General features: G+C 36.5%; 1 long non-coding RNA gene across 1 annotated transcript; it reads right to left on the bottom strand.

Annotated features, from left to right (window-relative positions):
• Positions 1 to 41,294: 41,294 nt before the first annotated feature.
• LOC140498283 (uncharacterized) lies at positions 41,295 to 106,241 on the bottom strand. The gene is made up of 3 exons (XR_011965050.1): positions 106,016 to 106,241; positions 46,929 to 47,064; positions 41,295 to 42,238 (listed from the first exon to the last, which is right to left on the bottom strand). It is a non-coding gene; the product is annotated as an uncharacterized lncRNA (long non-coding RNA).
• Between the last annotated feature and the right edge of the window lie 37,938 nt (positions 106,242 to 144,179).

Here is a 144,179-nt window from a genome sequence, read left to right as displayed (position 1 = left end):
TTTGTCTCTTTTTGTAACCCTAGTACTTAGCACAGTGCTTGACATATAGCAAGTGCTTAATAAATGCGAATTGATTGATGTTTCCTTACATCAACCTGTTAAACCTGTAGTAAAAGTATTATGAGTCCAATTGTACAAATTATGAAACTGAGTCTGAGAGGTGCAGGGATTTGGCCAAATTCAGAAAGCTAGTCAGTTTCAGAGCCAGTATTTAGACCCAAGTCTATACTTCAAGGCCAGTGTGCTTTCCATTAAACTATACTGCTTCTCTGTTTGAGAGATTCTAGATAGTGCATCCAGTTTTATTTCAGTGCTAAAATATCCTGTTCCCAGGTTAAAGCCAGTCACATTGTGGTTCTTTGTTCTCCATTTTTGGCCACTGCTTACTGTGTTGTGAGGAGCTAATATAGTAACTGAATTGCATGTCAGAAGATACAAAAAAGAGCCCAGTGCCATCAACCAGATCTGCTTGGTGCTAAATTCTCCATTTTAATTTCAAATGATGCATTCCTTTTGTGAAGATAGAAATAAGAACAATAAAAAATGCTTCTAATTCTCTTCCTCCTTCTTACAGCTTTGTGGTTGGTTTGCTTGTTTTTCCTTTCTTATTTGATTCTTTACTTTCCATAATCTTTGTGTCTTTATCTTCCCTCTGCCACAAAACTAGCAATAAAAAGAAATAGCCATTAAACCAATGGAATTGTGGCCATGGTTGCTGATTTAAGTGGTGCTTCACCTGCAGCATAGCTTCTCTTTAATTGAGGCAGCTGGTTGGTTTGGGGGTGTGTTTGCTATATCCCTGCTTCAGTAGATGGTTGGCTATGAGTTGGAATTCCAGTCAACCATATGAAATGATGTCAAACCTTTTATGGTCAACAATCTGTTATTTGATCTAAAATAAGCACACTAGCTCTCTTCACATTCTTCTCATATCACCAGTGAGCAAGCCACTCAGATAAATGAGAAACACTTCTATTTATATGCAGCTTTGTGTTTTCTAAAGCTATAGACAACCAGTTCCACCCCTTTCCAAATCCAATGTATGGTTAAGACTAGATGTCCTCTGGGGTTCCTCCCAACTCTAAGATTTTGAAAATAGGGATAGAAACTTTGATTTTTATTGATTTAAGTGTAGCCCATTTAAGATCTGCCTATTCTTATTACAACTCCCACTCCCAAAGACAAGTTTGTAACTCCCTGCTATGGCTACCTCAGAATTTTATTGACACTTCTGAGGCACCATCGGGATTATTCTCCAATAATGTTGGTTTGATCCCCCACTAACATACTTCTTCAACAAGATTATTAGTTGACAAGAATTTCATTAGGCAGCCTTAAATAACTTTTAGAAGGGAGTATTTACTAATGTGACACTTTAAGAGCAGTCTCTATAAAACATTACCCACACCTATCCAAGTCTATAATGTTTTCAGCAAGTATAAGACCAGCAAAGCAAGGTCTTTGGCTGTTTCTGTTTTAGTATGATCAAGAAGTGCCTCTATTTGAATGTGATTAAGGAAGAACTTTCCCCCACCCTGACCAGACTTGATCAGGGCAACTGTTTTGTAGGAGGGTCCCAAGAACCTTTTGTTTTTTCTATTGAGGTACTGGGTCAGAGGGTCAGCCCTCTGACTCTAAAAAGTGTATAAATACTCTGAAGGTGAGGTTTTACTTTGGGACTTAGTTTTTGGAAGAAGCTTTGTGTGCCAGATGAGACTCTGGCTCATCTGCTAAGGAGCACCCTAGTTTTGAAAACTCAGATGTTGTTGCTTCCCTCTCTGGTAAAGATGTATATATGTTAATGATCAAGCAGTTTAGAAGTGCTGTATACTGATTTTGGTTTCTCTGACATTTTGATTTTGATTTTCTCTGATACCTTTGCTTGATTAAAGTAATTGTTAACCCTTCAAAAGTTGTTCCTTTTAGAGAAGCAGATCAAAGAACCTATGGTAGCAGCCCCACCTCCCTGTGTATGTTGGGGTGCTTACTGATACAGCAAGTAAAAAATCCAAGGAGAAATTAGATTGGGATTGGAAAGCAGAAGTAACAAAAAAGTGACTTGTAGCTCCTGATTTAAGGAATTCCTTTTTCCCTATCCATGGGGTATTAAAAAAAAAAAAGTTGCATTTCATTGTACTTATCTGAGTCCATCCATCCTTAGCTCCCAGTGCAGATATTTCTATCAGGTGGTTCAGCAATGCCACTAAGATAATTTCCACCAATGGAAATGGGAAGTCCAATATCTTCTGGAAGATTTTCAAATCTGCAGTGTTCCCTTCTAGACAAAGTTGGGGTTTCACCAAAGACAGCCAAAAAAGCTCTCCTTCTCCCCTAGATGGTTCCACCACAAAATTCTTGTTGGAATGTCAGGCTCAGGCCAACTCAGCTGATAATCTGTATATGACCCTTAGGACTAAGATCACTTGGCCTATCTGAACATTATTCTTGTGAATTCTTATTCAAGAAAGGAAAGAGACTGGAGTCTAAAAACTATGAGCTACTGATCCTGACTTCAGTTCCTAGGAAAATTCTAGAAATGATCATGAAAGAGATTTTTTAGTGAATATCTAGAAAAGGAAGCAGTGATCACAAAGAGCAAATATAGTCTCATCAAGACTAGGTCAATGACAGAAGAACCTCATTTCCTTTTTTATTTTTGGACAGGATTTAAGGTTCATATCTGGACAAATTTTCCAACAATTGGAGTGATCCAAAAGTGGAATAAGTTGCTTGGCACATAGTAGGTGCTTAATAAATATTGATTAGCTGATTGGTGGGTTCAATACCCTTGAAGGTCTTTTGACAGAGGTTGACAACTTGTTGATTATGTTATGATATGGATTCTTGTTGTACATAGATTAATCTATATCCAACCCTGTGTAACGTGGCAGTAGATGGGGACAAAATTAAAAGAGGATAAACTTCTTTGGGTCTCAGATAGGTTGTTAGTGGTTCATTTAACAAAGTACAATTGCTGATTAAACTATTTTACAAATAAACCATATTTTGAAAAAGGAAATTTTAATATCAATTAATTATACTTATTACTTAAGATTTTTAACTATCATAATATCACATTAATGTTAAAAAATTACTTCGCTAAGTGGTATGTTTTAATATATTTTCAACTTTTCTTACTATTTACATTTAATTAATGGGACATATTACCCTTCTTGTTGGCAATCAGTTTATTGTACTCTGGAATCATGTTTGTTCCTATTTCTTTAGAAATTTGAAAACTAACCTTAGTAGCTGCTTCATTTCTGAGTTTACTTTCTTGAAAAACAATTGTTCCCTACTGAGATTTTTCAATAATTTGGATGCTTTGATTTTTTTTCCATCGGTGTGCAATTTACTTAAGTCAGGACATTTTGATCCAAACTGGTGAGAAGATTGTATTCCTTTAGAATGACTTTTACTTTTCGGCATACAAGGCACAATATTTTGTCTCTCTTGTGTAGGTAACAAGTATCTATTTGTCCACTCCAGATTAAACATTCTGTGTTCTGATTTAAACTTCTGTGTTTTTTTTATCTCCCATTTTACAAAGTCACCCCCAAAACTCTAATGTTAGAACCAAAAAAATCTCCACAAGAACTGCTCACATACAAAGAAATAGTTAACTGAGTGTCTGATCTTGGAGAGAATGCCAAACACTCATGTAACTTGTAGGGTGACCACAACCCCTCTTCTCAGACTAGAGACGAACTGAGGATGGTTGGTTGCCAAAGGTCACATGACCAACAGGAGAGAACCTATAGTGGCAATCTACAGCCAAGTTTTCTGACAATTACTATACAGACTACTGAAAGGTGGGGTAAGTGGGACAGGGACAAAGCACTCGTTACATCTTTATTTTCTTTTATGTGCTCTATATTTTTCGCTGCCCCCTCCAAAATCCTTTGACAGGCTGTATATTGCACAGGCCTGGTCTAGAAGGCCACTGATGTTCCTTCCAGTTCTGGAATTCTGTGATCTCTGAGGTCCTATAGTCCAAATCCTCAAATTGCTGCCACATTATTGTGTTTTCTAGTCACATCCCATCCATTTTTTTAATACAAGATTTTACATTTGTCCTTTTCAAATTCCATCCTTTTCCATTCAGCCCATTCTTCCAGAATTAAACTTAAAGTCTTAGACATTTGCATAAAGCACTAAGAGGTTAAAACAACTTGACTGGAGTTCTACAACCAGTATGTGTCAGAGGCTGTGATTTTGAATGTACTTTTTCTACTGTAAGGATATGAGTTCTACACCTCTATTTCAATCAATTAATCAATAAATGAAAGTTGTTAGATTTTATGTTTTTTTAATCTGTGAAGGAAAGAGGAAAAGGAAGAAAATAAGACTTGGTTTTACACTTATTTTGCACCAGGTACTATGCTAAGTGATTCACAAATAGTATCTCATTTTCTTTTGATTAAAGGAGATGGCCTATAGTCTTTGATCTCTATGAATTCTAAAACTCTTTCATTAGGTCAAGAAGGGAATAACTGATAGGATGACCATACCTCTAGTGTCTCCAAATAGCTGAAGGAACTGAAGCACTTAGTCACTCAAGTAGTAGACTGGTCTATGATATAAATTCTCCAGTTCAGAAGAGTTTAGTTTCAAAACTAGAGCAAAGACAGGAACAAGGACAGAGTTCTTTCTCTTTCTTTCCTCCTCTGTTAATTGATCATTTCATCAGAGATTGTAGATAATATTATATCTATCTGGAAAGAAAGAGACATAGTGAGAACAAATGGACTAATAAGCAGATGTTTTCATCCTTCATTGCCTAAGAAGATCATGCCATCAGAGAAATGATGACATCACTTGCACTTGACTTTATTTTGAGTGAGGGAGGGCTATGCAGGTCACCACTTCTCCTTCAGAGCCATCTGAATCCAGTGACCAGATATTCATCAGGATGACTGGAGATGGCCCAGGATGAGGCAACTGAGGTTAAGTGACTTTCCCAAGGTCACACAGCTAGTGAGTGTCAAGTGTCTGAGGTGAGGGCAAGTAGGTGGTGCAGTGGATAGAGCACCAGTGCAGGAGGCAGGAGGACCTGAGTTCAAATCTCACCTCAGACACTTGACAGTCACTAGCTGTGTGACCTTGGGCAAATCACTTAACCCCAATTGCCTCATCCTGGGTCAATAAGCAGATAGGCACCTGATGAAGAAAGTGGCATCATTGAGTGTAACCCCTTGTACCAGAAAACACTGATTATGGACTCAACAGAGGCTTGGAAACCAGTTTGTCTAACAGAGAGTTTCACAGAAGAGGATCTTCAGAAGAAATCTACATAGAGAAAGAAGGATTTAAGTAACCACAAGTTGTGAGTTTATCCTTTAATTTCATGTGTTTTCTATAGTGAGAGCCCATTCTCCCATGTACCAGCAACATACTTGTGGGAGGGTAGGGATTTCTTATTAGTGAATCACCTTAGTAAATACTCTTTTCTAAAAGTTATTTGGAGTCTGGCTGACTTATATTAATGGAAGGGTCACTATTGGGGGAACATGAACAATAGCCCTAGAAACTTATCCTGTTAGAATTACACTGAAAATCCTGTGGAGTAGTAGCTGAACTCTCCCAGTGTGAGGGCAAGTTAGAAAAAAGTGACTCATGAGGAATACTACCGCTACTATAACAATGCTGCCTGGAAAGGTGAAAAAATATTGACAGGTTTTGTGAATAGAAGAAAACAAATGGCTGAGGAAAGGGTGGGAATAAGAGGTAAGAAGTATGAAAAATATGAAAATATGAAAAAGATGAAGTGAGAGAATGGAAGAGAAAGAGAAATTGGTTGAGTGGGGAAAAGGAAAAGGAAAAAAGTGTGGACATACAGGAGTGGAAAAATAATGTGTATTAGTAGATGTAGACCACTGAGTATGTTGGGGATAGAAGAGGCACTGCAAATGGAACAATATGATTACATCAGGGCACTCTTTGGGACATTTAGAAGGTGGTTACAATATTTTGGGTTAGGATGATATTCAAGATTTGGGACATACTGAATTAAAGTTCAATGGGCAGTATCATTGAATTGACAGGAGTTGAAAGAAAGCATATAGGTTGATATTAAAGTTAAAATTTCTTCAACATCTTCTATACAAACAAGTATATTTTGAGGCCCATGTTTATTAATATGAATTGTCACTACCATGACAATAATAACAAAAATTTTTTTTCCCAAAAGGCAAATCTTATAAGCCCTAAGCACTATAGAAACCTTACTTAAAATTGATTATGAAATTTATTCTTTTAACATTCTATTGCAAATTACTAGTACTGTATAGCAGCAAGTCTGAAAACCTTACTGCAGATGGGGAGCCAATACATCATTATTGCCATCATCTTCACTGTCATTGTTATTTTTTAAATTTTGCTTTTAGGGCAAAAAATTCTCTGGGTGACAAGGCCGAGAACTGTGAGATTAAGTCTCTAATATCTCCCTGAGAATGTCTCTGGAGTATCTTATAATATCAAATAATCAAATAGCTGACCCAATGCAAACAGTAGAAAGAGTTGTGTTTTCCCTCATTTTGATAAAGGGGAATACCTTTCGAGATGAATATTTTACAACCAATGCCCAATAACAACATTAAAATCACAAGGTCAGCGAACTCACAAGCACAAATGCTCCTTACTAGTTGCCTGAAAGAATCTGTTCTCTTGTCTTCTCAAAACAATTCTGATTTCTGATTTGACCAGGTTTCAGATTTGCCTTTGTATCTGAATGGGTTATCTTTAGCAAGAGCTATCCGGTGCTGTCCTTTGTCCTGTCTTTGAGATGATTTCCTCTGTAACATGTGAGATCTCTGATTTAAGGTATTAATAAAATTCTACAGATAATTCAGTTTAAAAACAGCTTATTTGATACTTTGTTTTCCTAAATATTTATTTCAAATACTACATTTTCTCAGTGGTTTTAATACTAATGTCATACTTAAAATAAATCTCTCTGTGTACTTCATGTGATCTTTTCAGAATGCAATAAAACAGATTGTTTTTCATGGCTGTTCCAGCAATGAAAAATATCTGTGTTAGGTGGAAACAACAAATTGATGCTTTTTCAATTCCTTTTAATGGCATGAGGATCTTTGCAACCTGCTGTGAAAAATATTCTCTTAATGATAGGCCTGTGGCACAACTTAAGGAGTCATCAAGAAATAAATGCTCTGCTGTCTGGCTGGCAGCTTGGTGTCCCTTAATTGAAGTATTATAAGATTCTGTGCAGAGTAAAGCCTCCAGGGTTTTGTAGCTAAATGGCATGGACACCTCTGATGAGACATGCAGATGAGGATGTGTCAATACAATCTTCCCCAATTTGCTGTAATAGCAGGGACTGATTAATTTTATAACCACGGGTGCTTCTATTAGCTAACCTAAGGAATGATTTAGACTTTATTAAGCGACTTATTTCTATCTTTTTTTCTAGAAAGAGAGAGACTTCTGCAACATAGTTTATCTCTGAGTGCTAGACTGTGGTACGTTTTCTAATAAAGATTCTAAATTTATTATTAAGGAAGGGGATCATGAGCTTGACTTATGGGAGGTTTAGCAGCAGCAACTCTTTGTGACTGAGCAACTCGAAGGTGTTTCAGTGAACTTGGAAATTCTCAGAAATAAAGTCATTTCATGGATGCCACCTAGATGTCAGTTCCTGTTCTATACATTTTTTAATGGGTATGGGGGGAAAGGGAGAAATCTGAACCAAACATCTAGGGTTGTGTATTCTTTAAAAATCTCTCTTCTAGTCTGTCAGATCACTTTAATATTTTATCAGAATTGCACTTGAACAACTAACATTACTGGGTTACACAAATCAACTAATGCTTTATATTTTAGGGCTTTGTTTGATAAAAAATTAATTACCATTTGTGGGTGCACAATATATTCTGAGATTTAGCTGCTTGGTTTTTCGACATGACAGGAGATGCTTTATATTTATATATTGAAAACCAAAATTGCTATGGTCCATTCACAGTTCAATAAAAATGCAGGTACAGAAGCTCAAATGTGAGCCTTGGGACACGCCCTTTCTCCTACTAAAAGGAATGAACCTTTATTTACTATAGCTTGAAGTTCCAGGAAATTCATTCAAAAAAAAGGAGTGGGAAGCCATTAAGAGCTCATTTCATTCCACAATTAGGATTCCCAGTGATATCATTATTTATGCTCCATATTATCAGTGAACTTGGTATCGTAAAGCACCCAGCTCAAATGCTAGGTTCTCAGTAAATAATAGCTGACAGCTTCCCTTTGGGCAAGTGGGTAAAAATAGTTTCTTGTGTGAATAATAAGTGTTAGATTCAGATCAACCCCATTTTCTCTTCCATTAGCTTGCAGGGAAGAATACCCAGAAAGGTGAAGGAATCTTCATCCTTACACTTTACCAAGTTTTCTTGTTATCAAGAAGGTTCTTCACCAGAAGTCCCCTACACTGAAGAAATTAGAATAGCTAGCATTCAGGTAGCACCTACTACATGTCAGACACTGTATTAAACACCTTACAAATATTATCTCATTTGATCATCACAACAACCTTGTGAAGTAGGTACTATAGTTATCTCTATTTTATAGTTCAGGAAACTATATTACAGTTGAGAGGGCAGCTAGGTGGTGCAGTGGATAGAGCACCAGTGCAGGAGTCAGGAGGACCTGAGTTCATATCTCACCTCAGACAGTTGATACTCACTAGCTGTGTGACTTTGGGCAAGTCATTTAACTCCAATTGCCTCATCCTGGGTCATCTCCAGTCATCCTGATGAATATCTGGTTACTGGATTCAGATGGCTCTGGGGGAGAAGTGAGGCTGGTGACCTGCACAGCCCTCCCTCACTCAAAACAAAGTCAAGTGCAAGTCATGTCATCATTTCTTTGACGGCATGGTCTTCTTTGGCAATGAAGGATGAACACACATTACAGTTGAGGCAACTAGAGGTTAACTTAACCTAAGGTCACACAGCTAGTCTGAGGCTGTATTTGCAATCAGGCCCAGCAATCTATACACTCTGCCACCTAGCTCCCTCAGGTCCAGATCAAAAGACTCACTTGCCTATGAGACCCACAAAGACAGGATTTATGTCTTATCTAAGCTATATCTATTTCCCAGTCACCTAACACAGAGGTCTATACACAGTAGGTGTTTGAGAAACGTTTTGTTGAATATATGGATGAATGAATCAGTTCCCAATAAGGTAAACTAGTCAGCTATGGCTTAAACAAAGGAATGGAGGAGGAGCTCTATGGTTGTCTAATGCCTGATTCCTCTCTACCATGCTAGATGAATTTATATATTGCTTAACTGGTGCATTTTGCTGTACAAATCGATGGACCAACTAATTTTTTAAAAATTGTCTCTCTGGAGGCAATCTATGATAGACCAAAGAACAACACACAGACAACATCTAATATAGATATTCAGAAGATACAACACATATATTATGTATATACATATATAATATGACAGCATAATATAACATATATAATACTAGTATAATAGTATATAACCTGCTTGCATGTTATCAGTAATATAATAGGAATTAATATATATTTATTCAAGCATCCAACCTCCTCATTTTACAGATGCAGAAACTGAGGCTCAAAAGGTTTCTGACTTGTCCAAAGTAGCACATCCAGTAAGACAGAGGCAGGCATAATCGTGGTTGTTTTCTAGTCATTTTCTACTCTTCATGACCCCATCTGGGGTTTTCTTGGCAAAGATGCTGGAGTGGTTTGCCATTTCCATTTCTAGCTCACCTTACAGATACGGAAACTGAGACAAACAGGGTTAAGTGACTTGCTCAGAGTGACCCAGCTAGGAAACGTGTGAGGCTGAATTTAAACTTAGAGAAGATGAGTCTCCCTGACTCCAGGCCTGGTGCTCTACGCACTGTTTCATCCAGTTGCTCCATAGTAGTAGTAGTGGTTAGTAATCAGCAAAGTGTAGTGATCTGATAAGAAAAATAAATGGTCTGAGGTTGCCACAACCCTCTGACAGGTAAGGAGTTCATTCCTCTTTGGTGACCCATTAAAGAGGCTTCCCGAGCTTAAAGGATTTGCCAGGTCTATGATTATAAAGTCAATGAAAGTATCCTTAGTGGTTAGGTAATGGTCTGCCCTCAATTACTTTACTACAAATCAAAGAGCCCGATGAAAGAAATGATAGAAGGTCATAGGTCATTTGCCTAGCTTTTCTGGATTCCTTCAGGCAGGCTTTTTGTTTTTTTGTTTTGGTAGCAGAGAATGTCTTCTAGACCAGTAATGGACTATGTAGAGTGATCTAGCACAGAAAAAAAGTCCTGCATTTGTAGGTAGGAAAGCAGAGTTCAAATTCTAGCTCTGACACTGAGAAATAGTGTGGAGTGAGTCATTACAAGTGAAGTTACATAAAGTCAAATAAAATCAACAAGCATTTATTAACTGTTTACTATGTGCCAGGCACTCTGCTAAGGCCTGGAGATTTAAAAAAGGGGGGAGGGGCAAAATATAGTCCCTTCTCTCTTCAGTTTCCTCATCTATAAATCTGAGATGACAATATGTATGCTTCCTACTCCGTAGGATTTTTTTGGGGGGGTGGAAGATGTACCCTGCAAATCTTAACACTCTATGCCCATTACACAGTTGGTAAGTGCTGGGCCTGGAGTCAGGAAGACTTATCTTCCTGAGTTCAAATCTGACTTCAAACATTTGCTAACTGTGTGATCCATGGCAAATCACTCAACCCTGTTTGCCTCAGTTTCCTCATCTGTAAAATGAGCTTGAAAAGGAAATGTATCTTTTGATACACTTTTGATACACAACATTTCAGTATCATCAAGAAAGCCTAAATGGGTCCACGAAGAGTCAGATATGACTGAAATGACTCAACAACATCGTTACACTTGGAGAGAGAAGAAATCAAGGTGCAGTGCAGAGAAAATTAGCTTCTGAGTAAGGAAAAGCTGTGTTCATTTCCAACCTCTGAAGCAATTTGTTCCTGTCACTCTAGGCTAATCTTCTTTAAGACTATAACTTGCAGAGCAAGTACAAATATATATTGGGTGAAGGAGATCCTTACCAGTATCTCCCTTCGCTGATGAAATAATGGATCAGTCAAACAAAGAAACTAAGGAAATCTATTATTACAAGGTATATTGTACATGTGATGATAATATAAATTTTGTAATATATGGCAATAACCTTATGAGTCAAGCTAATGATGCCAGACTCACTTAGATAAATGAGGAAAAGGCAAGAATGAGTTTTTACTGGTACCAATTCCTTTTGGTAACTGGAGAAAATTTGATAGGAACTCCCAAGTCATGTTAGTATAGTATATTGGAAAGAACACAGATCTTAGACTCACAAAAACCTGGGTTCAAGTATTGGCTCTGCCACTTAAGCTCTATGAGCCTTGGCAACTCATGTCTTTTCTCTCTTTGAAGATAGTTCTTAAGATCTTTCTAGGCTTCTCTGTATCCACTGCGTGTGATTCATCAATATGGTACCTGGACAATTCATTATGGCATGAAAAACAAAGAATTCACTGATATTAAGAAGTCATTTCTTTGTTATACTTTACTGACATACATATACACACATATACATATATGGCTGATCTGGAGTGATATGCGTAATAGACTTTATAGACACATTATACATATACAGCTTAAATATATTATATATCTTACATACGTATATAATGTAAACACATATATACATATGTAGCTCACCTGGATCTATATACATAATAGACTTTATACACAATATATATACATATGCACATACATATACACCTTATCTACATATGTATATATACATACACACATACACATGCATACATACATACATATACACCTTCCCTTACCTTATTATGGTTGGCTAACTGTGCACTATTGAAACTGACTAAACTCTTTGTATGGGATGATACTTCAATGTGCAATGCCTAGTTTTGAAAATAGTTATTTTTGACTTTATTAAGCAAGCAGACCATGATCCTACTTGGCTGCAACTATACTTAGATATATACCCTGAGGACAATGAGCTTAGTAAGAATTTAATTTGGTGGGAGCAGGCAAGCAAGGATATAAAATAGAAGAGTATAGAGAAAAATCTGGGAAAAAACCCCAACGCTGTAAAATGCAAAATAGACAAGTCTTGTCATAAAGATCCAATCTTGACTATTGCTCAGGCATACTTCTGGCACAGTATCCAGCATTTGGGGATAAAAACAATCACAGGGAGAGGGTTCTTCTGACCTGGAGAGACTCTCATCTCTTGCTTTGTTTCATTAGTGGGGATCTGGGAGAAGTCTCTCCATAGGGAGATTAGGACAGAAGTTAGGATGGCTTTAGCCTCCTACCATGTCAGGACACCTCCTTGTCCCTCACCACATTGAGTTAAAGGATGACAGAAGAAATACTGAGAATGAATTTAGAGATTATCTGCTCTAATACTTTCATTTTACTGAATAAGAAACTAAAGCTCAGAAAGCTTAAAAAAAAACTTGCCTAAGGTTACAAAGTTAATAAGTGGCAAAGTAGGGATTCTAACCTAGGTTTTCAATGGCACTTGAGTCATCCCAAACACTAAAGGCATCCGTAGAAATTCTGACACTGACAATGCCCCGAGTCATATCATTGAAATTTGGAGCTCAAATCTGACCTGCCCGTCGAAAGAGTGAAACACGTTCCCTGTGGTAACGAACGAAAGAAAGATGAATGAATAAACGAAACAGCAAAACAAAGCACGTCCCTAATGTTCTCTGTGATCAGTGGACTAAATTTCTCTTCAATATTTTCAACTTTAAAAAAGTCTAGTTTGAAGTTTAAATGAGAAATAAAGCCATATATTTCTCTTTGGAAAACTGTAATGAAATATCTGTACTGAGAAGAAGTAAACCTCCTTACATGTTGCTTAAGGCCTGACAACCTACCCCTGGCCAGCTGAGTTTGGCACATGGTATAATAAAAAATAACTTGTCTGGCAGCGTCTGAAAGTGTCTGCAGCTGCAGGGGCACTTCTTGGAAATAAAGTTTGTGTTTACACAGGTGCAGCCATATTTAACAAAAAAAATTTTATGCGAAATGCAAACAGCTGCCTGTCTGTTTTCTTTGGCAGAGCTCTTTTCAACTGAAACAATTTGTATCAAACACATTTCTCTGTGATACCTATGTAAACAATACGGGAGAATTCCTGTACAAGGAAGGGGTTTGTCATCGTGTGTCTTGTAGAGACGCTGTTAAAAGCAGGAAGTGCTGGATGGGAGCCTGCTTGGAAAACCACACCCTTTGTGAAATATCTCCCAGCTAGGACCCTCTGTGTAAGATGCTGATGAAACTCAGAGGATACAGCCCAATAGCTAACAAGGATTGCACATAGCAGGAATACTTCGGAGGACATTCTGGCTGGCAGAGGGGATTTGCAAAGGGAGAATTTCCCCCAACAGCACTACAACAATCTCTAGAATGCCGTTCCCACACTAACTTTGGTCTACAGCCTAGGTATATGCCAAATTATTGAACTACAGTGTCTATTAATTTTAATGGCACAAGAGAAATGATTCAGATCTCTTCTTTTTGGCTTAATGCTCTTATGAAAGGACAGTTTCAGAATTTTGTACAATGGGAACAATTTTGAGATTATCTAATATATACATGATATATTAGCATAAAAATTAGACATTCTAAAAACTGAATTTTTAGAATAGCAAGTATCTCATAAATACGTAGTTCCCATTATATATGTGTATGTATATATAATATATTTCCTATTCTAAAAATTGTTCCTATTCTATAAAATTCTGAAATTGTTCATATATACATGTATATGGAATTGATTTCTTATATTTTAACACAATTTTTATAGAAGGGTATCTCATGTCAGAGAGATATAAAAAAAAACTAACGAACCGAAAAGGTCCATGACTGTACTAACAACATATGATGCTTTGACCCTATACTTCCAGTGTACCCAATAAATATTTTCCTCTTATTCATTTAATCAAATAAACTTGAATATAATACATGTCCAATTTTACTTGCAGGGGAGAATGTAGAAGTTAAATTCATGTAACCAGATGCTAAAACTGCCCAAAGAAGGCATAGTGGTGCATAGATACTTTGAGAACAGGGAATTTCAGCAAAACTCAATGCAGAAGGCTTCAGATCAGTTCTTTCTTCATCCCTACTTTTCACTGGTTAAACTGAAAGAGCTCCTGGGGTTGAGATTGTTTTCTTCCAGCTACAGCAATCTCCAGAGCAAGCACAGAGTCAGCCCTCTTGTGGAGAGAAGACCTTCACAGCAAATCTCATCAGAGCATTTCCTTTTCCCCCAGACCTAGGGGCCATGTAAAAATACTGGGTTTCTGCACCTAAAAGTCTGCAGATTCTGCAGCTTTAATCTATGAAGTCCCAAACATGTAAACTTCTTAATTCTGAACATTTAGTGACAGAAATAGATTTGGAAATATGCTTTTACCTGGTTTTATTTTGTTTATTTTTATGTACGCATGTATTGTCTCTTCAGCATGTTATAAGCCCTTGGATAGCTGTTGTCTTTGGTTTTCAAAGAGGACCAAAATGATAGGAACAGTCTCCCTGTTCTATATTTGTATCCCAGTGCTTAGTTCAGTGTATGGTACATAGAAGATAATGAATAATTTTTTTCTGATAGATTCATCAGTTAATAACAGAATGCTTTTGCAGGGCAAAACATTATTTACAATATTTTTTTTATATAGTGGAGTCAGGAAGATTCCAGTTTAAATCTTTCCTTAGATACTGATTAGCTCTGGGACCCCAAACAAGTCACTTAACTTCTGTTTGCTTCAGTTTCTTCAACTCTAAAATTAGGATAATAATAGCCCTTACCTCCTAGGGTTGTTGTAAGGATCAAATGAGATAATTGTAAAGCACTTAGCACAGAGCCTAGCACATGGAAAGCTCTATATAAGTGTTAGCTGTTATTATTAATAAGAATTACTATTATCTTATTCCAGTTGTTTCAGTCACGTCCAACTCTCCATGACCTCGTTGGAGGTTTTCTTGGCAAAGATCCTAGAATGTTTTGTCATTTCCCTCTCCAGCTCATTTTAGAGATGAGGTAACTGAGGTAAACGGGTTATGTGACTTGTCCAGGGTCACACAGCTAGTAAATGTCTGGGGCCAGATTTGAATTCAGAAAGATTAGACTTCTTGACTTCTGGGTGCAGCCATCTATGCATTGTGCCATCTAGCTTAGCCTAATGGATTGAGTACTAGGCTTGGATACAGGGAGACCTAGGTTCAGATCTAGGCTCTGAACACTTACAAGCCATGTATGTGACTCTGGGCGAATCATTCTCAGGTAATTTTCTAAGACTTACGTTCAAAGTCACAGACAGGTTGAGAGCTGTATTCATGCTGGGAGTTTCTTTTGCTGATTTTAGTTAACAACAATATACGTTAATATACACAGCAGCATTCAGGCTAGAAATGTGACCCCCTGGAAGGTAATAGAGCATATTCCCTTCCCTTCCCTTCTCTTCCCTTTCCTTCCTCCTTCTATCCTTCATTTGTTTTCTCCTTTCTTTCCCTAAAAAGTACTTCAAAGTATTGGGGGTTTTGTTTGTTTTTGTAAATGAGGTGATTGAGACAAGAAGGAGTAAATATATCAACCATATAATTCAAAGTCATTATCAAGATAGAGAAGACTGGATATCTAGTTGGGGACTTTTGCCTTTTATGTTATACATTTTTAAAACACTATTATAAAGCAAAGGATTCATGAGATATCAATTGAAACTGATTGCATTGCTTCTCATTTATTTTATGGTAATAGTAATATATTGTATATGTCAAGGATGACTTGGTAATATCTGTACTGTGATGGAAAAAAACCATTTGAAATATATTTTGATATCCCATGTGTGAGATTTTTTCAAGTCTTCAGATTACCTAGTCAAACAACCTCATTTTCCTATCTCAAAATACTTAAGTAGTTTAACATGGATAACCAAACACTTTGGGGAACTCTGTGAGTGTCTAAAGGTACCAATACACCTGAGCAGAATAGATATGATTTTTATTCTGGGGACTTTCTTGACCCATAACTGCTCCTATGATTTACAAAATTAAAGAAAAACAAACCTACTAAGCTTTGGTAGCAGAAGCATCAAATAGAATAGGGACAGGAGCATAAAAAAGCAACTCAGAGATAATATGGCAATAATGAACCTGAAGATATGCATGTTCATTTTTGAAATATGAATGTAAGTCAATGCAAAAAAACCCCTTCCTGATATAAAAGTACACTTTACTGTTAATTTGCATATAGTCAAAACCTTTAAGTACCATCCCTCACTTAAATATCATCACATTAGTTAAGGAACTAATCAGTTCCTTACACTGATGAGAGTTCCAAAATAAAGGAGGAATACCAGGATTTCCAATGATATTATATAAACAGTCCTAGGTAATTGATTTTGCTGGCATGAAGAAAGAAGTTTTTTTCCCTGGGATGTATCATCAGATGATGAAATGAAAATGAAATGTTAATGCTACTCTCCTCCCATCTCCAACACCACATATATACAACTAAATTAAATAAGATCCTTCTATAATGAAGTAAAAGTTCATTGGTTAGATTATGTTTTTTCTAGACTTTTTTTAGCCTGATCCCTTAGGAACTCATTTGCTTTCATTTTCGGGTAATGTGCAAAGCTGAGTTCAGCAAAGTTTGCAACGATACATTCAGTATTTGGAAGAACATGAGCAAGTTTCCCTGAATGCAATTGAAATTGATCCTGCCTGCTTTTTTCTTTCCAGGATGGAGTTGTGCTACATACTAGTTCACTGGAATCCATTTTAGTCTTGAATTGCTACTTTATGAGTGGCTTGACGTTAGCTTCTTTATTAGGTAATTTTAGTTCAAATACTCTAGTACCTCTAACTGGACCATGGTCTTACTAACCTTTCATTGCTTCAGTCTCCAATGTCTCTCCAGAAAATGGACAGGAAAAAAAGGAAATTGAAACAAAATATGCAACACATTTAAAAGGTCTGAATAAGATATTTTAGTTAGTAGATTTCTTATGTCACCATTTTGAAAATTTACAGCCGTCAGCAATGTAAACATGTACTTGACAAACTCCAGCAGCTTGCAGACTGCAAAGTTGATCCACTCATTTCAGCAAGGCAGATGTTTCATTTAATACTCTTCATACTATAGATTAGGATTATGGTTTTTTTTCTTTCCCTCTCTTTTTTTTTTTTTGAAAGAGGAGGGGAAAAAAATCACTGACATGCTACTAATGTCATTTCACACTGTGGACCAGATGGTGAAAAATGCAAAGGCTGCAGCTCTGTTTATGTACTGTATGGGGGAGTTGAGGGGAAAAGGGAGGAGGAATTTTCTCTCTGAGAGAGTTTCAACTTGCTCCTTTGTTACTTTAATCTAAACAGGAGACAATGAATAAAGTAGTAGTATTCGGACTTCAAAAAGGTTCTTGAGATTAAGTGCTTAAAAATGTAATACATCTGGAGGAAGAGCATGACATTATCCCTGCCTACCATAACTGGAAGACAGAGAGAACATATTTTGTATGATTGCCTTCATGCCACAGCCTTTGTAGAGACTTCTGCCTGAAGTCTTGTAAGAAACCTAATGTTCCCTTTGCCTTTTTTTACAATTATTTTGAATGAGAGCTGTCATTCAAAAATAATTACTTATTACTTTTAATTCCCATACTCTAAATAAGTACCTAGTATGGTGCAGTTTTTTTTAAAATAGTTTTACACATAGTACATATATCAAAATGTTTGTTGAACTGGATAGTAATAAATTGCACAGAAAATTAGGTGTTACTCTATTTGCATTTTGGGTAGTGCTTAGATTTGAAACCTGGCTTAATTCTTCTACATTCTATTAAAATACTAACAACCAAAAAAGCAAACAACAATGACAACAATCTGTCATTTATTTCTTAAGTTTTCCCAGGCATCTTAGTTCTAGCAATGAGAGCTTAGTTGATTTACTTGTCATATAAGGTTAATGAGCTAGATATACAATGAAACAATTTTAAATCATGTATAGGTAATCACTCAGGAAATGAGGTACAACACAGCCTCTCCTAAAAGTACAAAGGATAATTTGCCTTTCTGAAAGATATTGCTGTCCCTGGCCACTGAAATCCTCCTTTCATGTATAAAAGTGACAGTGGGTCCTTGGAGTCTAATGCTAGCAGGACAGAAGCTCTAAGTGGCCCTACCAAGCTGGAAAGGCTTCAGATATGGGATAGGAGGACTAGGCTAGCCACACTCAAGGAAACTTACCAGCAAAAATTTGGAAACATTTGCTTATGGCAACTCAAGAAACCATTTTACTAAGGTATGTAGAGGTTGCAACATATTTTGGTGAATGGAGTATTAAAAAACCATGGAGTAACACATCTTTTGAAAGGCTAATATATCCCAAAAGTATTATCTAAAGGATTATCTGATGAATGAAGATCTTGAAGATCCATGATCATAAAATTTGCTTTTCACTTCACAGGCTGTCTGATTGGACATGTGTATAACTCAAAGACACAACTAGGCATTTCTATCCAAAGTTGTAAACCTTAACCCACCCATGCCTATCTGTTCGAACTCTTGTACTTGTCATCTCATAAATCTACCAAAGGAGGTACAATGTGCTTGAGGACTTGCTTCCTTTCTCCTGACATCTTGAAGTCACCAGGGGAACAGTCTATCTGTCTTCTTGTCACCCTTTGCTCTTGCTACAGGAGCAGCCCATCTTCTTTTCCTGTCATACAATTCTTGGATGACTCCCTTATCACGGGTAAATTCACATCCTTGTGAAACTAGCAAATAGAACTGTCATTGTATGAATGGTTAAAATGAAGACTTAAATTCTAAACAACTTTCACCAAAGCCATGATTAGAGTTATTTGAAGATTAAAGCTACAATGTACTTGACTTGCTCAGATAATACACACCCAAATTCATAGATCTCCATAGAATTTTTTTATAAGGGTGGCAAGAGAAAAGTATAGAGAAAAATAACTAAAATTTACAAAGTGCTTCAGATTTTACAAAGTATTCAACAGACATGCCATTTGAACTTTTAAGTAGCCCAATGCTATAGGTATTACTTGTATTAGGATTCCTATATTACATATAGATGAAGAAAATGAGGCCAGAAAGGCTTAATGAATTGCCTGTGAACTTATAGCTAGGCTAAATGAAAGGTTAAATGACTTTCTTGGGGTCATATAATTTTTTAAAAAAGAATTTCTATTTATTTATTGGTTTTTGGAGAAGGCAAGGCAATTGGGGTTAAATGACTTGCCCAAGGTCATACAGCTAGTAAGTGCCAAGTGTCTGAGGCTGAATTTGAACTCAGATCCTTCTGACTGCAGGGTCAATAATCTATTCACCACCTACACGTTCCAAGACCATATAATTAATGAATGTCAGAAGTAGGATTTGAACCCAGGTCTTCCTGACTCTGAGTCCATAATCTATTCATCATTATTCATAGCTTCATAAGAACCATTAATTCAGCTGGATCTACATGAAACCAGAACAAACAACCATGACAATATTTCTGGTATAAATGATTTCGTCAGTGGAGAGAGAATCCTCTCAACGAACAGTCATGAGAAGCCACTGATTAGTAGGTCATTTTGTGGGCATGATGCCAAACACACACACACTCTCTGTGTGTGATATTCTCTGTCTCTCTCTTTGTGTATATTTGTCTCTCTTTCTCTGTCTGTCTTTTTGTCTGTCTGTCTCTGTCTCTCTCTGTGTCTCTCCTCTTCCCCTTCTCCCACATCTCTATTTCTCTCTTTTTCTGTCTATATCTCCATCTCTCTCTGTTTCTATCTCTTGTTCTCTCTCTCTTATTTATTTCTCTTTGCAGTGAATTATATAGTCCTGGCATTGTCTAGACACAATCTAATTGTAATTTAGCCAAAAGAATGTAAACCGCACCATGGTTATTTTCACAAACGGAGGTTTTTTACTTGAATGTGGCAGTTACCTTTTAGATGATAGGTCAGATGTTCCTTATTGCTTATGTCAGTCCCAGAAATGAGTTAGACTACCTTAGATAGAGTGTTGACTCTCAAAGTAAATCTTCCTACTCAGAATGCAGAGATACACTTGTGCATTTGGAAGATTTTTACAGACAGTGTATAGACAGTTAGGTTTTCACCATAGATATGACTACTGGGGCCCATATATTCAAAGTTAGAAGAGTCTTTAAAGGTAATCTAATCTAATTCCCCAATTCTGGAGATGGGGACAGTGGATCCCAAAGACATCAAATAACTTGGCCAAAGTCACATAGGTGGCAAGTGAAAGAAATAGGATTTGAATCCATCCTCTTGCTTCAAAGCAAGTGTTTGTTCTCTCCCTCTTTTGTCTCCTTTTATTTTTAATCCTTAGTCTCTCTTTTCCCTCTTACTTTAATGATCATGATCCAATGAGAAAAGGGAATGTATTTTAAAAGTGATATAAAAATTATCAAATAGATGTTTACATAAAAAGTATTATAATTATTACAGTCACATATGTTATTTTCAAAGACCTGTCCCTCCCAATTCTCTCTTTCCCATCATTAACAGAGACTTGACCATTTTCATAGATGGAGCCTAAAATAGGAGTCACCTTTCTCTCTTCATTCTCCAGATGTATGCTCCTGATCATGTTGTCATTTTAGAGCGTCCTAGTAGCTCAATGGAGTACCATCATAACTGCTTAATTCTCTGTCAGCAAACACTTAGATATGAGAGAAAATATGGTTCCATGAACCATACTGACAAAAGGGAAGGCAATGAAATGGTGTGGTGGGGGAAAGACTTGTGGTTTTTATGGGATGATGCATTTTTTTTTTTTTAATGAAGCAGAGCAGCAAACTTGTAGAGTCAAGAAAACACAAATGTTGAGGGCCCATCCAAAATACCTTAACATAAAGAATCAGTCAGTAGATCATTGCAGACAAATGGTGCTGTAAATCACTAAAAGTGTTGATTTATCTCAAGGTAACTCAGTACGAATTTTGCTGGTCTTTTACAACCTAAATAGAAACTTACATAAAAAAGAAATGCAAAGACTGTAACTTTAGAACAAAATAAATGTATTGTTTTTTAATAATAGAGTTTGCTTTCACTTAATGCCTTTCAAATGCATAGCAAATAGCAACTTGAAGAATGTTACACTCTTTAGATTCTCGTTCTTGAAAATATTAGAAGCAAAATGGGAGAATTTTGTTACAAGAGAACAAAGATATAGCCGAGGTACATACAATGACTGTGCACTATGTGCATGCAAGCAAATCTACCTAGCATTTCTTTGTATTATTTAATTAAGAGATAATGGGCCAGATTCCTCAAAGGGATAATGGGCTGTTTTTCAGATTTTAATGAATACAGTAATCTTAATGATGATTACTGAATTTCTATATTTGTAGGAGAACAGCAGTTCATAAATATCAAATTGTCCTATTATTAACATATGCTTCAGTTTTCTATCAATATAAAAATCTGGTAATTATCACCAGAACTATTCGCTGAAATTAAGAAGTACTGTAGATAAATAAGGAATAGGTATGCCATTTATTTCTTAACATTCTAAAAGCAAATATATCTACCTATTATCCTTTTCAAGAATCTGACATAATGACAATGGAATAGAAGGTTGTCACAGTGTAATAATACCTGGCTGCGAAATTAATGCTGAGGTGAAGGGGAGGCATTTATCAAAAGTAAATGTCGAAGCCTAGCTGAAATGGTTATTTTTTTTCAAAGTGGGATACATTGATCCTGTGATAATGTTCTATTAAAATAACTTTGTTTCCATTGCACCAATTGACTGATTTTGACATGATCATTTTTAAAAATAGATTTTGATGTGGCATGGTCTAATTCTCTTCTCACCAACTCAGTAAGGTGTATTCTACTTCACAGACTCACAGAATCTTGGTTGGAAGGGATATCATTGGTCATCTAATCTAACCACTACTGGAAAAAAACTCCCCCTTCAACATGCCTGACACATGGTGGTTCAGCCTCTACTTCCATACTTCCAAAGAAGCATTCTGTGTCATTTTTTGTGAGGTCCAGTTGTTAGGAAGTCTGACCTCAGCTCAAGACTCAGATTGTCCCTTCACAACTCCTACTCATTGTTCCTAGCAGAAATCGATTCCATCTTTGTAGGAAAAGCCCTTCAAGTACTTGAAGAGAGCTAGCTTATCACTCCTAAGTCTTGTCTTCTTGAGGCTAAGCATTTCCAGTTCCTTCACCATGTACCGTGAAGACCCTGAATGAGACAGGAGCTCAGTGACTCCATATAACATCTTTCTATCATTTTTATCTCATTGTATGAGTTATGAAGTAATACTGGGACAACCTAAAGGCATGTTATTTTCCATCAAACCAGTAACACTTAGAGATGACATAGTTTTATGACATTCTTGAAAACATATCCCTTCTGTTCTTCTGTCTAAATCCTGACCAAGCAACCTGGAACCCCTAATGTCAAAACCTCCCTTCTAAAGTATAAATTTCTCCAAGTGATGAGAAAGAGGGACTAGGGATAGAGATGGGCTGAGAGGGAGAGAAAGAGAGGGGTTTCTTTTATTCACTTCTGGATTCTGACCTAGTTTGTTTGTTTGCCTTTTAACAGATCAATTGCAATGGTAAGAACCACAGCTATCTCTCCTTAATTCTTGGTTCTTTTTTCTTGGAATCAATTATTGTGAAGAGAGGGCATTCTGGCACATATACAGAGTCATCCATCTTCGGTGAGTTTTAAGGTTGTTTTCCGAACATTATGCAGAGACTTAGCAACATGCTAAATTTTGACAGCCTACATATAGTTTAAAATTGTTTAAAGTTTATCCACTCACCCCCTCAATATTCTAAGAAATTCCATTGATTTATTAAAAGATGACCCTCACATTCCTAACATGGGTTAACATGATTTATAAAGTCAGCATGATGCTTTAGAAAGAATTTCAGATTTGGAGTCCAACCATTAGATTCAAATCCCAGCTTTGCTATTGGGCAAGGCAATTGTTAACCTTTCCTGGCCTCAGTTTCCTTATCTGAAGTGAATTGTATCAACTCTGCAGCCCCTTCCATCTCTGTCTATGAGTGTATGTTCTAAGTATTTTAATAGAAAAAACTTTTTGTAGACTCCCAATTCCAAATACTTAATGGCTTGGACAAGGGTTTCATTTTAGTAATAATCACAGCTGACATTTATAGAGCAAACCTGTAAGGTTGGCAAAGTGATAATAATGATAGCTTGCATTTATATAGTGTTTTAAGGTTTCTGCAAAGCACTTTACATATATTATCTCATTTAAAGTGCTTTACGTACATTATTTCATTTAAGCCTCACAACAAACTGGTGAAATAAGTAGGTAGTACAGTTATTATAACCTCCATTTTACAGATCAGGAAACGGCGACTCAGAAAGTTTAAGTGAATTGACTTTAGTCACACAGTGAATGAAATGCCTAAGGAGGCATTAGAACTGTCCTTGGATTCCAGGTACAGCATTCTAAGGCATGCACTCTGCCTCAATGTTTCAACACAATTCAGTCATCAAGTGTTAACTAGATGCCTACTGTGTGCCAAGCATTGTGCTAGGAGTTGGAGAAAGAAGTATACACCATTTGGTATACAGTCACATTATAAAAGCACATAAATTGTAGGTTTTCAGTAAGATGTGTTTTAATTTAGCCCATGATCCTATTTGGTTCAGTGGTTTACAGTGCCATGTACCCAACAGGTATTCAATAAATATTAATTGATGGCAATTTTGATGCCCATAATTGAGAACCACTTAGCTTGCTGTAAGAAGTGATGCAGGATGTGAGCTACACTCAGTGTCTGGAGTGTTTGTTGTCTTTCACCAAAAGGGGGAAAAAAACTGGTGAGTGGAAGCAAGATGCATTCCTTCTAGGTGAGCAGCAGCTTCCACTGAGTCATAAGATGGTATTCTCTCTTTGTGCCATGGTGTTTTATATCTGGAGTCTCATGCACCGCCCACCTCCTGTGTAAAATTTACACAAGCATTGAAAGATTGTGGAATACCCAAGGAAATCATTTTTCAGTCGATTGAGTTCTTAATGGAAAAAGCTCTCTGAATGCTATCTTACAAATTAGAAGATCCCCTGCTTTCTAAATAGTTCAATTGAAATCAGCTTTGTATTTATCCTCCAGGTCATTCAGTCTGAAATGTGGTTAACTCCTGAGTCAAAAAGTCAGATTTTTAAAGGTAAAATGTCAAGTCCTTTTAGGCTTCGACTGACCTTTTAAACCAGATTAGGGATTTGAGGCATTACACGAGGATTTCTGCATTTTATATCCCAGTATTTAACAAATGATCAAATACAACTCCCAAGAATACTATTTTTACAAGCTTGACATTTCAGGTCTTAAAGGAAGTAGGCTGTCTGGCTCCTCATACATAAATTTACCGATGAGGAATTCAGTGTGTGCTTTGGTCCATTCTGCCACAGTTTCTTCAGGGACAGAAAGTTCTCAGCTTCATGAATAATGTTATACTGCGTGCTGTGACTTTCTTCTTGATAATGATAATAACTCACATTGACATAGAATGTTGCACTTTATAGAGAGCACTTAAAAGAGCTCTATGAGATAGGCAGTGTGAATATTATTGCTCCCATTTTATAGATGAAGGAACAGAGGCTCCAAGGGGTTAAATCTACGGTCACACAGTTTGAAAGTGTCAAAGCCAGAAATCAAACCTCTCATTTTATATCCTTGGTTCTTTCTCTTTTATCATGCTTTTTGTATGAATAAGCTGGGAGAAAATGAATGATAATGAGGTAAGGGGAGGGCAGGGTCTTACCATTATCCCCAATTAATCAGTCAATCAATAGACTAACAACTAGGTAATAAGAATTTTTGCTATAACCTCATCATTATTCTTCAATCAAATATTTATTTTAATCTTAAGAACTTTGAGTATTGGATAAAATGCAGATGACATCACACAGGAAAAATACTGTGATTGAAATCATAAAGGTGAAATGGACCTTAAAGATTATATACTTCAAAGACCTTATTCCACAGATGAGAAAGCTGAGGTTTAGAGAATTTAAGTGACTTGGTTAAAGACATACAGATTTCACCATTAACTGGTGAAAGGAGTCACCATACTTCACCAAAGGTAAATGTAATAGTATCGAGGAGAAAGTGACTGAAGCTCAAAGTTCTTGAATGTATCTGAAGTCAAAGAACTTCCCCTTCATCAAATGGGTTGGCTGACCCAAAATAATTACTGAAATGTCCACAAATACTCCACATCATCAAGATTGTCTCAGAAGCCATACAGCCACACAGCATTTCAGGCAAAGTAGAAATTAGAACCCCATTCCTTTCATTCCTTGTCTAAGGCTTTTTCTGTTATATCCACAGAGAAACTTCTGCTTGCTTCAATCAGAAGAAAAAAGGGGGTAGCTTAATTACTCCTACTCCTTCTCACTACACTTCGCTTAATAAGCAGAAAATTAAACATAAATATATGTACACACATATTATATATGTACATATATATATATATATACATAAATATATTTGTTGAATAGTTTGCGTAGAACACCCAATAGCTAAGGTTCAATATTACTTCCTCTCCCCACATTTCCTTCTCTGCTTAAATTAACCTCCCCTGAATAAATGATCATATCGTATATGTTTTGTTTGAAATCAAAATACATTATCTCTCAGAAAAGTTATTTAAAAGAAATAAGGACAATTTAAAATTAATTGTAATCTTTGGAAAACGTAGGTATCTTAAATTTTAAGTGTCAATGACAGTTGACATCTGAGAGAATACATTTCAGGTCATATGTTATCCTAGATTTTGGAAGCAATTAGCAGGCAAGTCTTCTCAGACTCTCTACTGGGAATACAGTGACTTCCTTTGCTCCTGTCTAATGTTTCCTTTCTGCATTAACAATCATTTGCACTGCACTGAAATACTGGTATCAAGCAAGGAAGAAATAAACATTGGCGCCTTAACTCATTGTCACTTATCTTCCTTCCTTTTTGCAATTCATCTAGGAAGTCTTTGGACTCTGGCCCTTCTATAGCTTCCCTGGTAGTACTTGATAAATCTGAGGTGACTAATGTCCCAACACAAAACTTTTTCTTGAAAATAGATATTAAGCATGGATTATAGTCTGATTATGGCACTGTGGATAGACTCTGGCATCAGGAAGACCCAGATTCACGTCCTACTCTGGTATGTACAAGCTTTGTGACCATGTTCAATTCATTTAACTCTCTAAATCTCAGATTCTTTATCTCTAAAATCAGGATAATAATATTTAGAGTACCTACATCACTAGTTTGTGTTGAGGCTTAAATGGTATTATGTAAAGTGCTTTACAACCTTTAAAGTGCTGTGCTAATGCCAGTTAGTAGTAGTAAGAAGAGGGGGGACAAGGAGCAGCAGGAGACATTGAGATCATTGAAGTAACTGAAATAACATTTGTTTACTCTTCAACAAACGGCATCAAGGATTAAGATATGACATAAAAGTATATTTATAACTTCCTAAAAAGTGTTGTTGTAATAAAAATATATAGAAACTCATTCCTATTGAATTTTTCACATTTTTTCTAGGATATGTAATGAGGGTGTGGCACATGTATAAACTCCATCAGCTTCTTTACGTGGCACCTGTCCATCTAGGGGATGCTAGGAACCTGATTTCTAGGAGAGTAGTGATGATTTATAAAGGAAGTGCATTAGAGACTGTAGAATATATGTGTCCCTTTGATAACTGATTTGGCTCACATATATGGAGAAGGGGAGAGTCTTTGACTTTAGAGGCACTCAAAAATACATTTCAGCTTCAGCAGTTTCCTCTTATCCTCTCTTTCTCTGTATTCCAGTCTGGGGGAGTACCTTCACCCTCTTCCTGAGACCATAGAGAAATGGGACCTCCCTGGCCATTTCATTTCTTCTTTTCCATCCTAGGGGAAGTGGGTGGCATCTCAAAACTTGATTAGGAACAAAGGTCACAGACAGTTGGGAGTCAAAATCCAGGCTATGCCTCAAAGAGCATGTGATATATATTCTCTGACCACTCTCTCTAAAGCCAGGGAGCTACGCCTCCCTTCCAAGGTTTTAAGGCAGTAGGTGTCACTTTCTAGACTGCCAACCACTTGATCTCCCATCTATTGTGCTCCCTCCCCCTATCATACTAGTGTCCAGTGAATAGCACCCCAGTTCTATTTAACCACTTGACACAGATTTGCTTTTGTGAGAGAGTGTTTACTTCAAGAATTATTTTTTTATGAGGGGATATTTACTAGGAAGAACTACTGTACAAATACTTCTAGGACAAACTATACTCTATACCATCATAGTCTCTTGGGAAGTAGCCTCAAAACTTAGATCAGATGGTACGTAGCATTTGTCACACCAGCTCTATGTCCAGATGTGGCTTCTGCCAGGCCGGAGTTCCAAAGATCATTCTCAAACAGCTTTCTTTGCTCCTTAGGGCACTGATGCTGGACTGGTTGCTAAATTTGAACTGGATTCTGAATCCCATATGCCTGTGGCTTGGAATTAGGGTTAGAGATACACATACCTCCCATCTCTTTACCTGGAATAGAAAAGAATCCAAGAATGCCCTGTTTCTCAGGGAGCATATGATGTCAGTGAGGCTAAGGAGGAATTGAAGAACCCTTCTTCTTACAGATTAAGATTTCATTAACTGGTGAATGGAGTCACCACACTTCACCAAAGTTAAATGTAATAAATAGTGTCAAAGAGAAAGTGGCTGAAACTCAAAGTTCTTTTTGAATGTATCTGAAATCAAAGAACTTCCCCTTGGCCGCTTGGGTTGGCTGACCCCAACTAGTTACTGAATGTCCACAAATACTCCACATCATCAAGACTGTCTCAGAGGCCATCTCCCCAGAATCCTTTATGTGGAGAGAAGCCTCTAAGCAAGTCAAAGGGTTTTGGGTATGTGCCAGACACCACCATGACCATGAAATATGGTTTATGTGCAGTACTGATGACTAGGAAAACTGTTGAACTGGCTGACCCCTTGAATTCTCTCTTCAGATAATATTAGAATAGGTTACTGTATTTCTTCATTTTCACAAGCTGCTACCACCTCAATCTTTCTTTGCCAATCCTCAAAGAGCAAATAGAGACAGAAATCAAGATTATTATGAAAAATGGGGAGTGCCATCAAATTTCAAAGTGAGTGCAAGGAAGTGAATTTATTCTCAACAAAAATGATATCAGTACTTAATACATAGATGGGGCCATGAACCTTAATGAAACCATATGATAGTTTCATATATGTGCATAGTCTGCCCACCAATTTAGACACTTCTCATCTGCAAGATTGTCCTCCATGCCTTTCCAGGATGAGATCCTCTATATACCTAATTAATCTACTGAAAGTCTTCTGATTCCTTATGTGTTGACCCAAAGGTCCAGCTCAGGTAAAATTATTGACTGAATAAAAACTAACAGTTATTGGCCTCACTTGTCCTAGACATAAGATCATTCTTCATCCTCATGTCACCTAGGCCATCTTACCATGCTACTCAGGTACCCTCTTAGTAACCCCTTTCCTTTCCTTCAACCTCTTGCTCTAAGTACAGTGACCAAATCAATAGCAACATTACTTCTAAAATGGCATGATAATTGACTACTATTTACGTCAACTCATCTTCTTTATGAATTCTCAGATAAAAAGTCCTTTCTCTGGCTACCACAAAGACTGTTTTATGGAGAACTCACATGGGGCAAGTGCTCACATGGTGGTCAGAAGAAGTGATACAAGGACATTCTCATGATCTTTCTTAAGGACTTTGGATTTGATTGTGTAAATTGGGAGACACTGGCACAGGACCACACAGCATGGAATGTCCACATAGAGAAGGTACTGTGCTCTTAGCAAAGCAGAACTGAAGTAGCTCAAAAGAAATCAAGATGTGCAAATTTAGAGAATCTGCCTTGTATTGTTCTGATCAGTCACATTGGGCGCATTGTAACTAACATAGTGTTACAGCGTAACATAACATTTTGATCTTTTTTGAGAAAGAAAGGACAATCAGTCTTATATATGATCTTTCCCCTCATTAAAATGTAAACTCCTTAAAGGCAGATACAGTTCCTATGTTTATATTTATAGCCCCAAGCACTTAGTAGAATATCTGACAAATAGGGAGGGCCAAATAAACTATTTTTCATTCTTTCCTCCTGCCTCTCTTTCTTCTCCCTACTTCCTTCCCTTCTGCTCTACTTTGCCTTCCCTTCCTTGTCCCTTCCTTCTGTTCTTCCCTCCCTCCCTCTTTCCTTCCTTCTTTCTGACGGGGTGCTTGGGTACCTGTGCTTGGACCACAATTCTAAAATCACATTTCTCTTTAAGAATCACATTTCTCTCTAGCCTCAAAACACTATCCCAGGCAGTTTCTACCCAGTCCAAGGACACAGCCAACCCAGCAAAACTTTTATCTCCCTTCCTGATACAGTAGTCAGCTGCATCTATAGAATTACTAGTCTGAACCAGCTGTGCACTGACTGAACTGGCTGTGCACTGGGTCATAATGACATTTGCTACTCACTGAGCAATCATATGTATCCTAGACTTAGACATATGTATACTCCCTTACATTTCTCTTGTCTAACAAGACATTGATGAGAGCAGCCTGGTATTTCTTAGTCAGTCCTGACCTCTAGTTGACTTAGTGATGCTTCAGGCCTAAAACCACACCTCCATGTAGCCCCTACCCTCCAGTTATTTCCCAATGAACTCTGGGTAAAATATCTGCACAGTAAATACTAAGAGTCCATGTTCCTTTAAGAACTAATCACTCCTTAACCTCTCCCTAAGCCTACCCTGCATCACCTAGTTAGCATATTTGGCACATATTTTACTATAGAATATCTTATATGAACTTTACCTGTTCCCCTCTAAGGTTGCAGGTTCCCTAAGAACTCTTGTCCACTGAAAAGCATAATAAATCTTTACCTTGACCTCAAGAATGCTTGAGTCTGTGAATTCATTCCAGGTCACCTGCCCTGTACCCCAGTATTTGTGGGGGTCTCCCCCCCACCTTTCAGCCCTCATAAATTCCTTCCTTCCTTCCTTCCTTCCTTCCTTCCTTCCTTCCTTCCTTCCTTCCTTCCTTCCTTCCTTCCTTCCTTCCTTCCTTCTTTCCTCTTTTTCTCTTCAAACTGTCTAGCTATTTCATTATCTTGTAGAAATAAGAGCACCAACATGTTGTAGAATTCATTAATAACTAGTCGTGGAAAATTCATTTAATTCTCTGTACCCTTTTGTCTACTCTTAGGGGTAGGAGGCACCAGGTGGCTGGTGACTTCCATTTAACATCACATAAATTCAGAGGTCAGGCCTACTCTGGAAGGGGAAAACTCTAAGGAACAAAGATAGGAAATCTGATCTACTCATATGTTCCTTTTTTACAAATATATACTTTCAAAACAAGTAAAACAGCACATGTACAATATCTACAATTTGACCAATTTAATATCACAGTTAGAACAAAGATTAAAAGCAAAACAAACTACTCCTGGTTGATTAAGCCACTCTTAATACTACTTAACTGATCTGACCTGCCACTTGTATAAACCCATACTGCTTATCTTCCTCTCACCCGCAGTGCTGCCCCAGGCTTTTCTCACAGTCTCAATCTAGGCCTGTCCCGGAATATTTTTTCTGAGTAAAGGTGTTAATTGCCTCTTTAGCACTTTCTTAGTACTTGTATGAACAATTTTTGTGTCACAGTTTCTTCTGGGCTAAGAGACCTTGTCCAGAACAGTTAGTGTTACCTGCCTATACAAAACAGTCCCATGTCTCTGAACTCTCCACATGTTGTCTTTCTCAGAATCCTTAGATTCCTTCAGATCTCAGTTTAAGTACTATCTCTTATATATAACTGATCTCTCCTCCTCTTTGTTGGGCACTTCCAGTTCTTATTTTCACATTATTGTTATTATTTGGAAGTGGGGGTGGGCTGAGGTTTACTTCTATAGGAAACCATCAGAAAAACTGCCACTACCCTCACTTCTCCCTCCCTCCCTCTGTCAGAGAGATAGAAATAGTGACAGAGAGAAAGAGAGAGAGAGAGACAGAGAGAGAGAGAGACACACACACACAGAGACAGACAGAGATAAAGAGGAGGAGGTGGGGAGAGAGGTATCTTAACCCCTTAGCTGACTGGACATACAGTTTCTGAGTCAAGAAATCCTAGAAAAAAAACATTTTTCTGTGTGCATGTTGTAGTACCTAACCTCCACCCCCAAGGACATAGAAAATTCCTTTAGGGTAGGGTTGATTATTCCCAAGTAATAAAAATAATAGTAATAGCAATAGTATTAATAGCTAACAATTATACAACTCTGGGCTAAGTGCTTTGCAAATGCTATCTCATTTGATCCTCCCAACAACCCTGGTAGGCAGGTGCTGTTATTATCACCCTCATTTTACAGATGAAGCAACTGAGGCAAAGAGAGTTTAAATAATTTACCTAGGGTCACACAGCTACCAAGTGTCTAAGGCTGGTTTTGAATTCACAGCTTTCTAGTTGGTTGAACACAAAGCTTTGTGTCTAGAGAATGTTTTCTAAGTTGTATTCCAATTTTTTAAATGTTTGAAAATTATACTTTGAAAGAAAAGTTGTTTTTAAGAAGAAAAGGACCCAGTTGTTTATGCTTTTCCTTCCTGAAATCACTTGGCATATACTTTAGTTTGGTTATTTGTGTATATTTCATTAGGAAAATGTAACCTCCTTGAGGTTAGTGATGGTTTCACACAACCGGGCACCTGGTAGGCTCAATATAAATGCTTCTTTTAGTACCATGAACAAATTATACCTAAATGGCACCAAAAACAATCAGTCAAATCAGTAAAGGGAAAAAATTAACAAAAACAAACCAAAAAAACCCTGCCAAATTCTTGCTCCGAGTCTTAAGGATCAAACAATTGGTTGGATAACTGAATGTTCTTCTTTTCAACTGTTTTGCTGACATTATGTAGAAACAGCTGGAAATTAAAGACATCTATGTCTTTAAATTTTGCCAATAAATAGAATATGGTTAGCATGTTGAATCTTACAGAAAATAAATCTATCCATCTAAAAAATGAAATGTGTCCTGACCTTCAGCATAGCCATTGTAAGAAGTTAATTAAATAATGTAAGAAAAGCACCTTGAGATCCATAGATGAGAGATGTTTTAGAAATACGAATAATTATTTTTATTATTATCATTGTACAGAAGGACCTATGAGATTTTCTTCTTGTTAATAATCCCGTCCTTTAGAAATAATTATTGGTTCAAACATGGCGGCACCACAGGGAATGTCTCTGACCAGCTGGAATCTCTGTTTGACTTTTAAATTCTTCTTCCCTTTAGTCTGTAAGTTTCAGTCTACATATTCCCTGCTGTTTTTGTCTGCAATTTAGTGATAAGAATTAAAAGCTTCCATTTTATTTCTCTCTTTGTTTTAATTAATGTCCTCTTTCACTTATTCTTATGAATAGTAAAGAAGAGGAGCTATAAAGTGTATTCTGTTAAATCTGTGGTATCTGCTTAGCACTCAGAGAGTGTCGGTATGGTTTCCAAAGTTCATGCTGTTTAGACCTGAAAATCGTGAACAAATTGTAACAAACTGAAGGGCAGAGCAGGGCCAGGTATGTTGGGAGATCAGCCAAGCCTGATCATTAGAGAATAGAAGGTTATGCTGAACTCAGAGAATCTCCTCTCTGCTATCTTTGCAGAATACATTTCAAAGAATTCATTTTGCAGTACATTTTCTGACAATTATATTAAATTTTAGGCACTTTTCAATTGAGATTATTTGTATACTGTCAGGTATGGGATATTCAGAGATGTTTTGAACCCCGCAGTAAGGGGTAGCAGAATAGAGTTCTAATTAGAATGGCCAGAATGGATAATTCTCATATCATGGCTGTAAGTCTCTCTTCTAATAGAATTTTAAAAGCTAAGGCTCAAAAAAGGAAAACTCACCCCACTTTTATTGAACATGGACATGATGTGACTAGCAAGTATTTTTGAGACCTAGTATGGATAAGGAAGGCTTATATTAAATCTCTCCAGGCTCTAACCTGATAAATGACCGCATCTCACTTACCTGAATGCCTAAAGTCTGGGTGGCTGAATTTTAGCTGCTATCAAATTCTCTTGATTTAAGAGTTCAACTACAAAGGGATTTTCCTAAAACAAAGTAAGAAGCATTCTTTCAGGGGAAAATAGATATAATTCAGTTGAATAAAAGGACAAAATAACCCAAGGCAAAGATTCTAATGTCCCATGGACTGCATCTCTATCATCCTTTTGAATAAGTGCACTATGTCAAGGAAGTAGGAAGGTTTTAGATATTATGAGATAACATTTATGAAGCGCTTAGTACGATGCTTGACACATAGTAACTCTCAATAAATGCTTGTTCCTATCTCATTTCAAATTCCAGTATACTTGAGGTACAGTTTCTGGAGACATGAAACCTTGGTTCAAATCCAACCTCTGATGCTTGTGATCTTACCTTCCCTGGGCCTCAGTTTCCCTATTTTTAAAATAGGAGTAGGGTTGAACTATATTACCTCTAAAGTCTCTTCTAACAGTATATATATAGCCTTTACAAATTTTACATTTATAGGGGCCAAGAATATGTCATTCTTCCTAGGCCTCTATCTTTTACTATAGCTTGAAATATGTAGGCAGCCTTCTTCCTTTCCAGTTCTCTGTAGTCATTAGTCATACAGTCCATTAAAGTCGCATAGAAAAAATAACAAGAAAAGATATGAAAGTCTACTTTTGGGGACAAAAGGAAGAAAAGTCATGGGATCTGAGGGAAGTCAAAATGGATTTGAAATCAGGAGATCTGATTTTAAACCTTGGTTTTAGTACTTCATAGATGTTTCACATTGGATAAGTCATTGTGCTGCATTCTTCTCTCATCTGTAAAATGGAGCTAATGGTACTCAGACTACCCATCCCTCAAGGTGTCTGTGAGGAAAATGCCATGTAAAGATTAAAGTACTATAGAAATGTGATTTACAGCATTTTCATTCCTGCTACTCAGTGATGACTGCATGCCAGATTACTATTGAATATCAGCTGAATATTAGGGAGATCCTTTTATTCTTCTCTCCCTTTCTACTTTCTCCTACTCTGGGTTATCATTATGGGGATATCCCTATAAACTCTTGATTTGGAGTGGGTAGAGACATAGATTTCTGATTTAATTCAGTGAGGGTTGCCTCTTATTAGGGGGAATTCCTTCCACAGATGGAGATTTCCAATTCTGATCTTAGTGAGCTGCTTTTAGCACTGGGAAATTGTGATTTGTTCATGATCACGCAGCCAATATTTGTTAGAGGTAGGACCTGAACCCAGTTTTTCTGACTCCAAGCCTGGTTTTCTATCCACCAAAACAAACTGCTTTCACTCCTTTGATATGCAAAGAGAATATAAATGCAAACCAAAATACAAGGAAAAGCTGGGAAATACAGAGATAGGAACATCTTCAAAGGTCGTTTAAATGAGAAGAGTGGTGAAGAGAAAGTGCTTTCGTACTCTAGGGATAGTTATTGCACACCAGGCCATTATTTTGTCCTTGTGCTTGTCCTGTGTAAAACAAACCAACCAACTCAGGTCGCATGCATTTTCCTAGTGTCTAGAATTTTTGCTTGATTCTAGACCATAACACTTTACTTTCCAAAACTCTTAATTCCTTTTTCATTCTTGAATGATCTTCCTGTCCCTAACTATCCACTTGCTAGCCTGTTACGAGTAATTACTAGTATTTATATAGCACTTTAAGACTTACTAAGCACTTCATCTACTTTATGATGCATTAATATATATTAAGTTAAGTCAACAAACATTTCTTAGGTACCTACTATGTGCCAGATACTAAGCTAATCACTTGGGATATGAAGAAAGGCAGGCCCTCAAGGAGCTCATAGCTTAATGAAGGAGACTGCCTCTATGTGTATGTGTGTATGTGTATAGATAGATAGATAGATAGATAGATAGATAGATAGATAGATAGATAGATAGATAGGTAGATAGATAGATAGATAGATGATAGATAGATATACATGTAGTTAGATAGATATAGATATATACACATATATAGATACATAAATCTATGGAGAGAGACAGAGAGACAGAAAGACAGAGAAAGATTGAAGATAAGCTTGAAGGAAAGGCACTAAGATATAAGTGGACTGGGAAAGTCTTCTTGTAGGTCAGTCTTTAACTGAGAAATACATCTGGTCCTCACAAGAACCTCATGAGGTAGGTACCACAGATAACATACTCATCTTACAGATGAGTAACAAGAAAGTCATAGAAGCTATAGACTTTCCCCTGCAAACAAAATTAGTGTCAGAGGTGAGATTCAAAGCCAGATCTTCTCCTAATCCAAAGCATTTGCCAGTACTTCACACTGTGGCCACCACCTGTGTACAACCCACATGGGTCTTTTCTCTCTTCATGAACCTGGATCTTCCAGCTGTAGCCTTCTCAAGTTCCCTAGCTCACAGCAACTCAACCAGTACCAAACTTCCAGCCCTAGCCCCAAGTCTAGGCTACAGCAAATCCTGCTTCTTTCTTTAAGTAGCTGGGAAGAACTCAGCAGGTTGTGTTATAACAAGAACAAATGCATGCGGTTTTATGTTTCTGGGTGAGTGCATTCATTCCTCTGTGTGCCAATGTTTCTTCGTGTGAATAATATTATTCATTATCACCATATAATGATGGTACATGGATGAAGTAGAGAGAAAAGTGAAAAACTATATCTAAAGTTTGACTGCCCAGGTTTACCTTCTATCTCTGAAACTTCCTACTACTGGGACTTTGGCAAATTATTCTACTTTTGGGGGTCTTAGTTTTCTTGACTATAATAATAATAATAGCAATAATAGCTAACATTTACTGATAGGCACTTTATGAGTATGAGCTCATTTGATATTCACCACTCCGGGAGGTATATGCTATTATTATCCCCATTTGTAGCACCAATGCAATATTCACAGCACCCATGGCAGCCATGAATATCACAGCACAATTCAGAATCATGAAATAGCACAGACTCTCCACATGGAAGGCAGGACCAAAACATTTATTCAGACCCAAATCCATGACAGCAAAAAAAAAAATCCATATGCAATAACAATGCAGAGGACACCATCCCCAAGCCTTCCCTTTGCTAGGCTTCCCATAAACTAGGTCCATTGCACTCATCACAAGCACGCTCTCTTAAACAAAATCACAGTAACAAAATCACTCATGCTACCCAGAAGCCTGCATCCTTTCTAGTTCTGACTGCTCTCAAGACTAACTTCCTCTCAATTCTGCTCTAGGTCTGCATCTTCCTGCTCCACCCATTCAGCAAACTCCTCCCATCACTGACTCCATGTGACTTAATGGACCTATTAATGAATAGGAAAGATTTTCCGATACAAATTACCATTACACCATTTTACAGATGATGATGATGATGATGATAGGATGATGGCTGACATTTATGTAGTACCTACCATGTGCCAGGCACTGCGTTAAGTACTTTTTAATTGTTATGTCATTTGATCCTCACAACAAGCCTAGGATGTAGTGCTATTATTCCCATTATACAGATGATAACAACAATAGCTGACAATGACAATGATTTACCAGGCGCTGTGACAGACGCGTTACAAATGCTATCTCGTTTGATCCTCACAATAACTCTGAGAGGTAGCTGCTGTCGTTATCCCCATTTTGCTGAGGATGCTAATGATAACCATTATTTTATATAGTGTTTACTGTGTGCCAGACACGGTGCTAAATGCTTTATGGTTGTCTCATTTGATCCTCATAACAACCTTAGGAGGTAAGTGTTACTATTATCCCCATTTCTCTGTTGCAAAAACTGAAGTAGAGAAAGAGATTATGACTAGCCTAAGGTCATGTAGCCAGTAAGTGCTTGAATTTGAATTTAGGTCTTTCTAACTCCAGATTTAGTACTTTATCCACTGTCCTACCTAGTTGCCTCTGGTTTTACCTAGCTAGTTGCTAGCTAATAGCATTTATAAAGTATTCTACATTTTATCTATATCATTTGATCTTCGCAACAGTCTTGTGAGAGAGGTGCTATTTAATACTTCCAACGAGGAAACTGAGCACAAGAGAAATTAAATGACTTTGCCCAGGATCACACAACTAGTATCTGAGGCAAGATTTAAGTTCAGATCTTCCTGACTACAAGTCTAACATTATCCACTGTGTTGAATAAGACTAGGTGATCCAATGGATAGAGCACTGTCCCTTAAACTTCTTATCCTTTCACCTTTATAAGTAGGATCAATCCAAGGTATGCAGCTGTGGTCATCAAATGGGGCCATATCACATATGCATTTTAAACTGTAGTCCAGAAATCCAAATCCTATTCCCAGAGATGATTGTTTTTAAATAGCTATTTACTTCCAAAATCTATCTTTCTTCCTAATCCTTTGAATGTGATGGGCAACAAGAACAAAAGATCCTTTTGTTCTTTCCCAAATGCTTCATAATTTTTAGCAATATTTTCTAGGTTGATAATAATAGCAGCCAGCATTTATGAATATCTGGTCACTAGATCTACATGGCTCAGGAGGAGAAAGTGAGGAGAGTGACATTTCACAGCCCTCCCTCACTCAAAACAAAGTCAAGTACAAGTCAGGTCATCATTTCTCTGATATCATGGTCTTCTTAAAAAATGAAGGATGAACACAACAACATAACATGGGCACTGTGCTAAGTGTTTTATAGATATGATTTCATTTAGCCCTTACTAAAGGAGGAAGGTACTATTATCACCATCATTTTACATATGAGGAAACTGAGACAGACAGAGTTTATGTGACTTACCCATGGTCACACAGCTACTAAGTATTTGAGAATGGATTTGAACTTAGCTCCTCCTGACTTCAAGTCTATCCTTCTATCTATTGCTCTACCTAGTTTCTTTTAGAAGTATTATTTTGTCCATGTGAGTCACTGAAATTAGGTGACAGTCATCTGTTTTGACAAATCTTAAGAGAGTCATTTTCAATTTCAATTTCAATCCACATTCCCCAGGAAGACAGTGGACCTTTCATTAGTTCCTTTTTGTTTGGCAAACTGTTGCCTCAGTACTCCACAGCAAGGAGTTAGCAACCACCTCTGTTGGTCTCCTCTTTATAATTGATCACTCACTTGACCTCCACTACATCCCCCTTCTAGTACAGGCATTTGCTTTGTCCTGCTTCCTTATTTCCTTCCACAATACATGCTTCAGGAAGACAGTTAATTTCTCCACTGTTATTGTCAGGGCAATATATAGAGGTCTCAATGTTACTCCAAAGTTAAATGCTATGATCAATGTAATGATTACCAGAAAACATTTATTTATCTTATTGAGTATATGTGCTTACATCTGTGCTTGGCCCTAAACAAGCAGAGCTAGGAAAATCTAACTTTTCCCCTCAAAAAAAAAATCTTATAGTGACTTTTTTGAGCAACACATAAGGTTTATGTCCTTAATTAAACTATACTGTGACAAAGTTCTATTCCACTGAGTTTTATCATCTGAATTTGTTAGACAAGCATATGGAAACAAGCCACAGGGGAACAAATGAGTTACAGAAAATAAAGAGAATGAAAATTTTCAATGGGCAAGGTATTCTGCTCTTAATTGCCTCACTAGGTGGTTTCAAACTTGGGTAGCCAAACTAAAAAATAGCTCTTTGTTTTGACACATAAGTGGAAATACACTTTTAAAATGACTGTAAATGATAAAAATATGGCACTATATAAATAGTTGTGGAAGCTCTATTCTGAGATTTTTAGCTTCATAGATTCTTTGGTAATTGCCTGATTTCAAATTTTAAAATCTGAAATCTATGCTTATTGTTTTAGGTTGAATCTCCATATCTCTCCCTGGATGGCACTAGAAGTGCAGTGATCATTCACAGGCCCTATCCTACTACTGATCTGCTCCATTTCTGACCTGGGCCAGTTTGCCCCTTTTTAGGCAGCCTAGTGGCTCCTGCTCTTGGGGGTTCACCATATTGATGCTGGGCTTAGTGAAGATAACCCATTGGCTGAGCCCTCTGCACTTCAGAACTCTGCTCTCTGAGATATCCACTAGTCTCAACCTCCAGTAGTATTAGGGGTTACTATCAGGTGCTGCTATACTTGGCTGAAATCTATACTTAACAAGATTGTTCACCTGAATTTACTGAGGGCTGGAAAGTATTTTCTTTCTTCCTATTCCTGATCCCCATCCCCACTCTCATCTTCATATGTAGTTTTGCCTTAAGGATAATGTTATTATCTAAAGTCCTAGATATAAAATGAAAAATACTTTTGTTGCTCAGTCATATTCAACTTTTTCTGACACCATTTGGAATTTTCTTGGCAGAGATATTGGAATGATTTGTCATTTCCTGCAGTTCATTTTACAGATGAGGAAAGTGTTAAGTGACTTGCCCAGGGTCACACTACTAGTAAGTGTCTGAGGCCACATTTGAACTTGGATCTTCCTGACTCATTGTGCCACCTAGTTGTCTAGAAATAGACTAAAGTTAGAAGGGTCAGTTTATTATCTGGGCTACAGAACCAGCTAACACTAGGAAGGACTTGGATTCCTCTATCCATAAATGAAAGCTTAAATCAAGGACAGACTGTTCTTTGGAAAACACAGCTTTCTGTAGCTCACACCAGAAAGCAGAGCTCTCCATCATTTTAAAGCAAGCATAAGCTTAAGCCAAGCATGTCAGCAATGTTCTCCTTTGAGATAACAAGTGCTATGGCAGATTTACACAAACTTGGACTTATTACTGTTCAGCCATTCAAATGAAAATGGAGCACAAAATACACAAATTACAGAAAATAGAACCCATACCATAAAATATATACAGAAATCAATAATGATGTCACTATAATTTTAATGATAAAGAATTTGGAAATTTTTAAAAAGACAGTTGGGGAAAAAAAAACAAAAAAAAAACCAGAGAAGTCAGTATGTTTGCATTATATTGCATTGCTCCATTCCCATTTTTCAAACTTTCCTAAAGCCCTACACTTTGACTCATGTACTGTCCCTTTTCCCAGTGGTTCAATCCTTGATTCCTTTCTGTCAGCAGCTTCCATTCTCTGAAGCTGACAGAAGGGAAATTCTCTGGAGTTTCTGAACAGACATGGGAGGAAGTAGCAAAGTCACATCTACTTACCTAAAGTCACACCTTGCGTCCAATTTTGGTCAACAAGGACAGTCCTTACAGTAGAGAAGCTAAGACAGAGGGGAGGCTTAAATTCATGGCATGTGAAAATCAATTGTACAGGAATTACAGCTAAGATTCCAAAAGAGTTAACTTAGAACTATAATAACTAGTGTTGAGGATTCCTCTGATGACTGCCTGTCTCAGCCTCCTGAGAGAACTTACAGTCAAATATGATCTCTGTATGATTCCATGGCCAAAAAACTAATACAGGACCTTCTATTCTGACAACTTCCACTCTGATAGTGTCTGGGATTAGTATGAGTCTATTTCTCTGTGGGTTAAATCCTTTTGGAATGACACATGCAAGACATTTCCTGTGCCTGTATTACCAGCAATGCCATTCAAGACTCTCCAAAAAGTGTCATTGACTTCCACTCCCAATGTTATGTAATATAACTTTCCTCCTTTTACTCTATATTTCCACCAAAATAGATTATTCTCTGAATCCTAAACACTCCCAAGGATTCTTCTCCTCCATGCCCTTGCTCATGTCCTTCCCTATGGCTAGAAGGTTGGCCTTCCCTATCTTCACCTGTTAAATTCTTCAGTTCGGTTCAGTCATTTTATAGTCATATCTGACTCTTCATGACTGTATATGGGGATTTCTTTGGCAAAGATACTGAAGTGGTTTACCATTTCCTTCTCCGCCCTATTTTGCCAGTGAGGATAGTAATGCAAACCGCGTTAAGTTACTTGCACAGGATCACACAGTTACTAAGTGTCTGAAACCAGATTTGAATTCAAAAAGATGAATTTCCCTGATTCCAGGCCTAGCACTGTATTCACTGTACTACCTAGCTGCTCTTATCCCTTAAAACCTATTCCAAGTGCCTCTTTGTAAACAGTATTGAAGCAGCTTCCCCCTCTTGTTTGTGAAGCTGGATTTGCCTGCTAGGTCTCCAGTTTCCATCATAATATCTTCTCGAAGTTATAAGGTTAGGCATAACCAAAACGTGCCAGAGTTTTATCTAAAAGACAAGCGCAACATGATAATCCTTCTCTCCATGACAAATAAAAAAAAGTGATCTTTTTAAAATTCTGAATCAAACACCAAGTTTTTATCAGCATTTCCCTAGATAGATAGATACATAGATAGATATAGATATATAGATATAGATATACATAAAAAGAAGAGAAAAAGAAGATTGTATTTGGAGTACCAAAGGTCTATTGTGGACAGCTTTTTTTCCCATTTAAGTGTACTAAAATTTCAGTGTGTACTTTTTAGAGCTGTTCCGTTTGTCTGTGTTTCCATAGGTCCTTCCTTCTATTCTTTTTTATTCATTTTTTAAAAAGCCTCAGTTTTTTTCTTTCTTTTCTTTTTTGTGATATCTCATTCCTTCTCATGTCCTCTCTACGTTAAATGAAAAAAAAGAAAAACAAACCCTTATGACTGTGTCCAAATTGGAATTTTATTCCAAAACATTCTATCAGGAGGTGTGTGGTATACTTTATCATCAGTCCTCTGGAATCAAGGCCAGTCACTGACCAGTTCTTAAGTATTTGAAAGTTTTTTCTTTATAATATTTCTCTTACCTCATAATACCCTTGAGTACTTCAGGCCTTATTGTCATTTTTAACTTTTAGTTTTTTTCTGTCTTGGTTTTCCTGTTTGCTTGTCCTGTCAGGATTTGTCTCATGGTATCCCAGTTCAATTGATTCAGTTTCTTTGATTTTTGTTCGTGCTTGTTCTTTCAGATTTAATGTTTCAGCGCTTTACATTTTTTCATTCATTACATTATGTCATGTCGTTCATACATTTCCATTCTTTACATTTTTCTGATTGAGCCTTCTTCTCTTAGAGGCAGCTAGGTGGCACAGTGGATAGAGTGATTGCCCTGGCATCAGTAAGACATTAAAATCCATCCTCAGACACTTACTAGCCGAGGGACTGTGGACAAATCACCTCCACCTGTCTTCGTTTCCGCATCTGTAAAATGGGGATAATAATAGCTCTTAGTCCTCAGGGTTGTTGTGAGAATCAAGTGGGATGATGTTTGTAAAACATATCACAAACCTTAAAGCATCATATTAATGCTAACAGTAACTACTGGTGAGACTTCCACTGACCATCACCTTCACTTTGGCTTCTACTTTAATTCTTAGAGAGTTAAATGTCACCTGTGTATCTACTGCAGGATGAACAGGCACCATATGGCTTGGCATCATTATATCATTACACTTATGTGTCAAAATGATGCTCTGTCCTAAATGGAACGCATTCTGCATTTTATGGTTGTAATAGATTGTATAAACAATAAATTAAGAAGAAAGTTTTTTAATATTTGAGAGCCAAATATAAAATATATACAAACACATACATATACATGTATCATGTATATACATATGTACACATATGTATATGTATGTGTATATATGTATGTGTGTGAATATATTTATATATATAAAATATATGTGTGTGTATGCATGTATATGCTATCTAAATGTTATAGACCTCAATAGCTTTTAAACTTTATGAGCACATATATTTTAGGTGTATTGACTGAAAAGAAGTGAAATAAGTTCAACAGAAGAGCAATTTATGTAACAACATTTAAACTGTGAAATTTCATCAATGGTAAATGTTCAGACAGATAAAATTCTAGGTGGTATCCAAAATATTTGTATTATTTTTATAATACGGATGTTATTTTTTGAAACATTTACAACAATTGTTATTCCCTGGAATATTAGGCTTGAATCTTAACACACTCAACCAAGTCCTTTGTTATTTGTTCATATTTAATCCAAATTCCTTCTGATTTATTGTGCAGCAAGATTTTCCATGACATGGCACTTTTGAAAAATAATTTTGATGGACACAAAATATTTCAGAGGTGCAGGAGTTAACTATTCCATTACAGTTTGGGATTTAAGCTATGGATATCTCACCATCTATCTGGCATGTGGCAATGTCTTTTGTGGCCCAAATAAACCATGCATGGCTCTTTTGTTCTTCAGTTAATCCATCATATCCCTCATTCCATTTTACCAAGGACTGTACCAACTATGGCTTTGGTTCAGTGGGTGCATCATTTCCCTCAGTATCTATGTTTGCTATAGATTCATGTAAAGCAGAAACTCCATTTTTGCATGCTTTAGATCTATTTTGAATATACCATTTCCATTTAATTATGCTAGTCTCTTGAGCATGTCCAATTCTGTGAGAAGCTGGGGTACTCATTACCTCTGTCATAATTGGGATTCCACACTTTAATATTACTTCATGGCACAAAGTCAGTTGTTCAGTCTCTACCAAAGTCTAATATGCAGCTAACAACTGCTTTTCAAATGGGTTATATTGAATTCCAGATGAAGGGAGTTTCCTAGACCAAAATCCTAAGGGTACATTTCGACTTTGTTGTTTTGGCCATAAACTCCAGTTTGGAGTTTATAGTCACTTCTAATTCTACCAGGTCACTTTGCATAGGTCATAAATCTAGGATCAATTCTATAGTAGCCTTTGATTCTTCAAAAGCTTTACTCTGCTCAAGTCCCCAATCAAAGTCATATATTTTCCTAGTAATCTTATATAAGAGTTTCAAAATTTGTCCTAGGTGCAGTATGTAATGTCACCAATATCCAAATAATCCTATAAATTTTGGGGCCTCTTTCTTATCGACGAGGATAGGAAAATCCTGAATCTTTTGTCAGGCTTGCAGGAGAATCTCTTGCAGTCCCTTATTCCATTGTATGCCCAAAATTTTTATGATTTGAGCTGGCCCTTGAATCTTTGTAGGGTTAATTTCCCATCTTTTGCTTCACATATGCTCAATTAAAGGTGTCAAACTCTTCTCTACTTCTTTTACATTATTTTCCCTGTATCATAATATCATCTATGTAGTGGATAAGCTGTACACCAGGTAGCTCTAATTCATCTAAATGTTCAGCAACAATCCTATGACAGATAGTGGGGCTATGCAGATATCCTTGTGGCAAGCATGTAAAAGTATATTGTTGGCCCTGTCAAATGAAAGCAAATTGGTCCCATTGTTTAGAATCTACTAGAATAGTAAAGAAAGCATTGGCTAAATCAATAACTGTGTACCAAGCTCCATCAATTTCTGGATCCTTTCTATTAAGGTAATGGTATCCAGAACAGCAACATACAAGAGAGGAGTCACCTTATTCAATTATCTGTAATCCACCATCATCTTCCACATCCCATCTGACTTTTGTACTGGCCAGATAGGAATATTTTATCTAGTGGTTGTAGGGACTAACACTCCTGCCTCAACATATTCCTTTATCGTATTGGCAATTTCATCTTGCCCACCTGACACACAATACTGTTTTGAAGTAATTATAAGGTTCAGGTAAAGTGATTGGGTCCAATTTATTTTATCCACTAAAACTGTATTAATTTGGGAAATTTACTGAAAATTGGAATCTGCCCTCAGGTAAACTTAGTCATACCTCTCAATGTATCTATTCCAATGAAGTATTCATGAATGAGTACAATCACCACGGTATATTCTTTCTTAGGTAATTGTCCATTTTTCATTGTTATTTTGACTTATCTGACTGATGTTTCAGCCCCTCCTAGTCCTGTGATGGTGATAGGAGTTACATGTTTAAACTTATCAGGGTTTCTGTATAGAAGGGATGCCTCCACCCAAATGTCTATTAATGCCTTAGTTACAGATTCAATCCATTTTTCCAATATATGGTCAAATTGATATCAGGTTTATAATCTCATCTGTGTATTTCTTTAATCTGAGCTGGGGCTTGACCAATTTCCTATTCTTCCTGGGGTGTGATGAGTTTGGATACAAGGGTTCAGGAGGATCTGTAGGAGAAGTTCTTACTTCTCTATTCCATCTAGTATCAAGACCCTTTTCTTGGTACATTCTGTATTGTTCATTAGTTGGAATACCATCTATGCTTCCAAAATCAACACCTGCTCTCAATGGGGCAATAAACAATTCTTTTCTTGTTGTTTTATTTTGACTTTAAATCTGTTGGCTCTTTACTCTTCCCTCATGAGGAAATTTATTTTTTCCCCAGTCTCCTAGGTCACTTAGCTGTGAAATCTTGTTCAGCACCTCTGAAAGAGGGTGTCCTATTTCCCTAATTGTTGGAGTCAAAACTAGGAGCTTGTAAGCAGGAGGAATCATCTTTGCTATTATATTCCTATGGGAAACTGCAAAGAGAGTATCATAGCATGTATGTGCATTTCTGATCATTATGGCAGTCTTCATTACCTCCTCCTTTAACTTTCTTATACAGTCCCTAAATGAATACCAGGGTCTCCCGTGGGTCACATAGAGTCAGTAGGATACTACCTACTGTAGCCTTCTGCAGCCAGAGCTGACAGATGAGTTGTATTTTTATCCCTTTGCATATTGTAATTGTAATTCTGATACCTCTAAATTTCAACTAATCCATTTCACTGAATGATACCCCTCTGGCCGCATCATCACTGATTCTCACCATCCAAGATGTTACAATTCTCTTATCTTTGGGTGAACCAACTCAAAATTTGTTACCTTCTACTGAGTAAAATACTCAATAATCTCCATAAACACCATGTTTGCTGCTTGGTTCTCTTGTTTCTGCCTTACTATGGGGCAAGCTTTGGCCTTAGAAGTCTCCTTCTGCAACATTTTTTGGTTTTCCAACTCTAACTTAACATTTCCCTCCCATGCACTGTCCAGGCAGTCATCATCATGGCAACTGGATTGAGTCTGTACAAAGATTATATGCCTGCCTTCAGCTTCTTCTTAGCTAAATGAACAGCCTTTTCTTTCACCTAAGATCCCCCAGCTTACTCTTTTAAAGGAGAGTCCAAACTCTGAGAATTCCCATGCCAACTAACTAACTTTTTCTGTCTGATTTGTTCCTTCAGAGGCTCATCTCTGCTTTCATACATAATACAGTAACCTGTTAATAAAATCCTGTCAGTGCATTCCCTGGTCTTATTGATCTTCCACCTTTTCCAACATCTTTTCAAGTCTCTAAGTGCCCTCTCTTGTAACCTCACTTTCCAGTTTCACAGGGTCCTGTGTTTGCCCATTCATTTGCTAACGAGGAATACAGTAAATCCCCCCATCCTAGGATGTCCATTTCTTCCTCTAAATCCTTTCTGCCTCCAAATAGAGATTTATACCCTGCAATCCTGTTTGTGATGCCAAATGTATCACCAAGGCATTATTCACAGCACTGGTGGTGACTATGAATATGCCAGCATATTTCTCAGTCACAAAGTATAACAGACTCTCTATGCAGAAGGCAGAAGAAAAATATTTATTCAGACACCAGAAAGCCAAATCCCAGAATCAGAAAGCAAAATTCATCCTAGTGACCGAAAGGTCAATACACATTAACTTTGCAGGGTACAAAACTATTTCCAAGCCGCTCATATCCCCCCATCTCCCCATTGGGACCTTCCCACAAGCAAACGCTAATGAGCCTAGCTATCTGCTTGCCTGTGTCCTCCCTCTTCATCCACCCTAACTGCTCTCAATAACTTCTCAGTTTTGCTCCACCCTTCCTGTTCTACTCATTCGGTAAGTTCCTCCCGCCACATGTGACTTAGGCTTCCATGTGATTTAAGCAGGTCACATAGGCCTATTAATGATTGGGAAAGATTTTCCCATTTAAATTGCCATCATACTTACCTACATGTTTAGTTACACTACACACAGAATTAATAAACTTCTTATTAATTTTGAATCTTTGAGACTCCATTGGATCTTTCTGCATTTTTACCATCTGTATTCCACCATATAGACAGCATGATCAGTGATCTATGTACTGAAGAAATAAGATTAATATTATTTTCATTTATAATACGCATTTGTGTTTGTGTGTATAGAATATACACAATGTGCATACAGAGCATAATTTCCTCCAAATTAAGAGTAACACAAAGGAATAAAATCATCCAGGGAACATGTAGTGAGTCATTAGATATGACTGGAATCAGCAGAGCCAGCCGGCACTGCAGGAAACCATTGGCTCATATAACCAATAAGAAAAATCAAAGTAGGTTTTAAACAAATTATTCAGTAGACCTAATTAAAAATAAATGTATATCAAATACTAAATTTGATAGTATGCTTTGAATTTTCATATTTTTTACTTTGATATGCTAGGAACCATACTCTTTGTTGGGTTGGATGAAGGAACTCTGCAATCGTCTCTATATAATGAAAAAAAATTGACTGGAAAATAGTAGATTTATTGAATTTAATTATAGCTAGCACTTGTGTAGTATTTTACATACATTTGCACATTTGATCCTCACAACAACCCTATGTGGTAGGTTATATTATTTTTTCTATTTTACAGATGAGGAAACTGAGGCTGACAGAGGATGATATGACCAGGGTCATACAGCTAGCAAGCATCTGAGGCAGGTTTTGACTGGAAGCCCTACATTATCCTACCATACCACATAGCTGCCTCTTTTTTAGATGTCTTAATGGACAGTCAGATTCATGATGCAATCCATTCAATTGATTGTGACATTTAAAAATTGCCAGGTATCACCACTGCAAGCTCAAGTTCAGCAGTGGCCTGTTGGATAGAATGGAGATATGTAACAGCCACACTCATTCTCCTGCTAAATTGCTTAAATGCCATTTAGCTATCTTCACTCTGCATCTGTGACCTCTATTGATGTTGGCTCATCCTTTTGCTACCATTTCAGGCTAAATATTGGCATAAGTCTCTAGAAAATCATTGCTTTCTAGTTAGTGAATCAACTCTATTTCACCCACAAACTTCTGGTTCATCCACATTTCAAGAACTGTATACCAGTCTAGTTTGATCATTCCTTGCTTTGCAGATTGGCAATGCCTCTGCTATTTAATATAGATGGTTTTTGCATCTCATGTCAAGTTCTGATTCTGCCTTCTTGCCCAATATTATGCCTACAGCTTTATGAGTCTAATTACAAACTTGGAAAACATCTGGTATCGTCTCCCCATTTTTCACATTGCTGGCACCACCTGACTTGTGCCAGTTGACACTGATACTTGGTAGCTCACATTTATTTGGTGTATTAAGATTTATAAAGAACTATACTCACAACTCTTGTGAGTTACATAGTGTAAGTAGTATTTTCCTCTTTCATAGATAAGGGAATAGGCTCAGAGACCTTAAGTGACCTGTCATAGTCAAACAGCTGGTAACTTCATAGGTGAGATTTTAAATCTGGGCTTTTAATTTCTAACACAATCTCTCTTCTCTGCACTATGCTTGTGGAACAGGGCATAAGAAAATCTATAATAACAATGATAATGATATACCTAGGATTAATATAGAAATTTAAGGATTACAGAGAGTTTTTACACAGGTTATTTCATTTGTTCCAATACAAATGATGTACTGAATTATGTTGATATTTAAAATTACTATTGTTTTATTTACCATAGCTCCACATGGGAGATAGTGTGGTAAAGAGGAAATAATGCTGGATTTAGAGTCATAAGGACCTGAGTTATAATCCTTTTTTCTAACAGTTGCTAGCTATGTGAATGTGAGAAAATCCCTTATCCTATCTGGGTCTGTTTCCTAATCTATAAAATGGGGATGATCATACCATTAGTACCTGACTCACTGGGTTTCCATGAATGTTAAATGAGATAAAGCATATAAAGTGCTGAATAAATGTTAACTATCATCATCATCGTTATTATCATCATTATTAGAAGAAGCTGGTGATGCAGTAGATAGAAACTTGAGCCTGCAGTGAGGAAGATCTAAATTCTAATTCAACTTCATATACTTGCTACCTGTGTGAACCTGGACAAATCATTGAATCTCTGCCTCAATTTCCTCAACTATAAGAAGGGGATAATAATAGCACTTACTTCACAGGATTTTTATGAGGGTCCAATACTACAAAATTTGTAAAAAGTGCTGAGCAGGTGCCTAGGACATAATAGTTGCTATCTAAATACTTATTCCTCTTCTCCTACTCCCATTATTACTCTTCAATACTAATATAAACACAGACTGAGGTTATCATATTAGCTTTATTGCAGGAATATGAAAAGATTAAAAAGACTTAGAAGGGAGAGGGAAAATCATGTTAGTTAGGAGAGTTTAATCTATCATACTGGGATTAATGTAAATTATGTAGACTGACTAGCATTTTGATTGATGTATAGGTCTTTGATTGTTCTTTCCACAGATAAAATAAGAACACACATATAGCATACGCATACATAAGATATTAAAAATGTCATGATTATGTATTGAGAAATTGTTTTGAATTAAATAGTTTTTTATTCATAGAAAACAGAGACAGGCTGTAATTAGATTAGATAGTTGCAGCTAGTACTATTATGTAATTAAATGCTGGACATAGGCATTAACAGTCAGCCATTATGATGCAAAGTTTAAAAAAATATATCCATATAGAAGAACCCACTTAAAGGAATTGCTATTCTGAGAATGAATTTTTCATGCAATGAACACCAAAACAAAAATATAAAAATGAATCTCCATTCATCCCAAAGTCTAAAGAAAGATTGGATTATCCTCAAAATGACATTATTTTAAACCACAGGGTAAAGAGAAAGGAAGATAAGCCAAGCCACAGCTTATGTAGCCAGACGGAGTGGCTCTGATGAAGCATGGAACATCAGAAATTTCTCGTTGATGTTTCAAAATGATTACCCACTTGGGGAACAGGTATTCACTTCTCAGATGCTAAAGATAAAGGGCAGATCATTATTTGACTACTAATTGAGGAGGTTTGTAAGACAAAGGCTCCTGGTAAAATCAACACAACTAATAATCTATTCTACAGCCTAGAATGACTAGACCTTTCCTAATCCCAATATAAATCTAAATACATTATTAAAATAAATAGATAACTTAGCTGGTAATACTAATTTCTGGCAGATTTACCTTTGCTTATAAATATCTCAGCTTCCAAATAATATTGATTAGCCTGATTTTCTCCTTCTGACTACACATGGTGTAATACTGTACTCTAAGGATTTTTCATAATCAGTAAAAAGTCATCCAAGGAGTTGGAGAGTCATACGACTTCTTGGGTATAGTGTGCATAATGATCACAAAGGGTTGTTGGTCAGAAGCATGAGTTGCTTCTCTAATTCAAGGAAAGTCAAGCTTTCAATAGAACTTAGATGGGAAATTTGGCCACACACTCAGAGGTCAAGAAAGGTTACAATTAGAGGTAAGTATTAGGTAGAAGAAATGAGCAAAAGCAAAGACTGTATAAAACAGACCAGGGAGACATGGGATAAGGGTCTTGGGAATACCAAGGAGAGCTTTCAGTGATCTTCTTGCTCTCAGAAAAGACTGAAGCAAATGGTTTAAGCAAAAATCAAATCCATAAACGTTAAGTGCTTATTATTTAATCAATTATTTTGTTAATGTGCGTATTCACTCCATTAATGCAGATCTTATCCATGAGCTCTCATCTTGCACGATTTTTGTCCATGTCAGTCAAAAGTATTTATTAAATTCTTATTATGTTACAAGCACTCTGGTAAGTGTTGGGAATACATAGAAAGTTAAAAAATGGTCCCTGTCATCAAGGAGTTTACATTCTAATGGGTGAGGCAATATGCAAAAAACTTTGAACTTATAGGATTTATACAGGATAAATGGGAGGTAATATCTCACACCTATTGTATTGGAGTCTTTCCTCTAAATTTCTATTTCCTGTATAAATCCTACACACACACACATATATGTTATATAAAATATATATTCCATACATTTCTATAGATATTCTTCATAATATGTTCAATATATTTCTTATATATTCAATGTATGTATTACTGTCAAACTCAGGCTACTTTCTATGTCTTACTTTTCCTTCATGAATAGCCCACTAGTTTTACCTTGTCATGCATTTCTGGAATGAAATTTCTTATCCTGCTTCTTACTTACTAGTCAATATTAGAATTCTGCAGACTTGAGACTTTCTTAGGTCATTAAGTCATGAGCATCTTGGATTCTTTAGCAATTATAGGGTTTTAAGATTCATAATCAAACAGTATTATTTTACGTATTTAAATTGTGGTGTAACAGTAAGCACCTCAACATACACAGAGGGACCTGCTATTACAGGTTCTTAGATCTGCATTCATAAAAAGAAAGGCAGCTTTTGTGGGGTTAACAACCACTTTAATCAAGCACATGTATCATTCACCTAATTCAAGGGAGTCAGTACCCTGCACTTTAAAGAAAATACAGAGAAATCAAAAGATGAACAGACATGACTTCCTCTGTCTGAATTCAACAGCTAGTTAGACCCCAACTGTCTCACCATAGTTACTGGAGAGGGAAGCACTGACATCTGGGTTTTCAAAGCTGGGGGGCTCCTTTAGTGGCTTCCCAGAGCCTTCATCTGGTCAAACAAACACTTCCAGTCAGTAAGCCCCAAAGTAATCAACAGATATGGCTTCCTCTGCCTCATCATAATTTGACAGATATAACTGTCTGACTGTAGTTATCAGATAGGGAAGCACTGATATCTGGCTTTTCAAAGTCAGGAATCTCCTTAAGGCAGCTTCCCAGAGTCCTCATCTGGCCCTCAAACTTTCTTATAAAAACTAAGCCCCAAAGCAAAACCTTAACTCAGAGTATTTATACCTTTTTTAGAGCCAGACAACATCTCAACCCTTGAGAACCAGTGCCTCATTAACAAAAGGCATAAGCCTTCGCACAAATCTTCCCTAATCAAACTCCCCTTAATGGGCAGACCCAATAATGGGTAGAGAAGATCTTTAATCACATTAAAATAATGAATAATAAGAATACATATACTGTTTCTAGTTAAAGAAACTCTTGTTTCTGTACTTTACTCTTAGTAAAGGCTCTTGATTGATAAAGGCAACATTCAGTCAGGTACTTTATTATACTAAAACAAAACAGCATAAGATCCTATTTTGCTTCCCATCACAGATGGAGTACCTGATACTATTAAAAGCCTTATGTCATTTTCCAAATGTAGTCCAGACTGCCTTCCTCCTCCTTCTCCATTAGAGAAGGGCAGGTTCAATCCTTCTATCCCCCAAACAGTTAGCTGATTCTATTGGAGAAGGTTTTCCATCCTGACTCCTTAACCCTTACCTACTATAAGGAATTAACATGATTATGAGTTGGACAAGAATATAGATGATATTTTAAAGTAGTAGAACATACTTTAAAGGATGCCAGAGTATTAGTTATGCAAAAATGCGAGTAAGGAGATGTTTATAATCTCAGGTATTTTACAGAAAACACTAAAACTAAACAGTCAAGCACCTGGGATGGAAAGGGACAATAGAAATGGAAGTATAATAGAACTGTATTGACCTGACAACTTTTCTTAGGGCTATCCTGTCTCATAAGATTTTGGAAGTCTGTGAGTCAAAACAAAGAACAACTTGCTTAGCTTTCTATATGAAGACAAGCTGAAGTTACTCAAAAATTATCTGCTCAATTTAAAAAATTTAATGTTACTTTATCACCCTAGATGTCTCAATTTTACATTCATTATTTGTAGGTGGGATTAGGGATTATATTATGTTCTAGGTCTTAGTCAAAGACAAAATTAATACAGTATTTGCCCTCAGAGAACTTAAGCTCTGGGGGAGGAATTCAACATGTCCACAGATAAGTAACAGAAGGTCATATGAGAAAGGAAAGAAATCTAACAGCTTTGGGAAAACAAAAAAGTTTACAGGGGTGAGGAACCTGCAGCCTTGAGGCCACTTGTGACCCTCTAGGTCCTCAAGTGTAACCCATGTGGACTGAAGGCTACAGCTTCACCACCCCTACATAGTAGGTGCCACTTTAGCTGAGCCTCAAAGAAAGATAAGAATCCAAGAGGTAGAAGGTCAAGAAATGATCAACAAGAGGTTTCAAAACATAGGAGACATAAGAGTACATGAAGACAAAAGAATGATTGTTTAGTTGGAGGAACTATTAGATTACTTTTTCTAGGACAGACCACATGAAGGAGAGTAAAGTGATATATGTCTGGAAAAGTCAGTTGGGACTAGATTGTGGAGGGAAAAATCTTTGAGAAATAAGGTGCTTCAACAAATTTTGGAGGAAATGCAGAATTGCTTATTAATTGCAGATAGGTCTGATTATATGTGGCAAAATAGAAGCTGGACAACAGAGACATTCCGTTATGAGAAAACAATTGCTTTTACTTGAAATATTCTGCTGAATAACAACTAGGTCACAGTGTCAGACAGTTCTGCCACTTAGGAATCATCAAATGAGTCGTTCATCTGATGAATATCTAGGCAAATGAAAGAACATTTCCTTTAAGCACCTGTCAAGTACATTTAGAAAATCTTAGTAATGAGGAATAGAAAGGTAACAGTAGTGTAATAGTTTTACACTACTAAGTCCTCCAACAAGCACCCTCCTCTCTGGCTTATGCCTTTCATATTATGCTGCTGTGCAGTTCTATAAAAGTAGGCACATAGAAGATTGGAAATGTACCATTCTTCACCTTGTGAAAACCTGTAAAGAAGCCCTTCCTTGCCCTCCCTCCAATTTACCTAAGAACCTGCTCTCTGACCTCTGGATTGGAGAAATAAGTTAATTAGTATTTTCATTTACAAAGTTGCAAATATCCTTTTAGATGTAGAGGAAACTTGTTGCAACTAAAATATGAAGTAAATGAGAAGTTAGTGCCCCAATCAGTCTGTGTCCTGTAAGGCAGGGGGATATTGATAGGCCATCATAGTACTATCTGGTCTGGTCCTCAGTTTGTAGTTTCAAAAAATCCATGTTATCTGTCTAAATTCGTTCATTTAGAATTCTGGAAGGGATAGGTGGAAAAAGACAAGAACTATGATTTCATTAGTATAGGAAGTTTGTGGCAAGGAAGCTGTGGGAACTGAGAGGTTAATGTAATACAACTATTCAACTGCAACGCAGACTTAGAAATTCATGTTTGCCAATAAACACATTCTCCTTCCAGAAAGAAAAGTCCAATGGGAAAACCAATCTAATAATAGATTGTTGCCCACTGAACCCTGAGTCACATAGAAGATAGCTGTGCAACTTTAATGGATATTATCATCAAGTCATAATAACTGGATATATCCATGACTCTTCATGGGATAGGCCTGGTCAGATACTATCAGCTAATCAGCACACCCTCCCCTATTTCTTTTCAATTCTCTCTTTACACTATTTATTATCATTCATCAAAAGCTCTGTCATGGTCAGAACTATTTCATTCTTTATACTGATATCCCCATTACTTAGCATAGTACCTGGCACATAGTAGAGGCTTCATAAAAGTTTGTAGACTGATGAATTCCTTCTGATTGACTTGGGACAGCTAGTGAGATGAGTTTGTCTTAGGATAGTTGCATTTTAAACTACTTCTAATTGCCCTTTTTAGACAATTAGCCTGGGCTCTTTCCTAGAATTCAAGAAACCCCTTAGAGACAATGCCATTCCATGGAATCAAACAGTGGATTTTAAGTTTGAGGATGTCAGTTCAAATCTCTGTTCTATTTCTTACTGCCCATGTGACCTTGGAATTGTCCCTTAATTTTCATTATCTGAAAAATAAGGGGGTTGGATAAGATGGTATTTACAGTGAGATTACTTCCAAATATTGATTTATAATCTCTAAGGAAGCTTCAGTGTGGATACACTGCTGGACTTGGAGTCATGAAGACCTGAATATAAGTTCTGCTTCAGACACTTACTAGCTATATGACTCTGGACAAGTCATTTTACCTCTTTCTGTCTTAGTTTTCTCATCTGTAAAATGGGGATAATAATAACACCTGTTTCATAAGGTTATTATGAGGATCCGGGTCCTCTTCTCTTCTTCCTCTCTACTAGTTCACTTGAAGATCTCATCAGGTCCCACAGATTTAATTATCTCTATGCTAATGATTCCCAAAAGATAGGATATCTTCCTGTCTTGTCATGACCTGTCTGCTGACCTACAATTTTGCATCTTCAACTGGATATCCAATAAACATCGTAAACTCAACATGTCCAAAACAGAACTCATTTTCTCCACAAATTCTCACCCATTCCTATCTTCTCTATTTTTATTGGGGGCAACACCATTCTCCTGGTCCCTCAGGCTCACAATATAGGGCTCATCCTGGATTCCTAACTGTCTCCCATCCCCAGAATCTAAATTGCTAAGGTTTATTGACAACTAAGTCGCACAGTAGATAGAGCACTGGGCCACAAGTCAAGAAGGTTTTGCTGTTTAACCATTTCATGACTGTCTGATTCTTTGTGACCCCATTTGGGGTTATCTTGGCAAAGATACTAGAGTGGTTTGTCATTTCCTTTGGCAGTTCATTTAACAGATGAGGAAACTGAGGGAAACATACTTACGTGACTTGCACAGGGTTGGTCACTCAGAGTCTGAGGTCAGATTTTAACTCAGGAAGGTGAGTGTTCATAATTCCAGGCTCAGCCCTCCACTGTGCCACCTAGCTGCTATAGTCATACTGTATAAGTATGACCTAAATAATATCCTTTATGAATATAAATGGAAGTGATGCATACAGTTAAGGGAGTAGATCTGATAGAAAGAGTGCCTGAAGAACTATGGACAAAGGTTTTCAATATTGTAAAAGAGGGAAAAAAAATTCCAAAGAACAAGAAAACAAAATGGGTGTCCAATGAGGTTTTACAAATAACTGAGGAAAGAAGGAAAGAGAAAGGAAAAGGAGAAAAGGAAAGACATATTCAACAGAATGCAAAATTCCAGAGAATAGCAAGGAGAGATAAAAAGACTTTCTTAAATAAACAATGCAAAGAAACAGAAGAAAACAATAGAATGAAAAAGACAGATCTTTTGAAGAAAATTAGAGATATCAAGGGAATGTTTTGTGCAAAAATAGACATAATAAAAGACAAAAATGGTAGGGGCTTAACAGAAGTAGAATAGATTAAGAAGAGGTCTGAAGAATATACAGAAGAAGTATAAAAAAAAATCTTAACATCATCAGTAACTATGATGATGTGATTACTGATCTAGAGCCATATGTATGTTAAACAAAAGAAAGTGTAGACCCATGACCAGGATATGTCCTTATTGTAAACAACAAAACAGTTCTGTTATACAACTGTCTAAGGGAAAACTTTCATAACACCCATGTGACCGTGGATCATTTTGGGGCACTAAGCCTTCTTTAGTTCTGTCCCTATATAACATATAGTTAGACCTGGGTGTGGTACAGATATTTACTCTTGTCCTGCTGCCACCCAGGACCAGCCTCATAAGTGAGCTCCATCTCCCTGAATGAAATTTACTTACTCTCATGCTGCTGTGGACCCCCCTTTCTTTAGTATCTTAGTACCTTCTCTTGATGGTGGGACCATCCTTCTAGATGGTTTTCCCCCTGACAATTGGCATAATTGGTAGGATACTGCAGAAATAGTGAGGGGAACACAACTTCAGCTGGAGTAATCCCAAATTAACCATCCACATCTCTGGAGAGAGGGGGTTGCTGTATGGTAGATGCCTGTCCCATTACAAGGACACCCCCAAACTCCAATTACCTTATGCTGCTTGATTCAGAAAAGAGAGCAGGAGGTGCAAAGCTTCTTTTGGCTGATGACTACTTTGGGCTGCTCACCAGGCAATAGAAACCCAGTTAGAGGCTGAAAGGAAGATGAGGCAATCTGGGGAAGAACTCCAATGGGAATGAGATGTTTGATCCCCTTACTAGCCACAAGGTTTAGAGAAAAATGGAGAAGCAGAGTAGGAAATTAGAAACCCTTGCCTGTCATTTTGCTCAACTGGGAGGTAGAAAATTGTCTTGGTCACAGGTTCAGGAGATTATAAACAACAAAGAATGAATGAGATGCTAAGGCATGGAAGGCCTGGGAAGATAGCAATGTAAGGGAACATTCTGAAAATGGTATAGAGAGCAAAGAAAGAAATAAGACAGATACAGTTTTGAAGGGCTTTAAGTTAAGTCTGAAAGAAAAGTTTCACGGATGCCAAACCAGGGGCAAAAGTATGAGACTGCCACTGAAATCTTTGGGAGAAAGGTAACTGAAAGCAACTGGCCCTTAGCCAGCAGCAAATAGCTTTGGAACCATTTGCAGAAAAATTTGAGAAGAAATTGATAATTATCATGTGGGAAATGGTACAAAGAAAAGACCCTATAAAATCTCCTTATTTGTAAACTTACAAAGTTTCTTGGGACCATTGGCTTAGGCAAAGTCATAGACTCTTATTAGTCCCATGAAAGATTTTGCTAGTGTGAAATTTCTAAACAATGAATAGGTTTACTAAGAAAATGGGATCCCTTTCTCCAAAGGGAGAAGAATTTACGAGGTTGTTTATAGCACAGAGTGATTTATGTGATGATTTGTGATCATTAAAACTGTGAAGTTATATCTGGAATAGTATATGTTGGTTATATCTTAAACCAGCTTTGTCTCAACAAACTCTAGCCTTGAAGATTTATTTTTGCTTTAAATGGTGGATATACATTAGGTTAAGAGATGGAATAGATATACTACAGAAATTTGCCAGAGTTTTTCTGGTTTTTTTGAAGCAACTGTCCCGTATTCACTGTTTTGTGGAATTTTAGAATGTAATTATTTCTTGATTTCTAATGATAAGTTGCAATAAGTGAAATCTTGCTATTTTGAAGTAAGATCTCATGGGACTGTAACTAATATTCTTCTGAGTTTAGTGCAGGTATGATCATTAAGTCAGTAATTCACCCCTTTGAGAGAAATGCCACAATCAGATCAGAGAGAGTATGATCTCAAACTGCTATAGGTGTGTTTGAGAAAAGTTGAAGAAATGACTTTAGCTTGACCAAAGAGAGGATTCTCTTGATTTAGTTTCCTTTTGAATAGGAATGTTTCTCTCTTGATTAATCCTGAGTCTGGCTATGATGTCCTGTAAATGAGGTGGGACTTTTCTATGTGATTGGCTATTCGAAAAATGTAGCTATGACTCTTGCCTGAAATCATAACGGAGTTAATGTTGGTTGTTCCTGGTGTACATGAGTTGAGTTGTTCCGTGCCTTTAGGCCTAGGACTGGAGGACCAGTTTTGATGCTGTTATGATCATTTCCCTGCTCTTTCCTTTCATAGTAAATTTATATAATCAGGGCAACGCAATCAGTACAAGAGATGAGTACAATACAACTATATGAAATTTTGTTTTAAATCTAAATTTGTAGTCATTGTATAGACCAAACAAGTAAGTAAATTAGTGATTGCTCTTGTCATCTACCTGCTAATACTTACATATTCATATATAGAATTAAGTCCTTGAAGTAGCTCATTCTTTCAGAATGATATGGGAATAATTGAACAAAGATAAAGGAGTTTTTGAAACAAAAATATGATATTAATTTGTGAGATTAAATTTGGAAATTTCTGTTTTGCTTTAAGGAATAGAAATTCAGTGCAATCAGTTATCTCAGTAGAGAGTAATGTTTGTGTAATATCTATTTTTTTTGAGCACTGTCCTGCCACCACCTAGTACCAGCCTCATAAGTAATCTCTCCTGAATAAAACCTATTTACTATCATGCTGGTGTAGATTTTCTCTTCCTTCAATATCTTGTATCTTCTCTTGGTGGTAGGACCATCTCTCTAGACATTCTGTTCCCTGACACCATACATCCTGGAGAAAAAAGTCAAGTGGGCCTTAGGAAGCTTTATGAACAATAAGGTTAGCAGAGGTTAAGGAAGTTCAGTTGAGTTATTAAAAATCCTAAAAGATGATGCCATTAAAGATGATGGACATGATATTAAAAAGTAGAGACATCATCTTGCTGACAAAGATTCATATAATCAAAGCTATATTTTTTGCAGTAGTAATCTATGGCTGTGTGAATTGGACTATAAGGAAAGCTGAGTGCTATGGAATAAGTGCTTTCTAATTGTAATTCTGGAGAAGACTTTCAATTTGTAGTCATTCTATAGACCACATAGACCTGTCTCTTGGACAGGAAGGAGATCAAATCTGTCAAAACTTAAAGAAATTAATTCAGATTGCTCATTGAAAGGACAAGTATTAAAGTTGTAGCTTAACTATTTTGGCCACACAATGAGAAGACATGCTTATTAGAAAAGACCCTAATGTTGGGAAAGCCTGAAAGCAAAAGGAGAAGTGGATGGCAGAGGATTAGTATCATGGAAGTAATGAATATGAACTTGGGTAGACTTTGCAAGATAGAGGAGGACAGAAGGGCCTGGAATGTTTAACTACTCAGAAACAACTGAATGAACAACCAAGAACTACATCAAGTTTCTGGGGTTGTGTCCTTCTTCACTACAAAGGGGGCCTTTACCATGGTTCTTAAGTAGCTTTCCTTAAATGAAGAAAGTAAAAATTTATTATTTAGATAAAATAAAATTCATTATATCACTTTCGGGCATGTGTTCTTCAGTGAATTTCATGAAATCAGTTTGCTCTATCTCTTTGACATTTTTTATTGGAAGCTTGCTATACTAAATTTTAAAAGAGAAGTTTTCTGTGGTAACTTATTTTTGCAGGTATTTCAAACTGCTCATTTTGCTCTTCCAACTTTATCAACACTTCTATTTGTATTACACTGTCTACTGCTTAGAGAAATCTGTCCTCTCTATACACTGTTCCCAATTTTGTGCCATTTACAAGTTTGGCAAACATATAATCTTTCTCTGATTCTTTAATTAATCTATGACTTTATACACGTCACCATTTTTAATGGAACAAGGCCAAGGAAAGATCCTCATGATGTAAAATAACAACTTAACTTACCTTCAAGTTTTGACATTTTCAGCCTTTATATAACACTCTTTGGGTATGGTCACCCAAACAAGTCTGGTGCTGCCTTACTGTAATACAGGATCATCCATTCCATATCTCTCCATCTGGTCCTCAAATATACCCTGAAAGACTTAGCCAGATAATTTGCTGAGATCTAGAAGTCATGTCAATTTCATTTTCTTCATCAATTAGTCTAAAAATAGTGTCAGAAGAGGAAGGATTTTACATGTTCTAAGTAAATCCATCCTTGCTCATACTGAACCAGTCTGTAAGTTGAAGTAACTACATTCTATTTTTTGAACCTTTTTAGCCCCATATTAACGATATTTACCATGTTATTAACTAATGGTACACCACCTCAACTAAGAAGGCAAATTGTCTAATACAAAGGAAGTGGCCAAGTTACTTATGCTTGTCATCCTTTGGGCCCTTATTGAATACAGGACATACTACAAGTAGTTTTGATCTATTTCCAGTGCTGTATTTTGTAGTATTACCACTAAACCCTATTCTCTTCTTATCTCTACCATATCTCCATAGAATAACTAACACTAAATTCTTAGTAATATTACTGTCTTTAGCATAATGTTCCCAACCTTTCCAGTAGAGCTGATGACACAAGCCCCTACTGGCAAGGCAGTGGGAGGATATGAGAAGTATTATAGCTTTTCAGAGCACACCAGTGAGCTGGTAGGTGATATTGTACCCAGAAGCTAAAGCACTCTTTATTTATTACCTTCTGGAAAGTTCTGAATATTTTAAAGACTTCAAGAGAGTAATTATTAAGTATTAATGATTTCAAAATTCTGGTTGAAATTCTGATTGAATATCCTCTTCCACCCTTCTTTGGTAAGTTGGGGGACAGTGTATTTGAGGATATTGTGTATACTGTCTGACTCAACTGGTATTTTGATTAGTTTCACAGAAATTGTGCCCTTTCTTTTATTCTTTATTATAAATGTAAGGATCTGTCCTTGAAACATATGAACAGTATGGTTAACAAACGGGGCAAAAATCAATTATATATCTCTATGATAAATAGACAAAATTGAACTTGTTAAAAATAATCTTTTAGGTAAAATGTTAAGAGACACAGGACCAGATAGAAAACTTTTTTTAGATAAATATACAGAAGAGTCATATAAAGACAGGGTGTAGAGTGAGATAAGAATGACTCTTATTTACATATAACTATTTTTAGAGTTTTGAAGTTTATATCTGAGTAGCTATAAATCAAGTAACAGTTTGGAGATTTTGGAAGGATTATGTAAGCCCTGTTGGGTTCATACTTGACAGAAAAGTAGGTTGCTCTCAAGATAAAGAAAGTCACTGACTCCCAGGAGACTCTGATTTGGAGCATTAGAGGCTTTAGGGAGCCAGAGAAGAAGTTATAGGAAGAGATAGCAGAAGCAGTATAAAGTCAAAAGATGGAGAAAACACATAGAAGGTTTCCAGCTGAGATAATTGACTCTTCAGCTGCTTGGCTGGGAACTTGCTGAATGGAAGAGAGACACTTACTGTACTGTTTGTCTGATAAAAGACTGGAGTAGCTGTTGGAAGCTCATTCTAAGAGAGTTGAATCTTGCTGCTGTGTGAAGAACTATTAACACTTATTGCTTTCTAATCCTATGGATAACCTCTCTCAAGGGTGTCTGTTGCTCTCTTCTGCCCTCTCTGGTTTGAGAGGGTGGAACAAAGGAGGAAAGACACACTTTCTATTTATTTTGCTGTTAAATGTGCTTTGTTGTGAGAAGACTTAGAGGTAATTGAATCAAGCAGATTTGAGGAGCAAATTTCTCTGGTGTGATAGGAGTTTTTGGCTTAATTCTTTTACTGTCATTTACTTAAAATGAGGAAGTTACACAACTAACTAGAGCCTGCAGAATCAAATAGATATCAAATTAGACCTCTAGCATTAATGGTCAGTCTGAAAATTCTACGTATAACTCCAGTATTTACCAACTAGGTTATTATTTAACCCGATATACCTCTTCCTCTTCTGCTATCTGTTCTTTGATGTATAAATCTTTCCCTTTCCCTTCCCTCTTCCACAAAACACCATTGTGCATTTTGTATGTGTATGTGGCCAGTGCCTATATAAGGTTGCTGAATACTATAAGTCTATGCTCTGAACATAAATAATCTATCCCTCCTCCCTATGTTTCAATCTGCTGATAAGTATGATTGGCAGCAACAAATCCTTCAATATGTTTGTTACACTGGCTCAAGAGAATTTGCTTGTCCGTGAAAGAGTTTAACACTTTTTCTAAGTACCCCATTAAGGATGACTTTGAGAGAAAAGAGTCTATCTGGGACTACTTGAAAGTAGAAGAGGCATAATTTTGTCCAGAAATAGAGTGCTGAGTTCCAGAAAGGGAGCATCTAGCAGAGAAGCAACATTATGGATTACAGATTGCTTCTCAAAGAGAATAAGAACATCGAAGTCTACCTTTGTTAACCTGAGTATATGAGTTTCTACGTTCTTGTGTCTCCCTTATATGTTTCTGTATATATCCACAGACACTGTGTGCATAGAAGAGTATGATCCAGGTCTTTGAATGAACTGTTCTGTTTTGATTATTCTTACTTTTGTCTTTTATAAAAAATAACTGTGTGTTTTGGTTACTTCTGCTTTTGTTTTCTAGTACATGTTTTATGTTTAAGAATCAAAGGTGTCATGGTAAACTTATTTTGTGAAAAATGGATGTACACTGGTGGGGGTTCAGAAACTATAATGGTAAGTAATAGGAATATATTCTCCCTTTGCCTAAAGTTTTACCTTTAAGACTTTGGGAGAGAAATCCCAGAAATAAACAAAACCCGGGCATGCTACAGTGAATGAGTGAGGAGAACAGAAGACAGACAGAATGAGACAGAGATAGAGGCATGGACTGCCATGCTAAGGCCATACCCTGAGCCATACAAGAGATGTTTACTGAGTAGACGAATGCATGGGATAGATTCTGAATCAGACAACATAAAAGCAAAATATCACCATAAAGATTTAAAACAAAGAAATATTTCTTTAATAAAACACTGTAAATCAGGCAAGGACTCCTTTAGCTGGAAAAGAAAGCCAAAAAGTAAGGAACTGATGTAGTTCATGAAAATTGGAGTCAGAAAATGTCCAAAAGAGATTACTTAAAGCAAAAACATTCCTGAGAGCAAAGCAAAAAAAATAACAACAAACATTGGCCACTTATTTTTGCAATAAGCTAAGTATTGGTCACTCTAAATGTTTTCAAGTCATTAAGTGATCTGAAAGGAATGGAATAGAATGCTGCTAATAGTAATACATTAGTTAAGAAAAGATATCTATATGTATAAGAGTCAATATTTAGCTTTATATGTTGCTCTAAAGCAGAAGTTCCTAATCCTTTTTGTTTCATGAACCCCTTTGGAGGTCTATGGACTTTTTCTCAGAATACTATTTTTAGATGCATAAAATAAAATACATAGAACTAAAAAAGAAATCAATAATACAGTTGAAGTGCAGTTAACAAAATCTATTAAAAACATAGTTTAAGAAACTCTGCTCTAGAGTATCATATTTCAATTTTGTGGTTAGTTTTTCTTTATGAATAAAATTTTATGGTTATACCCAATTTAGTGCAAAACTCTGCACTAGCACTAGGGAGGATCTGAGTTTTTATCTTTGTATTATAAAAACATCTTGTACAGGGCTGAACTCAGGAAACACTTGTTGATCAGGTTGATTGTTTGGTTGAGTGGAGGGAAGATTGATACTGGAATAAAGAGTGATTGGGGAATGTGGGCTATCTGAAACAAGTAGAAGGAAAAATACAATGAAGATGTACAACAAAGGAAGAAAGATAACAAAGAATAAAGTGGTAACAAAGCTTCTATTAATACAGGATAGTGAAAAGGAAAACAAGAAAGGAAAACTGAAATAGATAAGATGTACAGGAAGGAAAAATTCCCAGAAAAGCACTGGACTGGACTAAACAAGTTAAGAAAACAGTAATTCAATAGCCTATAAATATTAAGAGAAAAAAGGGAGGAATTATCTAGATGTAAGATCTTTAAGATCAGGGATTGTTTTTTTTTCTTTTTATTCCCAGTACTTAACACATAGTAGGTGGTAAATAAGTGTTTATTGACTCACAAAAAAAAAAGAAATGTCCTAGATGAGGGAAGGAAGAGTTATTTGTATATAGCAGTCACTTCTGTTAGAAAAGTGCCTACAGTCAGCCTGAAGCAGTTTAACTTTCCCATTAGATTGGAGAAGATGAACTATATAGGGAATCTTAAGCATTTTCCCTGGGTCCAAAATAAGAGTCTCCTATCGCGGCTACTAATATACTAAAGATTTCCAGTTTGATAACATAGGCATGTCAATCTTAATAATAACAGAAGTCATTAGTAGGATTCATTTTAGTTATACTTCCTAATTTTGCAGTTATCTTTCCAGATGGTCTTAGAACATTCATATCTCAAAAAAGTTTAGTTTTTTTAATAATGATAGGGATTTATAACCACTTTGTTCCAATTTGCTGTGAAAAAGAAAACAATATAAAATTGAATGCGAATTTATGATGTGCCTTGCAAAATTTCACAGAACAGATTGAACAATATAAACATTTAATGCAATGAGTTTTTAAATGAAATATAGTTTAAATGGATGACCCTGCATGAATATAATTTGATACCATTGAAATAAATAACAATAAAATTCTATTTTTTTTAGTACAGACTTGGTTAATTGGAAGTTTTCCCAGACAAGATGGGTTGGGTAAAAATTCTCACCTCCCCCAAACTTCTGTGTTTAGCAAGTGTCTTTCCCAATTATAGCCATAGCCTGATAGTAACTAACCATTGTCCTAGCTAAATGATGTGCAAAATAGCCAAAGGCTTTGAGGCTAAAACAGATAAAGTAAAAATAATCTCTTATCTTATGGATGAAACAAACAGTATTTCTCTAAAGTTCACACTAATTTCATTCAGTCTTAAGGCTGGTAGGCTTGTGTAGTTTGCAAGGAAGCTTTAGTATTCTCTTCAAAATAATTTAAACCTCAGTCTCCATTCTATACAGAGCAAAGTTATTGATGTGGCCATGCCAGCTTCTTCCCTCTCCATTCACTGTAGAATATTATCAAATCGATCTGTCCATATGCTAGATGTATTCCTTTAGATCTTTTAATATTCTGAGGGTACAATTATTCTCTCTGATTGACATATATCACAGTGGTATATATTAAAGATAACTATACATATTTTCTTTAAGTAAATAATAACCCTAAAGATTCATCATCCTACTTCACTGGAAAATGTCTTTAACAATGATATTTTTGGTCACTACCCTCTTCATCCATTTTTCCTATTGAATGAATTAGGACCTCTTGCATAAAGATTTTTCTGGAGCAGCAGAAGAAAATAATTACTCCCATGAGATAATTATCAAATCTTGGCTTAAAGACCAAAAAAAAAAAAAAAACCCAACCCTAAAACATTGTTGAATTACTGAAGGGTGCTCAGCTCTAAAGAGAAGAAAATTTGAAGATCTCCCATTTTCAGGCAATCCAAGATTCAGTTCAAGTCACAACCTTCCTGAGGACAGTCTAAATCAGATTGACTTGTAATTGGGAAATATTTGACAAAATAAAGAAATAAAAAACAATAAAACAAATAATATTAGTAAGTGGTTTTCTGAGTCAATATGCAGTCTACAGGGATGTTTATTGTTGGTCTAGTGGCCCCATTTCTATTTAAGTTTGGAACAACTGATCTACCTTAATTCCATCATTTAAAGATGAAGAAACTTTGGGACATATAGATGGATAGATAAATAGATAAAACATTTATTAAGCACATTTCCCATATGCTAATCACTAAGTATACAAATGCAATCAGGCAAGGGAGTCCCTGATCTCCAGGAGCTTATAAACTAATGGGGAATATAGCACATAAAGGGAGGCTAGAAGGCATGGAAGGGTTTTTGGACAGCCAAGAAGTGGCATGAATGCCTGGTTTTATGAAAGATACCATAGAAATGTACCTGTCAGATTTGGGAGACCCAGGAATAGAGCCCAAGGTTGCAGTGGTAAGTGATAAGGATAAAGGATTGAGTGTAGGTAGCATAATAAGGAAATTAAGATACATTCAGCTAATCCCCCAATTCTGCACAAATAGCATGTGGAAGATCAGGGATTCATGGCCAGGTCCTTTGACTCCAAAGTCAGTGGTCTTTCATTGACTCCACTTGCCTCACTAAGGCCTTTAACCCAGTGGTGTCAACTTCAAAATGTGAAAGTAGTCACTAAATTCTACATAAGGTTCCTAGCTACACCATATTGATTAAGGAAATCACATATTAACATGATCTATGTTCTATTGCATTTTGCTAAATACTTTCTAATTATATTTTAATCTAGTTCAGACCACACACTGGAATGTTGTGGGATATAGGAAACAGGATATGTTTGGCACCTCTGCTTTAATCTCTCAGTGGCAACTGTAAGTTGCAAATGAGCTGCGGGTCTGCACTGGTGAAGGCGTTTTCACATTGGTAGTCCCCTAGAAAATGATATCATCATTGGTGGCCTCCAAAAAGTGGCAATGTATATTATAACTGCACAATTTTTGATGACCAAAATTTGAAAAAACAAAAGCATAGACAAATGGAACTATAAAACATTAGAGTGAAGAATCTTAGAAAGGTTACCTAATAAAACCAATCAATTTTACAGATAAGGAAAGTGAGGAAGGGAGATTTGAAGTGACTTTCCCAGGATCACATAGCTATTCAGCAGCAGAAATGGACCTAGAAAACAGGTCCCTAATTTTCTGGTCTTGTTATATTTTTGCCATATATTACTATCATCATACAAAGTTGTTTTTTTGGTCAGAGAAAATTGTTAAGTTAGAAGATAACTGTAGTAATCTGATTTTTATAACTCAAAAAGGCATTGGCATATTATGAAGAACCATAATGTCATTCTTATGGCTCTACTTTGATGAGTAGGACTTTTGTGGTCATATTCAATATCAATATGTTTAGCACTAGCCAGAATCAGATATTCCAAAAACTACTGCGTTATTCCAAAGCTTACAGAGACCCCAGTCTCTGGGGTTCCTGGGTGTTCATTACCAGTATCCTCTTTTTCTCTTTGAAGCATTCTTATTATTCGTTCTTCTACCATCTACGTCAAAAAAAGAAAATTCCAAGCCAAATTCTTAAAGGATAGGAATATATAAGGAAGTAGTGTCTATGATGACAAGGAGCTGGTCAGGGTGGGGGTAGCAAAAAGGGAACAAACATTCTTAAGTGTCTATTATGTGCCCAGAATTGTGCTATGCTCAGCAGATACAATGAAAAGGCAAAAAGAGAGACCTTAATGGGGCAAGACAACACATAAAAAGAAACTGAAAAGCGAATGGACAGATGAAGAGGGAGGAGCTCAAGGGGTAAAGGCTACTGAAGAAGCTGGGAATTTCACAGTTGATTTGATCTTGCAATAAAGGAGTTTCTAGGATGGTGAAGTCCAGATGAGTGTTTTACAATATTTAATTTCATAATAAGCATATATGATGTCATTCATTCAGTTCAGTTTAACCAACATTGTGGTGAGCATAGCACATAGTGAGTTCATTATCATCATGTTGATCCTAAGAATATTTATAGGATGGAAATGTGAAGATTTGGATGGTTTTTCTTTCACAATTTTTATGCAGATGAGAATACTTTTTGTAAAATGGAATAAAAACAGAGTTGGAGCACTGGGTTTTCCTTGTCTTTTTGGGTCTCAGAACTGTCTTCAAACAACAGCCATTCAAGGGCATAGAAAGGCTCAGCATGGGATAATGGGAAATTTGGAGACTTTATACACACAGAGACTGATCAGTGAGAGGATATTTTCTTTCTTTTTTTTCTAGGTGTGAATAAATATAACTAAAAGTTATCCAGCTTTGTAAACTTTCTAAAGCATTTTATGTATACTATTTAAACCTTACAATAACTCTGTGAGGTAAATTCTACATGGATTTTTATGGTCATTTTGAGAAAAACTGAGGGTCAGAGTGGTTGAGTGGCTTGTCCATGGTAACACACCTAGAGAGAGTCAAAGCATAATCGGAACCTAAGCCTTTCTGACTCTATTTCTAGTGCTCTCCCTACCATGCCATGTTGAGTCTGAAGGAGAGAAGTATGAGAACATACTAAAAAAAATTACTTTTGATTCCTTGGTATGTCATCATATTTAAAGGAATCTGTCAAAGACAGTGAAGATCAATTATATTTCCAAACAAAGTCTCACAATTCTTTCCTACTGGAGCTTCTGATTGGCAGTCATCATTTTAGCCTATGAAAAAAGAAACTGGGGGAGTGGAGCCAAGATGGCAGAGTAGAAAGACACATACACAGGGTCTCCCCACACAGTTCATAAAATACCTGTAGAGAGGGACTTTCAACAAATTTTGGAGCAGCAGAAATGGAGAGCAACAGAGTAGAGGAGATTTCCAGCCCAGGGTGACCTGAAAGGCCCACTAGAAATGTCGGTTGCACCAGAAGCAGAGAGCAACGTGACTCTGGAAGGAGGACACCTCGGGGGTAGAATCTCCAGTCGCAGCAGCAGCAGTGAGTCCACAGATCCCTCAACCGACAGGCACCAAAGGTCAGTGGGGTTTTTTCAGCTGGCCAGGAAGTGAGAAGGGCCTTCCCATTGCTCTGGTCTCAGGCAGCAGACAGCCGCAGAGGCCAAATCAGGCAGGCGGCAGTAGTTCTCACAGCAGCCCCCACAGCAGCCCACATCCATTGTTTGATTGCAAAACCCCTGGAGACACTGAGGAGCTGAATATTACCTCAGCCCTGTGTAGAGGCCCTGAGGGAGCTGGTCTTTGTCTCACACTGAATGACAGCCCTGCCCATCCAGCTTATCTGAAAATCAGCTCCCAGTGTTGACTTGGAGAAACTGGAGGCCAGGTGGCTATGGAGAGGAAATTGCTAAGATGCTGGACACAGAAATCTCTTCCTGCTTCCAGATCAGTGTACATGCTTGATTGTGCCATCTTGGAGGAACTGAGATCTTACAGATTCCCAGAGTATACCCTACTCTTGACAAAGGACCCAAAAGTCAAGTAACTGGTTGGGAAAATGCCCAAAAAAGGGAAAAAAATAAGACTATAAAAGGTTACTTTCTGGGTGAACAAATATCTTCTCCCATCCTTTCAGATGAGGAAGAACAATGCTTATCATCAGGGAAAGACATAAAAGTCAAGGCTTCTGTATCCCAAACATCGAAAATAAATATTCAATGGGCTCAGGCCATTGAAGAGCTCAAAAAGGATTTTGAAAATCAAGTAAGAGAGGTAGAGGAAAAACTGGGAAGAGAAATGAGAGAGATGCAAGAAAAGCATGAAAAGCAGGTCAACACCTTGCTAAAGGAGACCCAAAAAAATGCTGAAGAAAATAACACCTTGAAAAATAGGCTAACTCAATTGGCAGAAGAGGTTCAAAAAGCCAATGAGGAGAAGAATGCTTTAAATGCATAATTAGTCAAATGGAAAAGGACGTTCAAAAACTCACTGAAGAAAATAGTTTTTTCAAAATTAGAATGGAACAGATGGAGGCTAATGACTTTATGAGAAACCAAGAAATCACAAAACAAAACCAAAAGAATGTAAAAATGGAAGATAATGTGAAATATCTCATTGGAAAAACAACTGACCTAGAAAATAGATCCAGGAGAGACAATTTAAAAATTATGGGACTACCTGAAAGCCATGATCAGAAAAGGAGCCTAGACATCATCTTTCATGAACTTATCAAGGAAAACTGCCCTGATATTCTAGAACAAGGAGGCAAAATAAATATTGAAAGAATTCACTGATCACCTCCTGAAAGATATCCAAAAAGAGAAACTCCTAGGAACATTGTGGCCAAACTCCAGAGTTCCCAGGTCAAGGAGAAAATATTGCAAGCAACTAAAGAAACAATTTCAGTATTGTGGAAATACAATCAGGATAACACAAGATCTAGCAGCCTCTACCTTAAGGGATCGAAGGGTGTGGAATAGGATATTCCAGAAGTCAAAGGAACTAGGACTAAAACCAAGAATCACCTACCCAGCAAAACTAAGTATAATACTTCAGGGGAAAAATTGGTCTTTCAATGAAATAGAGGACTTTCAAGCATTCTTGATGAAAAGACCAGAGCTGAAAAGAAAATTTGACTTTCAAACACAAGAATGAAGAGAAGCATGAAAAAGTAAATAGCAAAGAGAAGTCATAAGGGACTTTACTAAAGTTGAACTGTGTACATTCCTACATAGAAAGACAATATTTGTAACTCTTGAAACTTTTCAGTATCTGTAGTTGGTGGGATTACACACACACACACACACACACACACACACACACACACACAGAGAGAGAGAAAGAGAGAGAGAGAGAGAGAGAGCACAGAGTGAATTGAATAGGATGGGATGATATCTTTAAAAAATGAAATTAAGCTGTGAGAGAGAAATATATTGGGAAGAGAAAAGGAAAAATGGAATGGGACAAATTATCTCTCATAAAAGAGGCAAGCAAAAAACTTTTTAGTGGAGGGAAAAAGAGGGGAGGTGAGAGAAAATCATGAAGTTTACTCTTATCACATTCATCTAGTGCACACTCATTTTGGTATGAAAACCTATCTTACAATACAGGAAAGTGGGGGAGAAGGGGATAAGCAGAGTGGGAAGGGATGATGGAAGGGAGGGCAATGGGAGGAGGGAGCAATTAGAAGCCAACACTCTTGGGGAGGGATAGGATCAAAAGAGAGAATAGAATAAATGGAGGGCAGGACAGGATGGAGGGAAATATAGTTAGTCTTATACAACATGACTATTATGGAAGTCCATTTGCAAAACTACACAGATATGGCCTATATTGAACTGCTTGCCTTCCCAAAGGGGATGGATGGGAGGCAGGGATGAAGAGAAGTTGGAGCTCAAAGTTTTAGGAACAACTGTTGGGTATTGTCCTTGTAACTAGGAAATAAGAAATACAGGTAATGGGGTATAGAAAGTTACCTTGCCCTACAGAACAAAAGAGAAGATGGGGATAAGGGAAGGGAGGGATGTTAGAAGGAAGGGCAGATTGGTGATAGGGGTAATTAGAATGCTCAGTGTTTTGGGGTGGGGGGAGGGGACAAGTGGGGAGAAAATTTGGGACCCAAAATTATGTGGAAATGAATGTTGAAAACTTAAATAAATAAATTTAAAAAGAAAAAAATAAAAATCCAAATGATGAAGTTTGACAAAAACTCTGTATTTTACCAATAAATCCAGATTATATGGGAATATAGCAAAAAAAAAACAAAACCCTTTAATCCTATAGTTTTACATATGTTGGGCCAATTTTTCTTTCCTTATACTTGAACTGCATGAAATTGAAGATGTGATGGTATATGTACAATAAATTTCTACTATCAAAAAAAAAAAAGAAACTTCCTATGTGAGCAAGGGAGAGACACTATCTACTTCTTTTTTTCCTCTGTAAAACAGGGAAAAAATTCATATCACAAGGTTATGGCAAGGAAAGAAGTTTACAAACCTTACAGCAGTAAGTTAATGGACAGGTGGCACAGTGGCCTGGAATCAGGAAGCCTCAACTTCCTGAGTTCAAATCTGGTCTCAGATACTTTCTAGCTGTGTGACCCTGGGCAAGTTTCTTAACCCTGCCTCAGTTTCCTCATCTGTAAAATGAGCTAGAGAAGGAAATTGCAAATAGCTCCAGTATCTTTAAGAAAACCCCAAATGGAGTAAAAAAGAGTCAGACATGACTGAAAAACAACTGCCGCATAGCCAATATGAGTCAACAATGGAATATATTAGTCAAGAAAGCCAATGAAATGTTAGGCTGCTCTAGGGAAGGCAGGCTGACTGGAAAACAGGCATTAATAGACAATCTGTACTGTGTCCTAATGCCACCTTGTTTGGATGACTGTGTTTATTTCTGGACATCACATTTTAAGAACACTGAGAAGATAAAGAATATCCAGAAAACGGTATCCAAATGGAGAGAGACCTGAAGACCACATTACAGGACAATTAATTAAAAGTATAAGAGATACTTAGGACGGAAAAGAGAAGACTGCCTAGGGTAGGAATGGAGCACTGAATGATAGCTATCTTCAAATATTTGAAATATTTCCTTGTGGAAGCAGGACTGGATTCATTCTGCTTGATGTAGACAGAGCAATGGTCAGAAGCTACAGAATCAGAGTGGAGTTTGTTATTATGAAACAATTCTCAACACTTCAAACTGTCTAACATTGGAATAGACTTCCTTGAGAGACAGTGATTTTCTGTTCTCCAGAGGTCTTTGTCTGAAGACTTAGGTAATCATTTTTCAGGATTTTAGAGAGAGGAGTCACATTTGAGCACACACTGAGCTTAGTGACTTCTGAAGTCCCTTTCAACTCACTCTACAAGTATCAAAGGATGATTCTGTATACTGATGAGTAATCATATTTGAAAAATAATTGAATAGTGAGACACATTGATACACAGGCTGGATTTCATACTTGAATCTGAGGGCTCAAGAAGAATTTTTGGTTCTGAAAGGAACCTTAGAGATTTTGTCATCTACTACCATCCCCCTTACACTTTCCCCTCCCCCCCCCCAAAAAAAGCACAGTAGCACAGTCTTGGATGTAGAGTCAGGATCAAATTTAGCCTCAGACATTTACTAGCCATGTGACCTGGACAAATCATACAAGCTTTGTCTGCCTCATTTTCCCCATCTGCAAATTGGGGTAATAATTGTTGCAAATATAAAATGATAAAATATTTGTAAAGCACTTAACACAGTGACTTTACAAACCTTAAAATTATATATGAATGCCATTATTATTTGTAAAGTCCTTTGCAAACCTTAAAGTGCTATATCAATGTTATCTATTGACATTATTTACAATATGAGGAAAATGAGGTAAAGATAGTTCAAGTGATTTGCTTAAGGTCAGCCAGACTTGGGACTTGATCACAGATCTTGTGATCTCTTGTTAAATGCCAGCAATGTTTTGTGCTTGGATTGAGGTAAATGAGAGTGAGTGGGAAGAAGGGGGGGGGGGGGGGGTGAAGGGAATAAGCATTTATATAGCATTTATTATGTGCCAGGCACTGTGCTAAGCTGTTAATCATTATTATATCATTTGATCTTCCCAAAAACCCTGTAGGGCAGGTGCTATTATTTTCTCCCATTTTACAGTTGAGAAAACTGAGGCATACATAGATTAAATGACTTGCCCAGGGCCACACAGCTAAGAGGGAGGAATCCTGTTCTTGAGGCAACCACTGGAGTGACTTTGGGGGAGGTGGGCACAGCTTACTGAGGTAAGATTTCTCAAGAGGTGCTAAACTCCATTATTTTAACAATGCTGAAGAACAGGAAATTTACTCCGTGCCTCTAAATTTCCATATGATGGGGAAGCACTTTGATTGTGCCTTCCTGTAAATCTTCTTTACCACACTGGGTTTTTTTTCTGTTTGGAGGATCAGGAGTGACAAGGTTAGAGTATTGCCTCATGAAATGGAAATTAATTGGTCCAAAGAGACATGTCATTCCAAAAGCGTTAATACATGAAATCTGGACAATAACAAACAAGAAAAACAAAACAAAACAAAACATGACTTTTTGACTATCTACCATCCATAAGAGTGGAAATGTCACCTTTAGATTCTAACTCCACAGTTTCTGATGTTGCAACATATGAATGTGGAAATGACGCTTAGGAAAAGGAAGTCAGGAAAATTTGATGAACTAGGTCAGGTGCAGACAGGAAAAATCAATACTGCAGGCTTTACAATTTGAGAGCAGTGAGGAATCGATTTTTAAGATATCTGAAAGTGAAGGAGATATCAAAGGACTGGAAAAACAAGGAAATTGAAAAAAATACCTCTAAACCACAGCCCTATTGTTTCATCTCTACAAAATCATTATGAGAATGACCATCTGAACACACTGACTATTCTTTATTAAAAATATAAATAACTAATCAGCAGACTTTTGCAAATGACAGTTGGTCGCATCTTCAGAATCAGTCCATTAACAAGTACTCATTAAACTTTCACGTACCAGACTGGGAATAGAAAGAAAGGCAGAAAAAGTCCCAATCCTGAAGGACTATGTCATCTATCTAATAGAGAAAACAATATGCAAATAACTACATATGTAGAGATATATGATGAGTATATGGAAAGTAATTTGAGAAGGGAAGGCATGGCTGCCTGGGAGGGATTGAGAAATGCTGCCTGCAGGAGGGGGAACTTGAGTTTGGTCTTGAAAGAAGACAGAGACACCAAGAGATGGTTTCATAATTAATGAAGTTAAAGAGAATACAAGATCCTTTTGTGTTGGTGTTTTTTTTAAAAAATTAAAATACACATTTGACTGGTAAAGCAAAATTATTCTTATTCCTACATTATCATTACCCTCTATGATAACTCATGGGAGGAAGCGAGATAGTGATAAAGGCTAGCTATGGTGTTGGAATAAGAATGGTGGGAGAGAGGCCCATGAGTTCACAAAAAATGAAAGTATCCTTCTTTCACAAGTTGCCAGTGTTTTTCCTGAACCATAAGTCTGACTATGTCACTCAGTAAATCTACTACATCCCAGTGGCTAATTACTATGTATAGGATGAGAAATAAACTCCTGTTTGACATTTAAAGGGCTTTACAACTTGACACCAGTCTTTCTACCCAGTCTTATAATAAATTACTCCCATTCGTGGACTCTACAGTCAAATCAAACTGGGGTTCTTACTGCTCCTCAGGCACAATATTCCATTCTCTCGCTTTCTCTCTCCCTCTCTCTTCCTCTCTCTCTCTCTCTCTCTCTCTCTCTCTCTCTCTCTCTCTCTCTCTCTCTCTTCAGAGAAAATACAAACAGAGAAACATAAATCAACAGACAGGGCTTCCAATTGTCTGACCATAGGCAATATATGCATCACAGATCAACAGACAGATCCAATTGTCTGACCATTACATACATACATGGTTACTAGAGAGAGAAGCAACAACATCTCAGTTTTCAAAACTGGGATGTGCTCCTTAGTGGCTGCCCAGAGTCTCATCTGGTCAAACAAACACTTCCAATGAGTAAGCCCCAAAGTAAAACCTTATCTGAGAGTATATATACACTTTTCAGAGACAGAGGGCATCACAACCCTTGAGAATCAGTGCCTCATTAGAAATTAACCAAAAGTGTGGGTCTTCCTACAAAACAAATCTCCCCCAATCACACTTCTCTTAATAAGCAGGCCCGTTAATGGGTGGGGAAGAGCTTTAACTCTCATTTACATAATTAATATTACAATGGCTACATATATAAACGTGAGTATACGTATGTGTGTGTATATTTACACACACATATAGGGCATCTGAATATACACATATATATACATATTATATACATCTATCTGTGTAAATATGTTTATATATATGTATATATATATATGGGTGTGTGTATATAATATCTGTATCTATGTCAACATCTATATCTGTACCTATATCTCTCATATACTTATATGTATAATTGTCTTCTCCAATAGTAAACTCCTTGAGGGAAGGGATTATCTCATTTTTTTTCTTTATATTTCAAGCACCTAGCACAAAGTAAATGCTTAATATTTGTTTATTGGCTGATTCATCCAACAAGAACAAAAAGCACATGAAAATGAATAAAGTAAAGATAACAGATAAAATAAATGAGATCCTAATGCAAGTGTGCAAATTGGACTTTGAGATGGAATGTCTAAACTATAGCTTTGGGAAGACATCAATTATTTGAAAAGAATAAGAGAAGTAAGAAGTAGAAATGGAAAAGCACTGAATATTAAGAAAATATCCAGTACTTGGCTATCAGGAGCCAAGGGATTGAGATTGTGAATCTTTCTGTGACTACTAAACCTTCCCTGAAGGAATACCCTAGGATTCTCTGATAAGAGTTCTACTGATGGACTTCCTTGGGAAGGACCTTTTATCCCTGAACCTCCATATCTTCCTAAACCACATCCAGATGGACCTCCTGAGAAGTGAGTGGTCCCCTAATGAAGGTACTCTGGGGTCTGGCTTTGGTAAGCATATAGACACTCCCTTGGCGAAGTTCTTATTGGCCTGGGAACATGAGAAACTTCCCATTCAGAAGGGGATTACTAAAAATAGAACCTTCAAATTGTGCAAATATTGGTCTAAAATATGCAGAAAAATCCAGTTGAGTCCTCTCATCTGTCCTGAAGAAGGGACTTCCAATTATTTCAAATTAAAGGCTTTGAGATTGCTTTTTAGAAAATCATGCATATGGACTTATTGATTGAATTTTCAGTGGAAGGGAGGAAGGAAAAATTTTGCTAGCAAGCACATGTGTCTGTCCTATATTAGCTATGTTTTATGGGGGGAACAACTCTACTCATATGAGGTCATTGAGGAGCAAGGAGAGCTGTAAGACACAGAACATTTGGAAGAAGATCAGCGAAGAATCAGAAGTAATATTGTCACTGGGGTTTACTATAGACAACCTAGACAGAAAGAGGAAAGAGCTAAATAGTTGGACAAACATTACAGTCTGAAACAGAACATGATTTAGTAAATGATCAAAGTTGTATGGACATAGGCTTGAACTCTCTCTACTAAAAGCAGAATAGCTAATAGTTTTTGATTTGCCTAATGATAATTCACTTTAAATACCTTAAGTAATATCCATAAGGGCAAGAATTATATTTCATTCTTGTCTTTGTATGTTCAGTGTCTAGAATGATGACCATAGTACATATTTCAGTAATATTTGTTGAGTTAAATTGAAATGAAAGGTAGGGGAAATTATTCACCAACAAAAAGAAATTGTTTTTTGGGGTGGAAGTGATGAGGAAATTGAGGAAAGTGATCATTTTATAATAGAATTTTTGATTTTTTTAAAACGTATGAAAAATCAAACCTATGATCACGGGCAACTTAGATTTTGGAAGAACAAATTGCAAAGATTTCACATGGCCTAAAATTAGAGGGGCATTCAGCTCAAGAAGATAGGAAAGGATGAAGAATGAAATTCAGAAACAATCCTAATGAGAAGAGAAGCAGTTTTTTAAAACAATGGATGTGGATACACAGTGAATTTATCAAACAACGTATTTTAAAAATACCACGTACAGAAGAAAGAAGTGAAGGGTGGAAACAAAAGAAAGGCATAGTCCTCTAAGAATAGTGTCAGTCTGGGTGGGTTGTAGTCTGCACAACAGAATGGATTTTATACATTGAAGAGGTCATTGATGCTTTAGTACTGAAAAGTGAGACAGTCAAGTTTGGAGAGGAAATGGGATAAATTATGTACAGAGAAGACCCCAAGTCTATCAATTTCACATCTAATAAGACAAAGTACTATGGCTTGAGGGCCTTACTTCAATACTGTTTACCTGAAGTTGACTACTATATAAGTCTTCAGTTTTATTCATCAGGTAGGTCTCAAGGCATGTTAATCTAATCATTTGATTCTGTACAGTCCTTTCTCATGACATGCAATTCCCACATTACTAATGACTGTGTGACTATGAACAAACCATTTCACTTTACATTTTGATTTCCCTATTTCTTTGTTTAAAGAGATAGAAATATATGTGTGTGTGTGTGTGTGTGTGTGTGTGTGTGTGAGTGGGTGTGTGTACGTATATGTGTGTGTGTGCTCCTTAGATATAGGGATGATGTTTTGGGCTTTCTTTGTTATCTCTAGCACTTAGCACAGCGCAACAAGGATTTAAAGCTTATTAACTAAGTATAGATGTAGATATAGACATAGATAGAGATAATAATGACTTTATATAAAATACTTTGTCTTCCTTAGACGATATTTTTTATGACTTTAACAATAATTTACAAGATGATAATTTTTCAAGAATAGTATCTTTTAGTTATATAGACTTACAATGTTAATGCTTGATTTAACACATATTAAAATCTTTCTTTGCCTGATCACTTCTTTCCCAATTCCATTCCAAGTTTTCCTTATTTTTCTATCTCCTCACCAGCATCTTTTTCACCTGGGGGATGGTGGATGCCTAGCTGGACCACCGTTGCAGGAGGGTCCTAGGCCCTCTGTGCTCCCTTCTTTTCTAGTTTCTCTCCCATCCCCAACCTTCAGTTCCCTTTAAGGTACTTTTGTTCCCCTTTAGGATGTAAGCTCAATGAGGGAAAAGACTGTCTTCTTGCTTCTACTTGTGTTAGCACAATTCTTGGAATATAAAAGTAGCAAGTACTTAATAAATGCTTTCTCTCCCTTCTCTCTGTCTTTGTCTCTCTCTGTGTCTCTCTCTGCTTTTTCTTTCTGTCTCTCTCACTGTGTCTCTGACTACTGAGCAAAAAGTGTCACTAACAGTCTAGGAGTGGAAAATAAAAGGAAAAATACCCCAAGTAGGAGAAAGGGAATGGTTGTGGACACTTGTACTGGTCCAAAAACCTGAGACTTAAGTCCAAGAAAATTCCTGTTTTTTGTACTCCTCCTTGAAACTGTATCAATCTGCAGATTAGTAATAGCAGAATCTCTACACTTATTGTTCCAAATGCTTTGCCATAGTCCCACAGAGAAGAGAGAGCATGTTTACACAAAAGATGTTTATGCTTTCGGTTTTATGAATATATTCTGAGTGCTGCAAATCACTCTGTGTATGTAAACCTTTAAAATTTGTCCATATCCAAGCTATTTTTACATATAAGGGACTATTGATAATATTAATGATATAAAAGAAGAATTTCATCAGTGGACCCAAGTAGCTATGATGGTAGTTTCCAAGCACAATGGTGACTCAGTATTTTGCTTCTTTATCAGAAAAACACTGTTAAGTAGTCTGAAAAAATGGTAAGTAATGAATCAAAATAAAAGGAGAGAATTAAAACAGTGGGGAAAGTCAACATTTGGTTGTTCAGTGAATTCCTATGAGGGAAAACAACAACACAGAAAGCCAGAAGGGATAAAGAGTCACTGAAGAAATCGTTAAAGGAAATTTTAAAAATTAAGAGGCAAGAGTATGAGAATTGTGACTTTGCCAGTGAATAATGCGTGAGAATTTTCTTCATACACAGCTGCTGTCAGCTCAGGGCTGGAGGTTGGGGGTGGAGGCTGTTTCTACTGTCACAGAGAGCTGAGGCTTTCAAAGGACTTAGAATAGAGTTCTCAGTTTGTGCAGGTCATTTTCCTCTTTTCTATCTGAGCTATAAGTGTGTGTGTGAGTGTGTGTGTGTGTGTGTGTGAGAGAGAGAGAGAGAGAGACAGAGACAGAGACAGAGAGAGACAGAGAAACAGAGAGAGACAGAGAAACAGAGAGAGAAAGAGAGAGAATAGTTGTGGGTGTGTAGGAGGTGGTTAGATATGGGTGTGTTGGGCACAGAGCATTTGTGATGTTTGGGGCTAGCAGAAGAAAACAGAAAACCCTTGAGTAATTTACATACACTCCGACTGTAAGACACTGAGTCAGGGGCAAACCATTATTTGGCAGTGCCTGGAATGGAGCTGAGTAAATGGTTTCTTGTGAGGGAAAAGAGAATAGAAAAATTGGTTTGTGGGGAATGTAGGTAATCTAATAAATGCTTGTTTATGATATTAAAGGTGATAGAGAAGAATGAAAACTGAACCTAACACCCCCCAAAAGAACTACATAAAATCAAAGAAATATTCACCATCCTCTATAACAGGATCTCTTAACCTGAAGTCCATGGTTCCATCTCAAGGTATCTGTAAACTTGAATGGGGGAAAAGTACGCCTTCATTTCAATATACTTAGTTTCTTTTGTGGTCCTATGTATTTTTTTTTCCATTCATTTAGATGCATTATTCTGAGAAAGGGTCTGTAGACTGCCAAAGGTGTTCAACACATATAAAAAGGTTCAGAACCCCTGCCATGGCAGCTAACTGAATGGTTAGACTCAGTGATGTGGAATTAATTGGGGAGGCAACTATGGAGGAGCTCAGCTCTGGGGGAAGTTGCCACACCCTTAACTATTTTCTCGCAGTTATTGAGCTTCCTGTCTTCTATTTTAGCCACTGTGTTCTTGCAGCCTACATACTTTCTAAAGAAAGGAATGGCTCCTGTCCAAAGAGGGTTGGAGTTTTGTGGTTTGTTTTGTTTTATATATTTCTTTTTGCTCAGTTCTCACATTTGTTCCACATTTGAATTTCTGTCAGACTTTATTGGGAAATTAGCATTTAGAAACCCAGGCACACAAACAACAAACAATAGAACTTATATAAATAGCATGGTGTAAGGAGAGTTGGGAGGGTCAAAACACTGGCGTTGTGATCAGAGGACATGACTTCTAATCCAGGCTCAGTTACTTAGATCCTTTGTTATCCTTGGAAGATCATCTTAACTCTCTGTGCCTCAGTTTCCCTAGTATGTAAAATAAAGGGTCTGGATAAGATGATATCTAAAGTTTCCAGTTATGGATTTTTTCCTCATTATAAGGGTTTTGAAAAAAAAATATTAGTTGACTTTCTTTTACATTGTTTTTATTATTTTATTATGTACTTATCAATCAACGAACATGAACATTGCAACTTGAAAAACAAAAATGAGGGCCATATAGGAAATTGTGAATTTCTGTTATATATAGTTTTTAAACACACATATATACATAATATATACATTATATATATATATGATAGCATATTATTAATGAAATTGCCACATTTGTTCATGACCCCTTCTGAACTTCCTTTTGTTTTTCTGTATTTTCAAATGTTCTGTCACTTCATTCTATTTTTAAAAATCTCTATCACTATCCATTAACTAATTAACCCAAAAAATCGTGTTCTCATAATAAATAAATAAATGTGGTTGAACAAATAAAATGAACACATTAATCATCGTTATGTGAGCTCCTTGTGAGCAGGAATTGTTCTTGCTTTTGTTTTTTTCTCACGTGGCTGGCACTTAACACAGTTCCTAGCACATTGTAAGTGCTTAATGAATACTTGTTGCCTGACTGAAAACATTTCTTGTCTGCACCTAGATAATCAACTCTCTGCCAAGAGAGTCTTTTGAGGTCACAATCAGAGTTCTAAAATGTTTCAGTCTTGTTTTACTTGATGTTACTGTGATTACCATTCTTTCGGTTTTGTTCATTTCATTCTGCATCAGTTATTACAACTCTTCCCAGATTTTATGGAATCCATCATATCTGTCTTGTGTGTGTGTGTGGCAACAATGTTCCATTCATTCATAATCTACAATTTGTTCGCTCAGCCACAGTAATTGATTTTCCATGTCTGCTCAACCATGAATCCCAATTCAAGTAGAAATTTCACTTAATTACTTTATTAAATAATTAATCATTTTAGCTCCTCTAAACTTTGTTTTCTTCATCTATAATAATCAGTATAATACTAACCTATTATCTATGGGTTTTATGACATATAATTATGGAACTGTACATATTTCCCTTCATTCATTCAATAAATATTTCTTGAATTCCTATTTTATACAGGAAATTTTTCTAGAAGCTATACAGTAAATGAAGCTGTGCCAAACTGATCTTGCCCTCAAACTGTTACAGGCTAATAGATTATAAATTTATTTTAATGTTCTGTTAAAGATTCTGATGATAATAATGTAAAGACAACCCCAATGTCATAAAAAATATAGAATATAATATATACATTTTATGTGCATCTGATGCATCTATTTCTCATTTTTTTTGGCAGATATCTAAAGAGAGAGCAATTTAGCTTACTGCTTCTCATTAGGCATATTAGATACACGAGAATTTCTTCCAATGAATGGAATATTCCAAATGCCAAGTCTTTCTTTACTGATCATTGCCTTCCCTCCTGTATCTGGCCACCATGTGTGATTCTGGAATAATGTTCTCTATTACATCATGGTTTCAAATAGTTTTCCTTTTCATTTTATTAGCTACAGGCTTTACACAGAACCCAGGAAAAATCAAGTCTGAAAGACGTGATAGAATAAAATCTCCTTCTTGGTACTTTGTCTAGTTGTTCTTGAGAAAATAACTCGAGCATATATTTATGTATGTTATATATTGACTTTTGAGTTATTTTTTCAAGAATAACTAGACCAAGTGCCAAAAATGATATTTTTATTCTATCAGGTCATTCAGACTTGTATTTTCCTGGGTTCTGTGTAAAGACTGTAGTTAGTAAAATAAAAAAAAAACTATTTGAAACTATGATGTGATAGAGAATATCATTTGAGAACCACAGACGTGGTGACCATAGTTATATATATATATATATATATATATATATATATATATATATATATATATATATATATATATATATATATATATATATATATATGCATTCTGTGTATATGATAGGAATCGCACCTGAAACCTTTTCTGATACTCTCAAATATTAGCTAATGCCCTCCTCCCATCCAGTCACATGCATTATAAGGTAAATACTGTATCAATTATGTATATATGTAATTATGTAGCTAACATCTCTTCATAGGATATAAATTCTTTGGTGCAAAATGTTTATTTTTTGTTTTTATATCCTTAGTATCTAGCACAGAATCTGGGATATAGGAGGCATTTGAGGAATACTTTTCAATTGATTGATTGATTTCGGCAGTACCTTCTTTATTCACGAATGATGGTGCATTTCATTTAATCAACTGATTAATGAATAATCATTTTTAAATGCCTACTATATACCAAGTGCTGAGCTAGGCCCTGGGAATGAAAATACAAAACCAAAAATGTCCTTGCCCTCTAGAAACTGAGAGTCTGCTGGGATAGACAGCATGTACATATATATATACGTATGTGTGTGTGTGTCTGTGTCTGTGTGTGTCTGTGTGTGTGTGTCTGTGTGTCTGTGTGTGTACATATATATGTACATATATACATACATACATATATATACATATATACATACATATATATACACACATACATATATACAAAGTATATTAAAGGCTGATGAAAAGTATTGGTGGGGGAGGGGAGGAAGCAACAGCTAGAGGATTAGGAAAGATCTCATTTTGATATTGCATGGCATAGTAGAAAAAGATATTGGATTAGGAATGAAGAGAACTGATATTTGGTCCTAGCTCTGCCACTAACTGTATGAACTTGAACTTGTACTTGAATTTATTTTACTTCCCTAGGCCTTAGTTTATTCATCTATAAAATGAGGGCATTAGGCTGGATGACATCCAAGTGCCCATTCAGATTCAACGTGTCAGACTTTTAAAAAAATGTTCTGGTGAAATGTTTTTATGTCTTCAATACCCATGGTCACATCTATGGCAAATTCTTCCAGTTGTTCCTACGGATCTAAGCATCAAAGTTCCAGAAATGGAGAAAACATAATCTTGCGTGCTTCAGTGAGATGCTGATATCCTGGAGAATACCAATAGTCATCCCAGCTCACAATTCTACTAGGGAAAATCTGCTTAGTTCTAAGATAACTACGTCTTTGTGGAGGCTGATCCCTGAATCTTGGCATAAATCAAGCATGAAAGACCAAAGATCATCTTAGAAGAAATTCAGTCTCCTCAAAGGGGAAGTTATGATGCTGCTAGGTGGCACAATAGATAGAACACTGTCCCTGGACTCAAGAAGATCTGAGTACAAATCTAGCCTCAGATGCTTATTAGCTCTGTGATCCTCAGCAAACCACTGAAACTTTGTCTGCCTCAGTTTCTCTCACTATGAAATGGGTATCATAATTAAATCAACCTCCTAGAGTTGTTGTGAGGATCAAATGATAGAACATTTGTAAAGTGGTTAGCACAATCATTTACACATAGACCCCAATCCTTATTGCAAATAGCATTAGATATATAGTTTATGAATATCCATAGCTATTTACCTTTCAGGTAGTCATGTTTTAAGACCTATGCATTGAATAATAACTCAATTCTCAAGCTAATGCAAATTTATGCAATGTTAAGAAAGTTATAGAGTATCGTGTTTAGTTCTGGGTCCCATATTTCAGGAAGAACATTGGTAAGTTGGAGAGTATCCACAGAAGAACAACCAGGATGCTGAATGGTCTTAACTTCATGCTGTCAGAGCATCAGTCTAAGTCACTGTATGTGGGTAATCTAGGAAAATTGTTAAGTCATGATAGGTGTTTTCATATATTTGAAAGGCAGCCATGTGAAAATAGAGGTCTTTAAGCAAAGACTAACTGCATGACCATTTATCAAGTATATTGAAGTGAGGATTTCTGTTCCAAGTTCAGATTATATGCAGTGACTTCTGAGCTCCCTTTAAACTGAGATTCTGTGATTCTATGTATCCTGTCATCTCACACAAGAAGGACCATAACTTTTCCAAATTCTGAATTACTATGTTTTAAAACTCATAAAACTGTTTTGCTGTTGTCACGTTCAGTTGTGTCTGACTCTTTGTGACCCCATTTGGGGTTTTCTTGGCAAAGAGACTGAAGTGGTTTTCAATTTCCTTCTCCAATTCCTTTTTACAGATGAGTAATTGAGGCAAATAGGTGACATGCCCAGAGCTATACTAACTGTCTGAGGTCAGATTTAAATTCAGGAAGATGAGTCTTCCTGATTCCAGGTCCAGTGCTCTATCCCCTGTGCCACCTCGCTGCCCAAAATTCTTTTACCCGCTTTATATTCTGTGAAGTTCATTTTCTTGGTCTTTGAGTGTTAAAAAAAAGGTTTTGCTTAAACTGATATTTTTTAGCATAAAACAAACAAACAAAAAGCCCTTCTCTGTATGCGGAACCTTGAATGCCAAGGGATAAGTGGTATCTAATAATTAACAAAAGTGATTGTGAAGCATTTTGCAGATATAAAGTGGCTATAATTCATAAATATTTAAATAGTTGTTAAATTAATATTAATATTACATAGATGCCATTTTGATTTTCCATGCTATTTCTCTGCTACAAAATATTTTATTATTAATAATAATTATATTATCATTACTTTTCTTGGTTTTAAGAGTTTGGCTTTTGGAAGTATATGGTCCAAGTAAGAGGGTAGCATGAGTGGGAAAATCAGTTACCAAAATGACTATTGTTAGGGTAAAAAATGCTTAAGCCACTTAGAATCTAGACCTGGAAGGGATTCTAGAAATCATCTTGCTCAATACTCATAGTTTACATTTGAGGAAACTGAGGCCTAAAAAAATATTTTCTTCAAGGTCAGAGTCATTGGCAGAGCCAGGTCTATTGACTTCCACTCAAATAGTCTTTACAATGAAAATGTGTTAGTATTTGAGGTTTGAGTTGATTAAGTACCTCCTTTACCAGCTAGCTTATCTTTTTTCCTCCATGCAGGATTATTCTGAGCTCTGCGTTCTCTCATATTTAGAGGAGCATATAAATTCATGTGAATGAGGTTGTGTTTACTGTATACTTTTCAATGTATGATACTCAAAAAGTTTATAATAAGACTTCTAAATAAAAAGTGATACAAACCATCTCAGAGTTTATATATACATATATACATAGATATGTACATGTATATATACATACATATATGTGTGTGCATGCAAATATCAAATACAAGTGTATATTGAATGTACACATGTAAAAAACAGATATGTATAGACATGTACATGTCCAAGTACACATATAGTAAATATGCGTATATTTTAGGGTATATATATATAAGTATGTAAGTATATAAGTAAGTATAAACACACACATATAGATAGATAGATACATAGATTGATAGATAGATAGAAAAATACTAAATATTTCTCTAGAGTAAATAAGAAAACTTGTCTTCAGTGCTTCTGAATCTGGAATCTTGAGTGCCAAGGGATAAGTGGTATCTAATAATTAATAAAAGTGATTGTGAAGCATTTTGCAAATATAAAGTGGAAAATAATTTATAAATATTTAAATAGTTATTAAATTAATATTAATATTACATAAATATGACTGATTTTCAATACTATTTCACTGTTACAAAATGCTTTACTATTATTAATTATATTATTATTGCTTTTCTTGATCTGTAATATACAAATGTACATAGACACAGCTATCAATCTGTGCTCTATATGTACATATGCATGTGCCTACTTATATGTAATGTACAAGTATACATGTGCACACCTATGTCTATCTTGTGTTGTGTATATGTAGATATATACAAATGTACTATGTATGCACTCTTGCGTTTCACATGTATACTAATATATAGTACATACATGTATATATGTACATATACATCCATGTATATCTATGTTTTGTATACACATATTCATATACATGTACAAATATAGATACACATAACCTAGTATGTGCTTTTGCATATATATTTATATGGGTAAATACATGAGCATGCATGTAGAGATTCTGGGACAGGAGTGTATTATTTATTATTAAGAGTATTCCAATATAAAGATTATGTGTATGTGTGTATGTATGTATAGATATATACATACATACACAGTATATGCACATCTATGTGTATCTGTGCTAATATATGTGCATCCACATATGTGTGTGTGTCTATATGCATTGTGGGATAGTAGTGTGTTTTACATTAATACTGTCCTATATAGTATATATGTATTTCTACAGCTCAGATCAGACTGGAGTGATGATATATATGCTCTGTTCTCTGCTTTTTATTTCTTTAAAGCTTTTTCCTCATCGCCCTAGTTACCTCTCTCTCCTTCACCTCCCACAGTGGGATTTGGATTAAAGGTTGATTTGCATCTGCTGTGTGTTCTAATTTCCCAAGTGTGCATGAATGAATTCACAACAAAAGAGCTCTGCTTTATTTTTTGCCACAATTTTGATGTGAGTGGTGTCATTCAGAAGCAAGTGCCATGTGGGTTGGTGATAATAAGGTCTTGCCTTCTTAAATAATTAGTGGACCAGTGTTTAAACACTCTTCCTATTCAAATGAATTCAGATATTGAAATGATATTGTAGATCATCTGCATTCTTTAAGTGCAAAAAAATCCCTATTTAATAAGATCCTAACAAGAGTCAACATTTTCTATTGTAGCCTCTCTGAAATGCAGAATATTTAGCTGGCATATTGAACATTTACAGAAAAGAAAAAAAATGCTGGTATCACCTCAGATGGCTTTACAATGGAATTTGTTTCTTCAGTTAAGGAGTAATGTCATTCACTGCATTTGTTCAACATCTCCTAATATGCACCCTAAGACTGCTGAGAGAAAAGACCATTTTTTTTTTTTACATTAGAGGTATCTGTATATGAACCTAAGATTATAAAATTCCCACTGGAAAGGTATATTTGAAATCATCTGGTTAAATTTCATTTTTTTTGATGAGGAAATGGAAGCTTGGAGCAAATAAATGGTCCAAGGTCACACACATAGTGTGTGGCAGAACTAGACTTTTAAGTCCAGGGCCTCTGCCTATAAATCCCACACTCTTTTTCCTACATCATATCATCCTAGCAGACTACATACTATTCCAGTTTTGTTGCTGATCTTTTGGGGGTGATTGGGGACATGGTGCTGTAGAAGACACTACTGTGGTATAATCTCAAAAATGACAATGATACTTGTCTGAATCCAAGGCAAACCATTTGATACCACAGTAATGCAAATCTGTGCTCCAACCACTGATGCTGAAGTGGCCAAACTTGATAATACCTATGAAAACCTACAACATCTTCTAGAAATAACACCAAAAAAAGATCTCTTATTCATCACAGAGGACTGCAATGCTAAAATAGGAAATCATAAGATAATTGCAGTAATAGACAAATTTGGACTTGGAGTACAAAATGAAGCAGGGCAGAGACTAATAGAATTTTGTTAAGGTCATAGCAAACACTCTTTTTCAATAACCCAAAAGGCAACTCTACATATGGAGATCACCAAATGGTCAACATCAAAATAGGGTTGATTATATATATTTTGCTGCCAAAAGTGGAGAAGCTCTATATAGTGAGTTTAAAACAAGACCCAGAGCTGTCTGTGACTCAGATCATGATCTTCTTCTTGCAAAATTCAGACTTAAATTGAAGAAAATAGGGAAAACCATCAGACCACATAAGTATGACCTAAATAACCTCCTTTGTTAATATGAAAAAGAAGTATTAGATAAATTTAAGAGATTACATCTGATAGATGAAGTACCATAAGAACTATGGACAGAAGTTCACAATATTGTACAGGAGGCAGCAAATAAAAACATCCCAAAGAAAAAGAAGACCAAGAAAGCAAAATGGCTGTCTGATAAGGCTGTCTGATAACAGCTGAGTAAAGAAGGAAAGTAAAAGGGAAAGTAGAAAGGGAAAGAATTCCCTACAGAATCTCCTACAGAATTCTAGAGAATAAAAAAGGACAGATAAGGAGGTTTTATTAAATAAACAATGCAAAGAAATAGAAGAAAACAATATAATAGGAAATACAGAAGATCTCTTCAAGAAAACTAGAGATATCAAGGGAATATTTGAATATTTTATGTAAAAATGGGCATGATAAAAGACAAAATGGTAGTGATAACAGAAATAGAAGAGATTAAGAAGAGGCAGCAAGAGTATACAGAGGAACTATATAAGAAAGATCTGAAAATCATTGATAACCTCAGTGATGTGGTTACTGACTTAGAGAGAGATATCTTGGAAAATGAAGTTAAGTGGAGCTTAGGAACCATTGCTAACACTGTCTAGTGGAAATGACAGAATTCTAGCTGAGCTATTTAAAATCCTAAAAGATGATGTTGTTAAAATACCATACTCAATACACAAACAAATTTGGAAACCTCGGTAGTGGCCACTGGATTGGAAAGGATCAGTTGGCATTCCAATTTTAAAGAAGAATGCCAAAGAATGTTCAAATTATGGAATAGTTGCACTCTTTTCACATACAACCAAGCTTATATAAAAGATTCTGCAAGCTAGGCTTCAGCAATACATAAACTAAGAATTACCAGAAGAGCAGACTGGCTCTCAAAGAGGCAGAGGAACTAGAGACCAAATTGCCACATAATTGGAGAATTATGGAGAAAGCAAGGAGGTTTCAGAAAAGTAGCTACCTTTGCTTCATTAACTACACTAAAGCCTTGGATGGTGTGAATCACAATATAATAGGGCAATTGCTCCAAGAGACTGGAGTACCAGATCATCTTACTTATCAACAGAAAACCTGCATGTAGGGTAAGAAGCAACAGTTAGAACTGAACATGGAACCATGAATGATTTGAGACTGGAAAAAAAAATACATATATACATACACACATGTATGTATATAAACATTTTATTTATTTAACTTATATGCAGAGTACATCTTGTGACATGGCAGGCTGAATAAATCAAAAGCTGAAGCTGAGGTTGCCAGGAGTCTCAGATATGCAGACGATACTTCTCTGATGACAGAAAGGGAAGAGAAATTAAGAAGCCTTTTGGTGAGGGTATAAGAGGAGTGCATGAAAGTTGACTTCAAGCTTAACATTAACAAACAAAACAAAACAAAACAAAATCTTGGCAACTGTTCCCATCACTTCCTGGCAAATAGAGGGAGAAAAAATGGAAGCAGCATCAGATTTGATATTCTTGGGCTCAAAGATCATTGCAGATGGCAACTGCAGAGATGTCACCTTGACAACAAAAGTCCACATAGTCAAAGCTATGGTTTTTCCAGTGGTAATATATGGCCGTGAGAGTTGGACTTTAAGGAAAGGTGAGTGCTACAAAATTGATGCTTTCAAACTGTGGTACTAGAGAAGACTTTTGAGACCCCCTTGTACAGCAAGTATGTCAAATCAGTCAATACTTAAGGAAATTGATTCAGGCTACTCATCAGCTACTCATTTAGCACTCAAGTGCTAAAGCTGAAGTTTAACTACTTTGACCACATAATGAGAAAACTTGACTCATGAGAAAAGACCTTGATGGGAAAGATGGAAAGCAAAAGGAGAAGGGGATGGCACAGGATGAGATGGATAGGTAATATCATGGAAGTTAAAAACATGAAATTGGACCAGCTTTGGAGGGTAGAAGTCCACAGGTTTACAAAGAGTTGGACAAGACTGAACAAATGAGCAGCAACAAAGGAATACAGAGTATTTTGTTGATTGGGTAGCACTAGAAGAAAAAGCTGTAGCCATACTAAATGAAGCAGACATGCAGACACACCCATCAAGTGCATGGTAGTATAACCAGAACGGAGTCTTTCTAATGAATTGTTCCTAGACAAAGTCTGATGTGGGCCACCTATTTTCTTAGCTCCTTTCCCCCCAACAGTAGCAAAGAAAAAAACAACCCAGATTCTACCATCATACTTGCTCTACCCCAATACATTTCTTCAGGGCAGTTGAATTCTTGGCACATGACTTAACTGGATCATTGAGACCTTGCTGTCTTACTGTTCCTGTAATGTATCACCTCATTTAAGAGGAAGATTAATAGTAGGAATTAAAGAAAGCCTCTTTTCTTCCAGTCACAAAAGTCATCAAGAATGCTCATCATTGTCTACTTTGTATTTATTTAACTGATTATATATTCTTATATATTATCTCCACCCATTCTACCTCTAGTAGGATATAAGCTCCTTGAAGGCAGAGATGACTTATTTTTTGACTTTACATTTCAAGAGCCAAACACAATCATCTGATCAGTAAACAAGCATGTGTGTACTTGTACCAAATATAAGTTGTCCAGCCATTTCAGTCATGTCTGACCCTTCATGATCCCATTTGCACTTGAAATGAGCCAGAGGAGGCATATGTTTGATATACATTTTTGTCTCTTAAAAATGATCAGAGATCATTTTTAGCTAAAAGTTGCTTCTTACGCATCCAAGTGGCTCATTACTGAATTTTCTCTCCTATGGATAAATGGTCGCTAAAAATACAGTTTCCTTTGAACTAGAGTAAGAAGGAAAACAGTCCCTGACAACTATTTTATTTTTCTCTTCATTGTCTTGAAAGTTGCCCACGTGGAACTTGCATTTTGTTCATTTAATAGTTAACAAAAAATCAGGAGGCACATTCCATTATTTTGTCTTGGTTGTTCCAAAAGTACATTTGTATTCATTCACATTGGGGCCTTGAGGGAGGCACTGATTGTAGAATTTTAGTGTCCTATTTTTCCTTTGAAATACCTTTCTCCGTCTAATGGGGATTTGAAAGCATGCTAAACATTGTCATTTCTCTTTAGGTTATTGCTGTTGCCAAAAAGAAAGAACCTCTGATTCTCTCAAACAAATTTCCTTGAGATTCAGGTGAAAATATTCAAGGATAAGTCAGGATGAGTCTCAAACTCCTGAAGACAGTAAAGAGTAACATCTCTTTCCATCCCAGTGAGACTTTTGAAAATATGAATAAAACATAATGTTCTAATCTGAAGGCATTACTGGAGGTCAAGTGGACTTGAAACCATGTGACAGTTTTGTGTCGGGTTATTTTTTAATAGAATTTCACTTCACTCAAGAAGGATAAAAAATTCTGCATTCCTTATTATTTTCAGACAAGGGACAATCATTTGAATTAATATCAAGACGCATCCCACACAGATTTTTTTTTTTAAATCATCAATCTGCCATCTTAACCACATTATTTTGTACCTTCAGGCCCTTGATGTAGTTTTTATGAACAGGATTCAAATAAATTGGCTCTTTTTCCTTGGTGGTTTCTTTAATTACTTTGTTATTATCCAAGGAACTGGTTTAATTTAAATGAACACAGTGTTCCTGCTACTGCTATCCTGAGAAAACATAGGCTCAGAACATGCTGTTTTTTAGTTAAAGTGTATGTCTCGGCCTACGGATGCCAGGATTGGGCTGCTCTGTTGCATCTAAGGAGCTGCTAGTGATGATCTAAGAGAGGCTAACCAACCCAGCCTAATCAGTGGATCCCAAAGAATTTCCTTTTTTCCTTGCAACAAAGAACAAAAGGTAATTAGACAATTTATTTTTAGTAAATTTGATAGCAATGTAATTACTTCAGATAAAAAAATAATTGTATCGAGTTTAGAAGTCACTTCTTTCAATATAGGTCATACAGGTAAGGTTTATTTTAAAGAATGGATATAGAGACTAGTTTAATTATGAAATAACTTCAAATTATAACAAGTACATATTTGTACATGCCAAATTTAGTCTTTTGCAAAGGTGTGGGAGACCCTACCCTCCTCTAACGTCAAACCAAATAAAGTTCTATTAAAATTTTCAAAGGAATTTAAAAAACAATACACACAATATCATGAAATATTTTATAGACCCATGAAAATGCAAAATTGTATTTCATTTCCTGAAATAGTTACCATTTTCAAGCTAAGCTATATGTTTCAAACTAAAGCCATATGTGAACTTAATCTTTGGAAACCCACTATTTTTGTATATCTGGGGATTATTTTTTTTTTTTTTTTTTTTTGCGAAAGGCTTAGTTAAGCTCCTACTGTGGCAAATAACGGTATTGAAAAGATCCTGGAAAGAGTCAGGTGGAAAATGTTACCTATTAGAATACCTCTTCTCCCATCTGAGCAAACTCTAGGTTCAGCACACCATTAAAATGACTATACTTTGAGCTGCAACCTTGCATTTGGGAGGGGACTCAGGTCACCTAACCCAGCCCCACAGCAGATGCATGAAACTCCTCTGCTATTTCACCAGCTTGCTTCTGAGTAATCTGAACGTAATGTAGACAAATACATTCCCTGAAATTTGCCCAGCAGATATTCCTAATTACACCCAGAGATGGAGGCTGCTACTTTCACCAATCAACAAAATGATTACAGTCTATTGACCAAAATTTTTCTTGTTAATGAGTGTTATTAATGTGTTTGAAATATTTCCTCAAGGGGGTGGGACAAATTCCTATGATCTCAAGATACAGAGTTTCCATTATCACTATGGGATTTCAGTCCCAAACTCTCAATGAAGATTATTCCTTGACTTACCAGCCAAAGTAGTCTGATCATGGCAACAAAGAATTCCAAAAATTCAAAATTTTATAGCATTTGCATTACTAATTAGATGAAGAAACTTGCTAGGTTTATAGAATTCATAGGATGACATTTCTCTGGCTTTCTAATGAAGGTACATTCTTCTACCACTGTCCACACTGGTGGCTTTTCAAATGTGGTACCCTCTACTTACTACCCTTTCCCAAACTCAAAGAGACAGAAGAAAGAATCAACATATTCTTTTCTCTTCTTTTTCAATCTGGCTTCTGACCTTATCATTCAAGCAGAATTGCTCTTGAAGCTCACCAGAGATCTCCTAATTACCAAATCTAATGGCCTTTCCTCAGTCCTCACCTTTTTTGACCTCTCTGCATCCTTTGACAAGGATGATTACCCTCTACTCTTGGATATCCTCTCCTCTCTCGGTTCTCCCCCTACCTATCAGACAACTCTTTCTTAGTCTACTTTGCTGGATCTCCATCCAGGTCCCATCTGCTAACTGTGTGCATGCCCCAAGCCTCTGTCCTGGATTTTCTATTCTCCCTCTATACTATGTCTCTTAATGGACTCATCAGCTGCCATGGAAATCAACTATTGTCTCTACATAGATGATTCCTAGATCTATTTATCCATCCCTGATGTCTCTTTTGTCCTCTAGTCCTGAATCAACAGCCATCTTTTGAACATCTTGAATTTGATATACAATAGGAGTCTCAAACTCAACACATCCCATACAGAATTTTATCTTTTCCCCAAATTCTTTCCTCATATCTTCTGATCTATTACTATCAAGGGAATCATCATCTTCTCTGCAACCCAGACTGGGAACCATGATGTCTTCCTCAACTCCTTTCCTCACTAAACCCAGCATCCAATGACTTATCAAATCTTGCCATTTTAACCTTTACTGGAACATCTCATATAAATATTTTTCTCTCTTTTTGCACAGCCACCACTTTCCTATAAGTCTCCTGGGCTATTATAATAGTCTTCTAATTAGTCTCTCTGCTTCAGGTCACTTGTCACTCCATTCCATGTTTCACTCACCTGGCAAAGTGATTTCCTTAAAGCATGTACATTATCATGTTAACTCTCGCCATCCCCATCCCTCCCAATCCCTACTGCCTATTACCTCCAGGATCAAATAGAAAAATCTTCTCTTTGTTTATTTAAAACTTTTCATGATTCAGCTCCTTCCTACCCTTCCAGTCTTCCTTAGATTTTGCTCTTTTCTATATATTTTATTATCCAGCTACACTGGCCTACCTGCTGATCCTCACAAAAGATACTTCTTTGTACCTTTGAACTGAATATCTCTCCTGCTGCAATGCTCTTCCTTCTTCATCTCTATCTCCTGGCTTCCTTCAAGGCTAGCTGAAATCCCAACCTCAGCCAGATACCTTTCCACGCCTTCTCCCAACTCTCAGTCCCTTCCCTCTGAGATTAACATGTAACATAAACATTATGCAGAACTATTTATGTGCATATTTTCCCTCCCCCGAAGAGATAAACAGGATTAAGTGACTTACCAAGGGTCACACAGCTAGTAAGTGTCTGAGACCAGATTTGAACTTAGGAAAATGAGCCTTCCTGATTCCCAGCCCAGTGCTCTATGTACCACCTAGCTGCCTGCTGCTTAACTAATTCCTCTTTTTTGAAGTTTATACAATCTGATTCTATCATCCCATCCTCAGCGTTGCGGTTATCATGCTTTGACCTCTGCTATAGTTTTCTTCCTCCATCAGTGACCAGTATCTGCATTATAGTCTTCTTTCAGTGCTTTAAATGTTTTTATTAATGACCCTTCTCTTTCAGTACCCAAGGCTCTTAATTTGTCAGCCATCAGTCTCATGATTTCCTCTTCATTCTACATAATCTACTAACAGTTTCACTCTTGAGACCTTATTATCATCATAAACTTCTCAACTTCCAAGATCTTACACTCTAAAATGACTTCCTGTGATCACAATCTCTTGTCTTTCTTAACTCCTCCATCACCTGACTCCTTTTGAATCCTTTTTCTTCATCTTTAACTCTGGTCTCTTGGTTTTCTCTTCACTCCCTCATCCTTCATCTAGAAGAACTGAGTTCAAATCTTGCATTCAACACTCAAAAGCTATGTCACCTGAGGCAAGTCACTTAGCTTCAGTTGCCTCATCTGTAAAACATGGCTAATAGAACCTGCCTCCCAGGGTTATTGTGAGGATAAAATGAGATATTTGTAAAATGCTTTGCAAACTTCAAAGTGCTATGTAAATGCTAGATATTACTATAATCCTACCTCATTCCCATCTACCCCTTGACCATTCTGACTTCCTTTCTTCCCTTAACTATTTTGGGTCTACAGTTAGCCATTTCAGCAATGCATTGTTGTCCACTGAATGCACTTGAATCTCATACTTCCTTGTCCTTCTGCTACTCCTGCCCTGCTAGTGTTAAAGCCTGGATCACACTCACCATTCTTCTTTGCTTCTAATCCCAAATAGCCAATTATCTGCTGAAGGAACCATGTATTTGTACTGATCTGGTCTACTACAAATGTATGCTATTAAACATCACCTGGGTTCTCATCACTGCACGGTAATTCTTCAGTTCATCTTAGATTCACTCCCTGTCACGCTTTCCATAGCTGTTGATTTAAAGCTTTTTTACAATCCCCTCAACTTTCCACCATCTTCTAATATCAACAAATAAATGTTGAGGAAACAACAAACAGAATATCTTTTCTTTTCCAGTCTTCATACCTTTTTTCATGCCATTTTACCTGCTGGTAATTATCTCCCTTCCTTGTTTCTTACCCATACTTCAAGAGCTAGCTCAAAGCTCATCTCTTCCACCAAGTCTTTCATGGACAACTTTGTCAAAAGTAAAATTCTTTCATTAGAATGACCCTAATTATTGTCTTTATAATGTATTTTTCAATAAGCAATATAAAACTTGTATACCACTCTCTTACTCTTTTGTGAACTATTATATAAATCTTGTGCTATCATACAATTTTTTTCATTTATTTGTGTCTTATCTCCTAGACTAGACTATTATCTCCCTAAAGACAAGGGCCATGTATTTTTAGATTAATATGCCTAACAGAATACTTTGTATATGACAAATGCTGAATAACTCTTGAGTGATATTGTAAGTCATCATCACAGGCATCCTAATGTACACAATTGATATCTTGGATTTTACTCTGCATGTTTTTTTTAAAAATTGGATCATTTTTAATCTGAAAGTTGAAAACAAAATGAAAATAGAAGAGTTAGTTATAGAAGTTAAGGATCTTCTTTTCTAGGCAGCAGGAGGTCTTTTTTCTTTTTTAAATGCCACTAAGCATGTGAAGTAGAAATGATGGCTAGAGGAAGCATTGAATGTTCATTCATTCAGGTCACTTGAAAGATGCTTCTGTATCAGGGGTCTCCAGCTGCATGTACAAAGAGAATGAAGAAGATAATAATCTCAGGGACTCCCCTACCTGGATGGTTCTCCCATGTCAATCAAGCAAGAATCTGATTGAACAGATGGGCCTCGAACTGTGCCCCAAAGGCCAGCAGACTATGTCAGAGCTGATGGTAAAATAATCTGAGCCATGTGCCTTCCTCTGAAAACACTTTGTGCTTAGCAGCATGGTTAAGACAAAGAGATTCAGTCAATGAAATTGTTAAGAACACTTAGAGATTGGAGAGAAGAGAACAAAGGCACATCCTGCATCCCCAAATTTCCTGTGCTACCTGACCTGTGACTGGAGTGGTACAAGAATATAGTATATAGGTCCCAAGATTCTTTACCCACAGGGCTGGAGAAGTAGGTACAAACTTTCATAGGTTATATTGGGTTCTCTAGAGCCTCACAGACCTCTCCAAGGATTGAGAAGAAAGAAGAAAGAGACAAGTCTTTTCTACAGTGAACAAGAATCATATTTTATAAAGGTTTATTTAAAGTATCTGTATAGTTTGACACATCAAGAGAATATAAACATTCAAAAGAACATAGTCCGAAACCATGCAGGACCTGGTACAGAAGTACTGGACAAACCACCTATTCTGGGTCCACCTTAGGAGGTTAGAAAGTGAAATACTTCTATCAGGTTACCATCACAGGAAATACAACTGCTATGGCCCTGTACCTACAGGAAGACACCAAATGTGATCTCTCCATCCTTAGTCTACATCAGCTCTAAAAAATAAGTGATGGAATCTAAGTGATAGGAATCCAAATGTATTCCATTTTTGGTGAAATATTGGAATTAGCCTAAAGAAGAACAAATACAACAGGCTCAACTAGATATAATACACAATAAAATCTTCTAACTTCAGATGAATTTGAGAGAAGACAATACTGGAATATTTTAAAATATTTAATCTACCAATAAATATTTAATGATCATCTCTTATGCTAAAAATTTTTAATATGGAATCTGTGCATTTTAAAAATTAATTTTATAACTACATTTCAGTATGTGTGGTTCCTTTTCTAATCCTTTACATTTTATTTTATGCATTTACAAAGATCATTCTGAAAAGAGCTTCATAGGTTCCACCAGACCACCAAAGGAATGATCCATGACACACAGAAAAGACTGGTACTATGTGGAAGGTGCTGTGGGCCCACTTACAAGATTTGATAATTTAGCCAAGAGATGAAGCATGAAATGATGAAGTATTCAAGAGGCTCAATTCAGTTCAATACAATTCAACAAGTATTTCTTAAGGATCTATTAGTGTTTAATTTAGCATGGCAGACACTAGAGATATAAATATGACAGCCCATGCCCATAAGAAACTGTCCTTCTGGGGAGGTGGGGAGTATTATTTAAATAACATTTCAAAAACAAGTGAATACTATACCACATATATATATATATATATATATATATATACATATATATGTATATATATATATATATATACATACATATATATGTATATATATATGATGTAGCAACAAAGTAATTGGGGTATGTGGAGAACATGAAAAAGAGGAAGGGGAATCAGGTAGACTCTCCTGTAGGAAATGTCACTTGAGAGGAATCTTGAGGAGAGTTATGGATTCCAATGAAGAGAGGTGAAGATGGAGAGCATTTCAGTCAAAGGAATTATCCTATACAGAGACATGGAGAAAAGAAAATGTAGAGCATTCAAAGAAGAGTGCTGTGAAATCAATTTGGAAAGAGAGGCTAGAGTCAGATTGTGAAGGGTTTTTAATACCAAATGGTTTTCAGATTTGTTTTGTTTTCAAATAGAGAAAATATGGAGCCACTGGAAGTTGCTTGAATGGGTAGATATGATTTTTAGTAATGTCATTTTGGCAGCTGAGTTGATTCCCCTATGGTTGTTTGTCCTTTATTGTCAAAGTCCAGTGACATCAGCAGAGTTATCTTTTGACTTGCAAGTGCATTGGATTTAAGTGAGACAGGGCTCTACAAAGTCACAAACCTCACTCTATCCTCCAGTTGTTCAAATCCAGTGACAAGACATAGGTCAAGATGACTGGAGGTCATCTTTGAGGTAATACCCATTCAGTAATTAAAGGCTAGGTAAGAACAGAGGAAAAAGATGACCCAGTTTTCCTTCACAAATGACTCAATCTGCATGGGGAAGACCCTCAGGGTTTCTGACCAGAACAGAGACAATTGCTATTTAGACCCTAAGCCATCAAAACCCAAACAAGGAACAGATGAGGTTTGGGCTGGGATTTAATATTGGTCAATCAGTAAAGCCAGAGTGATTTGGGTTTAAAGGCACAGTCAAGTAGCTCCATTTCAATGCCAATGGGCATCATCAAAGTCTGGTTTTCCAGAGGTATATTTCAAGAAATCACAAATGAAAACTACATGAGACAAAAGAGTTAATTGTCCCAGGTGTTTTTGGGGAGGGGTGAAAGAATAAATAAATAGGGAAGAAAAAATCAAGCCCACTGTACCGCAAGACCCTTACTACATCCAAGTGGAGATAAATTAGGAAACTGGTGTGGTAAGACTAGAACTCAAAAGAGAAATGGGGAAATAATGAGAAGTACATGAATGGTGATCCAGCAAAGGAGATTGAGAGTGCTTGGTTAGACAAATAAGAGAAGAATCAAAAAAGAACAGTGTCATGAAAAGCCAAAGAAGAGAAAGAACCTAATGGACAGAAGTGGTCAACAGCATCAAACATGGCCAGAAGCACAAGAAGAACGAGGACTGAGAAAAACTCATTGGAGCAAACAAGAGATCACTAGATAGTTTAGAGAGAACATTTTCAATCCTGTGGTGAGGCTGGAAGCCCACCACTGGGACTTGACAGGGGACAAATTAGTGATGCAGACAGTAAGTGCTAATGGAGTTCAGAGTGAGAGAGAGCACTTTAGAAAGAAATGGGATTTTGTAATTTTCAAGTGCATATATTAATTCAAACTGGGCTTGCCAAGTGTCACCTCATAGAGGTCCTTAGGGAACTTGCATTAATGAATAGATAAGAATGAGTCCTGCTTAGCTATATTATTTTCATTTGAGAAGGTGTTCCTGAAATGCTTGAGGGTCTTGGAAGATAGATTGCTCCATTACATAGTTTGGGCGTTTAGGTTGGTCTAGTTCACAGGATAATAGGATCATAGAATCATAGATTTAAAGCAAGAAGGAACTTCAGAGATCTTCTGTTTCCATTTCTTCCTTCTACAGATGAAGAGACAGGTTCAGAGATATGAAGTGACTTTTTCAGGGTCATATAACTAGTAAGGTCATTTTACAGATGAGAAGACTAATTTAAATGATATGAAGTGACTTTTTCAAGGTCACATAACTAGTAAGTGGAAGAGCCATAACTTAAGTCTTCTGACTACTAATCTAATGCTTATTATACTATACTATACTTAACACTTATAGTTTGTATTATGGAGAAAAAGGGTATTTGTTAAGGATAAAATTTTTTCTGTCCTCTTACAAATGACCACAAATTTTTTAAATGAAGTCTTAAAATTTATACTTATACATATGTATACATAGGTTTAGACCTTATAATCTACAAAAGAGATTGACTAGAGATTCTTAAGCTTTTTTTTGTGCCATAGACCCTTTGGTGGTGAAGCCTATGTCCCTCTTTTCTGAATAAACTTTTTGAATGCATAAAAGAAAATGAATGGGATAACAAAGGAAGCCAATTACATTGAAATACAGTTATAAAAGTTTTGAGTTAGTGGGACCTACAGAAATCCATCCCTAGATCCCAGCACTTGGCTTAAGATTCAAAATGCATCCACATATTTGTGAACAGCTATTAAGCTCAAGATACCCTTTGGACTATGAAATTTTAATGACTATAACAGAAATCAGAAAAGTAACACTGAATCTCTTTCTGTGAAAAATAAACACTCAATTCCATAAACGTTGATTGAATGAGTATTAAGGAAGAATCATCTTCATGAGTTCAAATCTAGCCTCAGACACTAAGTAGTTGTGTATAACCTTGGGCAATTCACCCTTTCTGCCTTGGTTCCTCATCTGTAATAAACCAGAGAAGGAAATGACAAACCACTCCAGTATCTTTGTCACGAAAACTCCAAATGGGGTCATGAAGAGATATGACTGAACAACAAGTTAGTTAAATAATCTCATTTGATCCTTACCATAACTCTCTGAAGTAGATAGCTCATGTATTTAATATTCCCATTTTATTGATAAGAAAATTGCAATTTAGAAAGGTCAAGTCAGCCAATAAATGTTTCTTAACCACCTTTCAAATGTCAGGCACTGTGCCATGTACTAGGGATATAAAGAAAGGTGAAAGACCATCCCTGCCTTCAAGGAGCTCACAGTTTAATGGAGGAGGCAAGACTTAGACAACTATGTACAAATAATTCAGACAGGATAAATTGGAAATAATGAACAGAGAAAAGGCATTGGAATTATGATAGATCGGGAAAGGTTCCCTGTAGAATATGAGATTTAGCTGGGATTTGAAGACAGCCAGAGGAATCAGTAGGTGAAGATGAAGAGAGAGAACATTCTGGGTATAAGAGCCAGCCAGTATAGTGGTCTGCAAATAGTCCTGGTCAACAATAAGCCATTTAGCAACAAGTCACTTAGCAACAGATTAGGTATGATAGGAGCTAGAATGAAGGGGAAAGAAAAGAATGGACAGATGAGGAAAAGCAAAACAAAGAAGGAAAGAATGGGCTTAATGACTTGCTATCAAAGGAAAGGTTAGGCAGGAATCAAAACTGCATTTTCAGACCTGGACAACGAGCGCAATTGTACTGTTGATATAAATAGGAAAAACTAGTGCAAAAAAGATACTTAAAAAAGGGGGGGGGGGAGAATAATGAATTTAGTTTAAGCATATTGAGCCTGAAGGACTCTAATCAATGCCAAGTCAGTATCTGAAGATATGGAAATGTAGCTGGGGAGAAGTCAGGATTGGAGATATAGATTTAGAAATCATCTGCATAGAAAATTACAGAATTGTAGAATTTTAGGGAAAGAAGAAATGTTGGAAACATCATAACATAAACACTCCATTTTAAAGATGAAGATACTAAGACAAAGAAAAAGGTAGAAACTGTCTTTTGCTTATTTTCATATCCCTAGCACTTAGCACAATGCCTGGCATATAATAGGCATCTACTAAATGTTGAATGATTAAGTGAACAAAGCAAATATCCAGGAAATTTTGCCTGTATTATTACTCCCAGGATGTCTTTATGCCAACATGCTCTTGTGCTTCAGCCTTTACCTCCCACCTGCAGTCCAGTTCTTGCCCTGAGTACCAGGGCTTCTGAATAGTGAGGAGTCACCATATACAGTCCTGTCCCAGACCACAATCCCATTATTTGATACTTTCTGTTTCATGCACAACTTCTTTTTTCAGACTTTAGCTCCGAGAACAGTAATCAGATTGTAAACTGAGTCCCATAATCCATTGGTAGTGACTTTTTCCTCCTTGATGGAGAGCAGTGTAATTACATTGATACTTTACATTTAGAATTACATGAGATACTTTGTCTCAATGAAATTAAAGACCTTTTCAAACAATTGCCCTTTGATCCTATTCACCATTCCTGTGTCTTCCCTGATCAAAGCCCTCCTCCCTGGCCACCATTCCGTATAGGTATTATCTTTCTCTATTAGAATGTAAGCTACTTTAGGACAAGGATTGGCTTACTGCTTTGTATCTATAACCCTAGAATTTATCATAAATCCATAGACCCCTATGTAATATATGAGATATTACATGAGAGAGTGCTCACTATCTATTAATATATGTAAATTCTTATTATAAATATAGCTACCATATAATTAATAATGCATATATGTAGCATATAAGTAATATATAAGTAATTACTGTATATATATATATAGAGAGAGAGAGAGAGAGAGATGTATATAGTAAGCATTTAACAAATACATATTCATTCATTAATTCATTAACTCATCATTCAACATTCAAGTTAATCTGGTTATGAATACAACTGAACATCTCAGAGTTCTGGGGCTACCTTTAAAATGCTTCAGACCAGCCTGGTACTGTCTTTTAGTCATCAACATCTCCACCTAGAAATTGCCTCAGTCAGGCATCTTAGATGTCATTTGTCTTCCTTCAAAAGGGGCTCCATGTGTACAATTTAGAAAGAAGGGAGATGCTGGATTTGAACACATTTTCATTCCCTGGTAATCTTGGAGGCTGGAGAAGGATGTGTATTCTGAACATTCCCTAGGGGTTCATCATGACTTGGAGCAGTGCCATTGTTTAGACTGTTGCTAATAATTCAGAAGTTTTCCCTCGTTAGAGCAGGATTGCCAGGGCTCAGGAGGAGGAGGAGAAAGAACACAGGGGAAAGACCTAGCTTTCATTTAACTTGACCTCCCATCACACAAAAAAAAGACCCAGCTTGTCTTTCTGAGCAACTCAAACTGAGTTTTCATCCTGTCTGACCTCCCAGCATGAGAAGCTTCTTGCTAAACAACTGGCCCTCAGCCCCAGTGGGTCTGGGCACCAGTCCAAGCTTGGCACATCTCTCAACTGCACTTGTCCTGTTGCAAAAGAAGAATTAAAAAAAAGCAGTCATTCAAAAGAGGGCAAGTAGGGGGAAATGAGAAAGAAAAAATGGGTCCATTTGGTCTGTGGTCTTCAGTATGCCTGTTGATGGTGTTTGTCCAATTAAGTCTGTCAAACTATCACTGTGGATAACCTTTGGAGCATCCTGATTTGTGTGGCAAATTTAATGGTTAATATGCCAGGAAAGCTTGGTCACTGGAGAAAGGTTCAGTCCCACCCAGCTGGAACCTGACTTCCTGAACTTCATCCCATACTTCCATGCTTCCTTGGTAATCCTTCTAGCAGAAACCCCGAGCTTCTCAGAGCCACAAACCATAAGCAGGGCCATGCCTTTTTCCTTTTAGTCTAATTCCTTCTAGACAGTAATTGGTTTCATTTGAATGAAGCATGCTATCTTTGAGCATGCCAGAATTCTAAAAGAAATCGAGTTCCCTCTTTCCAGATGGCTAACGAAAGGTTTAAGAATCAACTAACCCTAATGGGTACGCCACTGACCATAGTGTAGGACTGAGCTGTTTGATAACACCAGTGAACTGGAACTCGCAGGTCAACATCACCTCAGGATCTCACAGGCAAGAGGGCTTTTGAAAGAACATTTTATTCTTGCTGGGTCCCATTCGCTGTTGCTTTGACCACACTGACTTCATTAAACTTACACATAGTTGTCAATTCAATCCAATCAGTCAATCAATAAGGATTTATTAAATATTTACTGCGTTCTAGTCATTGTGCTAAGATAAAATTAGCACTGACTTGCCTCAGTGTCTCACAAAGTGCTATGTTCCTATCCTCAAGGAAATTACATTCTACTTGAGGGGAAATACACACATACTCACCCCCCTCACCCCAAATTATAAACATGAACATATACACAATTAAAGGCAGGAGTGTGCCGGAGTCATCTTGAACAGATTCTCAAGAGCTGATTGTTAAATTTTATATATGAACATTTTGACCTTGGATATCAGCAAATGCTACAAATCAGAGATTGATTTATTATTCTGTTGATTGTGTAGACTTGAGAAAGTGACTGAAAAATATTAGTGCCACAGATTAAAATTAAAATGTGTCATTTGTAGTTTTTCAAGATATTGCTTCTTTTAACATTTACCAGCACATCTCTGCATGCTTATATATTATATATGTACATGCAGATTATATGTGTATGTTTCTGTATTGGGTATATATATATATATGTGTGTGTAAGTAAATATATATACATACACACATACATATCTTTACTTTTCTGTATGTAAAATATTCAAGATAAGTTTGGAGGAGAAAGGAACCTAAGAGAACCAGGAAAGTCTTTTTTTAGTGGCAAATTTGCTTCTTTATTATTATTTATTTTGATACTCTTTTCTCTCAAAATTGAGCTCCAAATTTTCTACCTCCCTCTCACTCTTCCCCCACCCCCTCTAAAGGCAAACAAAATGATATCCATTATATATGTGGAATCATGCAAAACATGTTTCTTTATTAGCCATATAGAAAAAAAGGAAAAGAAAATATATACATGCTAGAAAATGTATATAGAAATATATATTTCAGTTTGTACTCAGAGTTCATCAGGTATCTCCTGGATAACCAGGAAAGTAACCCTTGATATACCTCTTGAAGAAAGCCAAGGAATCTGGGAGGGTGAGGGGTTACCAGTCACATTCTGGGCTTGGGAATCACCCAGCATGAAGGGATAGAGAAAAGAAATGGAACATTGTGTATGAGAAGCAGCAAATAGACTAGAATGGGTGGGTTGAAAGGGACCAATATGCAAGAAGAATGGAATGGTAAGAAATGGCCATGTGAATAGTTTTAAATGACAAACAATTCAACTCACTAAGGATTCTTTGAGCACTTTATACACAGATAAGTTCTTCTGGGTCATACTTATTTCATTGGAATAGGGATGTCTAAGTGAGAGTCTTCTTCTGCTAATATAGATGAATACTTTGTGGACCCAGATGGCTCAGGAGAAGAAAGTGAGACTGGTGACCTTGCACAGCCCTCCCTCACTCAAATCCAAGTCAACTGCAAGTCATGTCATCATCTTGATGTCATGGTCCTCTTCAAGAACAAAGGTCAAACACAACCTGTGAGTGAGTAGCAGCTCCTCTCCTCCCCTCTCCTCTCCTCTCCTCTTACGTTCTACCCAGGGAAAGTACACTCCATGGCCAAAAGCTGCCTTTTGTCTTTGAGTTTACTGGCTGCATTTCTTACTCAAAAATCAAGCCTTAAACCCAATTCACTCTGTAGCTCATAGACTGGACAACAAGTCCCCACCCACCTAGCACTGAGTGAATGCAATTACTAAATAGTAATTGTTTCTCTTTTACCCAGGAACCCTGAGGGTCTTCCCCTCCCAGTTTGATTTTTTTTTTATTAAAGGAGTCATTCCTTGAGTAACTACTTAAAGAAGTCTATTCAAAGAATGGGTGTATCTCACTGAAAGTGAGAATGTGATAAAATCTTAGCCTGAAAGGGCCAGGGTCCCACACTGTATCCTGGGCCATCTCCAGTCATCCTGATGAATATCAGGCCACTGGACCCAGATGACTCAGGAGAAAAAAGTGAGGTTGGGCACCTTGCACAGACCTCCCTCACTCAAATCAAAGTCAACTGCAAGTCATGTCATCATCTTGATATCATGATCCTCTTCAAGAATGAAGAACAAACACAAGATGAATACTTTACAGGTGACTTAGAATCTTAGAGAGTTGCCTAGAGGCACTGAGGTTAAGTGACTAGGCCAAGGACACACATAGTTAGTAGAGGTCAAACCCAACCTCAAGTTTTCCTAACTCTGAGCTCAGCTTTATTTCTTAACCTCCTTCTGAGGTGATATGAACCTGAGCTAGGGTAGGAGGGAGAAGGGGATAGACATATCAGAGAGACTGGAGGTATAATCTATAGAATTTGACAACTGATTACAAGATGAGGTTTGAGGGACAAATCTAAGGTTTCAAATGAGGGTGAGCAGAAGTCATTTCAACTTCCTTCTATGTGATTTTCCCCCCTTAGTATATAACCTTCTTAAGGGCAGGAACTATATTTCTTTTTGTTTGCATTTATATTTCCAGTTTTTACAGTGTGTGGCACTTAGTAAACAATATATAAATACTACTGAATTACTCACCACAAAGATCATGGTGCCTTCAACAATGTCTCTCCAAAAATATAAGGCAGTCTATTCAAAGCCAGCTTTCGAATACCAAGAGAAGTTAGTTCCCTCCATAGGTATGTCTTTCCAAGTGTCTGGAACATTATCCTCTTGGCTAATTAATTGCACCTTGTATGTATGTGGTCAAGCAGGTGGCTTGCCCCTCATCTGTAATAGTTCCACTGGCAGTTTAACTGGCAATCAGAGCACAGGATGATAATGGATGGTGAATCTGTCATATCATTAGGGAGGTTAGAAACAGGTGCCTAATTAGATACAAGCCAAAATAATTTTTTAGTAGGAATCTTTCTCTAAGGCAGTCAAAGACACTGCATTTGGGGAAAATTTTTCCTCTGAGGATGTCGGAATATCTTATAAAAATGGATCACATTTTCTCCATGCATAATCTAAGTATCTTCTTTTAACAGGTAGCAATTATTAACCTTGTTTGATGGACTGAGAAAAGAGCACCTCAGAAACTTCAGTGAATTGTTTCGAATTATTCAATGAAACATACATTTAATTGAACTGAATTGTGAAGTAATTCTGCTCCCTTCATTTACACATTAGAAAGTGCTCACTGTGTGAAAGGCACTGTACTGTTTAGGGACTGGAGAGGGGGAGATGCAGAAACAAAACAGATCAGTACATAAGTATATATTCAAAGGATACAAAGTGTACATTCATTCTAATAGAGTGAAAATCGAAATGAGAGGAATAAAAGAGAAAATAAGTAAATGGGAAAGAAGAAAATTCCTTCTCATTCCCTGTTGAAAGCTGTGTGCTAAGTGGCACTCAGAACATACAAAGAAATCTACTGAGGTGCAACTTGTTTTTTTAAATAAATTTTATTGATATCACTTGTTTTTAATGTATTTATGTTTTCCAAATGTTTTGCTCTTCTCTCCACTACCAGATAGTCTTTTATAAAAAAAAAGTAATTAAAAAGAGGGAGAAGACACTTTGGTAAAACTACTACTTCAAAAAAGAAAGGTTTACATTGTCAGCAGTGGTCCACACCCATGGCTAACAGGGAGGAGAAGGTGCTTTCTTGCATGAAAGCAATGCCAGATAAAATAAAAAAGTCATAAGCTCAGAAATTTAGAGTTAGGAGGGACCTCATAGGTAATCCATCCTCCCCTTTGTTTTATAGATGAGGAAATAAAACCCATAGAAATTAGGTGACTTACCTAAGTGTGTTCAGTGGCAGACAGAATCCAAAGTTCCTAACTTCAAACCCACATTTCTTTCCATATCTTATGGCTTCAGAAAATGGAGAATGAGCAAAAGTACTAATTTAAAGCCAATTTATCAACCCTACTTTGGCACATCTTACAATGATTGGTTGTATGTAAAAATTGAACGGTTTTCTTTTAGCATTTGTCTTTGATCTTCCCTAGAAAGTGTTTTTTTCTACACAGTGCAAGCAAGCAGAATTGTATTTTCTATCCCCACTTTGTCTTGTATCTTCCAACATCAGCTCTAATGATATGCATCACCATGTAGTCATTCAGCATTATCACATTTCTCCATCATTACAAAAATATAAACCCAGTTGCAGCTTCAAACCTCTTGAAACAGATTGGGCACAGTGAGCTCCCTAAAGTTAGTTCCTCAAGCTTCTTGATGGCACTGAGCTCATATTTCTCTTTAAGTACTACGGCCATGAATCACCTTGGAGAACTTTTTTTTTTAAGCGATGTACTAAAAATGAAAAATAGAGTTCCTTCTGGCTCTGAATGCCTGTAAACCAGGTCATCTTTCTCTGTTTATAGATTCAAGAAATAGGTATTTTCTAGAGTTAGCTTGACAAATATTTTTATACTAAGACATCTGTGGGACTGTTCCTTTTCTGATTTACATAATCATTACAGATGAATATGGTGGTGAGAGCTGTCAATCAATCCCACCAATAAGGATTTATTAATACCAAAAAGACCAGAAATATCAATTGACATGCTTTTTAAAATAAATTCAGTACTGTATCTCTTATCTGTGCAAATTTATTTTAAATACAAATAATTAGAAACAGATATCATTCTATTTTGAAATTTAAAAAAAAGTTCATCCCACTATCTCTATTTTTCTTTTCTGATGGATTGAAAGTGTATTATGTCAGTTGATGGCAAATTGTTCCTTTGAGGTTTTCTAAAATTCCTCTCCTAATGGTGTGTACTATGTGTCAGGAATTGTGATGGGCACTGAGGACATGAAGATAAAGAATGGAACAGTTCCTACTCTCAAGTAGCTTATATTCTAATAACCAATGCTTCCTAAATTGTGGGTCATGGTGGTCACAATCCATAGTTTAAGAAGCACTGAAGGGTTCATGAGTGGAAATAGTTTAAGAGACCCTGTATATATCACAAATACATATAGACAGGATGAACATTTTTGTTTCAAAGTAGAATACTGAGATTTTCCAATTTAGCTGAAACTTTGATAAAGCCTTGTCTCTGACTTTAAATCAATTTTTGATAGACAGATCAACTACTGAAGAAGTCAGTAGCTTCATTACCCCCTGCGCTTGAGTGGCATGATAGAAGTGGCAAACAATGAATTACTGAAGTCATAGTACCTCTTCTCATCTACCTAGTGCACTGATAGGTGTGGAGGACAACACAGCCCATGTTGTGTATAAAATGGTATACACTAAGTAAGATCTTATGGGTTCGAAATGTCCTGGTTCTTATCAATTTAATCATTGGGTTTAAATCCATGGCTATAGGGTAGACTGTTATGGGAAAGGCAAGTCAACATGTATGTATTTTTCATGCCCTTGCTATATTCCAGGAACTATACTAAAATCTGAGGATACAAAGAAATTTAAAAATAGTACCTGCCCTCAAGAAGCTTATAATCTAATGAGGGAGACAACAGGCGAACACAGTGGATAAACAAGACATATACAGGATAAATTGGAGATAATCTCAGACGGAAAGCACTAGCATGAAAAAGCATTGGTCAGGGCTAATGCAGATGGTAGAACTTTTGCTGATACTTGGAGGAAGCCAGGGAATCCGTTGTGCTGAGTGCTGCTACCTCAGTTGTAGTGAACATGAATGACTCCTTGGTATGTGAGATTGGGATGTTTCTTTCTGAATATTTCAGTGAGGGATTTGGGGATTTAGCAGTAGGATATGGGCTTTAGAATGCTTCTTTATTTGTACATCTTCCTGAGAGTTTGGGCCAGAGAGTCAGAAATAACTTGATTACCCATGAAACAAAAGGTTGGACACTAAAAAAAAAAAAAATTCATATTATTAACCAACTACAAGCAACATTATGGAGTTTGAGACCGAAGATCGTGACCATATATGGAAGAAAATAGGCAAAAGAAAGAAAGGCCATTGTAACAAAGAGGACCACAAACACTTGTCTAAACCCTTAATCTAATCAATCTAAAAGCATTCATTAAGAACCTACTATATGCAGTCTTCTGGACCTTGGTGATATCAAAAAAAAAAAATTACTACTCTGAAAATATACATTCTATTGGAGAGACTCCACATGCACATGTAAGTATATAGAGAATAAATACACAAGAAATACAAGGCAATTAGACAGGGCACTAGCAGTTGGAGGGATCAAGAAAAGTTTCATCTAGAAGCTGATCCTTGAGTTACATCTTGAAGGAAGTGATGAATACGTAGAACCATGCTTCCCTACACCAAGAAAAAAGATATTGGAGGATAATGGTCCTGTTCTTTTTTTCCTCTGGGGAGACTAAAGGGAGTAAGAGGATAGAAATTATAGGAAAAGGTTTATTTGAAGGGATTTAATGCTCACATTTCTTCCCATATTAATGAATAGAAACAGAGGATGAAGAGCTGTCCTCAGAGGTAATTTAGTCCAAGCCACTCATTTTGCAGATGAGGAAACTAACACCTAGGGAAATGAAGTGGGCCAAGGCTGCAGAGCTAGCAAGTATCAGAGCTGGAATTTGGGGAAAAAACATACTTTTGTTCAAGGTCCAAACACTATTGGCTTTGGGGACCATAACCTTCAATTGAGAGATCCAGTCTGCGCTGGGCTTTTGGTAACATGTTAATTTGGCTATGGAGGTCATACTCTACAATAGCAATCCGTTAGGCAAGACAGGTTTAATTCAGCAAATAATTGACTACTTCCTATTTGCAAGAGATCACAGTCATAGAATTATAGAACTGGAAGAGACCTAGGTATCCTCTAGTCTAGGGTTTCTTAAACTCTTTCAACTCTGGACTCCCTTTTGCATTCAGCAGCATTCTTTGCCTTTGCATGGCCTGAGGGCATAAGCAGTGCAAAGTGCACATGCTTTGCTTTCAGAACCAAAGTTGCAGGGAAGCTAGGCAATACAACACAGGCAAGCACCATCAGAAATACCTTGGATTCATTATGTGTTTGATTTTGAATTAATTTTTGGTCATTGCACATTCAGAAACCTTTTACTATTGCCAAATCGGTCATGACCCACAGTTTAAGAAGTGCTGAGCTAATCCAATCCCTTCATTTTATAGATAGGAAACTGCAGATCAAGGGGACTAAGAGAATTGTGCAACATTACACAACTAGTGAATGTCATTATTCCAGAGTCATGACTATTTCCACTAATGGGTATTGTGTTGTTTAAAGAACTCTAAGAAATATAATTCCATAGTCTCTTGAACTCACCTATTCAAGTATTCAGAAAACCTAAAATCAAAATATTATTCATTAGAGCTAACCTAATGTACATTTCCCACTTGTCTTGTCCACAGGGAAAACAATGAAAAGTCAATTTGATTACAAAAAGTTTGAATTTCAAATCCCTGGTATATAAAACAGCTCTAATAGGTCTCCAATGAAACCTGAATGGTCTATGAATCAGGTACAGGCCCTATATGGTACTGGAAACTGTCACCAAGACCATGTAAAGAAGACCATATTGCTCCATGTAAAATAATTCTCTAAATTTGTCACATAATGGATTATGGACAAAATTTTTAAATCATCTTAGACATGTTTTTATAGAAAATATATTAAAACTTCAAAATTAGAAGAAAAATGTTAGTACAGTGAGTAAAAGGCAGAGGCAATCAAAAGACTGATGCTACTCCTGATTTTGCTACAGATTTAGACCTACTCGTGCAAAATATAGAATGCTAAATTATGACAACTTGCTTAAGGAATTAACTTATCATCTTGTAGTTCATTATAATAGTGAAATCACAGGTCTATTTCCTATCCTTTTCTTTCACTTCAAGGAAGTTCACAAATTAATATAAAATATGTTTTAAATGTTATTTAAAATAACTATTGAAATACAAAATATTGCCCTTTTCCCTTTTTTCTTATTTTTCTGGCAGAGCCCATCAGAGCCAAATATTCGCCATTAGTAAGAGAATCATAGTTTCTAGCACCCCTTGCTGGACAGTGGATGGAAAAGCATATTTTCCCAGCATCACAGCTGCATAGCAGATGTTCATTTGAGAAATTGTTGGGGCAATAGCACAGGTCTGTCTAAACAGTGGGAATACTTTTTTTTCCTCAGCCCCATTTGAAGAAAGCAAACTGGATTGCTATTTCAGCTGGGGCAATCTGCTTCAGAGAGCCTTGCTGAATACCATCTTCCTTCCCTACCCTTTCTGAGAGAAAGAAACACTCTGCTAATCAAATAATTGAAAGCCCATTGGGAGAAGTGTCCCAATGTAAAAGTAATGTAGCATTTTACAATATATCTTTGAGTTCTTTAATGGAGGTTAGTAAGAGTGCCATTTCTAGAAGGGTGGCTTTGCCTGGTCAGAGACATAGTGGGGAGGGGATGGCAGAAGCCAAGCATGGCTTACAAAAGTGGCAAGGCAGTATGTAAGTCATCAGAATGTAATTGGAATATGTGGATATGATACTTGGATTTTTTTTAAACAGAACACACAGTCTTGTGAGAAATGGCACCAGATCTTGAGATAGACAAACAGAAGCAGACAGACAGAGAGAAATAGACAAAAAAGAGAGGCCAACAGAAGCAGAGAGAGAGAGAGAGATTGAGAGAGGGAGAGGGACTTCAATGAAGTGCTATTAACTGGGTCTCTCTTCTCTTTGCTGCCACTTTCTTGTACTTCAGAGGGAAGTCACTGAACTGAACCTTTTGAAGGATGATTTGAAGCCAATGGACACATAGCCCAAATGTTGGGTAGTTGTTTTTTAATGGACTTGTCAGCAGTCACTCTCATTTGCAACAGAATTCCTTTTCTCCCTTACCCTTTGTCTATTTTGTATTTTCCCAGTGCTGTACCAATGTTGAATAATTTACAAGGATAGAAAAAGAAAACTGTCACTGTTAGAGTCCCAGGGCTCTACACTCACTCAGCTGTCTCATGGTCAAATGTCATTGGTGCCATTATGTGAGAGGGTGAGATTAGCACTGAGTAGCCACTTTGTCTCTTTCCTTTATCTATTGTTAATGATATCAAACCTATACATATATATATATACATATATATATAAATTTTTTTTCTGTTCAAGAGCCAGTTGTAATTTCTGCACCAAATTGCCCACCTCACGAAATAAAAATAACCTATTCTGCTCTTTCCCTCTCTTCCTCCTATACTCCAGTTCCACCCCTCCTCTTTCTTCTTATCCAGTATTTCCACTACAAAGCAGAAAAGAATACAAATCCAACATTGTTAGAACTGTGTTTGGAAGAAATGCTAGGATTCAAAGTAGGCTGTGTCACACTGGCTCTGCTCCTTTTTATGGGCAGGCAAAAAAAAATAATAAAGTTACCCAGTTACATTAATAGGGAACCACGCTGAACCATGGGAAAAGAGTACAATAGACCTCTTGGATGCAGATGGCACATTACAGAAGGGAAGCCAAGGGATATAGCTCTCTGAGGAATTACCCAAGTACAGAAATGCTAATATCTAGAGAGAAAGGGCATAAAATACTGGTCCCGGGCTATAGGGAAATAAAGCTACAGGATCAAAGAAAAGCAGAGTTTGAAGAGTACCCAGGTCACTTAGTCCAACCTACACCTAGACAAGAATCCCCTCCAGGAGATCCAGAACAAGTGTCCATCAAGTCGGTTTGACAAACCCCCAGAAGGGCTAATTCATTGCCTCTGGATGCAGACCCTTCTACTTATAGATGCCTTTAATTGTTAAGAAGTTTTCTTTATGTTGAGCCCAAATCTACCTCTCTGAATCCTTCATCCATCACTCCTACCTGCCCTCTGGGGCTAAGAACAAATTGAATTTCTCATTCATGTGATAGCTATTCAAACAAAGAAAAGTACCATATCTCCCATAATTATTTTCTTCTCCCAGAAAAAAAAAATCTCTAGTTTCTTTAAGAAATTCTTCAGTGGTGTGGTCTTCAGGGTTTACTACATCCTGGTCACTCCTCTCCTTGCAGGTTTCTGTTTCTCAACATCTTTCCTAAACTGTGGTGCCCAGAACTGAACAGAATACTCCACACATTATATAATGAATGCAGATAACAACAGGACCATCATTCCCTTCATTCTGCGGGCATCTATTAATTCAGTCTAAAATTGTTTTAGTCTATTTTAGTCAACAGTATAATGTGGCAGCCTTTAGCTGGAAAGGGGTGGGGTAGGGGAAGGCAGAAAATAACTCTTCAGAACTTCAGCAGTTTGGTGGATACCCTAAGCAGCCATGTCAAATTGCATTCTCCCTCTCTTTCTTACCTCCCACCCTCAAGAGGTTTTGCAGGCAGTTTTTGTCAGTTTCCATGGTCAAAGATACTTATCTCCTGATGGCTGGACCTAGTCACTTCGCTAATAACAATGAAATAAGAATTAGCATCTGTATAGTGCTTTGTGATTTGTGAAGCGCTTTACACTTATTATGTAATTTCAACCTTAAAGCAGCCCTGTGAGGGATGCTATCATTATCCCCATTTGTCAGATGAGGAAGCTGTGGCTAGCAAAGGTTAAGTGATTTGCTAAGTATGTGGGAGAGGCAGGATTTGCACTCAGGACTTCCCAACACTTAAGTCCAATACTCTACCCACTTTAATACCTGGCTAGGCTAGTCCTCAGCTGGCAGACACAGCCTGTCACTGGACTCTGACTCCAAAATCTTTCTGGATTGGCAGTTGTTGCTAGAGCTTGGGATCTGCTAACATAACCTTTGAGAATTTAGAGTAACCTCAACATGGTGAGTAAGCACTGGAGGAGGATTTAAATGGTAGATAAAAGAATTGATGAAATAAATTTAAAATTTAACAGAAATATGACTCCTTTCCAATATTCATGAGATCAAATCATTGCTAGCATTGTTAACTCTTGAGTTCAATCTACATAAAATTACTAGAATGCATCAGGAGACAAAGAATGGGTCAAACAATCTGCCACTAATTTATCATGTGACCTTCAAAAACATCAGCTAATTTCCTCTAGCCCACAGGTACCCTGGCCCAGACAGACTGATTAGACAGTAAGATAACCACTCTGCACAGCCTAATCATTGACAAGAGTCTAAAAACATTTGGTTACATAACATGAATTTTTTCCACCATGATAATTCAATCTTTGCCTCTTAAAACATGACTGGATCAACTTTCCAATCTCCTCTTTTCATCCTTTATCAATTCTTCCTATCTACCCTAATCTGGGTAATCAATTGTCTGACCATGGCCATGGGTAAAACTTTTCAAAGGGCAGCTAGGTGCCACAGTGGCTAGAGTGCAGGCCTGGGGCATCTGTCTCAGTTCAGATATGGTCTCAGACATCTATTAGCTATGTGACCCTGGGCAAGTCATGTAACCCTGTTTACCTCCATTACCTTATGTATAAAATAAACTGGAGAAGGAAATAGCAAACCACTCCAGTATCTTTGCCAAGACAACCCCAAATGGGGTCATGAAGAGTCAGACATGGCTGAACAACAGCAACCTTTTTAAAGTGATTGGGTGGGGGCACAGACATTTATCAAGTGACTTGCACCGGACTAAGTGCTTTAAAATATTGTCTCATATGAGAGTGTTCTTTGTGCTTTGTTTAGACTTGTTTGGGGAATATCTCAATGACTTATCTCCTCTAATATAGCAGAAAGGTGGATAAAGATACCTAGCATCTTTTCTCATTTTAGCTTCTTTATGAGGGCAGATGGCAACAGAGAAGCATATCTCACTCACTGCCAGTAGATGTGCCTTCATAATTCTACAAAGTCAAAGTCCCAAAGACACTTAAATCAGAAACTCTAGCATCTCCTGGAGAAGATCAAGATGTAATTCCGGGGAGATTTTTGTAAATATGGAGATCTAGGAGGTAAGCCTGGCCCCTAACATACAGGGAGCTTTCTCCAAATATCAAAAGTTACCTTGGAGTTCCAGGTTGGTAGAGAAATTGTAACATTTGGTGGTGATGTTTCTCTGAAATGTTATCAGTTGTGTGATCAAAGTTATTGACACCACCAGCCACAGAAGCACAACTACTGCCTGCTTAATTAATTGACAGAATTCAGTGTAATCTTTCATTTGCTCCAACAGCTGTAATTGTTTGTCAGTCTTGAGATGGGCAATAACCAAAAATAAAGGTAGACCTATGTTAGAAGCAGCTATGTAGTTCAGTGGATAGAGTGCTGGGCCTGGATTCAGGAAAAGCTGAATTCAAGCTCAGCCTCACAGACAATAGCTGTGTGGCTCTGGACAAGTCTATATCTGTCTGTTTCCTTAACTAGGAAATGGGGAAAGTAAAAGCACCTCCCTTGCAGGGTTGTTGTGAATATCAAATGAGATAATATTTGTAAAGTGTTTAGAACAATGCCTAGCACGTAGTAGGTACTTTGTAAATGCTTGCTCCTTTTCTTCCTTTGACGGGGTGAAGAATTAGGAGACCTCAGAGACTCAAATGTGTGATAATTCGGTAGTAGAATGTGACTTTGGTCAAGTTCTTAAGATTTTTCTGAGTCACTCATAAATATATGTATATATACACACGTATAATGAGCACATAGAAGAATTAAACTAAGTTGTCTTGATTTCTTCTAATTCAAAATTCAATCAAGAAAGCAAGCAAGCAATGAGTAGAAAAACATTGAAGTGAAATATTCCTTATTCTCAAAAAGTTGATAATTTAATGGAAAAGATAACATGAGCATATATAGGTATATGCAAAGCATATTTATGTTTGCATATAAATATATATGTATATACACACATGCAAATATGTATATAACACATATCTACAGATCTCTATTTATATACATATATGTAACACAGCTACATTGGCATGTAACACACAGAAAGCAGATGAAAGGTAACTTTGGAGGGGAAGGTTATGGGAAAGACTTAATGCAGGATTAGGTGCTTGAGCCTAGTATTGAAGGCAGATCTCCAAACGATCCTTTATATAGCTTGTTTCAACATTGTTGTTTACATGTTGACTACCCCATTGGACTCTGAGTTTCTTGAAATCAGGGACGGTGTTTTACCTTTCCTTTTATCCCCAACAATCACTTAATAAATGCTTATTGACTGACTGACCAAAGGGAGAGTATTCCTAGCATAAGAGAGAGCCAATATAAAAGTAATAGACTTTTGCATATGAGAACTAGCAGGAAGGCCAGTATGGTTAGACTTTAGAGTTCATGAAGTAATTAAAAATAAGAAGTTTAGAAAGACAGGAATGAACCAAAATGTAAAGAGTTCTAAATGTTAGAGAGGACTTTTCGTTGATCCTAGAGATCATAGGGAGCCATTAAAGTTTGTTGTGTAGGGGACTGATATGGTCAGACTTTTGCTTAATGGTGAAACACTGTCTCCCACTTAGCATGGAGATAACACCACGCGCGCACACACACACACACACACACACACACACACACACACACACACACACACACTTATTTCCACCTTTTTGTAAAGATCGACATCAATAGGTCCCTTGAGATTTGTCCTTACTCAAAGGGTGATCTCTTAGAATATAGTCTAACCTGATATGACCTTGGAAAAACTTACCTTTTGCAGGATTGGATCCTTTCAGAAATGTCAGGAACGTTGCTTAGCAAGCAAAAGCTTGACATATATTAATGACATACATATTTCTCTTCCTAGTGGTAGTGAGGGTGGGAGAGGTAAACCTCTCAAATGAGGTTTTCCTTTTAGTTGCATAATATAGTACAAAGATTCCTCAAATTTCAGAGTAGACAGGGATATTTTCACATGGAAATATTTATCAGGATCCTAAAGGAAATTTCTTTCTATTTTTTCTGAAGGGAATTTCTTGACAAGGAGTGCTCACCTGTAGTTTGTAGGTGAGTCATTGAAACCTTCCCGGGGCTTCATGGACAATCTAAAGCTTTTGGAACCTTAACCATCTCAATACAGCAAACCCACAAGTGGTTTGGTTTTTTTGTAGATTCACTCAAAATGCTACTGCAGGACTGGTGCTGCCTAATCAATTGCTGCTACTGTTAAAAGTCAGCAGAATAAGCTTCCAGAAAACTGGATTAGAGGGAAGCTGTAAGCTGCTCTTTGGAAGGGGAATTGAGAACGCACTGAACTATGGCCTTGTTGGCCTTTCAGAATTCCTCATTCTTATTCAGAATGCTCCCATTACAGTTCTCTACATGGCCCAAGAGACTCTCATGTTTTTGAGCCCAATCACATTTGTTTGTAGAAAACAAAATGATATTATGAAAAAATATGTTAAATAGTATTGCAGATAGGCACACTGACAAACAAGTTTCACTAGCTTGTGGGGGTTTGAATAAAGATCTACAAAATAGAAGAAGGGGAAATTATTTTGGTAAATTGGAATTTCTGTCACACCCATTATAAAGCATTGTGTTTATTCCTTTGGGAAACTTATCAAATACAGATTTTTATTCTTTAAAGTCTCAAAGACTTTTAAAAAAAATTATGCCATTTTAAATGAGATCACCACTTGTATAAGAAATATCACAAGCCAAGTATTATTTCAAAATGTTCTCATTGACCACAAGTCCTATATTTTAAAAATTTAAATGAAGCTCCTGTTTTGAAAGATGTTAGGTGGAAGTCCTGCTAAGCCAGAGAAAAAGTCTTTTTTTTCTAATGCTCAGCTAGAATCTTGGATGTACAAATGTCTCCTGAGCCGTTAGTACAATATTTGCCTTAGAAGTTATCAATTTGTCCCTAAATTAATTCTATCACCAAAGCCTTTCATTGCCATAGGTAACATTTATTCTTTGAGGTACATTTTCACTTTGGTACAATCTCTCTGAATGCGTCCGATTTCTCCAAATGAATAGCATTTCTGCTTATTTATATAGGTGGTGCAGTAGGCCTGGAGTCAGAAAGTCCTCAGTTCAAATCCAGCCTCAGAAACTTACTAGTGGTGCAACTTTTGGCAAGTCTTAACCCTTCTCTTCCTCAGTTTCTTTACCTGTAAAATAGAGATAATTTTAACCCTGTGAAAGTGCGAAAGCCCTTCCTTCCCATGGTTGTTGTGAGGAACAATGAAATAATATCTGTAAAACACTCTGCAACCTTAAAATATTATAAAATTCTAGGTCTCATTATCATCTTCTTCCTCCTCATTCTTCTGATTATTACTATTTATCATTATTTTTACATTGGGTTTTATAAATCTTTCATTTCCCATGAAATATCCAGGCTCACCTAGAACTTTAAAGCAGTGGCTTAATTTTTTTTTTATTACAATAGACTTGAATTAAGCAATTAAAAAGTTAGAAACATAAAAGAAGCATGACTAATGAATGTTAATAACTCCTTCTTGCTTGGGATCTTATAAAAAGTTTGATTTTTAGTGGTAAGCACATGAACACACCTGCAAATATAGATAAATGAGATATACTTAGATTGATAATGACCCTAAAGACATGAGACTGCTTCCATGAACTGCCCACTAAATATATATATATACAAGCCATTTCCTTGTTTTAAGTGTTTTCTGTTCATTTTATTAACATTATTGTAATTGTTACTTAAGGGGGAAAGGGACAAAATTCAGTTCCATGATGCTCAGTGTAGTGAGGAAATCTAAAGGATGGGGACCAGACCTGTGATTTCCTTGACATAGAGAGTTCATGGATCAGACCCTCTACATCTTCTACCAAGAGAACAGAAAGGCTGAGTATCTTTCCCAGGTTTACATAATCTTTCAACAAAAGGATTTGAATCCACATTTTCCTGGTACCATGGCCAGCTCTTTACTTACCTCCCCATACTGTCTCTGAGGGAAAAGTAACACAAGAATGAAATTGAAGTTAAATGTAGGATCACAGTTTTGAAACTGGAGGACACAACAGAGACCATCAAGTCTAACATTTATTTTGCAAATGAGAAAAGTAAGAGTCAGGAATGTCATCACTTACCCAAAGTCATACCAGACTCAGAAGTAGGCTTTAAATCCAGATTTTCTAACTCTAGAAATAATAAAGTACCTATGTTGTACATAAAAATTAATTTATATTGTCATTCATTCCATAAACATTTATTAAGTGCCTGCATATCAGCAAAGAGTCCAATCTTTAGCAGATGCTCAGGGAGAGACAAAATTTAATTGACAACTGTTTAACTTCATGGAATAAGTATTACTAGGGGATTCCACAGAAACACAGATAACCAGCCACAACATATCAAAATCAATACATGAGAAGAGTCTAAAACAAATATTAAAATGTTTTCAGAGGTATAATTTACTGTGAAAATGGTCAAATTTTGGTATGAGCATTTGCAAATTTTTTTTTTTTAAATGACTAGGGAATAGTATGATTTTATTTGACTAGGAACTTTTTCATTGTCTTTTTCCTAGTAATGAATTCATACAAATAAAAGTATTTCAAACAGATGGATTTATTTAAATAAGAAAAATAAGAATAATATGGTAAGAAGAGCAGTGGGTTTTGATATTAGCATATGAAAGCACTACTCAAATCATAAGACTAACCTGTGAAATCTATCCACTATAACTGCCCATATTAAAATATTTCATGACAATAAATTTAACAGAGAAATCTCACATACTTGCGGTAACTTGCGAACTAATTTAATCACTCTTTTTAATATTATTTTCACTTTCTGTTTGTTTACCTTTAAAATAATCTTGTGAGTTAAACTATAAAATATCTCAAATTTGTCATGTAAAGGTTATCTGACCTCTTCTTTGAACCCATGACAAATGGCATTTTTATATTGACTAATTCAAACTTAATAGAAATTTCAACATAAGCCAAGTAGTATAATCTTATATCTCTTTCAGGGAAATCCAGATTTGTTATTAGCACATCATACATACACACACATACATATATTATGTGTGCATATGTACATATACATTTTGATGATTAAAAGTTTAAAAATACATTAAGACTTTTGGAATGGTTTGTGTGTATGTGCATTTCATATGTCACTTGAACTATCTTGGTCCTCTGTCTTTCCTCTCATTCTCTCCCCCTTTGTCTTTTTCTCTTTACTCTTCCTTCACTTTACTGCTTCTCTTCTCTTCTCCCTCTTTTTCTCCCTTCATTCTCATTCTGTCCTCCCTTTCCCTCCCATTTCCTTCTTCTCTTTCTTCCTCACTTTTCTCCCCACTCTCCCTCTCCTGACCCTCCCTCTGCCATTTTGAGCCATGTCACACTTTTTACTCATCATATTTTGACTTGTCAGTCATCTAAAACCTATGTCAGACATTTCTTTAGACACTTGACTGATCATCTATTGAGTTCCAGGACTTTACTTTCATGCTACACAAAACTAGGAATATTCTAGGATGATGGAAAGCACATGTAAAAGAAAAGGATGAAGTCATTGAGACCAGTGATATGCTGAGATAGTACATATTGCTGTTTCTGCACTAGGACAGCCAGTGGGGAATGATAGAATATTAGCCAAAGATCTTAAGACTGTGGTACATTCTATCTTTGCTTGACAGATCATTTTTACAAATGAGCTATTCTTCCTCTATAGAAGGCATTATAATTCACCCAGATTCCTAGAACTAGCATGTCTCTCTACACTGGTATAGAAACAATAATCACGTCTCACAGTAAGAGTAAAACAACTAACATATGGATGAAGAAAGCAAAAATTTCTTGAAAGTCTACAAATTGAGACTTGTATCTTTTAAAATGACAAGCCATTAACTGCCTGAAAGGGAAAAAAATATATAGTTCCTAGAAGATATGCAAAAATTTACATTCATCTTTGTTGTTGCTTTGTCTGGATCAGTGGATAGAGGGCTGGGTCTAGAGTGAGGAAGACCTATTTTCATGAGTTCAAATCTGACTTAAGACATTTACTACCTGTGTGACACTGGTCAAGTAACTAAACCCTGTTTGCCTCAGTAAAATAAGTAAAATAATTGGTAAAATAAGCTGGAAAAGGATATGGCAAGTTACTCTACTATCTTTGCCAAGAAAACCCTAAATGGGGTCGTGAACAGTCAGAGGTGACTGAAAATGAATATCAACAAGTAATTCCCAGTGTGAAAACTCCCTCCACTAAAGAAGATCTACAATATGTCTGTCATTTACAGTCTTAAAGAGCTGCTAGAAACCTAAGAAGTTAAAGTGACTTGCCCATCTTTCCATAGCTAATGAGTGTTGGGGTGAGTAATTGAACCCAGGTTTTCCTGACCCTATGGTTGGCTCTTTCCCACTCTGCTTTGCTTCCTCTAATCCACAGCTAGGAGGCACAGTGAATAGAACAGTAGATTTGGAATTAAGAAGACTTTAAGTTCAAATGCAGTTACAGAAACTTACAAGTTGTGTGACCCACAGCAAACTATTTAACCTCTCCCTATCTGTCTCAGTTTTTTGAGTTTGTAAAGTGAGAATAATGATACTACCTAAATTGAAAGTCCTATGTAAATGTTGCTTTTACTATTATGCTTTTATTTCCATATTTATAGAATAAAATATCCAGTCTACAAGCCAATATAAGAAAGTTTTTCCCATAGCTATTTAATCAACTTATAAAGTCATTAAAATATAAAATCAATAATCACTTTTTTATTTAAAAAAAATCTCCCAATAATAGTATCCTGTATGATAGCATTCAGCATACAGAAATCAAGTTTTTTCTTCTGTATAATATGACCCCAGAAAAGAAGCTTAAATCATTCAGCACTAAGTAGAAAATATAAAATCCTCAAGTGCTATTTAATACTTCACTGATATTAAAAAAAATCAAACCCCGTAAATTAATATATCTGTGATTGGGAAAAATATGGGTATTCTCAGATATTTAGTCTGTTGATTACCTGGCCTATAATAACATGGAAGCTGACTCTAACTTCCTTCTCCACTAATCCCCTCAGTTTAGTGATCTTATCCCTCCAACATTGGCTAGGCAGTTTTCTAGCTTGGTCTTAGCCTCAGGTAGAAGAGCAGGCATGGTGCCTTTTGATTTGGATGTCTCCAAATATGACAAGGATATATTTCTCAGCTGCCTAAATGTACTTTAGGGAAGCCTCTCTTTGATGCTAACCTCATGTACCTTGCCAAGTGCAATACTGTAAAAGATCCCCAGTCTTTCAAAAACAATATTGTTTTGGATGGAGCTGTAAGCGGCTTGTGTTTTCTTAGAAAGATAATCAAAGTAGGATTTTGGCTCAGATCAGCAGGAAGGGAGGTCATTTGTCATTTCTGTGGCCTCTTCAAGTCATCCTGCTCAGAGGGCACATGTGCTCTCCACTAGAGTTCACCAGTAGATGTCACTTCTCCAGTGTGCCCTCCCATCATTTCCCATTGGCACTACAGTAAGTCTTTAGTCTCTGCAGATTGCATATGTTGATCTCTGCACAACTTTCTCCTGTCTTCTTATTTTTTTCCAGAAGAAGAAAACACAGTAGCTACCCATGCCATCCATATCTTGGTAGATACCCTTGTATGTTGGTCTTCTGTGGAAGCTACAGTCATCTGAGAGCACAGGTACTGGATTAGGAGACACAGAGAATTGTGGGCATGGTCAGACTGTAGTTCTTATTTGTGCTGCCTGGGATTGATAACCATGAAAAGCCTGTCAAAAACACTGCATATTAAGAGGCAATGTGTTTTAATGGAGAGAACACTGGACCAAGGGAACCCAGGGTTGAATCCTGCCTCCCACATTTGCTATGTGATTCTCAAAATTCAGCAGGCTTCTAGATGCAATTAAGTGCCTGCTTAGTGCTGGTCACAAGAAATACAAAAGAGAAAACAGTCTTTGCTCTCAAGGAACTTTCATTCTGCCAGGGGAAACAACATTCAATGATTCAATTCAATCCACATTAAGCACCTACTATGTGCTAAGTGCAACACACTTAAAATCTCCCCCCTCCTTTTGTTTCTGTCATCTGGAAATCTGGAACAGTAACAGTACCTAACTTAGGGTGAGTTTAAAGAAAAAATGTGATAGTGTATGTCGAGCCTTTTGAAGATATTAAAGTGCTACAGTAAGATAAGTTAGTTTTATACCAGAAGTACGTTATGTATCATTATATGCACAGTGGGGAAATGATTTGATCTAACGCATAATTGAACCACTGAAAATGTCACACATATTTTTTTTTAAAGTATTAATGTGAAATATCCAAAATAAAGGAAAATATTCTACTTTTAAGAACTTGGGGTGATGTTCCATCATTTAACAGCATTCATCTTGAAGAAATGTCTCTTTAAAGGTAAAATAATAAATTTTAATTTAGAAAGGACATCTAAAAATATCCAGTTCAACATCTTCATTTTTTAAAATGGGTAAACTGTGGCCAAGAGAGTTTAAAAGACTTTCATAATATCACCTAATTAGTAAGTGACTGAGCTTGGATTAACACTTAGATCATGTCAAACAAACTACAGTGATTTCACCAAGAGATCATTCATTAAGACCAACTTAGATTTATTCTTGGTATGCAATCAATATAATTAACCACATTAAAAACAAAAGCAACCAAACTACATGATTATCTCAATAGAAGCAGAAAAAATCCTTTGACAAAATATGCTAAAAAAAACCAAAACCCTACACAGTATAGGCATAGAGGGACATTTCTAAAAATGTCTTAAACAGTATTTGTTTACAACCCAAAGCAATTATTATACATAATGATTATGCATAAGAACCTTTACAAATACATACTGGATAAAAAAAGGATGTCCACTCTTCCCACTGTTATTTGATATAGTTCTGGAAATTCTATCAATAATAATAAGACAAGAAAAAGATATGAAAGGCATAAAGACAAAGAGAAGATAAAACTATTCCTGTGTGTTGATTATTGATGATTCGCCTAGAAAATCCTAGGGAATTAGCAAAGACAGCAATTGAGACAGTAAAGTTGCTGGCTATGAAATAAATCTTCACAATTCCATAGCATTTCATATAACAATAACAAAATCTAAGAGGTCATAATGAAAAGGTAAATCTCATTCTAAATAACTACACAGGGCATAAACTGTCCAGTGATAAATCTATGAAAGCACACAAAATGCATGTTCATATTCAATTATTTCTTAAAATACAGAGCAACTTAAATAGTCAGGGGCAATGCTTATAGCTGGGCAATATAATAAAAATTACAATACTACCATGTTAATTTACAGTTTTAATGCTATGCCAGTCATACCACCAAAGAGATATTTTGTAGAACTTGTTAAAGTAACAAAAGTCCTTTGCAAAAATAAAACTCATAGACTATCAAATGAGAAAATGAAAAGAGGTAGGGATAAAAAGGAATTAGCACTTCCAAAACTCAAATTGTATTCTAAAGTAGTCAACAAAATTATCAAATATTAGTTAAAAAATAGAGAAGTAGATCACTGGAACAGACTAGACAAGGGAGAATCAGAAACAATAAATCTCAGCAATCCAGTATTTGATTAACTAGAAAACATAATTTACTTAGGAAATAACTTCCTATTTGGTTAAAAAAAATTTCTGTTACAAAAACTAGGTAGCAGTCCGACAGAAATTAAACTTAGACCAACACCTTGCACTGTATTCCACAAAGTGTTTTATATATACACACATATACACATATGTATATATACAAATATAGAGATACATACATATATACATGCATATGTATGTCTATATATAACATATTATATTAATATTGAGGATCATACTGTAAAATAATCAGAAGTGAAACAGATCATATACTTCTCAAAGTTATGAATAGGAAATGCATTCTTAAGCAAAGAATAGAAATAATTACAGAAGATAAACAATTTTCTTTGTATGAAATCATAACCCATCTGCAGGAAATAAAATCAATGCACTTAAGATAATAAGGAAAGTGGTCAAATAGGGGAGGGAATATCTGTATCAAGTTTTTCTGATAGGCCATGGTATCCAAAAATAATTAACTTATACATACAAATATGTATAAAACCAAAAACCATTTGCTTTCAAAAGAAAAATTTCAAACTATCAACGACCATATGAAAGATTGTCCACTAATAATAAGAGAAATGGAAATAAAAAGAAGTCTGAAGTTTTACCTCAAATCCTACAAACTGGTAAAGATAGGAATGGTCAATATTGGGGAAACGGTGGGAAGAAGGCAACTCTACTGCATTGCTGGTGGAGCTATGAATAGGTATAACCAATTTGGAACACAATTGGCAACTTTTTCAAATAAAGTGACTAAAATACCATACCCTTTGACCCAGAGACTTTCTTACTAGGTTATATCCCAAGGAAGATATTGATAATAAAAGTCCTCATATACCAAACTACTTATAGCAGCACTTTTTGTGATAATGAAGAATTGGAAACAAAATAAATAGTCATCCATTGGTTGTGCTACATAAATGTAATGAAATATTACTAGGATATAGGAAATGTAAAATCTTCCTGAATTGAAGTAAAGTAAGCATAGTTAGGGAAACAATATATGTAAGGACTACAGCTATGAAAATGGGAAGTTTAACCACAAAATAAAGACCAGAAGAGAATATTACTCATGTGGGGAGTGGTGAGACCCCCACAAAGGGCAGGGTACCAGGGGCAGACCTCCTAGAAGGAATTCGTGAACTCAAGAATGGTTGAGGACAAGGTAGAGATTTATTATGCAAGAGTTCTTAGGGAACCTGCAACCTTAGAGGGGTACAGGCAAAGTTTATATAGCATATTACATAGTAAAGCATGTGCCAAATATGCTAACTAGGTGTTTTGGGGTGGGGTTAGGGAGTGGTTAAGGAGTGGTCAGTTCTTAAAGGATCATGCACTTTTGGTATCTACTGTACAAGTATTTTATCCCAAATTCATCGGAGAGGGGCTACCTGGAGGTGTGGTTTTAGGCCTGAAACGCTGGGGCGGGCTGTGTCCTTGGGCTGGGGAGAAACTGCCTGAGATGGTATTTTGAGACTAGGGAGAAAAGTGGTTTTTAAAGAGAAATGTGATTTTAGAATTAGTCCCAAGTACATGCACCCAAGCATCTCATCATTACAAAATTATTTTTAGAAAGTATGGTGCAAAAGAAAATAAAATATGAGAAGACACCTTCAACCCAACCTTTGCAAAGTTGGGTAGGAGGTCCATTAAGTATTGTACATTACTTATATTTACAGATTATTTCAATGTACTGATCAACTATCAGTTATGTTGACATTTTCCTCTTTTTTGTTTCTAAAATACTATTTTTTTATATGGAGTGGCTCTATGTTGATGGAGGGGAATGAGAAATGTGGGGAGAAATCATGGCAATGCAAACAGTGAATAAATGAATGAAAATTTAAAAAGAAAAAAGAAAAAGAAATATGTTGCAAATTTTAATAAGAATAACTAGCATCGATATAGCAACTACTATACGTCAGGTACTATTCTGAGGTCCAGCAGTTTAAAAAAAAAAAACAAAAAACAAGAGTAGGGAGGTAGAAGAAGGGACAATTCAAATAGATATTTCGTCTCTTTAAGGGACTCCCAGGGAAGAAACTTCTCTCATCTATTCAAATACAAATTTCATTTGCATTTGGAGTCTTGGAGAGTGGCTTGGGGACTCAGTTGTTAAGTGATTTGTCCATGGTCCTACAGAGAGTATATATATCAGAGTCAGGACCACTATCCAGATTTCTCTGATTACAAGACTGGTCATTATGCCTCACTGCCTCTAAGCAGCAGAAAACAGAACTCTACTAAAGACCCAACCAATACCAGATAAAATGAGAAGGATAGCTCACAGTCATTTAAGGCCTCTAAAGGAAACATTGCCTTTAGTTTCACTATTTCCTATATACTTAAAACCCAAGGTTTTAGGGATTCTGGAAATATTCAGTTGGCAAAACACATTCACCAAAAAATTACATGCAAGCTCAGGATTACTGCAACATAGCTGTAAGAACTTCCATCATGGGGAATAGAATTTTGTTGTGTCTTGAGCTGTAAGCCACCTTTGTAAAGTCTTTCATATCTGTGTTCCCAAATACCTGAGAGCTCGTTAGTGACAGAAGCTGAAAATAAATCTTCAAACTCTCTCCACAACTGTGGACACTGATGATACCTTTCATTTGACAGCTGCAGGATAGGACATATTTTTAAGCACCCACTGGAGAATTTCAAATCACCCCATTGACAACAAACTTGTTTTTCCTCCCACCTTTCCTTAAATGTGCTTGGAGGAATATGAGAAGCTTGATTTTCCACCATGTGTCTGTTTTCTCTCACCTTTTGCTATTAATCAATTAGAGGGGCTAAAGTGCTTATCTTAGGAAGGCTATAAATGGGAACTTTTCCCATGTGTCATTAAGAAGGCATTGGTTTTAGCCCTATCTTTGACCTGGTGGGAGCTTACCTTTGTGAACCTCTTCACCTCTGTAATCCCTAAAACCACATTTGTGTGCTCATTAGTGGCAGGGCACAGCCTGAGAGAAGGTCATGGTAATATTGTGAAAACAGGGCATTGTGGTCAGGAGAAGAAATCAAAGCCCTTGCCTCAGGGGAAATAAAAAGTCCATTGCGGTAGCATGCTTTACAATTAAGGTGTAGTTTAATGAACCTAAGGATGAAACATGCTGGTATTTTCACTGACCAGAATGAGTAAACAGCCCTGGCCCAACACTCTGAATGGGGAGAACCGCCTCAGGATAGTGGTTTATGTCTCCCTCACTTTATAGCTAATAGGTGTTTATTTCTGGATTGATGGAAAGCTCATTTTCTATTTGTTATTCCAGGAATGTCACTGTACAAAGAAGGATAATAATAACTGACACTCTGGTAGCACTTTTAAGGTTGACAAAGAAATTTACAAACATTATTTTGCTGGAATCTTACGAGACCCAGATGGCTCCAGAGGAAAAACTGATGCTGGTGACTTTGCACAGCCCTTCCTCATTTAAATCCAATTCACTTGCAAGACACCATCTTCCTGATGTTGTGGTCCTCGTCAAGAACAAAAGGCAAAGAACAACAATCCTCAGTCAAGGTGCTACAGAAAGTGTTATTCTTATTTCTAGATGAGGAAACTGAGGCTTTGCAAGGTTACGTGATTTACCCAAGTTCGTAAATACAGCAAGTTTCTAACTCAGTGTTTGAAATCCCAGCCCTCTGGTCAGTGTACAATGGTGTCTCCATAAAGAGCAAGTTGTTGTGACTGGCAGTAGATTTCATCTAGTCACTACTCAGAAGGACAGTGTAGTGAACTGGGAAAATTATTTAAGAATGATCAATCAGGAAATTTGTGTTCTCTAGGGAAAAAAAAAATGACCTGGATCAAGTCCGGAGACCAGTCAGTGCTGCCCTTTACTGGCAATGAGACCTTAGGCAAAATATTTAATTTTTCTGAATCTCAGTTTTGTAGTTTTTAAAATGAAGAAGTCATTTTAATTTTATGATCTAATCCCAGATCTGCCATATACTAGCTGCAAAATTTCCAAGGTCACTTCTAGCTCTAAAGTTACTGTAAAATATAATTACAATCCATGCCAAGGGATAGGGAACAGCATGAAAGAACTATTGAAAGAGTATCATAGTGGAAGAACCTCAATTCAAATCTTTGCTATGCCATTCGTATCTATATGGCCTTAGGCAAATAACAACCTCTCTGGATCACCATTTTTTTTATTCCTAAAATGAAGGAAGTAGATAAGATGATCTCTAAGATGGGTAAAAGGTAGCCCAGGGGATAGAATGCTAGTGTTAGAAGCAGGAAGACCAAAGCTCAAATCAGGCTTTAGATACTTACTCATTGTATAACCCTGGGAAAGTCACTTAACCCTTGTCTGCCTCAGTTTCCCTAACTATAAGACTCAGTACTCTATCCACTGTGCCACCTAGCAATCTAAAAATACAACACAACATAGACATTGTTAATTTGTGATTTTCTAAGTCAATAAGCCTAAAGGGATCCTTAGGTACTCAGTGGTTCTATTTCTATTTGAGTTTGGCTTCTTTATTCCAGGCAATTCTGCAGGACTATAGGTAGTAGAAAAAGTATTGACCTGAATTGATGGAGGGAACTTCCCTCACTTCAAGTTCTCTATAGGAATGAAATCACAGGTCCAATTCCCTATTTGTATATGCTTCTTGAAAACACAGAAAAAAATGTGGAGCTCCTTCCCATTCCTGCTGTAGTGGTATGTCTTATCTTTTTCTTCTTTTTGCCAGAATCCCATTCTTAATCCCATCTATTACCCCAATCATGTAGTCTCAGACCATATAACTTTAGAGTTATCTTTGATTTCATCCACTTCTACAGTGCTTACATATGTCCAGACACTAAGACTGGTTTCTCAGATTCTTTCTTTCTCCTTTTCCACTGCCACGTCTTTTGTCCAGGCAGATATTCATCATTTTGGACTCAAATTGCTTTAATAGATCCTAGTCAGTCTCCATACCTCTAGTTTCTCCTCCATTCCATTAACTCAACACACAATTAACAAATTAATCTTCCAACTGTATGACTTTCATCAAATCATCCCTGTTCAAAAATGTGATTGGAAATTACTTGCTTCAGATTCAAAGTATTTGAGTTTGAATCCAGCCTCAGTGACTTACCACCTGTGTAACCTTGGGTAAATTAGTTAAATCCTTTGTTTCCTTATCTGTAAAAGGAGGGATTTGACGTAGGCCATCTCTCAGATTTCTTTCAGCTCTGAATACTATTTTCCTGTAACTAAGGAATCAAGTCCAAATGTCTTCAGTTGGTCCTTACTGAAAACCCTCCACTATTCTGTCTTTATCTTATCTCAACTTTACTTTCTATAACTCCTCAACACATACCTTCCAACCTAGCACAGTCAGCCAGCTTAGAATAATTCCATCTTTGAATTTTTCCTCATGGCCTGTTCCTTCATCTCCACTCATAAAAATCTGACCCATCCTTCAAGGTCAAGTTCAAATTTCATACCCTATATAAACCTTTCTGCTGAAAATCCACCCTGATCATTCCTCTTTTTAACTTCCTATAACACTTACGATTTATGCCACATATTTAGGGGCTAATTTATAATTGTGTTTTATAATTGTTTAATAATTACTAAATTTAATTTATACATGTTTTATTAACTGTATCTTATTTGTTAATGTATTCTAAAATATATCTACTTGTACTATGCTTATTGCTTTATCAAATATTCATACATTTGAATATTTGTTTTATGTCATTTAATTTATATATGAGGCTATGTCTCCCAAACTCATGGTTTACAAGTTCCTTAAGAAGAGTCATATTTACTTCCTTCTTATCCTTCACACTGGGAGTAGTGGGAACATCCAGTACATGTGTTCAATGTTTTATGAATATATGTCAAAATGAATTGAATTTAATTGGATGGAGTACTCCCACCTTAAATTAAAGGTGTCAAGTGTGAGACCCATAATACATACAGAAGGACCAGGAATAAGGAAAGGGAAAAGAATCCTTTAAGTAGAGATAGGGAAGTAGAGTGGATGCAAGAGTGAGGTCATGCTCATAAGGGAATGGTGGAATCCACTCATGTTTTGTATTGTTACATACAGGGTCTTTGAACCTGGGTTCTGTCAATTTTGTCTGGTACTCCTTCTTTTTATAGATACATAATTCTACCTAAATATCCTTAGGTAACATATTTCACTCTATTTTGCCTAGGTGCAAAGTGCCTTCTTTAAAGAAAGGATGTTTTCAGTGGGTTATGTTCAGAAGGGATGAATGTAGCATCGGTGCTTAGTCAAGTATCTGGCACAGAGTGGGCACTAAATAAATGCTTATTGATTTGACATGAAACACAATTGTAGAAGTGGTTGTGAACCTGCAAAAGGTTTGTTTGCCCATTTAGGACTCATTCAAAAGCAACAGGATTCTCAGAATTTAGGTGAATTTCATTGAATGCACCACACCAAGAAATATGAACTAGTAATTTTTATTAATTACACCAATAAAATAAAAATATTTTCTTCATTTTTATTAGCTTGGTTTATAACAGAAATATCTCCTCCTTCCACAAAAAAATTATGTCCTCTGAAAATTTTTGAAACATCCATTCCAACACAGAATGTCAAAAGACAAAACTGTAACTTGATTAAAATCAAAAAGCAAAAGGTAAATAGAGTATAAATAGTGAAAAAATAAATTAGATTTCCAAACTTACTTTACTTTTGCTTATTGGAGGTGTTATATATTAAAATTTGATGGCTTTGAGTGTGACTGAACTAGCAAATTTATAGAGCATCATTCCATTTAAATGAACAGCAGGATGTATTTGAGGAAACAGATTAATGTTTCTTGGAAATTTATTAACACCTGCTTGTTTTTTCTAGGCTTCCTGTGGTATGTGGGTTTGCTATCTATCATATATAAATTCTGATTTTTTTCCATGAAAAAAATTTAAAGAAAACTGAAAGCTCTATTTCACACATTACAGCTAGTGAAGAATATATATATACATACATATATATATATATGTATGTATATAGCCTTATTGTTAGGATGTGTTAAAAATATACACACAGAAACACGTTTTTGGGGTACAGTTGAGGAGTGAATATAAGAGAAAGGCAGAAAGGATGTCCTTTTGGTGATAGGGAAGAGGGAGAGTACATAAAGCAGGGTACATTATATCTTCCTAAGATGAGAGGAAAGAATCAGACTCTCATGTATCTGGCAGGTGTCACAGGGGCTGCCAAATTAGATTTTCATGATGATTTCTTAGAAAAGGTCTAGTACTAATCCCATTACTTAGGTCAATACTTCAAGGATCTAGGATTTCAGTCTTGTGGGTACTCCCTCCACTGATGCAGATCGCAACCCCATTTACATTAGTGGATAGTGTTCATGGGCTGCTATAGCCAAAAAAATTAAAAACAAAAATCACTATAATGGCTGACCTGGGGATGAACCACTCCAAACTAAGTGGACTGATCCTCAGATGACAGGTATTAAGCCCATTCACAAAACCCTTCCAGCTTGGTAAAACCTGCCAAAACTTGAACTCCACCAACATGGTCTTCAAAAGCAGTATGGTACTACAGTGGTGAAGACCAGAGGTTGATTCCTGTCTCAGACACTAACTAGTTATGTGATCCTGAAAATGTCATTTAACCTTCTGTTTGCCTCAACTGTGAAATGAGGATAATAACAGTACCTACCTACCATGATGGGTTGTTGTGAAAAGCAAACGAGGTATTTGTAAAGTACTAGCACAGTAACTGGCTAATAGGTGCTAAATAAATGTTTAGTCCCTTCCCCCAAAACCCTGGGATCAACCCTAATCCACAATGTGTGATTGGAGGAAGGATCAAGTATGATAGAAAAACACAACTTTCTTTTGTCTTCAAATCTTTTTTTCCACTGCCTTAATCCATTTTTCCCTTATGAGTACTCTTGTGATTGGAGGGAAGGATAGTAATACAGGAGCCCTGGTTCCCTAAATTAGGTAAGGTGCATTCCTTTTCAATCTGCATAAACCTAAACAAGGGATTTCCATTTTTGACAACCAATCCTTCATTCTCTAAGAGGGGAAATGAAGTCCAAGTTTTAACATCAATAAGGTAATTCAAGCTTTCCAAGCGAATCTTTTCTTCATTTTGTCATTATTACTTCCACTTTAAGTTCTTTTTCTTATTGTCCTAAATGATCAATGAATCCATCAATTATTCAGTGCTTACTATGTGCCAAAAACTGTGCTAAATCATTTCAAATGAATGAAGTACAGTGGAACCCATTTATGATGATGATATCAGGAGATAGGACAAATTCCCTGCTCACTAACTATGAGGTTATATATAAGGTTATATTTTAAGACTGGTGATCTGACCTGTGATGTATCCATGAAAAACACCTATATGAACAGGATCGTAATATAAACCCCCTGCTCAATATTTAACTCAAGTGAATCTCTGATATGATTGGTGTGAATGCTTTCTCCAGGAATATAGATCCCCAAACATCCATCCATGGCTGCTCTGCTAGCATGAGTCTTGTCTATGACCTCCTTTAAATTCAACACAAGGGTTTATCCAAATTTCTGGTGTGCTTTGGGGAGAGGGGTGCTTCCTTGCTTTCTCCTGTCATTTTGATAGCTCATCCATGTCTTAAATGACATCCTTTATTCTGGCTTAAATCTGTAGCTCCTCGTTTATTATATGGTGCAAACTACTCAGACTCACCATATGCCTTTCTGGCACCTTATGAGTAATATTCATTTTTTTAATTCTCTAAAGAACATAATGTTCCATGACCCACAATCGTAAAACACTAGTAGAATTTTGGTATTAAAAAGATGAATCTCTTTTCAGGGGTAAAATGGGGGACTGGGGAGGGCATCACTAAAGGATCTTTCTGATAACTAAAGATAATGCAGCCTGTTCTCTGTCTTATTTGATTCGAGGTAGAATTTAACAATAACAATAGCATTCTTATAGGTTTTAGGTTTACAAAGCATTTTACAAAATTTATTCCATTTGAGACTCACAACAACTTTGGAAGAAAGGTGTTCTTGTTATCTCCATTTCACAGATGAGAAAATTGAGGTAGACAAAGGTTATGGGACTTGTTCAGGGTCACACATCCAGTAAAATATTGGAAGCGGTATTTAAATTAAGGTCCTCCTGATTCCAAGACCCCTATCTACTCGTTGCACTGCCAAACTGCCTGATATGTGCATCAGTTTTATAGATTTCCCATCTGGCTGCTTGTAATATACAAAACAATAGATATTCTTTATCCTTTTGTGGTAATAGTCATGTCAAACTTTTAATTAAAAAAAAACCTCTTCCAAGAGATTGTGCACTGTTACAGCGCTTTATGTAACCAGGATGATGCCATTTAAGAATAGAAACTTTTGTAGGGCATCCCTAGGAAATCTTGAAGTGCTCCATAAACGCTAGCTATTACTGTTATTATTAAATCATCTATAGAAAATTCTTCAACTTTCACTTCATTGGATCTCATTTATTACAGTTGTAAATACCTTCATGGAACATCTGTATCCATGTTTTATGCCTCTCCCAAAATTGCTAACCAGAATGTCAAACACAAAGTACTTTACCAATCAAAGCACTAGATAAGTGGGAACTGTTATTGTTAATATCATCTGGTGTTTCTGATTCAGATATCTGGAAAATATTAGTGTATGAAGATGACATGTCTTATTAGCAGAAAGCCTTTAAGGGGGTGCTTTGTTCTATGGAATAAAATGCTATTTTTTTTAAAACCACATTAATATGTTGTTCTCCGTAAATCTTTCACTAAATTAAAAAAATACTAAGAATGAAAATCACTATGTTATATTACTTCTGTAAGCCTGCTGTTCTCTACTAATATCTTCATGAACAATGCCCTGAATATCTTTATCTACTCTCATAATAATTTTATATAGATGGTAAAGTAGACAGAAAGGGAAGTGGTTATTGATTTTCCCTCATGTGTCTCTTGGGGCGGTGTTTATAAAAAGTCTGAGATTCTTTTCACACATTTACTATCATCTCCTTCAAAAACTTTGACCCCTCAAAATCCAATGCATCTCTCCTTTACATGTACTTAGACCAATTTGGCTGCTTTCCTTTCTTTTGTTCTCCTTAGTATCATTTCAACAACTTTTAATAAGTACATCTGAGGTGGTGATGTTAGAATCTTTGATGGTGATAAAAATTGGTTATAGAAATCTTTGCAGATTTTTTTTCATTTTCTTTTCATTTTTTCTCCTTCCAGCAACATTCTTAAATGGTCTCAAGAGGGTTTCGTCCCTCTTCAAACTGATTTTACTTCTCTATTTTATTAGGTTATCATATCAAGCAATAAATCCATCAATGAGCATTTATTAAACACTTATATATCAGGTTCTGTGCTACACTCTTGGGATACAAATACTACTTATAATTCTTTTATAAAATATTTTACAAATAAGTTTCTATTTTAAACTGATGCTCCCTTGGGATGATCTATTTCTCCATTTGGCTAACAAGTTCACTTCTTTTCCTTAAGAATTTTTTGTCTCTTATTAGAGGAACTAATTTCAATTATTTGCATATACATTTATGTGTGTATATGTATATATGTGGATACACATGGAAACAGAGAGAGAGAGATCTTGGACAGAGACTGCAAATAGAGAATGGGCTCAAGTGAGTTTAGCCCTGATTTAAACAAGAGAAGGAGCCAGATTGACTTTAGGAAAATGCAAATTCCTTTTAATTACTTTAAGATTCTTCAGAAAGCAGACACCCATCTTTTAGATAGATTTTACCATAGATACACACCCATATATGTTTGTGTATATAAATATGAATATACAAGCATTCATGCATTTGACAATAAAACTTTTTTCATTCATTTTTTCCCCCTATGGATCCTATTCAGGAGTCTCTGAAATGTTTCTGGAGCTTAATGCCATCTGTAAGTAGTCACAAAATATATGAAGGCTCTCATCCTTCCTCTGTGTTGACCCTGCCCTAGAACACTTGCATGACAACGTTCACCTTCAGCAAACATACTGTTACCTATTTCATTGTTTGCTTGATATTAATGCTCAGAGGGTCATCAAATAAGTTTTCTCTTGTGGGAGTTCATCAAATGCAAGGATTGTTTCACTGAATGTGTTTATTTCCCCATTATCTAGAATAGTGCTTGTAGTTGAAGTTCAGTAAATACTTGTTGATTGACTGACTGATTGACCAACCCTTCTACCTTTTAAGGTCCCCTGTTTAAGTACTTAACTAATCATTATGGTGGAAGAAGACCTTTTACTCTGCCAAGTCATTTAGTCTTTTATGATTAACAAATAATAACAGTGGGATTCTTGCATTATGGGCATCCTTCAGTGAATTTAATCATGGTAGAGATGTGGCTCACTGTAGAATATTGTTAGCAAAAGTCTACATGTTACCTTCTATAACCCTCAAGACAAAAAGTTTCTTGATGTGTGTATAGTGCATTGTCATTTAAAAGAAATAATTCTGTATTAATGGGAAAGTAGATATACAGGTTGTTAGTTATGGGTATTTTGGGACTTTTTTTTTCTATTCTTTTGGTATATTCCCTTCCTTCAGCCAATTTGATGATCAATCTCTCAATGCCCTCAAAATTGTGTCACTTTCAGCATGGATAACTTCCATGTAAACCAAGTACAGTTTGTCTGCTTTTCCCACAGTTCCTTTGATTAGTGTCATTTCTGTTTCCAGTATGAGCACATCTATGACTCTGATGTTACAGTTTAAATATGATGGTTTCCTTGTACTTTATGATGAAAACATAAAAGCAAAAATCCCTTAAGGTCTGTCCCATATTTCCTCTGTTTGATGTCCTCCATCTTGTTTCACCTTTAAAAGCCCTTGGAATGACCTTTGCTTAGCTGGGAGCCTCTCCAAGCTTTTTGAAAAAAAAAATTGATTTTATCTGCCAGTGTTCCTCTCTATTTTATGAGGAGACATTGTTCATAATCTTCAACCTTTCTGCTCTGTAAGATTTCACAGATGAGTTTCTATTTTAAACAAAATTGATATTGTCCTTGGTTGTCATCACTCTTTCTCTCTGTCTGTCTTTCCGTCTGTCCCTCTCTCTCTCTTTCTCTCTCTCTCTGTGTTCAGTTCATATATGCTGGCTAAAACCCTATTTAAATTTTTTATCTCTAATTAGGGCAATTTATTTTACATTGTTTAAACTTTTGTATGAAAGTATTACTATTAATATGTGTCATTTTCTCCATGGATTTCCCATTTTTTGCCATCAGTAACTTTTTTAAATAAGTCAGATTGGAATTGTTTTAATTTCCTAGGACATCTTTTGTTTATTTTTATTCTTCTCATGTATTGATTTTCATTTTTTGATCTTGCCTCCTAGTTAAGACAACTTATTTACATTGGGAAAATTTTTACAGAAAATTATTACAAGTAGTATGTTATTTCCTTCATGTACTTTCCATTTTTCCTGTCATCAACTTTCAAATTATTTTAATTTTCCACAATTTCATTTTTTCAAATTTTGCATTGATTTTTTTTCTTTAATAAGTTGGTGTTTGGATTGTACTCAGAGAGTTTATTTAAGAATTTCATCAATAATGAGTCCTTTTCTGTCTGTTAAATTATAGTAAGTTTCATTTACTGGTAATGCTATTCTATGCTTGTCATGCTTAGTACCTTCTGATTGTTTTCTCAAAGAAAGTATTCAAGATATATAGGTGTAGGACATCTCTGTAGTATACATGTTTTTGAACTCTTTCACACCTTACTCCTGAGTTATTTTTCCCAAGATTTTTTTAGTGATTGCAATTACTCCTACCTTTCTTTGCCTTGAAGGAAAATGAGCATCAAAATGTATGCTGATTTAATTTGTTTGTTTTCTTTTTTGAATTGACATTTGAATTTTTAAATTTGAATTTACATTTTTCTTTCTAAATTTTGACAATGACAATAGCTAGCATTTATTTAATGCTTGCAAAGCACTAGATAAATAGGGTAATAGATAGAGAGATGGTAAATAGAAAGAAATATATGATAGGTAGATAGGTAGGTAGATAGATAGATAGGCAGAGAAATAGATGCTATTATTACCCTTGTGTTACAAATGAGGAAACTGAAACTGAAAGAGGTTGAATAACTTGCCCAGGATAACACAACTAGTAAAAGATGGGATTTTAAGTCATGAAAACTTGACTTCAAATGCAATACTCTTCTCCACTGTGCCTCCTGGTTGCCTCTAACATTAACAAATACCAAATAAAATTAGTACTTCCGTATATACAGTAGAACAGAAGAAAAGGTTTATGTACGAAACTATAAATTTCTATTAGGATTACTTTAATTTGAAAGGTTTTATTGATTTTTTGTAGAATTTCTCTACCTTTCCATCCTCAGCAGTAGATGCTGGTGAGTAAGGTCTAATTATTTGTATATATTTGTCATGTAAATTGCAGATAGGAGTCAGGTAAGTCAGGATAGACAAAGCAGCAGGGCACTCTGTGGAGAGACAGGAGGCAGCAGGTTGCCAGGCAAATCAAACCGTCAGCACCACCTTGACCATTATCTTTCTTGATCAAGATAGTGTATGACCCTGGACCCAAGAGTCTTAGGAATAGCAATGCCCATAAGATCATCAGACCAGCATCCACTCTAGTCCTCACATCCATCACTGAGGGGACAAATCATTGTTTAGGAGGAGTTCACCTTCCTCATCAGCACCAGCAACAAATGCTGACCACCTGCCACAAAATGGAGGTAAGCTGGGGCATTGGCAGTACCCAATGCATGCATCCCCATCACATTGGTCTTGACTTCAACTCAGCCCTTGTGACCTTTTTCCCAGGAAGTGGTCCCTACCAACTGCCACTCACAGGACAGGCCAACCTAGCTGAAGCATCAACACACTTTAAGAGAGATAGGAGGAAGCATGTGCCAGGGAAGTCAAACCACCACTACCACCACCACATTGACAATCATCTCCTCTTAGACTAATGAAAACAGTTCAGAACCTTTAGCACAAGAACCTTGGGAGTAACATTGCTTCCAGCTCAGGGCCCAAGTCATTATTCTGGGAAGTAAAACCTACAGGGATGCAACCTGGCAACTGTTCCTGCAGTCATAACTATTGAAAACCCAGAAAAGAAAACCCTTGCCACCAAAGCCCTTGGCACTGCCAAATGGCTCAATGTGATTTTTTTTCCCAGTGAAAATGTCATTGCAGAAAGTACATTACCATCTGTTTTGCTGCTATGCCCTAAAGACTGTGGGGCTTTTCCATCTGACTTAAAGCTGAAACCTTCTATATGTGTTATCTCCCTCAAATGATAGGTAAATAATTCCTTCAAAGCAGGGACTGACCTGATTTCCTATTTGTATCCCTACTGCTTAGCGCAGTGCTTTATGTATAGTATATTTTTTGAAAAGTGCTTTTTGATTCATATATTTATTCAACATATGTTGATCAAACATCCCATGAAATGGTTTTTCTTGACTTGAGACACGTGATCAAAAACAACTGTGCTAACTCCTTTAGTCATCTTTCCAAAGAGACTTTGTGAGCCACCTTTCCATTTAATTGAAATTTTTCCTTTAATCTGGTTTTATTTAAAGGGATAATATCCAGATCAATGTAATTCATTTCCTTGAAATAGCATTTTCACTCATTGTTCATTGGATAAGAATCTCACATTTAGTGTAGGAAAAGCTCAGCTATCAATTTCCTTGCAGAATTGGAAGTGGATCTTATAGGACCAATGGAGCATTTTGTGTTTTTTCTTATGTCATGGGTTTCCATAGCAAAAGAATTCCTCTACTTCCAGTCTGCTGGTCATGAGGTTCTCTGTAATTAGCTAGTCTATTTCTCAGAATATTAGCCTTGAATACATGCTTTCCTGACCACAAGGAACACCGTCTTTCCACTGTGCCATATTGCCTCTTAATGATTCTTATTCTTTTCATTTTATAGATAAGGAAGCTAAAACTCTGAAAGTTTAAACTCATCTAGTCAGTTTGTGGCAGTCACAAAGCAAGGACATGACTCACAAATTCAATGCTAATCTTTGAATCATATTTTCTTCTCTTTCTCTCTCCCTGTGAACCAACTCATTTGTCAAATTTCTACATTTTTAGCATAATTTATACTTAAAGACTAGTCACATAGTTCAATTCAAGTTCATTTTCTTTCTTCCTCACCTGCTGGATGCTTTTTTAAAAAAAAAATACAATTATTGGAACTATTGCATCAAATTGGTTGAATGAACTCTGGCTAAGTTCTTTATAGCCCACACCTCTCTCTTAATTGCTAGAAGCTGTTGCCTTGGAACTTCACAGTCCCAAAAAGGTTATCAACACAACTGCCTCATGTGAATGGCATTACAGGGAAATATTCGCAACCTGGAAGCATTTGCTTAGCATGATTGAAACTGAATACCTCCTGCTGTATTTATTCTTTAAAAAAGACAATACCCCCTTCCATAGACCATTCTCTCCTTCTTCCTACTTCTGACCCAGATCATTCTGTGAATGAGAGCTCTTCTGGTAGACACATTCACCTATCAAGGTGAAGATCAGAGAAAATAATTTTAAAGAAGCTTTAACTGAGGTGAATATTACAATGGAATTGGAATGCCAGAAGACCATCATCATCAACACATTTTCATTTATCCCTTAATATCTATGGGTCACTATGCTAAGGAAAAGGGAAGAAGATTATATCTGTGATTTTCTGTTTACAAAATGTCATCACATATATTATTTCATTTATGACTCAAAAAAAGAAAACAAACAAATCCTATGAAGTATGTGTGGCATATATTCCTTTTTTTTTCAGAACTAGGTCTTTTTATATTAGGAGGCAACTAGACTTGGTGGGGACAGAGTCGAAGGACAATAGTGCTTCTTTGAATGAAATATATAAACTCTTTGAGGGTTAGGCTATTTCATTTTTATATTTTTATCTTCAGTGCCTAGTGCAGTGCCTAGCTCCAAGGAGGTAATTAATAAATGTACATTGATTCTCTCCCCAACCCAGCAAGTCAATTTAGTAGTTGGACTCTGATATATCCTACCCCATAGCTGTAGGGGTTTATCACTGCCTGGGCACATTTCATCCTCATTCTTGAAATCAGATCTGAATGCTTTCTGCAACAGGTCTGAATTGAGAGAATACCAACCCTAAGAATCAAGCCTATAATAGAACCTGATGGCAGTCTCATTCCTCGTCTACAAAATGTCAATTTTTAAAATCATACTTACAAATTAAGGTCTAAATTTTGTGTGTATGGCCTGTAACAGCCTTTGCTTTTCATGGTATAAGAAAATATACAGAGTACAAGAATAATAAATGAAATATATAGGATAAGAAAGCATGTATATATACCTATCCATATGTTTGTGTGTGTACATATTTTCACGGGCCTATAAAAATGCATGTAAGGTGCTCTCTATTTTTAATATGGATATTTTATTTATTGAAAGGGGGCAGGGAAAGGACATTTATGTGAGAAACAAAAAAACAGCTTGAGGAAACATTTGAGTCTGAGAGGACCTGAGAGAAAACACCCCCTCATTGACCTGACTTGAGTCACAGACAAAGTAAGGATCGATAGGAAAAAAATAGCTGCAAAGCATTGTTTCCAAGTAGCTAATTTATATATGAGTGTTCTTAGGACACAGAAGATTAATGGGGAGAAATTCTGAATCAGAAAACTTCAGAAGCCCTGCAAATCTGTGCATGGTAGACTATTCCCTAAAGCCACCAAGAACATCAAGGACTTCTGGCCAAAGTTGTGAGTTGCCCTCCTCATGCGCTTCACTACTAGGTTTCTCTAAGTGTGTGCCCATCACTGATGCTGTACAATGGAGGAAAAATATAAACCAGATCTGTAGGTGAACTATAATTATTCCTGTTTTTGTCTTCTTACTTAATAAATGTTTCATGATCAAGAGTTAATGGTACCATCTTAACTGATGTGTTTTTAACAAGACGACACAATAGGGTCTCAGGAGCTACAGTCATGTTTAGCAAACATAACTTCCCATCATACTAGGTTACTCTTAGGACCATGAGAGTGAGGTGTAGAAGCATGGCCACTGCTTAGGGGAACTTGTTTGACCAGCCAGTGTTGGTACTCACATATCCCATGCTATGTGTGTACTTATACATTGTCCATCTATGGTCCCCTGTAGAAATGTAGCCATGTTTTTAAAGAAGCTGATTATTTTTCCTGAACATGTGAACCTTCCATTCTATTGGCTTGAAAACAAATACTTTAAAATTTATTTCTATTTCTAAGGTGGTGGGGATTGGACTCTAGTCTGTCCACCTATCAGCACAGCAAGCTTCTATTAGGAGAAAAACAGACCAAGAGAAATAAGCTTCAATGACCCTGATGATATCAAGCTATTTCTTCTGTATTTTCAAAATCATAATGTACAATATTCTTAGATACTAATCTCCTGCTACCACCCACCCAACTGTAATCTTATCATTTTCCTCCTCCATTTCTTTCTCCTTTTTTCTCCTGGAAACTGTTTGTGATACATAGGCAAAGTCTTTCTTCAAAAGCAAAACAAAGCAGCTGCAGCTGGGTGGTGTTTGTTTCACATACCTTCTGGTGAATTTTTCAACACAAATGTCCATTTTATACTTCAGTCCTGAAAGTCTATGGGGGGATTTCCTGCTTCTTTCTGCCTTACTTGGCAGCAACACTAGTATGTGAATGTATGCCTGCCTCCACACATGCACGCCTGTGTGTGGCTAACTGCATGTGATAGAGGGGTGACTTACTGGGGATTCTTAGGTAGACCAACCTTTTTGACAAGGGGATAGATAAGTCAGTGCACATCAAAGTCAGTCACTTCCTACAAAGGAAACAACTAGCATCTTTTGTGCATCATGGCATATCAACAATGCAATTAGGACAAACTTCTTGGAGAATTAGATGGAGCTGGTAATTAAAGAATTGTGTTGTGAATTTTAATGTGATAGTAAAGAAATAAATTATTTGGTATTGCTCTGTTCTCAGAATTTCCAGAGAATGCATTATTTATCACTTACTGAAATGAGACCTTTAATTTCAAGAAATCCAGTATTCTCATAATCAGGGGCCAGGGAGTTGACAAGAAGCAACTTGCCAAAATTTCAAACAGATGTGAGCCCTACTCCATTAAGTCCCTATTCTTTTGCTAGATGGGGAGAGAATGGGAAGTTTAGGTTCCCTCATTCTGAGTAATTTTTCTCATCACCCTGGTGATAACTGTGTTGGTCAGTTAGTGCTCAATCATTCTAATTTCTTACCTCTAAGCAAGTCTGTATCTTGAGGTTTTCTACTCTCCTCTTAAAGATACCTGTTAGAGAAGGCCTTACCAACACCCTGAGAAAACTGTTGCCATGTTAAAGAACCTTTAAATGATATATCAGAAACACTGACTTAAAAAGAACATGAAATGAAACCCTAATAGCATGGTCTTGGCTCTGTTACCTTTGGTTTTCCAGCTTTTCCAACCCCTTGCCCATATGTTAGTTAACATGAACCAATGATGCTCACTGTAAGTTTTAAGTACAATAATTACTAATTTGATGACATTGATAACACTATAACATCAAAATTTTGGAAAAATCTTCCCCTCTTATCAGGTAATAGACCCTGAAAGTGAGGTGTAGAAATTTGGTCATCCCTTAGGGGAATTGCCTCAACCAGTCCGTGTAGGTGCAGGTAGGCTAAAGAAGACAGCTCCAACTTAAAGAAAGGGAAAAATTGGGGATTGCATCCATACTATGCTACATGTATATTGATGCGTTATGCATTTAAGTTTCCCTATAGAAATTTAATCATGTTTTTAAAGAGGCTTGAAGTTATAGGGTTAAAAGTCTTTTGTTGGTCCCCTCCTTTCCAATCTTTGTTCTATGTCATCCCTACTATGGATCCCAGGGGCCAGTGATTTCTAAAAGGGTTTTGTGCAGTGAGTCTTGGAAAAAGGAAGGAAGGAGGGAAGGAAGGAAGGAAGGAAGGAAGGAAGGAAGGAAGGAAGGAAGGAAGGAAGGAAGGAAGGAAGGAAGGAAGGAAGGAAGGAAGGAAATGAGAGACAGGAATCCCAAAGCATGTATCATGGGCTCTGGAGTCCAACTTCCTGAAAACTCTTCTCTGTTGTCAAATTAAAGACTTGTACTATCATTCCTAATGGCAAAAAATAGTGTACCCTAAGGGGAGAAAAAAAAGTTTGAGAATCACTGCCTAAAACTGAACGGTTCTTGTTGTTTGTCCTTCATTCTAGGTCACCTCCAGTCATCCTGATGAATATCTGGTCACTGGATTCAGATGGCTCTGGCGGAGAAGTGAGGCTGGTGACCTACACAGCC

Source organism: Notamacropus eugenii, chromosome 4 (genome assembly GCF_028372415.1).
Source record: "Notamacropus eugenii isolate mMacEug1 chromosome 4, mMacEug1.pri_v2, whole genome shotgun sequence".
Lineage (NCBI taxonomy): Eukaryota > Metazoa > Chordata > Mammalia > Diprotodontia > Macropodidae > Notamacropus > Notamacropus eugenii.
This window is presented reverse-complemented; position numbering and strand designations above follow the sequence as displayed.